The following is a 144,179-nucleotide window of genomic DNA, read 5'->3' as shown; positions in this document are numbered from 1 at the left end:
AGCCTCTGACCGTCCACAACCTTGTGGGTCCCTTGAACATTCCTAAGTCCAGTGTCCCCTCTCTAGGCCTGTGCAAAGGTAAGGTGCTCAAGGCAACACTTTCCCAGGAGGCAGGGTCCAGCCCCTGTACTACCAAATGCTGTATGTTACCACAGCTTTATCTGTGTGACATCCTCCTTTCCAGTCCACAACTCTTTGTGTGTGTATATTTGAGGGTGATGGTAAGCCTAACATATTTTCTCAGGCACTAAGATGTTAACTCAGATCACACTAAGGGCAGCAGGATTTGAACCTGCCTAATCCCCCTAAAAATAACAAATTTCCTGTTTTTACCAATTGACAAGGGCAAGAGAAACCTTAGGCTTCTGTGGAAATAACCTTAGGCCAATCTAAATATCAGTACTCAAATTTCTTTTGTACATCCTAAATATTCCTTTAAACTTACTCAAATGATAGTGAGGATGAGGCTCTCTCCTTTCTCCCACCTACCCTCCCTCTTCTTCTTACTTATACTTTTAGAGAGACATTTGAGTTCCTGTTTGCAATTAAACTATAATTCAACCACATCTGCTCTCATCTTTACCTTTAAATACAGTATTTCCCCAGATGCTTGATATAAAAATTAGACATGCCCCCCCTTATACAAATGATCACACATCACCTTTGTGTGTGTGAGAGAGAGAGAGTGGAGAGAGAGAGACTACATGACTGAACCTTTGCATGTTAAAGAACAAACATATTTGAGTGTAAATTGCCTTCAAAAATGAACTGAACTCTGAGCATGGATCTCAGCTTTGCAGAAACTGAGTCTTAGAGCTGTGGAAATTTAGTTTTCTTTTAACAGCTAGCTAGCAGCTTTGTAAAGGACTGAAATTTGTCCTATACAAACATCCTCATTTGTGATGGAGAACAGCCCTTGAGCCCTTTTCCCCTTTCTTTACCCCTCAGAATAGAACTGCATTGTCAAATATATTCTGTATGTTTTCAATATTATCTAGGAATCTAAAAAGTTTTCTAAAGGGGAAGAAAATTAGCCAAGACAGACAAATAGAAACACTCCAAAAAATAGAATTTTTTTTCCTGAGATTTTACTACTAGAAATGGAAAGAGACCAAGCTTTCTAAAAACACTTCTGGTGACATGATGACTTGAGTTATAAATACACTTCCTCTTCTCTTTTCATGTCTTTGAGAATGCCTCATCTCAGACAATTTGTTTTAAGACTATTTAATAATCCATCTTACTGTATTTTAAAAGGCATGATATCTGTACCTGCTATGAAAAGGAACCAGAATATAATTATTGGAAGGTGTGAGGGATGTTGGGGAACAATACAATGGAGTTTAGAGTAAAAAGAAGTGCAGCTAATTTTGCTAGCCTTTAAACATTCTTTATGAACTCTTCCAAATACTTGCTTCAAAACAAAAATCAGCTCTGCTATGGACTACGTATTGAAGAGCGTTGGGTATTCATGGGATGATGCTTACTTTTGGAGGTGATTGTTAAAAGTGCATAATAATCATGAAATAAGTAAGCTCTGATGAATAATGGAGGTTTGTTGCATAAGATATGTTAAAGTAGTCCTAGCTTACATACTTAGAGCTGAACACTTTTCAGATGTGTTAGAGTGTTTCTGATTTAGTGTATCCCCAAACTGCTTTGAAATGTCTAGTAGTGCATAAGTAGATTGCAAGTAAACCTAGTGAATTGAGATGATTCTCTATCAGTTTAATTTACGTTTTATAGTTAGTTTAGCATTCTGATTTGATTGCCTTAGTAATGTGAATTCCTACAGCTGCTGATGATACAGCTTTAATTCTGTTTTAAAGGTCATGTAAACATGTGCCTGTAGCATAAGGAATGCAAATTCAATTCCTTTTTAATGTTTCTTCGCATTCACTTCACAGCCTTCACCTAGAAAATTAGGGGGATTTAATGTAAAACTACTTTAATGTTATGATTTCATTAAAATCCTTTTTCAATGTTTTACTTTTCCTTTTGCAGGGTAAAGAAGTCTTCCTCTCCTTTGTAGTGCATGGCTCATGCAACATAGATCACTACAACTGCAGGCAGAAAAACATTTCTATTAAGATATCTTTACTTTTCCAGTGCTCTTTACTAATAAATAGCTGGAAAGTTCATTTCAGTTTCTCTGTAGCTGCAGGTTAAAAAGGACACAAAACCGACCTATAATCTAACCATATTTTCGATTGTGGTGGGGACAGAGTACTGTGCACATATGTAGAGGCTTCTAGTACCAAGCAGTTTTACAATATGAACGCATGATCAAAAATGTACTTATGGAAATCATGTATTATGAGGAAGAAAAACATGTAAAACAGAGTTGACATAGAGAAGAATACTTTTTTTTTCAAAATAATATAAAAAGAATACAAATTCTGGCTGTAAGATCCTATGACTTAAATATTGGTTGTTACACAGTTATTTTTCTACATTACTGTTTAAAACTATTAAAACCTTGAGATTAATGTAAGAGTATGCCACTAGAATACATTAAACTTTTTAAAATGTGTTTTATGAAGTTGAATAAATCTTTACAAAATATGCAATTATTAGTGGGAGAAACAGTCATGTGGGGGTGAGGGAAATGAGGATGTAACATACAGATTGAAGTAAAGTGGAAAGCTTAACCTAAAAATGCTTGTGGTGATGCTACTGGGTGCTTTAGTCTATATATCTGTGGTTCATATATCTTTAAGCTAAAACTTTTTCACACTGAAATTTAACTGGAGATAATATTTTTAAATATCTTTCTCCTCAAATTGCATTGACCAAGTAATGGGACTGTCAAAAACATTACAAATAAATTGACTTAGCATATTGTTAATATAACACAAATTTCAATAAAAGCACGTATAATAAAGCCTGAATACAATCCGTCTCAAATGTAGTTTCATTTGGTATTGAGGAACACTAATTCAAAATCTTGGACTTCTACTTTGGAAGGTAACTGCAGTTCCACTGTACAACATGTGTTTTGTTCTGCTTGTGTTTGAAAATTGAGTATTCATTACAACATGTGAATAGTTATGAATGCCCATAGAGAAAAAATGTTATGGCTATGAAAATCTCAGGTGCTGATTTAAGTGGTTTATTTTTAAAGTCTTTGCCTCAGGTTAGCTGTTTATACTACTCAGGCACTTTTATTTCCTTTTTCTTTGTAGCAGACAGGGAGCTCAACATTAAAAAATTTATATTTAAAGCCTGAATTAAAAGCTGCCTTTTCGTTATCATTTTGGACTTCAGCAGAACACTACAGAGATCGCTGATTGGTGATAAAATCAGTATGAAAGTATGCTTGGCTCTTTGTGATTTGGTCCTCCTGGCAAGTATATGTTAGGAGGGAAATTGCGTGGAGATGGATTTGCTTTTTGTTGTTTTTAAACATAATTTTAGTGTTGATGTACATGTGTTCTTAGAATGAAAACCACACCTGAGAAAGCTGTGTTACACACAAATTATAAAAATTCCCAAAGTTTTTTGCGTTTGATAGAAGACCTTTAGTTACACGACTATTTACTTGCTTAGGGAGATTTAAGCTATACAATGATGTCAGCCCTACATTTTTTGGAACTTGTATTTTGAGTAACAGATTCTAATAAGCAAATTTCTGTTTTTTCACCCTGATGTACAAGGTGAAAACTCTGCTCACAAAAGCGACCCCTTAAACAGAAATGAGCAGTAAATATGACAGAACTCCAAAACCAGCTCATTGCAGGAAGGTCTATGTGTTGTGTTGGAGCTGAACGAGCATCACTCACTCATTTGGGTGCCTGCACTTGATGTCACTTTAGTCAGATGATACTGCATCCACTGATGTCAGTTTCAATGCAGGCAACATTTTCCTTTAAGGGTGTTTGCAGTGCCATTTTCCTGTCAAAAACACACAGAGAGGTTTCTCACAGTTGAAAATTATCTGTTTCACAACTGCATGCTCTTACACCAAAAGAGAGAATCTTGTTCGTGTGTGAGTAGCATGTATTCAAGGAAAGTGCTTTGCCTGGAGTAGTTGAACTAAAAATAACATTTAAAAATGGAAACGAACAAACCAACCTTAGCATTTTCATCTAATCCAGGCATCTGTAATATACTTGCTGGATAGTTAATAGTCATAGTCCTTTAAACTGTGTGCATACACACACATATCCTGAAAACAGACCAGGATGCTTTTTAATGCTGTTAAATCTACCATCACTTATTTTCAAATTTCTTTCAACTGCAGTTTATTTCCATGATTTTTTAATATCGTATAGCTTCTCCTTTTGAGCAATGGTACCTTCTATTTGAGTCCTGAGAATGAGTGATTTGAACACAACATGTTATATACTAGCAGTTAGTGGCTGATTCTATTAATGTTGTCCTTATCAGTAAGTAGCTTCAAATATGAAGAGGTTTAAATAATTGAATTAAATTATGACATTAGAAAACATCTGCCTTTTGTCAAATCACTACTTAATATAGTAATACAGATGGAAATTCTTTGTCATACCTAGTCAGAGAAAGTTTACACATTTACTTAAAATCAATTTTATTAGAACAACTGAGAGGAACACAATGTGCTTAAAACAATGAAGCACCATTCAACATTTCCTAATAACGCATGTTCTTGTATGTTCTACTATGTGTTTTTCTTCGTTATCTTCTTAAATCTGAAGTTCTATTCCCACCCCCTACCCGCTACCCCATGTATTTTATCATTTCTCTAAGTCCCTTGGCTGAACCAATCTCTTTTCATGCAGAGGATAAAAAGAGAAGAACTTCAAAGTACGTTCAGGTAATTAACAGCTGAGGGGGATATAATCTAAACCATAGGCCCTGCTTTGCACCCAGGCTGGCTCTCTCAGCCAGCCGGCAAGGGAGTGCCTATTCCCCATAGCATCTAAATCTGCTTCCTCTGAACAGCACTGCCAGGCCTCCAGTTATCACATCTGCATTTCAAACACCATGGCTCTGGCATTAATTATTAATTAGCCTACAGTCACCCTAGAGGATTCAAGTTCCAGTCTGCACATATTTATTCATTGACCTCTATCTTAGTTTTTGTTGGGGGGAAAAACTCAGTAGACTGCCTAATAATTTCCTTTCTCTCAGACCTTCTGTTCTAGTTTCATGGAAGGAAAACAGTATATTTTCCAAGTGGGAATAATCTCACAGTAGCCTCCAAATTTGTTTACAGTAAAATGTTTTGTCAAATGTTGAGGGGAATAGAAGGAGTAAAATAATTTATAGACAGTATTGGGTGTTAAAATGTACTTTTTAATGACTGTGTTTTCCCCAAATTGGGAGATACGGTCGGTCATGGGACAAAGCCAAATATTCTTTAGTTCTCAATGAGAGCAACTGCAGAACTTGTAAAGTAAAGCAGATTTCACTCTTGGTAAATATATGTGATCGATCAGTGAAAGTAGTGGTACGTGCATCAGAAAGCAGAAATATACAACAAAACTGCAAACACAGAACTGATTTTTTGAAAATGATAGGTCTGAATTTTGGTTAATTCAAAATCGAAGTCTACAGATGCTCCTTTCATACTAGTACATATTTCAATGTATAAATTAAATTCTTAAGCTATTTGTGACAAACCTTTGGACCTAAATGTGGAAACCTTTACAGAATAGCATAATTTAATTGAGTTGAGCTGAGAGTTAGGCAAACCCGAGTTTGCATCTGAGCCCTACCATTTATTAAAGGACCTTAAATCCCATTTCATTTCTGAGACTCTGACTTCCCCTTTAGGAAAGTAAGGATAGCATTAGAACCTACCTCATGAGATTGTTATGAGAATTAAGTGACATAATGCATATACAATGCTCATATTAGTACCTGACATATAGTAATGTCAATAAGTATTAATTATTTTAATAAAGATTTGTTCCATATTTTATTGTAAGAGGTCTATAGTTTGTCTTCATTTGGTTTTGTTTAAATTTCAATTCCTCACTGCATGTATTTCCCACTATGGGAGTTTGAACAACCATGTATGAGCACAGCCTCTGTTGTCCAGCTCAGAAACTGCTATCATTAGTGCTCCTACTTATTTGCTGTCTCAATTGCCCTTTCTTTACCCTAAATACTGCTTTCTTGTTTTGCATTCTGACATTTCTTCTGGAATCTAGAACCATTGCTGAAAATCTCCCTTTTTAATGCAAGAGCCCCTGCGGGACTGACTCAAGCATTTCAACTTTTGTCCTTGGCATTTGGAGCCTCCTTTAGAACTACAGTACCTGTAAGCTGTTTTCTTTCCCTGGAATTCATCCAACAACACCTTCCAGAGAAAAGTGACAAGAGTAGTATTGTGGCACAGAACTTGCTACTTCTGTCAAGACTGAGAGTTTGCTTCTAATACTGAAGTAGAAGACATTTTTCTGATGTCCTGAGTTGAAATTCAGAAATATTGTCCCATACAAATAGTCATAAATGGCAGTTAAGGCCTGCTACTACAAACAATATGCAGTGTATTGATTATATTTGTTTTTGTAGGAAAATACGTGTTTCTCTGAAAGATTTATACATTTTAAAAGTCTAATGTTATCATGGTTTTCACCATTTTGATTCACACTGGCAGACAATCAAGCTAGTCAAATAAATGAATCAGTTGAGGTGAGCAATAATTTATCTGAGCAGATAATTATGTCAAAGTGGATTTTAAACAAATAGCACAGGTACTGGTGTGCAGAACCAGCAAAAATCATCACATAAAGAATAGCTGTATTATGGAAATTGTTAAAGGCTAGTGAGTCAGGGTTCTCTAGGAGTGTGGAGTAAGGCTCTATATCAGACTTGCTCCATTTTTCATTTTTAATAACGACTGAAGTGAAAGCATAGAAACCATACTTAGAGAATTTGGGGGGATAATAGGTATATTATATGGGAACTAAAATTCTGCAATATTTTAACAGTGTAGAATGTTAAGATAAACCTTGAGAAAGAGAAAGTTGGAATTAGATGGAACCAAAAAAGTAATCTAAATTGATGCAGAAATCTCCTTTACAGCATTCCTGAGCAATGGTCTTCTAGTCTTTACTAGGACGCATCTACTGGTATGGAGTTTACTGCATGTAAAATCAACTCATCATTTTGGCACAATTTTGTTGAAAGCTATTTCTTATATCAAACCCAAGTCTTCTAACCTTTTAGTTTGGTAACACTCTTTCTGTTTCTACATGACACCTCTTAAAATATCTGAAAACAATTTCTCTGCTCCACCTTATTCCTTGTTTTTCATTCTCAATATCCTAAATTACTCTACCCATTCACCACTGAAGTGGTTTTAAGATCACTCACTGTATTAGTCTGCTTGGGCTGCCATAACAAAACTCTACAGGCTAGATGTCTTAAATAATGGAACATTTTTTTTCTCACAGTTATGATCTGAAAGTCCAAGATCAGGGTGCCAGCATGGTTGACTGTCGGTGAAGGTTTTCTTTCTGATTTGCAAAGGGCCTCCTTCTTGCTGTGTCCTCACAAGGTTTGAGGGGGCAAAGGGATGCAAGGGAAAGAGGGAGAGAGAGATTATCCTCATAAATCCTATCAGATTAGGATCCCACTCTTATGACTTTATTGAACCTTCATTACCTTATAAAGACCATGTCTTAGACACAGGGTCATTGGGGGATTGGGCTTTGAAGTATACATTTGGGAGGGGGGTCCAATTCAGTCCATAGCACTCACTAACCTAGATTCCATTATACTTAGAACTCTGATACAAAGTTAGTTTTAAAAATATATGGTGAACTAAAGTAATCCATGTGAGATCTGAGCAGTATAAACCAAAATGGGACTGTTGCTCTTTTTGAACAATAAGCCATAATTCTGCTAATATCACCTAAGAATGTTGAGTTTTTCACTAGATATTTATGTATGGTCCATAAATGCCTAATGAAGAAGAAACAGTCACATCAATCACATTTAACATTTTGGTGACTTTTCTCCATTTTTTTTCTTTACTCTCAAGTATGTATAAATAAAATTGTGATAAGTAAATTTATGTGCTGATTTTTTCAACTTAACATTATATTATACAAATCCCCTATGTTATTACAAACTCTTCCTAAATATTTTTTAAAGGTTGCATGCTATTTCATCTTAAGGACATACCATGATTTACATAAATGTTCTTTTTTGTTGACTTTTCAAATGCTATATATATATATATAGTATAATTTCTATTTGAACCTAAACTTGCCTGTAAAATGTTTTATGATTTTTTTGTTCTTAGTTTCAGCCTATGGACACACACACATGAACACACACACAAACACACACATACATTATGGTTTTGTTATCTCAGATATTTGGTATCCTTCCAACTGTGTCATGGACAAGTTAAAAATCTTTCTATATCTTGGTCTACAATGAAAAAGTTGTTGAAAAGGATAAGGTCAAAGGCAGAGTTAAAATTTTACTACTTGAGACTTCTGTTCAGGTTTACAAGGAGCCATTAATCATCAATCTTTAAGAAAACTTGTATATCAAGTTATGAATCAATTGTTTGACGAATTAAAAATTTGTCTTGTGTCTACCAAGTGAAATAAATTTCACAGCCAAAAGAGGACTTCGATGATCATGTAGTCCAGGCCCTTAACAAGAGGTTTTTGATGGTTTATTAAAAGGCCACCATGTATGTTTGTCAGTCCCATCTAGTAATCTTATCAGAAAAAGAAATGGGATTGTTCCAACATTACTTTTTTTTTTGGTGAACCTATGATGACTTTTTAATAATATATTTGAGAATTACATTGGTCATCAATGTTAAGTTTCTGGTCTATTGTTTCTAGAATTTATCTTTGCTCAGTAATTAATTCAGTTATTATCTGACAGTTGACTGTCTCTTAGTAATATGCTGAAATTAGAATTATAATTTTAGATTACTAATCAGTAACAATATTTTGTACAAAAATATTACAGAGCACTAGAGAGTAGATCTACAAGAATCACTGCCTCCTCCAGTTGAGATACATAAAATAGGAGATGTGTGAAACATGAATAGAAATCAAGGAGGATGGGCTGAGATTAGACCAGATGACTTATAAAATCTTCAGTATTCTGATAATCTAAAAACTATTTACTGAAATTATTCTCAGATTAAGACTTGTTCATCAACACAGTATAGATTGTTTCAAATGAATTTTAAGAATTTTTTCTCTAGGGATCTTTTTAAGTGAGAAATTCAGGTTTAATCAAAAAATAAATTATTTTTCTATATCCACTGCTTTAAAGAAGCAAGAAGCACTATTTATGATATAAAATTTAAATTGTGAAATAGTTATATATTCAAACATCCCCAAATGTGTTCCTAAACAAATTTTAGAACTTCTTGTTAATTTTCACAAAAAGCCCATTGGTACATTGATTGGGATATCATTGAATTTATATATATTTTTTACCAAGTAGAGTCTTCTAATCCATAATCATGATATCTCTATATTTTAAGACTTCCATTTATGTCAATAAAGTTTTATACTTTTCCATAGAAAATTAGTTTATTATTTGTTGAGTTTTCCCATAGGGGACCCTTTTACAAAAATTATTTTATAAATATTTGGTACTGTTTTATAGAAATACGATTGACTTCTTCAATTTGTTGTTGCTTTATTTCCATCAATTCTGTTGGACTCTTTTCTGAATTTTAGTATTTTATGTATAAATTCTGTTGAATTTTCTAGGAACACAATCATATAACCTAGAAATAGTAACTTTTATTTATTCCTTTCTAATGTGTGGAATACTGGATTATTTTCCCAACTATTTATTATCTCTGTGCAACTGGATTATACAACCCAGATCATTGTCATGTGATTACTTATTGGTGTTTTCTTTTCCATCTATTAATACCTGTGGGAGGGCTCTATTTCTTACACCACTGAGTTGGGAATTGGACATATGACCTGCTTTGGTGAATGGCATGTGAATTAATATAATGTTTGCCATGTTGGAATTGAAGCTTTAAATGCCTACTTATGGATTGACTTAATCTCTTGCGCTGGTGTGGTCTCTTTCTGAACAAGAGTATGTTCCAGACAGTGATTGGTGTTTAACCTGTGACTAAGTATAAGAAGATACGTGAAGCCAAGCAGAACTGAGTAGAACTGCAGCCAACCCCTAATCCTCATGTAATGTGAGCAAGAAATAAATGTTGCTGAAATATTAAAGTTGTTACCATAGTGAAAGCTGAGATAAAACATAATCTTTATACCTTTCACTTTTGTGCCTATCATTAAGCTATTGTTTCTTTGCTCCAAATTCACCCTTCTATATTCTGCTGTGGGGTGCTAGAGATGAAGTTGGAGCTGAAGCACAGTATATTTCTCTTTATAAGCTGGTTCCACATCATATCTTTTCAATACCAGGCATTAGAGAGAGATTTTAAAGTTGGAGAAGGGGAAAAGGAATTTTCTCTTTCTTCATTGCTTCTTGTCCTTCTAAACACCGCTCCAACAATGGCCTTTTATCCAACCAGTGGCATTTGGTTTCAGAAGCAGTTGGTTTCAGTGTCCAGTAGTTTCCCATAGTCCCAAACCAATCTCACTGTGCTTCCCCTGAGGTATTAACAAAAGCTGGAGATAATATCAGTAGCCCCTCATCAAATGTCTGAATCTCAGCTCAGTGAGGCCCATCTCTAAGCCACTGAGTACATCCCTAGCCAGGCAGCATCACTCATACAGAATTGGGCCTCAGCTTCTCAAGGCTTTTCCTCCCAGCTTCTAGGTTCTCATAGCCCAATCTCTCTCCAGACCTAGGGGGGTGGTATCTGTTCCGGAGGTTGCTCTCTAGCTATTTTAGTGTTCTTAATTTGCCTTTTCAGTCTTCTAATACCTATTTAACAAATTCACATTCTTAAATTATATCCATTAAGTTAACCATTTTCTTGGCTTATTGTGCTATTTAGGATCTCTAGTTTAAGATTTCATTTTCTTGTTCCCTATCTCAAGATGAAAGCTTTAAATGTGTCATTTCCTAACTCTGATTTTGCAGTAGACTTTGGTACTTCCTCTCTAAAAAATATTAAGGCAGTTCCTTTTCATTGCATCTTACTAAAAGTTTTTATCATTAAGAGGAGTTGAATTTTATCAAATAAATTTTCTCCATATGTTCAAATAATCATATGATCTTTCTTCTTTTGTATGACTTAGGTTTCTGAGGATTAAACCAACATTGCATCCTTTGGATAAAACCAACTCAGTCATTATATAGTATCCTTTGCATGTATTGCTGGAAATAGTTCACAAATATTTTGTTTAGAACATTTGCATATGTTTTTATAGGTGAAATTGGCTAGTAATTTTTCCTTTTTGTATTTGTGAGTTTTTTAATTGTGGTAATAAAAGTATGATGAGATCAATCCTCTTAAAATTTTAAGTGTACAATACTGTATGTTAAGTATAAGCACCATGTTGTACAGCAGATCTCTAGAACTTTTTCATCTTGTATGACTGAAACTGTATACCCATTGAACAGCAATGGAACAGCTGTTCAAAAAACTCAGAATGAATAGCAACTCCCCATTTCAGCCTCCATTTAGTTCCTGGTAACCACCATTACACATTCTGTTTCTGAGTTTGAATGTTTTAGACACCTCGTAAATGTAGAATCATCCAATATTTGTCCTTCTGTTATTGGCTTATTTCACTTAAAATAATGTCTTCAAGATTCATCCAGATGACAGCATATGATAGCATTTCCTTTTTATGGCTAAATAATATTCCATATATGTACACACCACATTTTCTTATCCATTAATCTATCGATGAACATTTAGATTGTTCCTACCTGCTGGCTATTGTACATAATGCTGCAATAAATGTGGGAGTTCAAATATCTCTTCAGGATCTTCATTTCAATTATTTTAGATAAATGCCCAGAAAGTGGATTGCTGGATCATATGTCAATTCTATTTTTAACTTTTTTGGAGTTCTACATACTTTTTTCTATAGTGGATGTACCATTTTACATTCCTACCAACAGTGCACAAGAGTTCAAATTTCTTCTTATCCTCACCATCACTTGTTATTTTCTGTTTTGTTTTCTTTAAATAATATCCACCCTAGCCAATGGGATGATCACAATTTGATTGCACTCCCACCCAAGTGGGTGAATAGCAATGGGAAAATGCTCAGAAGACCAAAGAAAAAAAAAACCAGAGACACCATATAAGACATGAGGGTTTATTAGGACTTACGTACATGGAGTCCTGGAGTGACCAGCTGGACAAGGTTGTACACTGCTATGGTGGACAGAGAGAGAACTGCTTTTATGGGGGAGGAGGCAAAGACTATGTGTGTGCCAGGGGTGAGGGGAAAAGACTGTTTTTTTTTCTTTTTTTTTTTTTTGGTAGAATGAATCATTCTTGTGCAATCAGCTACAAGGAATAAAACCTTGGTCATAAAGGTCTACCGTCCTTCCTTCTGTTAATGTTGAGCTTAGTTTGTTTTCCTTTTCCTAATTTCTTTAATTGTAAAGTTAGATTTTTATTTGAGATCTTTCTTTTTTAATATGTTAAGCATTTTACACTTTGAACTTCCCTCTCCGAATTGCTTTTGCTGAATTCCTCTCTAAAAAATATTAAGGCAGTTCCTTTTCATTGCATCTTACTAAAAGTTTTTATCATTAAGAGGAGTTGAATTTTATCAAATAAATTTTCTCCATATGTTCAAATAATCATATGATCTTTCTTCTTTTGTATGACTTAGGTTTCTGAGGATTAAACCAACATTGCATCCTTTGGATAAAACCAACTCAGTCGTTATATAGTTATGTTGTGTTTTCAACATAAAATTTGTTATGTTGTGTTTTCAATTTATTCTTAATATATTTTCTAATTTCCCTTTCTATTTGTTCTTTGACTCATTAGTTATAAGAGTGTGCTATTTAATTTCCATATACTGCTGAATTTTCCAGTTTTTCTTTAGACATTGATTTTTAGTTCATTGCATTGTGGTCATAAAAGTACTTGGTATGATATCAATCTTCTTAAATTTGTTAAGACTTGTTTTGTGACCTAACATGTGATTTATCTTGGAGAAAGTTCCTAGTGCACTTGAAAATAATGTATATTCTGCTGTTGTTTGGTGGAATGTTTTGTATATGTCTGTTAGGTTCAAGTGGTTTATAGCATTGTTCAAATATTGTTTATTGATCTTCTGTCTGGATGTTCCACTCACTATTGAAAGTGGAATATTGAAAGCTCCTAATATTATATGTTGCTATTACTCTCATCATTTCTATAAATGTTTGTTTTGTACATTTGGGTGTTTTGATGTTGAGTCCATATGTATATTTATAGTTGTTATACCTTTTTGGTAAATTGACCTTTTATTGTCCTTCATTGTTTCTTTTGCCAGTGAGTTAAATTATTTTTGTCTGATATAACTGTGGCCACCAATGTTTACTTTTGGTATCTATTTTCATGAAATACATTTCCCCATCTGTTTAGTTACTGCGTATTTGTATCTTTAAATCTGAAGTCTGTTTCTTCTAGACAGTATATAGTGGGATAATTTTTAAAATTTATTTAACAGCTTTGTATTTATGAGTTTAATCAATTTATGTTTAAATTAATTATTAATACATAAGGACTTACTATTGTCATTTTGTTAATTGTTTCCTCTCTGCTCTGTAGTTTGTTTGTCCTTCATTTCTCTTCTTGTTATTTACCTTCATGTTTTGCTGATTTTTTTTTGCCATGGCACATATTGATTTTATTCTGAATTTTTTGTGTATCTTCTAATAGTTATTTTCTTGTGGTTATATAATACCTACAGACATCGTATAACAGCATCTTTTAAGCTCATAATTTAACTTCAGTGGCATACAAATATGCTATAGTTTTACTTGTCTTCATCATTTTGTTATTGATGGCACAAATTGTATCTTTTTACATTGTGTATCTATTAACATATTTTGGTAGTTAAAGTAATATATGCACCACCATTATGGTACTACAGTATTCTGTATTTGTGTATTTACCATTAACAGGCAGATTTATACTTTCATATGTTTTTTTGTTGCTGTTAGAATCTATTCATTTCAACTCAGATGACTCCTTTTGACATTTCTTTAAATGTAGTATTTAGTGGTGATGAAATCCATGTTTTTGTTTATCTGGGTAAGTATCTCTCACCTTTCAAGTATAGTTTTTCTGAGTGTAGTATTCTTGGTTGACAGTTCTTTTCCTTCAGCACATTTAATAAGTGAACCCCCATTTTTCTCACATGGAAGGTTTCTGCTGAGAAATCTCTGATAGTTTTATTAAAGGTAAACAATCATAGGAAATGAAGGAACAAATAAGCTAGAGGGAAGGAAAAGATAGTGGAGTAGGAAGGCAAAACAGAAACCCTCTGCCATGTACACACCAGGAAGCAACTACAGCAAATACAACTAATCCTGAAAATGACCTGATGACTGCAGAACAGACCATCTATACTTGTTGAAGAAGATGAGAAAACATTGAGAAGGGTAAAGGGGTAAAGCCATGATTGACTAGGAATCAAGCCCTTTCCCCAATCCAATCCACAAGCAGGAGGGAAGGGAAAGAGAGCAGGGAGGGAATAAGTGCTCAGAAATCCTGCACACCTGGCCCTGCAGATCTGCTCTGGGAACATGAGTCCACATTGCATTGTGCTTTTGTGATTAATGGAGCTGGACACAGAGAGAATTAGAGCACTTTGGGAGGCTGAGACTCCTATCACTTGTGGAGGAGAGCCAGGTTCCCTCACTCCTGTGAAACCCAACACAGGAATGACTGCTTGAAAGATTTACCAGCAGCAGGAAATGTGTCAGAGGGGTACTGCTTGGAGGGTCTCTCTTTCTGCAGGAGAAGGGGCAGGTGAGTGATGCTTCCCAAGCCCTCTGACACTCTAAAAGATCAGGTGCTTGAGAGAGACAGCTCCAAATGTTTCATCTCTCTTGCTGGTGGCTTAGCCCTACAGCAATGTTCTGCTCCACACATACTCGTAACAGCCCACTCAGCATAGTACTGGTCAGATTTTTCTGTCTGGCAGGGGGAGGGATGCTTTCCAAGCTTTCCTAGACCTCCCTTAGCCAAATTTGTGGGGCACTTATAGGAGCCAGCTCTAAACTCTCCAGCTCTCTCACTGACAGCTTAACCCCATGGCAGTGTTGCCAGGTGCACCCACACTGTGCCAACCACCCAGACCAGCAGTGGCCACCATTGCTGAACCACAAGGAGAGAGTGGTCATGTCCATAGACCACCAACAGCAACAGTGACTCCACTGCAAAGGAGAACCAGGCACTTGTGAGCAAAGAGTCTTAAGCTCCTGGGCAGCACAGGATGCCTTCTTCATAAAGCCATTACTTTCTAGACCAGGAGGCATAGCAGATCTGTCTAATATAAAGGAAGAAATACAGAAACTCAGACAAAACTAAGAGGCAGAATAATATGTTCCAAACAAAAGAACAGAAAGAAGACTAAATGAAACAAATTACCAAACTTGTCAATAAAGATTTCAAAGTAGCAGGCATAAGGATGCTCACTGACCTGGGGAAAAGAATTGATGATCTCAGTAAGAACTTCAAGAAAGAGTAAATGTGAAAAAAGCCATTCAGAACTGAAGAATACAATAACTGAAATGAAAAACACAATGGAGGGAATGAATATTAGACTGTTAGAAGTAGATGAAAGAATCAATGAGATGGAAAATAGATAACAGGAAAACAGTCAAGCTGAGGGACAAAGAGAAAAAATTTCTAAAAATAGAAGATAATTTGAGCTGTGTGACAATTCCAAATGAAACAATATTCACATAATAGGGTCCCAGAAGGAGAAGAGAGAGACGAAGGAGTAGAAAGTTTCTTTGAAGAAATAATAGCTGGAAATTTCCCCAATCTGAGGAAGGAAATAGACATCCAGATCCTGAAAGTGCAGAGAGCCCTTAAAAATAGGAAATTCAGGAAGACAACATCCATATTTGTAGTCATTAAAATGGGAAAGATTAAATATAAAGAGAGAATCTTAAAAGCAGCATGAGGAGGCAGACAGTTACCTATAAGGGAAACTCCATAAGGCTATCAGCAGACTTCTCAGCAGAAAGTTTACAGGCCAGAAGGGAGTGGCAAGATATATTTAATGTATTGAAAGAGAAAAACCTACAACCAAGAATCCTCTACCAGCAAGGTTATCATTTAGTATTGAAGGATAGATTAAAAGATTCCCAGATAAACAAAATTTAAAAGAATTCACCACCACTAAACTGCCATTACAGGATATATTAAAGCAACTTCTGTAGATGTTAATGTTCTTAAGCCTAAATACCTTCCATCAGCAAAAATAAACTTTCTGTAAATGTTGTAGACTTACTAAGCAAGTATGAAGTTCAAAATAAAAACAAAAGTAGTAAAATCAAGTATACACAAAATCACCCAAGGGATACACAAAATATGTAGATTATATGACATACATAAAGTGTGGAAGAGGAAGAAGAATAAAAAAAGTAGTACTCCCATACTTTAAGGAGAATGGGTATTATGTCTTCTCTATATGTCTGTTAAAAGTAAGCAGCAAGTCCATCTGGCATAGGGGTTTTGTTCTTCGGTAGTTTTTTTATTACCAATTCAATTTTGTGGCTCATAATCGGTCTGTTTACATTTTCTGTCTCTTCCTTGATCAGTCTTGGAAGGTTATATTTTTCTAAGAAGTTGTCCATTTCTTCTAGGTTATCCAGTTTGTTAGCATATAGATTTTCATAGTATTCTCTAATAATCTCTTGTATTTCTGTGCAGTCTGTCATGATTTTTCCTTTCTCATTTCTGATTCTGTTGATTTGTGTAGATTCTCTTTTTCTCTTAATAAGCCTGTCTAGGGGTTTATCTATTTTGTTTATTTTCTCAAAGAACCAGCTCTTGGTTTTGTTGATTTTTTTGTATTGTGAGTGAAATCATTTGACACTTGTCTTTCTCTGCCTGGCTGATTTCACTGAGCATAATACCCTCTAGCTCCATCCATGTTGTTGGAAATGGTAGGATCTGTTTTCTTCTTATGGATGAATAATACTCCATTGTCTATATGTACCACATCTTCTTTATCCATTCATCTACTGATGGACACTTAGGTTGCTTCCATTTCTTGGCTATTGTAAATAGTACTGCAATAAACATAGGGGTGCTTTTGTCTTTTTCAGACATGGATCCTGCATTCTTAGGGTAAATTCCTAGGAGTGGAATTCCTGGATCAAATGGTATTTATATTTTTATTTTTTTGATGAACCTCCATACTGCTTTCTACAATGGTTGAACTAATTTACATTCCCAGCAGCAGTGTAGGAGGGTTCACCTTTCTCCATATCCTCACCAACATTTGTTGTTGTTTGTCTTTTGGATGTTGGCCATCCTAACTGGGTTCCCCTTTCTCCATATCCTCACCAACATTTGTTGTTTGTCTTTTGGATGTTGGCCATCCTAACTGGTGTGAGGTGATATCTCATTGCAATTTTAATTTGTATTTCTCTGATGATTAGCAATGTGGAGCATCTTTGCATGTGCCTGTTGGCCAACTGAATTTCTTCTTTGGAGAAGTGTCTGTTCAGATCTTCTGACCATTTTTATATAAGAACAAAGAAAAAAACTGAAGGAACAAAACAGCAGCAGACTCACAGAACCCAAGAATGGACTAACAATTACCAAAGGGAAAGGGACTGGGGAGTATGGGTGGGAAGGGTTGGAATAAGGGGTAAAAAGGGGCATTACAATTAGCAGACATAATGTAGGGTCTTGTACGACACAGAGAAGACAAGTAATGATTCTATAGCATCTCATCTTACTATGCTGATGGACAGTGACTATAATGGGTATGTGGTGGGGACTTGATGAAAGGGGGAATCTGGTAACCATAATGTTGCTCATGTAATTGTAGATTAATGATACCAAAATAGAAAAAAAAGTAGTACTCTTGGATTGTTCTCAAAATAAAGAGACCATCAACTTAATACAGACTGTTATATATTTAGGAAACTATCTACAAACCTTATGGTGACCACAAACTTGAAGCCTGTAACAGATACACAAAAAATTTAAAAAAAAAGAAATCCAAGCATAACACTAAAGAAAGCCATCAAGTAACAAGAGAAGAATATAAGAGAGGAAGAAAGGAACAGAGAGAAGCTTCAAAAACAACCAAAAAACAATCAGTAAGATGGCAATAAGTACATGCCTATCAATAAATACCTTATATGTAAATGGACTGAATGCACCAATCAAAAGACATAGGATGGCAGAATAGACAAAGAAACAAGACCCATCTATGTGCTTCCTACAAGAGACTCATTTCAAACCTAAAGACATACATAGACTGAAAGTGAAGGGGTAGACAAAAGTATTCATGCAAACATAAGGAAGAAAAAAGCAGGAATAGTAGTACTTATATCACAAAAAATAGGCTCAAAGCAAAGAAAGTAACAAGAGACAAAGAAGGACATTACAGAATTGTAAAGGGATTTGTCCAACAGGAGGATATAACTAGTGTGAATATATATGCACCCAACATAGGAGCACCTAAATATACAAAACAAATATTAACAGACCTAATGAGGGAAACAGACAACAACACATTCATATTAGGAGACTTTAATACATCACATACATCTGTGGACAGATCATCCAGGCATAAAATAAGTAAGGAAACGGAGGTGCTGAATGACACATTTGACCAGATGGTCTTAGCAAATACATACAGAACATTCCACCCAAAAGCAGAAGTAAACACATTTTTCTCAAGTACACATGGAACATTCTCCAGAATAGAGTACATATTAGGATGTAAAAAGAGCCTCAATGAACTAAAAAATATGGAAATTGTATCAAGCAACTTTTCAGATCATAATGGTATGAAACTAGAAATCAATTGACAAAAACAAAAAGAACCACAAATATGAGGAGGCTAACCAGCGTGCTTCTAAATAACCAATGGATCAGTAAACAGATCAAAGAAGAAATCAAACAATTAATGGAGGCCAATGAACACAAAATTACAACAGTTCAAAACACGTGGGATGCTGCCAATAAATGACTACCCAAAAGACAAGAAATAACATGTGTTTGCAAGGATGTAGAGAAAAGGGAACCCTCCTGCAGCCACTATGGAAAACAGTATGGACGTTCCTTAAAAAATTAAAAATAGAATGCCATATGACCCATTAACTCCACTTCTAAGAATTTACCTGAAAGAAAGAAAATCTCTGATTCAAAAAGATGTATGCACCCCCATGTTTATTGCCACATTATTTACAATAGCCAAGATATGGAAAAGAATAAAATGAAGAAAACAGTAGTAGACTCATAGATACTGAGAAGTGACTGATGGTCACTATGGGAGAGGGGTTATGGTGGGTGGATGGGGTGAGTGAGAGGGATAAAGAGGCAGAAAATCTCAATTATAATATAAGTTGGTCATGGGGATGGAAGTGCAGCATGGAGAATATAGTCAATGGTTTTGTAACATCTTTCTATGTTAACAGACAGTGACTGTACTAGTTGTGGTGAGGATTTAACAATGTGTGTAACTGTTGAATTACTATGTTATATACTTGAAACCAATATTATATTGTATATCAACTATACTTCAATAAAAATATAAATAAATGGAATATGCCTTCAAAGAAGAAAGCTACAGGGCAGAGAGGAAACAACAAAATGGCAATAGTAAGTCCTTATGTATCAAAAGGAAAAAAGATTCTTTTGTATGTGATGAGGTGCTTTTCACTTGCTGCTTTAAAAATTCTTGATCTTGGACTTTTGACAATTTGATTAGAATATTGTTTGGTGTAGATTCTTCCTTCTCTCCTTTCCTCTCCTCTCCCCTATTCTCCTTCCTTTCTCTCTCTTTCTGTGGATTTCTTTTGATTCTTCCTAGTTGGACACCTTTCAGATTCTCAAATATGGATGTCTACTTTCTTCTGTAGTTTTGAGGAGTTCTTGGTCATTGTTTCTTTAAGTAAGACTTCGGCCCTTTTTCTCCCTTGTTTCCTTCTGCAACTTCCATAATATTTATATTGCTCAGTTTCATGATGTCTAATAAGCCCTTTGACATTTCTTCATTTATTTTTCATTTTCTTTTTCTATTTCTCTGACTGGATAATTTAAAATGCCCTGTCTTTGAGTTCATTGATTCTTTCCATTGTTTGATCAAGTTGGCAGTTGAACCTATCTAGAGAATCTTTCAGTTCAGTTTTGCTAGCATTCTGAATGAGACAGAAATCAGTTCTTTGGGCAGCTCTCCAAAAATCTGGAGCATTGGACCCATGCTCCACTCTTCTCTTTCTCCCCTAAAGTAGAAGTCACAAGCTAGATCAGTCTCTTCCAGTTCTGACTTGTGCTGGTTTGGGGTTGGCATAGGTAAATGAATGACATTTCTTACCAATTTCTCTGCAGCTCTTCTCACCCTTGTGCTTTCCTGTAGTACAACAATTTTTGTTTGGATTCTGGAATTCTCATATAGTTTTTTTATCTTTATTTCATTGTTATATTGATGTTTCTATACAAGAGTGGCTGCTGGGACTTCCTATTCTGCCATCTTGCTGATGTCATTGTCTTCTTTTTGATGTTTTGCTATCAATTTTATGATAGCTTCATACAATGAATTTTGAAACATTTGCTTTTTCTATTCTTTGGAAGAGTTTGTGTAAGACTGAAGTTACTTCTTTCAATAGTGAAGTCGACTGGTCATGGGTTTACTTAGTTGGAATATTTAGCTTTTGTATTAAATTTCTTTATTAGTTATAGAACTATTCAGTCTTTGTATTCCTTTTTGGCATATTTTGATAACACACATTTTTCTAAGACTAAGACTATGTTCATTTAAACTGATTTCCTAATTGGTGTGTCATACATTTATTCATAACAATTTCTTACTATCTTCATAATGATTGTAGAATTTGTGGATTTGTCACTTTTTTATTATTGACACTGATTACTTGTGGTTACTTTCTTATTTTCTTTTGATTTGTAAGAAGTATGTCTATTATGAATGCTTCATGGAACTGACTTAGATTTTTCAATCTCTGTGGTCAGTTTGTTTCTTTACTAACTTCTGCATTTATCTTGATTTTCTCTTTTATTTTATATGTGTTTATTTTGATATCCATTTCTTAATTTTTTGAGGTGGATTATGATCTCATTAATTTTCACATTTTTTTCTAATGTAAGATATTAAGGCTGCTCATTTTCTTTTGTGTTCTACATTGACTCCCCACAAGTTCTGATATTTAGTATTTTCATTATTATTTAGCTAAAAATATTTTCCATTACTTCCTTTTTGTATAATAGATTATTTAAAAGTGTATTTTTAATCTTCAAACATATTGAGGTGTATCTGATTATCTTATTATTTTTGAGTATATAATCACAATGTTATAAGACAACATATTCTGTACTATTTCAGTTCTTTAGTATAGGTTAATATTTGCTTTTAGGCTACATATATGATCTTTTTAAAAACAAATACCCTATGTGTTCTTGAAAATAATGCATATACTGCAGTTTTGGGTGCATACGTATAAATATATCACCACTAAATGAATTTTGTTAGTTTAATATTCAAACCTGTATCTATAATTTTTTTGTCTGCCTGTTCTATCAATTACACAAGTAGCTGTGTTAAAAATCTCTACCTTGATTGTGAATTTATTTACCCTACAGTTTGATCAAGTTTTGTAGTATTGGGTGCATACTCATTTAGAATTTTTTTTTCATCATGATGAAATAAACATTTATCATCATATATTGACTTCATTTCTAGTAATTTTTCTGCCCTTAAGTTTACTTTTGTATGCTATTTCTATAAGCACATCTACTCTCTTTTGTTTAATACTTAACCATCTTTTCCTGTCTTTTTGTTCTAACCTTTCTGAAACCTCACATTTTGTATCTCTCTTTTGAAAACAGCATATAATTGAATTCATTTTCATTCAGTCTGCTAAAAAGTATTAAGATCATGGCACTTAACCCATTTACATGTAATGTAATTAATAATATATTTACATTCAAGTCTATCATCTTACTTTGCTTTTAATGTCTGACCTTTTCTGTTTTCCATTCCTCTCCTTTCATCCTTTACTTTTCATTTTCAGATAATTTTTATTATTACATTGCCCCAATATTAGTTTGGAAGTCATTACATTTTGTTAGTTACTGTACATGTTGTAATATTCTTCTTTGAATTATGAAAACAGAACACTGATCAATATTTTTATCTTTCTCCAGGATAATGCAAGAACCTTATGACACTTTAATTCTATTGTTACTCCCTGTTCCTGACTTTTATGCTATTCTAATTGTCATCTCCCTTTTCTTTCTCTCTTTCCCCCTCCATGTCTCTCTATACATATATGTCTCCACATAAGATATTATTTGTCTCGTACATCCAATATTTATATAAATTTCCTTACATATTTACCACTTTTGTGGCATTTTATTTCTTCCTGCATTTGTGATAATTCATTTGGAATTAATTTACTTTTAACTGATGAATACTTCAGAATTTCCTTTAGTGTGTATCTTCCTGTGGCAAACTTTCTCAATTACTGTTCAAAATTGTCTTTATTTGGTCTTAATTCTTGAAGTATGTTTTCACTGAATATAGAATTCTGGGGCTGGCAGTTATTTCCTAAATGTCTATTGAAAATAACATCCCTTTGTCCTCTGACTTCCACTGAATGTACTGAGATATCAGATATCCTCTTAAATGTTGTTTCCCTTAAGGTAAACCATTTTATTTTTATTCTAACAAATTTTATAATGTGTATTTTGTGGTTTTCCATATTTTATGTATGATGTGTTGAGGTATAGATTTCTTTTTTATTTTCTTCTTAGGATTTGTTGGATTTATTGAATTTATGAATTGGTGTATTTTACAGAAACTTCTCAGCCAGAGTTTCTTCTAACATTGACTATCAGTTTTTTATCTTTTCCTTCCTTTTGGGACCTCATTAAATGTATCACATTGTATATTTTATGTTTTATCTTCTCTTCCATGTTTTACAGTGAAATATCTGGAGTTTATTTTGGATAGTTTATTCTGACCTGGCTCACTAAGCCTCTATTCAGCTGTGTATAATTTACTGCAAAACTTGTCCAGTTCTTAATTTTGTGATAGTAATTTTTAACTCAGGAGATTTAATTTATCTTTATATGTGGGTTCTGTCTCACTTCTATGCTAAACATTTCAAGCCTGACAGTTATTTTCTTGAACAAAATAAGCATAGTTGTTTCATAGCCTGTGTTTCATAATATTAATATGTAGAGTCTCTATATGTCTACTTTTGTTTCTCTGCTGTTTCTAGCTTATAGGATGATGTTTCCTGGAGTGTATAGTTTTCTTTGAATGTGTTCTAAACATTGAATACAGTTTGTAGAAATACTATTACAGCTTGTTTTATTGTGATTCACTTTATTGCCCTTTGTAGGTATTGTAGTTTTACAAATTTAAGGTTTGTGGAAATCCCTCCTCAAGCAAGACTGTTGATGCCATTTTCCAACAGCAGTTTCCTCATTTCACATCTCTGTATCACATTTTAGTAATTATCACAGTATTTCAAACTTTTTCATCATTATTATTATATTTGTTCTTGTGATCTGTGATCAGTGATTATGATTTGCTGAAATATCAGATAATGGATAGCATCTTTTAGCAATAAAGTATTTTTAATTAAGGTATGTACGTTGTTTTTATACACATAATGCTATTGGACACTTAGTAGACTACAGTACAGTATAAATATAACTTTTATAAGTACTGGAAAACCAAAACATTCATTTGACTCACTGTACTATGATATTCACTTTATAGAAGTGGTCTAGAAATGAACCCAAATATCTCCTAGACATGTCTGTAGTATGAAGTCTAAGATTAGTACATTTTTCTGTAATGATGATTTCAGTTTGCTCTTGTCAGGCTTCTGGGGACAATAACAAGTCAACAAGTTCAAGAGTTGCTAGGGAGAATAGAGCATTTGAAGCTCCTGAGGGCTCTCAACCTGTTGGGCTGAGGGCAGGGCTGGGGAGGTATTGTCCGTCTGACCATTCTCCTAAACAGAGAGCACTGTGCAATCCTTGTCCCTCTGGTACACTCTCACTGCTGGGCAGTCTTTCAAACTGACCTCTCTGCTTTAATTTTCAAGGGGGCTGGTAGAGCTTGCTTGTTCTCCATAGGCAGTTGGGATCTCAGCCTCCCTGAGTATTCCACACATGACTCTTGTCTAGCCCCACCAATCATCAGAGCACCATGTAATGTGGGCTCATGTTCCCAGAGCAGATCTCCAGGTCCTGTTGATCAGTGGTCTTGGACTTCTACTCCCTTCCTGCTCCATTCCTCTTCCTCCCACCTGTGGGCTGGAGTGAGGGTATGGCTTGTATCCTGCCGGACTGTGGCTTTGTCACTTTACCCTTTTCTGTAGGGTCTTCTCTTCTTCCACAGGTGTAGGTACTCAGTTGGGCAGTCTTCATGTTGATTTCCGGCCTAGTTGTATTTGCTGCATTTTTGTGCTGTGTAATTTTGGAAGGAGGTTTTTGCCTTGTCTTCCTATGCCACCCTCTTCTTTTTCTATCTCTGCCTTATTTTTAGATAAAAAGTAATAAATTAATATTTTTATTAATTTATTAATAAATTAACAAGGTAAGCAATTCATTTCTTTTTCAATATAATATATTGTTTTAGTCTGTTAAATAAATGGAAGCAGTGGATAACTTAGCAATTATGTCATACTAATGAGCAGAGCAGTGGAACTTGGTAAATCAAATTATTGACATTAACTGCTCCATACTATTATATTTTATTATATTATATTTTATTTTTAATATTATTATATAAAATAAAAAATACATTGACCTTATTTTTTGCAGTTTTTTACTTATTCAATATACTCCTTCATGTTCCTAATACACAAACTATCTATACAGAGATATTTGTACAGGGTCTCTTTTAACCCTGCATTTGCTAGATAGTATACAAGGCAGTGGGTTTCCATAGAAATTAATTTTTCCTGACAACAGGCCTAAAGATTGGAGTCCAGGGATCTTTTGCCAAATTCCCTTTAAACCGAGCTGTATATTGCACAGAAACTGTTAAAGACAGTTCCAAAAGACTATACAGAAGAACAAACAAGAATAGACTTGCTGTGGGTATGTTCCTGAATAGTTCTGTTAAACTAGGTTTCAGGAGCTTTTTGCTTATTAGGATTTGTATATGCTTATTTATGAATTCATAAATCTGTAATTCAAAATTATTAGCAATCTGCCTATCCTTATTGGAAAGCTTTAAGGGCAAGTTTTATGTATGCAAATAATGACCACAAATTGCTTAGTAGTGGTTTTGTATTTGGTAGTAAAGAGCAATATTTTATAAGTTCATTACACAGTTTTCCATTCAAATTTTGCATTTGACTTAAATAACTCTTTTAAATGATTTATTTGATTACTTAGTGAGGATAAAAACAGCTTAACTGATAGCATTAATACAATTTTATTCTTGCACTGCTTTTTTCATGCTAAGCTATTAAGTGAACATTGTTTTCCCTAGGGTTCATGCTTGTGCTCTATTTATACTACATGTAATATATGCTGCTTGCACTCATTTTTGTTTCTCTTCTTTTAATGGCTAGTTGACAATGTGAGGGAAAAGAAAAGAATACAGTCAACTTGGTAATTGGAAATGTATAGCTTGCCAATATTTGTATAAAAACACCATTCATTGCTTGTTAGTGACTTGTAAGGTCCCTTTCAGTCTCATGATTTTCTTTACATGTGTGATAAATCTACCAAGAACTTTCTGTTTCTTCATCCTGAAGGTATATAACTGACTAAGTTAAAAAAAGACTGAGATTTGTGGATATCAGTATTTAAAACACAAGAACATTTGAAAGAAAAACCTAATTTTTATTTCAGTGACCAAGGATGTATTCTGAGTCAGACTTCCAATGCACACAAAAGGATATGTGCATGTATTTTTAGAAGCAGAGTGTTTGACAAACAAAATTATATATCTAATTTCATGACTAATGTGTGATTATCTCTACCATCTCAAGGTTTTATTTAAAATGAACTTTGGCTCTGTTCTTTAACACAATCATTACAAACCTCTCAAAAAATCCATTACCCTTCCTCACACAAACTTTTCAAGGAAAACATGTGTCATTTAATAAGCAGAAACATTAAAGTTCTAAATCTAAAGGTCCTAAGGAAAAAAGAGACTAAATTAACTGACCCAAAATTCCAATGTACAGTGACAACTCAGGAGGAATGGTCATGTTGTGAGAACTTTTATATCACTGTATAAGGGCGAATTTAGTTTGCCAGCATCTCCATAGCTAAGGACTTGAAAAGGCTGTCTCCAGCATTTAAGAAGCATGATAATGTGTTTAAATGGAAATTTCTATCTACACATCACCAATATATTTTCCATATACTGGAAAATAATAGGTATCCACTAAATTTAAAATTTAAAGCTTAATACATCTTCTTAGAGAAAAATGATACTATATATTAATGTCTATCTATGAATTATGTAGAAAGTTAATGTATTTCAGTTGATTTACCTTTGGCAAATCATTGAACTAGTGCTGCTCAAACTAATATTTTGATATATTAATTGTATAGGGAACAATTAAAATAATTAGCTTCTGTGTTTTCTATTTAATTCTTCTATTTTTTTACACCAAATAAAATTATACTACAATTCCTTTTAACACGTAGTTCTGTAACAGACCAAAAATGCATAATATAAATTCTATTATATGTAATCAATTCATGCCTTTCAGCACACAAGATGCTAAAAATTTTAGTTTAGACTAGAAGAGTCAATATATTTTTTCCAGTTACATTATTTTTCCAGTCCTCCTTATCTATTTGAATTCACTTTCTATATATTAGCTGATAGTCCTAAGAAAACAAAAATAAACTTTTGAATATGTTTTTTCCACTTGAATAAAAGCCCTTATATGTCTAACTCTGTGCCCTAAGGGCTGATTTCCCTGAGGAGTCATTATCATGCAGGTCACATTGTCACTCACCTACACTGTTGAACTTGCTGTCAAATAACCTGCAAAACAGTAGAAGTTATTATGTGTCACAGGGCAGATTTATGATAAACCAAGTTTGAAACAAAGTAATGAATTCTTGACATTTATCCTGTCTCTAATAACATGACTACTAATTCCATCAGATTCAATTTTGAATGAAGAAGTTACATTTTCTCTAATTATGTTATGTAGAAATCCATGGGGCATTCCCTAGTTGAATATGGTTTGTGACTATATGTGTTTCTTTTTATAAAGAATAAAAATGAGGACATTTTTCTTTAAGCCACCATACTAGTTACCAGAGGTTGTGTTGGCCCTGTATTCAGACTAAACACTGGAAACCCTTCTCATGGCTTTTTAGCCTGTCAGCCTTTTCCATTCTGTGCAAATCAAAATACCCATCTTCTAACAACTGTAAAAAGTGAGAGATGTTTTACATTATTGCATAATGTTAATGTTACTCATTATAAAAATATACTCTACAATAGCAAAACTCAACAAATTGTTAGCAGACATAGTGTTTTTAAAATGTTTTGGCTATTGAGCTCCTCTGGTCTTTATGAGTGTAGGGTGAATCTGTTTGTGCATGTTGGTGAGGATGAGGGAGGGCAGAGAGGGAGTGTAGAGGGAGTACAATGACTAATAGACATAGCTCCTGTAAAACACTTATCAGAAGTAGAAGGAATTAATCCTTCAGGTTCAGTCACTGGGCCCTTTAGATTTCTGCCTTAATGAGCTCTAGCATGTGAAGCCACAAAATAAGAAAGTGAGGATGCAGGGAAAGAAAGTGCCTATCATAAAGTGAGGATGCAGGGAAATAAAGTTCCTATCATAGTTCAGTGATTCAGCACTGGAAATGGTATCACTCTTTGAAGTAACTGAAAGTCCAAGAAGACTACAGCACAGCATATATTTGTGGCTGCCCTCTGTAGTCAAGGCATTATGTCTAAGGGAAGTATTTAAAACTGTCATGTTTCTTACACATCTACTACACCTTGAGTACTGGGCTTAGTTCTGGGTGCCATCATTATGTGCTTAATAATATTTAGATTTCACACTCATATAATGTGTCATTTAGAAAAAAGTAACACATCTGATCTTTAGTTCTGCTTGATTTTACATTACATATGGAGGTGCAGAGGAAATCAAGCATAATGTTCTTGATATGTAGGGCCACTAATGGTTTAATCCAATTATTAGTGCCACACTTGAAGTGGGTCATTGGTAGACTGAACTCTATTCAGAGGGGTATAAGTATTTAGTCAGTCAGTTACACCAGTCATTTTATCTATCTGTCTATCTATCTATCTATCTATCTATCTATCTATCTATCTATCTATCTAACTATCATCTATAAACTTGAAGTAGTATAAGAGTGACCAAGATGATGAAGATGAAGCCAGCCCATTTAAAGAAAATGAAGGATATTTAGCTTGAAAAAGATTACCTTGATTGTGTAATGAACACTTGGGGGAGCAGAGCAAAATAGAGGTTTTCAATGTGCAAAGGAGTATCATGTAGATGAAAAATTCTACTTGATTTTGATGATTCCAAGAGGCAGAATTAAATCAATAGATGGAAGTTAAAGGGAGGAAGACTTTGTTTAAATTCAAATAAGAACTTTCTGACAGTCAGTTGACCAAAAATGGAATGGATTGTCTCAGGAGAGAGCATATCCTTTGTTACTTGAGATTTTCAAACAACTGGGTAACTGCATGTAGGGCTCTTAAAGAGAAGAATTAATGTTGGCATAATGAGAAAAAATTAGTAAAATATATAAAATGTAGTGAATTTTCATACAGCTAAATTTATCCTTTTTTAAAATGTCTTTTCTTTTTTGAAATGATGGTGTTAGAAAAACATGTTCAGTGTTCTTACTTGGCAAAGCAAGTTGGCAACCCAATGTTAGTCTTCTCATCAACATTTACAAAATAAAAGGAAATTTATTGGTCTGTGGAAATACTGGATTGGATGACCACCAAGATTCTTTCCTATTTTGAGTGTCTATGTTTAAATTTTGAGAGGGTAACAAAAAATGAGGAAGCCTCTTTACAATCATTAATAACTGTGTGAATAAATTTATCAGATTGCTTTTTACCCTTCAGGCTAGGCCTAATCCACCTGAAGGCCCTATACCTCTTGCAAAAGAAGATGGCATTGCAAAGAGAGCCAAAGGATATAGAGCATATCTAAAAGTTAAACATGTCCTTTTTCAAAATTTTGCTATTGCTAGTCATATGCTGTTTTTCTTCACTGTCTTACCATGTCTCTGAACTTCTCTATGAAGTAAGTTTGGGCCTTAATGGCCCTACTATTTTAAGTAATTATTTAACTGAAAGGTGTCATTAGAAAATGGGTCAGTTACTAATATGTAAATGATTTCAAGCATATAAAGAAGTTATTTTGGAATTGCAGTTGCAGTATCAGAGTCTTCTAATTGTTATTCTAAAAGCTTACATTCTTATTTGCCAGTGCATTGTGTTAAATACACTTTGATGATGCTGATCAGGTAATAGTGGTTTCCCATATAAGAGCCATGTCTGTGGTCTGCTTGTGAAAATGGTTGAGAATTTCATAGCTAGACAAAGTACTTTACTTCTCTTGAATTGTTTGTTTTCACATACAGCAACAAGAATTTTTTTTAACCTCATAAATATATGTGCTGTTTATTTGTAGATTTGATTAAAGACACAAAAGCAGGAGTTTTTACTGTCTCTGGAACTTAAGTCTTGAGTAAATGCTATCATTTCAGCAAGCCTTTGTTTTATCAGTCAAAATGCATTCAATTTAGAAACTAAGATTATTTGTTTGTCATACTCAGAAAATTCTGTTTTAAAATTTATTTCCTTTTTTTCTCCTTAAAAGAAATATCTCAACATTTGTGTCTCTTATTCTAAAGATAGTTTGTGGGGAACAATTATGTAATATGTTAAGTGCTTCAAATATGAAAATTTTTGTCACTCACCTTAACAAAACAATTTCAAGGTTGTCTTTACTAAATAATGTTTTAAAAATAGTAGATGTTAGGTAAATTCAGTTTGATCCAGTAAGTTTTATTTAATACCACTTCTTAGACAGATAGGAAGGTGATAGTGTCACTAAAAGGCCTATGTGTTAAGTTTCCCATGAATAAAAGAGAGGGAACATGGTCACCAAAGCTGGAGAGTCTAAATATATGAAAATTCCATAACTAATTCTACTTTCTTGAGATACTTGCTGAAATCAAAACTTCTCCAACTATTTTGAAGCTGTGTATTTACTTTTTACTCTTTAAAAGTTAATGAAAATGTTTGGAAATTAACATAGAAATTTTATTTCACTCATTAAAAATATACTAACAATCCTATTTATTAAAAGGTGACACACTCATTTTTTTTTAATCAGATGATGTTCCAGCAGCTGGCACACAAAGTAGTGAAAAAGCTGACTGAGAATTAAGAACCAGAATGAAATCTATTCAGTGACACTGCTGCTTTTCCAAGCATGTAATTCTCTTTTTAATTAATGCAGTTGAAACCTCATGAGATGCCCTTCTTACACAATTATGCTTCCTGTTCTTGCCTGAAAGTAGAAACTACATTTATTGTATTGTGGCAAATTCAATATTCTGTCAATCCTTCAATAATTATTGAACATACACTCTGAATTATGCTCTGGTCTATATCATGGGGAAGCAAAAATGGATTGGACATGGGCCTTCCCTCAGCTTGCTCATAGTTTGAGAATTGGATTCGAGACATATTGAGAAACAAATAATTTAATAATATATTTAATATCTTCTTTATTCAACAAGTCTCCTTTAGAATTCTCAGAATGATAATCAGTCTGAATCAACTGTGGGCAGTGTGCCTACTAGAGGGCAATTTTTCCTTTTTAGACTTCCAAAACTTATTGTATTTGGTGTTACTCAGTGACTGTGATTGTCAAGCCTGGAAAAATAGCAGTTTATCTTAATAGCCCTCTTCTCACTTCTTGCCCCATGACCTGCAAATACTATCTTACTAAATTTAATTCTGAATCTAAATTATGGGCATCTTAGGGCTGCTGAAAGGAGCTGTGTCCATGCACTTGGGCAAAATTAGGAGAAAGGATATGTCTGTTTTGCCTCTGATTGTATCAGTAGTGCTCAGCACAATCCCTAGCTCATAATTGGCTCTTACTAAATGATTATTAAATGAATTAATGATTAAAATACAATATATAATATGGTTAGGATTTTTGCATTTTAAAGAAAGACTTTTAAGCTTATTTATCCAATTAATTTATAATTATTTGGAAGAAATGGTGGAGCTGCTTAAATGCAGGTATCTTACCTGGGTTCTTTGCCTGTATCACCTGTCCCTGCAATGCAAATTAGCAGATGTCAGCAGTTAGGCATTTCACTTGACATATTAGTGATCTCTGCTTTAGAATATTAAAATATCTAAAATGACCAGATTACCATTTCAGGTGTATAATTTTTTCATTTCTAATATACTTTCTTTCAGAATATATTTATGAACAATTGAAATCTATCTGAAGAATCATTTATGCATAATAATGGTAATGATTACAATAAGAAAGAACAGGAACAATTCTTAGCAGCAAGTCTGAAAAAATAATTTCTAGGAGAATTTACCAGTATTCCCCTCATTTTCCTTGCTTACAGCCCTTTGGTAAAAATGTTCTGCTTCGCTTCGCCATGCAACTTTAAATTCCGATGATAGATCTTTTAGAATGTGTCTCACATCTACCTTTCCTCCCTTGTGCACTCCCTCCCTTTCCTCTTTTTCCTTCAAAAGACACATATCCTAACTCATTTAGCTTCCAAATGCTTACTCACCTCATTGCTGACTTTCTATAATGTTTACAGGACTGGGGACAGCTGGTGTCTTAAACCAAATGACTTATATCTTTCTAATGAAATTGCCCCTTTAGCCCTTCTCATTTGACTTTCAATAACATTAGACCACTAAACTCAGGGTTTCTTGCCCACAGCTAACTTGTAGGTTCACTCTATCAGTCATAAGATAGAGAGATACTGCTGCCTTAATTACTGATATTTTTTCTGCTCCTCATATCTTCCTGTCCCACCAAAGAGCTTCATCTTCAGAGAGCTTCATGCCATCCTTGTTCTATTTTTTTTCAAGCTTGTCAGATATATAAATGATATTTGTTGTTAAGCCTGGCTTGTGACTAAGCCTAGGGGAAAGCTAGTTTAGTACATATTGTAAGAACCGCATGTGAATTCTTTGGGAGTTGACCATTTATATGAAGAGAATGTATTTCAGTAATAGAGTAGATGAATGGCTAATACATGTAATACATTTTAACCACTAGTGATTTTTTCTGTGTAGACATCCATAAAGTGAGTTTCTTTCATTTTACTTGGTTTTAAACTGTTCATGGAAGCCATACAATCTATCTCTATTTTCTATTTGCAAATGGTATCTTTGCAATTTTTTTCTCATTCCATTTATACATTTTCATTTGCTTTAAAACAGACCCTGAAAATTTTTTATTTTGGTATCATTAATCTACAATTACAGAAAGAACATTATGTTTACTAGGTTCCCCCCTTCACCAAGTCCCCCCCACATACCCCTTCACAGTCACTGTCCATCTGCATAGTAACATGCTGTAAAATCACTACTTGTCTTCTCTGTGTTGCACAGCACTCCCCGTGCCCCCACACACATTATACATGCTAATCGTAAGGCCCCTTTTCTTTTTCCCCACCCTTATCCCTCCCTTCCCACCCATCGTCCCCAGTCCCTTTCCCTTTGGTAACTGTTAGTCCATTCTTGGATTCTGTGATTCTGCTGCTGTTTTGTTCCTTCAGTTTTCCTTTGTTCTTATACTCCACATATGAGTGAAATCATTTGGTACTTGTCCTTCTCCACCTGGCTTATCAGACCCTGAAATTTTATCTCACTTAGATAAAATTCAGGGTGGCTCTTCCATAGTCCAGATATAGTTTTCCAGGGCTTCAGCTTTTCAATCTACTAATATATACCATTATTATTATTATTATTATCTAAATTACCTAACTAGTCCTTGAGCTGATGCAGCTTGAGCACCCTAGAGCAAACTGAAGGCATAATGCCATAGTTATAAGCACTAGAGTTCAAATAATTTTTAACAGGGATCTGCTTTGTCCGTTTTCAATGAAATATCTTTTATTAACTTATTTATTATGTTAAAAAGATGAATTCAGTGGTGGTAAGTGCACTTTTTTTAATGCAGCCGTTTTTATTTTATGCATGGATATGCTTTTTATTTATTCATTAGTACTTTTTGTTGCCATAATCTTTGTAATCAAGAAAAAATAATCAGAAATAAAGCAGTTCTTTTAACTGCTCACAAGGGACAGAGAACAGCATCAAAGAACAAAAGCCTAGGAATAGGTCTTGGTAAGCAAGTGTATAATTCTCATTTGTGAGCAAAGTGTGCATTCCCATTCCCTTGCCATCATCAGTTATTTTATTAAAGTAGCAGTTTTCAATAGTGGAAAATAACTTCTGTCTTTTATCATAGTCACCATTTCTTTTATTTTATTCACCATTTTCTTCAGAAAGTATTTTTCCTCTAAGAGGGACTATAAATAAGATAGGTGAAAATCACCAGTTAGAATTTGTCAAAAAAAAGCAAATACATGAAGCTGATAGTTGGCTAGGTAGTGACAAGTTAGTTATGAGTAAGTTATCTAAGAAGACCATTTTGTATCCAACACTTTTACAAGGACAATAAGTAACTCATGACTATCCCAGGAAAACTGGACTGCAGTTACCTGGAGACAGAAGAATGTGAAAATCATCATGCGAATGTGAAGTAGATCCAAACAGAAGTTTGAATTATAAGTAGAAAAGAAAATAAGACATCAACCTCGAGAAAAGATGATGGTGTATCTGTAATAAAAATGCCACAATTACAAATATTCATTCAAAAGGTATCCTGGACTACTAAATTGACATTTCATGATCCTTGAAAACAGTAGATAGCTCAGTCCCAAATGTGACTGCTCTAAAGTTATGGTATTTACTTATATTTATTAATATTTAAAATCATTAGTAATTAAATATTCCACATAATACACAGAGAATGACCAACAATGGTGAGATTATTTAACCAGGCCTTGTATTCTCCCTTGCTGTATGGCCAGTAACCCAGTAGATGGAGCTTATGTTAGTAAATAATGACATACTTGGTAGACTAGATTTCTATGGATATCCACAGTAATGCAAGTATAGAAATAATAGAGTTAACCTGTGACTTAAATGTTGGCTTATACTTCATGAAGAAAATACTGTGGAGATCTTTTGTTTTTAAAATAAAATTGTGTCGCCTTCTCCTTTTTTCAGTAAAATTTTTCTTCTCTGTGCAAATTTTTTCAGTGAAAGGAGAATTTCCAAATCCCCAAAGAAGTTACTCTGAAAGTCTCAAGAGGAAGAAAAAATGCTTGTATGTGTTCTTCTCCATCAACAATGCCAGTATTTTTTTGACACTTTCCATTTATAATTTTACAGACATAGTATCTTTGTGATTTCATCCGCTTAGGTTTTCTTCAGAATATACACAAATATACTAAGTACTAAGACTGTATATGTTAATCAGAACTAAGAATGGAAAATAACACAAATATTCTTTTTATTTTGTAAGGATGTTAATTTGGTTCTATGGATTTGGTGTACATATTTATACTCCAAAATATGGCCTCAATTCATGAAGATCAGGCCAAATAAACAGTATAAAGAGTTTAGTACTGATTTTCAGCTTCTCAAAACTAAATGAACACAGTACAATCTTTTTTTTAAGTATAAAACATCTTTGATCTTAAGTTAATTAACACAGATATATGGCTCAAAAACTAAAACACTTCACCAATGTCCAAAATATGTTTAGTTAAGGATTTTTGTTTCCCAAAACAGGGTTTTATTTTTAATAACTTTTATAAAGGCTATAAATTCATGAAATTATAAAGAAGAAAATAAAATTGTATGTATTCAGAGAAAACTGCTATTATTTTTATGTACAGGCTTTTACATTTGTTCTAGTGACAAGTATATAGTTATGTATTGTTATTTTCATAAAAAGGGTCATATTGTGCATATTATTTGTAGCCTACTTTTTAAACATTTTATTACATAAATGCATTTTAAAATAAACTTCATTTTTTAGGGCAGTTTTAGTTTCACAGAAAACTTGCGTAGATGGTACAAAGAAGTTCCATATATTCCCCAACCCAGATACATGAATAGCCTCCCCAATTATCAACATCTCCCACTAGAGTAGTTCATTTGTTGTACTGATGAACCTATACTGACACAGCATTACCATGAATGCATGGCCTGTAGTTTAAATCAGGGTTCACTGTCAGTTTTATACATTGCATGGGTTTGGACAAATGTCTAATAACTAATAACTACCATTATAGTACAATAAAGAGTAGTTTCACTGACCTAAAAATCTGTTTTCTATCTATTCAGACCGCTCTCCCTTGGCAATCACTAGTCTTTGTATTATTTTCATAGCTCTGCATTTTCTACAATGTCATACATTTGAAATCATACAATATGTAGACTTCTCAGATTGGCTACTTTCACTTAGTAATATGCATTTAAGTTTCTACAATGTTTTTTATGGTTGAAAGCTCATTTCTTTTTAGCACTGAATACTATTCCACTGTCTGGATATCCAAAGCTTATCAATTCATCTACTGAAAGACATCTTGCTTGCAAGTTTTGGTAATTATGAATATTGCTGCTATAAAAATCCATGTGACAGTTTTGTGTGGAAGTATTTTCAACTCCTTTGGGTAAACACAAGGGAGCACACTTGGTAGATCATATGGAAAGAAAATGTTTAGTTTTGTAAGAAAATGCCAAAATGTCTTCCAAATTGCCTGCCATTTTTTGCATTACCACGAGCAATGAATAAGACTTCCTGTTGCTTCACATTGTCACTAGCATTCATTGTTGTATTTAGCTCTTCTAATATGTGTGCACTGGTATCTCATTGTATTGATTTGCATTTCCCCGGTGACATATTATATAGAGAGTCTTTTGTATGTTATTTTGGCATTTGCTTATCTTCTTCAGTGAGATGGCTGTTATGGTCTTTGGTCCACTTTTTAATCAGGTTGTTTTATTTCTGTTAAGTTTTAAGAGCTATTTGTACATGTTATAAAAGTTATTTAATAAATCCTTTTTCCAGATGTATCTTTTGTGGATATTTTATCCCTATTTGTGTCTTGACATTCTCTTGACAGTATATTTCACAGCAGAGAAATTCTTAATTTTAATGAAGTCCAGCTTATTATTTCTTTCTTTTATGGAGCATGCCTTTGTTGTCACATATAAAATATAATTGCAAAACCATGGACATTCCGATTTTGTCTTATGTTATCTTCCAGTTTATGGTTTTGAATTTTACATTTTAGGTCTGTGATCCATTTTGAATTAATTTTTGTGATGGGTGTAAAGTCTGTGTCTAGATTCATTTTTTTTGCATGAGGATGTCCAATTGTTCTAGTACCATTGGTTAAAAAGACTATTTTTGCTCCATTGTATTGCCTTTGGTCTATTGTCAAAGTTAACTGTACCTGTATATGTCTATGTCTATCTATATTCTGTTCCATTGATATATATATCTGTTTATTCTTTGACCACTTGCTGTCAAATTTTAAGTCTTGAAGTCAGGAATTCTCAGTCCTCCAACTTTTTGTTCACCTTCAATATTATGCTGACTATTCTGGGCCTTTGTCCATATAAATTTTAGAATCAGTTTGTTAATCACAGAATAGCTTGCTAGGATTTTGATTGTTATTATATTAATCTAGATCATCTTGGGGGAGAACTGACATCTTTACATTATTAAGTCTTCCCAATGACCCTTGAACATGGAATACCTTTCCATTTATTTAGTTCTTTGATTTCTTTCATGAGAATTTTTCATCTTTCCTCATATAGATCTTGTACATATTTTGTCTGATTTATAACTAAGCATTTGATTCTTGAGGGGTGTTAACGTGGGCAGTATTGTTTTTATATTTATTTTTTGTCATTTAAAAGGTTTTAAAATTAGGATTAAAGATGGCGTGAGAGGTGCGACAGAGGCTTCCTGCTAAAACCACATATAATACGAAAATATAATTAATACAACTAATCCTGAGAAAGCAACAGGAAAGAGGACTGTGCCAGACTGCATACACCTGGAGAAAAGAGTAGACCTCACGGAACAGGGTAATGTACCAAAGCTGTGTCCTGGCAGGACCCAAGCCCCTCCCTCACCCAAGCTCACAGGTGGGAGGAAGAGAAACAGAGGGGGAGGGAGTGGAGGCCTGGGACTTCTGAATAACTAACTCCAAAGATCTGCTCTGGGAGCACAAACCTACATTTCATGGTGCCTTCTTGATACTCTGGTAAGTATGAGGTTGGAAAGCTAGGACAGGCAGAATTCCTGGAGAGACTGAGATTCTGGACACTTTTGGAAAGCAGGGATCCATGTCCAGCTGCTCTGTGACAAAAGCTTATACCTGTGTGCCTGACCCACTGGTACAGGCAATGGAGACAGGCTTAGCAGCAGGGAAGCAGGAAACAGCTCTTTCCTCCACCCAGGCACCAATACTACTGCTCTGCAACCCCCAACATTGCTTCAGGGTCTGAGCAGCTTCAGAGAGTAGAGCTTCTGGACACTAGATGTCACCATACACAAACATGAAATGACAAAGGAACCTAGTCAGAGTAAAATTAATATAACCCCTGAGAAAGATGTCATAGACCTCATGACTTCCTGAAAGGGAGTTCAAAATAAAAATAATTAACATGCTAATAGAGGTATGGAAAGATATCCAAGAAATCAGGAATGAATTCTGGTCAGAGATCCAATTGTTGAAGAGCACAACAGATGATATTAAAAGCAGATTGTATACGGTGGAGGAGATGATAAATGAAATAGAAACTCGAGAAGACAAATACAAAGAAGCTGAGGCACAGAGAAAAAAGGATATCTAAGTATGAAAGAATATTGAGAGAACTGTGTGACCAATCTAAATGGAACAATATTCACATTATAGGGGTACCAGAAGAAAAAGAAGAGAGAGAAAGGGATAGAAAGTATCTTTGAAGAGGTAATTGCTAAAAAATTCCCTAATTTGGGGAAGGAGACAATCTCTTAGGCCATGGAGATCTACAGATCTCACAATACAAGGGCTCCAATGAAGACAACAACAAGACACATAGTATTTAAAATGGCACAGATCAAAAAGATAAGGACAGACTACTAAAAGCAGCCAGAGAGAGAAATAAGATCACATACAAATAAAAGACCATCAAGTTGACATCAGACTTCTCAGCAGAAACCTTACAGGCCAGAAGGGAGTGGCATGATGTATTTAATGTAATGAAGCAGAAGGGCCTGGAACCAAGATCATCTTATCCAGCAAGATTACCATTTAAATTTCAAAGAGGGAGTATGGAAGAATATATCCATAAATGAGAGATCCACTAAAGGCTTTGCATCCAAAATATATAAAGAGCTCATGTACCTCAACAAACATAAAGCAAATAATCCAATTAAAAAATGGGCAGAGGAGCTGAACAGACAGTTCTCCAAAGAAGAAATTCAGATGGCAAACAGACACATGAAAAGATGCTCCACATCACTAGTTATCAGAGAAATGTAAATTAGAACCACAATGAGATATCATCTCACACCAGTAAGGATGACTACCATCCAAAAGACAAACAACAAATGTTGGCAAGGTTGTGGATAAAGGGGAACCCTCCTACACTGTTGGTGGGAATGTAAATTAGTTCAGCCATTGTGGAAAGCAGTATGAAGGTTCCTCAAAATTCTCAAAATAGACATACGATTTGACCCAGGAATTCCACTTCTAGGAATTTACCCTAAGAATGCAGTAGCCCAGTTTGATAAAGACAGATGTACCTCTATGTTTATTGCAGCACTATTTACAATAGCCAAGAAATGGAAGCAACCTAAGTGTCCATCAGTAGATGAATGGATAAAGAAGATGTGGTTCATATACACAATGGAATATTACTCAGCCATAAGAAGAAAACAAATCCTACCATTTGCAACAACATGGATGGAGCAAGAGGGTATTATGCTTAGTGAAATAAGCCAAGCAGAGAAAGACAAATACCAAATGATTTCACTCATATGTGGAGTATAAGAACAAAGAAAAACTGAAGGAAAAAACAGCAGCAGAATCACAGAACCCAACAATGGACTAACAGTTACCAAAGGAAAAAGGACTGGGGAGAATGGGAGAGAAGGGAAGGATAGGGGTGGGGGAAAAAAGGGGGTATTATGATTAGCATGTACAATGTGTGAGGAGGACTGGGGAGGGCTGTACACCACAGAGAAGACAAGCAGTGATTCTACAACATCTTACTACGCTGATGGACAGTGACTGCAATGGGGTTCATGGGGGGAACTTGGTGAAGGGGGGACCCTAGTAAACATAATGTTCTTCACATAATTGTATATTAATGATAACAGAAAATTTTCAAAGAGGGATTAAACAATTTCCAGATAAGCATAACCAGAGAGAATTCAATTCCCACAAATCATCCCTACAGTCCATTTTGGAGGGACTGTTATAGATGGAAATATTCCTAAGGTTGAATAGCTGTCACCAGAGGTATTAAAACCACAGTAAAGAAAGTAGAATAGCTAATTACTAAGCAAATGCAAAATTCAATTAACTATTCCAAGGTCAATCTGGGGATAGACAAAGAGTACAGAATACAATACCTAATATACAAAGAACGGAGGAGGAAGAAAAGGGAGGAGAAAAAGTAAAGAACACTGAGATTGTGTTTGTAATTGCATATTAAGTGAGTTAAGTTAGACTCTTAGATAGTAAGGAAGGTAACCTTGAACCTTTGGTAACCATGAATCTAAAGTCTACAAGGGCAATAAAAACATACCTATTGATAATCACCCTAAATGTAAATGGACTGAATGCACCTATCAAAACACATAAAGTCACTGAATGGATAAAAAAACAAGACCCATCTATCTTCTGCCTACAAGAGACTCACTTTAAACCCAAAGACATACAGAGACAAAAAGTGAAGGGATGGAAAAAGATATTTCATGCAATGAATAGAGAGAAAAAAGCAGGAGATGCAGTTCTTATATCAGACAAAATAGACTTCAAAACAAAGAAAATCAAGAGACAAAGAAGGGCATTGCATAATGATGAATGGGTCAATCCAACAAGAAGATATAACCATTATAAATATCCATGCTCCCAACACAGGATCACCTACATATGTGAAACAAATACTATGTGAATTAAAAGGGAAAACAGAATGCAGTGTATTCGTTCTAGGAAACTTCAACACTCCACTCACTCTGAAGGGCAGATCAACCAGACAGAAAATAAGTAAGGACACAGAGGCACTGAGCAACAAATTAGAACTTATGGACCTAACAGACATCTACACAACTCTTCACACAGAAGCAGCAGAATACACATTCTTCTCAAGTGCACATGGAACATTTTCAAGAATAGATCATACACTAGGCCACAAAAAGAGCCTCAGTAAATTAAAAACCATTGAAATTGTACCAATCAGTTTCTCAGACCAAAAAGTTATGAAAGTAGAAACAAATTACACAAAGAAAATGAAAAAGCCCACAAACACATGGAGGCTTCACAACATGCTCATAAACAACCAATGGATCAATGACCAAATAAAAACAGAGATCAAGCAATGTATGAAGACAAATGAAAATAATAATTCAACACTGCAAAATCTGTGGGATGCAGCCAGGGCTGTGCTAAGAGGAAAGTATATTGCAATAAAGGGCTAACTCAGGAAAGAAGAACAATCCCACATAAGCAGTCAAAACCCACAATTAATGAAACTAGAAAAAGAAGAACAAATGAGACCCAAAGTCAGTAGAAGGAGGGACATAATAAAGATTAGAGAAGAAATAAATAAAATCAAGAAAAATAAAACAATAGAAAGAATTAATGAAAGCAGGGGCTGTTTCTTTGAGAAAATAAACAGAATAGATAAACCATTAGCCAGACTTATCAAGAAAAAAGGAGAGTCTACACACATAAACAGAATCAGAAATGAGAAAGGAAAAATCACTATGGACACCACAGAAATACAAAGAATTATTAGAGAATAATAAGAAAAATTATATGCTAGAAAAATTGATAGCCTAGAATAAATGGACAACTTTCTAGAAAAATACAACCTTCCAAGGTTGACCAAGGAAGAAACCAAAATCTGAAAAGACCAATTACCAGCAATAAAATCAGACTGGTAATAAAAAACTACCTAAGAACAAAACACCTGGACCAGATGGCTACACCGCTGAATTTCATCAAACATTTAGTGAAGACCTAATACCCATCCTCCTTAAAGTTTTTGAAAGAGTAGAAGAAGAGGGAATATTTCCAAACTCATTCTATGAGGCCAGCATCACTCTAATACCAAAACCAGGAAAAGACACCAAAAAAAAGAAAATTACAGACCAATATCCCTGATGAACATAGATGCAAAAATAGTCAACAAAATATTAGCAAACCGAATTCAAAAATACATCTAAAATATCATCCATCATGATCAAGTAGGATTCTTTCCAGGGATGCAAGTATAGTACAACATTCAAAAATCTATCAACATCATTCACCACATCAACAAAAAGAAGGACAAAAACCACATGATCATCTCCATAGATTCTGAAAAAGCATTTGACAAAATTCAACATCCATTCATGGTAAAATCTCTCAACAAAAAGGGTATAGAAGGCAAGTATCTCAACATAATAAAGGCCATATATGACAAATCCACAGCCAACATCACACTTAACAGCAAGAAGCTGAAAGATTTTCCTTTAAGATAGGGAGCAAGACAAGGATGCCCACTCTCCCCACTTCTATTCAACATAGCAATGGAGGTCCTAGTCACAGCAATCAGACAACACAAAGAAATAAAAGTCATCCAGATTTGCAAGGAAGAAGTTAAACTGTCCCTGTTTGCAGATGACATGATAATGTACATAAAAACCCTAAAGAGTCCACTCCAAAACTACTAGATCTAAAATCTGAATTCAGCAAATTTCCAGAATACAAAATTAGTACACAGAAATCTGCAGCATTCCTATACCCTCACAATGAACTAGAAGAGAGAAATCAGGGAAACAATTCCATTACCAGTTGCATGAAAAAGAATAAAATACCTAGGAATAATCCTAACCAAGGAAGTGAAAGGCCTATACCCTGAAAACTACAAGACACTGTTAAGAGAAATTAAATAAGATACCAATAAATGGAAACTCATCCCATGCTAATGGATAGGAAGAATTAATTTTGTCTAAATGGTCATCTTGTCTTAAGCAATGTATAGATTCAATGCATTTCCTATCAAAATACCAACATCATTCTTCAAAGAACTAGAGAAAATCGTTCTAAAATTCATATGGAACCACCAAAGGCCATGAATGGCCAAAACAATTCTGAGAAGGAAGAATAAAGCTCTGGGCATTATGCTCCCCAACTTCAAGCTCTACTACAAAGTCACAGCAATCAAGACAGTTTGGTACTGCCACAAGAACAGACCCATAGACCGATGAAAGAGACTAGAGATCCCTGATATAAAACCAAACATATATGGTCAATTAATATATGATAATGGAGCCATGGATATATAATGGGGAAATGACAGCCTCTTTAACAGCTCATGTTGGCAAAACTGGACAGCTACTTGCAAGAGAATGGAATTGGATTGTTGTTTAACCCCATACACAAAAGTAAACTCGAAATGGAATAAAGACTTGAATGTAAGTCATGAAACCATAAAACTCTTAGAAGACAACATAGGCAAACATCTCCTGAATATGAGCATGAGCAACTTCTTCCTGAGCACATCTCTTCAAGCAAGGGAAACAAAAGCAAAAATTAATTCATGGAACTACATCAAAGTAAAAATTTTCTGTATGGCAAAGGACACCATCAACAGAACAAAAAGGCATCCAGCAGTATGGGAGAATATATTTGTAAGTGACATACCTGACAAGGGGTTAACATCCAAAATGTATAAAGAACTTACACACCTCAACACCCAAAAACAAAAAATCCAATTAACAAATGGGCAGAGGATATGAAGAGACAGTTCTCCAAAGAAGAAATTAAGATGGCCAACAGACACATGAAAAGATGCTCCACATCACTAATCATCAGGGAAATGCAAATTAAAACCACAATGAGATATCACCTCACACCAGTAAGGATGGCCAGCATTGAAAAGTCTAAGAACAACAAATGCTGGCAAGGGTGCAGAGAAAGGGGAACCCTCCTACACTGCTGGTGGGAAAGTAAGCTAGTTCAACCATTGTGGAAAGCAATATGGAGGCTCCTCAAAAATCTGAAAATAGAAATACCATTTGACCCGGGAATCCCACTTCTTGGAATTTACCCAAAGAATACAACTTCTCAGATTCAAAAAGACATATGAACCCCTATGTTTATCACAGCACTTTTTACAATAGCCCAGATATGGAAGCAACCTCTATGTCCATCAGTAGATGAATTGATAAAGAAGATGTGGTACGTATACACAATGGAATACTATTCGACCATAAGAAAGAAACAAATCCTACCATTTGCAACAACATGGATGGAGCTGGATGTCATTATGCTCAGTGAAATAAGCCAGGTGGAGAAAGACAAGTGCCAAATGATTTCCCTCATTTTTGGAGTATAGCAATGAAACAAAACTGAAGGAGCAAAATAGCATCAGACTCAGAGACTGCAAGAATGAACTAGTGGTTACCAAATGGGAGGGGTGTGGGAGGGTGGGTGGAGTGGGTGTGGGAAGGGGATTGAGAGGTATAATGTTTAGTACACATGGTGTGGGGGAGAACAGGGAGAACAGTGTAGCACAGAGAAGGCATATAGTGGATCTGTGGCATGTTGCTGTACTGATGTACAGTGACTGCATTGGGGTATGGGCGGGGACTTGATAATATGGGTAAATGTAGTAACCACATTGTTTTTTCATGTGAAACCTTCATAAGAGTGTATATTAATCATACCTTAATAAAAAAAGTTTGTTTTTAAAATTCAAATATACTTGATATACAATAGTATATTGGCCGAATGTACAACACAGTGATTTGACAATTATATACCCTAGTAAATGCTCACCAAGGTAAGTGTAGTTAACCCCATTACCGTACCTTATATTACAATGGTATTGGTTAGATTCTCTACACTGTACTGCCATCCCTGTGAATAATTTATTTTGTAATTTGAAGTTAGTATCTCTTTATCCCCTACAACTATTTCATCCCTCCCCACATTCCCTTCCCCTATGGAAACCACCATTCTATTGTCAGCATTTATGGGTCTATTTCTTTTTTGTTTGTTTTGTTTTTCAGATTCCACTTATAAATGACACCGTGTTTTTCTTTCTCTGGCTTATTTCACTTAGCATGTTTGTTGCAGATGGCAAGATTTCCTATTTTTTATGGCTGAATAATATTCCTTTGTTTATATGTATCACATTTTCTTCATTCATCTATCACTGGGCACTTGTATTGCTTCCATATCTTGGCTATTGTAAATAATTCTGCAATATACATAGGTATGTGTGCACATAACTTTTTGAATTGTGTTTTTAATTTCAAAATCCTCTTTCTCATTGCAAATATATAAGAAAGTGATTCAATTCTTATTTTAACCTTGTATGCTATAACCTGATATGATCACTTAGTTCCAGAAATTTTCTGTTGCAGAATTCCTACATAGATGATCATGTCATTTGGGAACAGAGGCAGTTTTATTTATTCCTTCCTAATTTGTATATATTTTTCTCTTTTTTATTGCATTTGCTACTATTTCCAGGATGATGTTGAAAAACAGTGGTGAAATATTGAATCCTTGCTTTATTCCTGATTTTGGTTGAGAAGCTTCAAGTTTCTCATCATTAAATATGATAGCTATTTGCTTTTTGTATGTATTCTTTATCAATTTAAAGAAGTTCCCCTCTGTTCCTAGTTACTGACAGTTTTATTACTTATGGGTTTTGAGTTTTGTCAAATGCTTTTTCTGCATCTATTGATATGATCATATCATTTTTCTTTTTTAGCCTGTGTATGTGATGGATTACATGAATTGACTTTCAAATATTAAAGCAGATTTGCATACCTTGGGTAAATCCTCCTTGTTTGAGGTATATAATTCTTTTTACATATTGTTGGGTTCAATTTGCTAACACAATTTTGAGGACTTTTCATTTATGCTTTTGATAGATATTGGTCTGTAGTGTTTTTTTCCCCTTATAACATCTTCGATTTTGCTATTAAGGTAATTCTGGCTTCATAGAAGGAGTTAGTGTGTATTCCTTACGCTTCAATCTTCTGAAAGAGATTGTAGAAAATTTGTATAATTTCTCCATTAAATAATTGGTAGAATTCACAATCTACCATGTGGATTTGACACTTTCTGTTTTGGAAGGTTATTAATTATTTATTTATTTTATTTACTAGATATAGTGCTATTTGGATCACATATTTCTTCTGTGAGTTTTGACAAATTGTGTCTTTCAGGGAATTGATTCACATCATCTAGGTTATCAAATTTGTGGCATAGAGTTGTTTATAATATTCCTCTATTATCCTTTTAAGGCCCATGGGACCTGCCATAATGTCCCATCTTCTAGTTTTAATAATCATAATTAATGTCTTCTTTCTCTTTTTTGTCTTGGTTTCTCTACCTAAAGATTTATTAATTTTACTGATCGTCTCAAAGACTGAGCTCTGGTTTTGATTTTCTCTATCAATTTCACTGATTCTGGCCTAATTTTGATGATTTTCTTTTTCTTACATTGCATTTAACTTGCTCTTCTTTTTCTAGTTTCCTAAGAGGTAAGCTTAGATTACTGAATTTAGATCTTTCTTCTCTTAGATTGTTCAATTCTATATACTTCCTTCTATGCTTTCACTGCATTCCATAAATTTTGTTATGTTTTTGTTTTTACTTCCTTCAAAATATCTTTTAGTTTATTTTGAGAGTTGTTCTTTGATCCATGTGTTATTTTTAAGTGTATTGTTTAATCTCTAAATATTTAGGGATTTTCCAGATATCTTTCTGTTATTGATTTCTAGTTTAATTACGTTGTGTTAGGAGAGGAGACGTTCATGATTTGTATTATTTTAAATTTGTTTAGCTGTGTTTTATGATCTAGTATGTGCTCTATCTTAGTGAATGTTCCATGTAAGCCTGAAAAGAATGGGTATTCTGTTGTTGGATGAAGTAGTCTATAGATGTCCTGCATACCCAGTTGACCAGTGCTGTTGTTGAGTTCAACTATACCCTTACTGATTTTCTGTTAGATATGCCCATTTCTGAAAAAGGGATAATTAAACCTTTAACTACAATAGTGGACTCATCTATATTTTTGCAGTTCAATCAGTTTTTGCATTCCATATTTTGAAACTCTGTTGTTAGGCATATATACATTCAGGAATGTAATTTCTTTTTAGAGCATAACTCTTTATCATGAGTGAGTCTCTTTATACCTGATAACTTTCCTTGCTCTCAAATCTGTTCTTTCTGAAATTAATACAGCTACTCTTACTTTCTTTTTATGAGTTATCATGGTATATCTTTACCCATTCATTAACTTTTAATGTATATGTGTCCTTACATGTAAAGTAGATTTCATGTAGACAACATATAGTTGAGTCTTGGATTTTGTTTCACATATCCCATATTCTAATTGTGGCATATAGATTACTGATATTCAGAGTGATTATTGACATAGTTGGATTAATATCTCTCAGATTTATTACTGTTTTTTCTTTGTTGCTTTTGTTTTTGACCCATTTTTTTCCTCCTTCCCTTTTCTGTCTTTTATGGCTTTTATTGAATGTTTTGGGAGTATTTGTCTCGCCTTTGTTAACATATCAGTTATATTTATTTTCTTAACTTTTATTTAGTGGTGCCCTAGTTTTCAATATACATTTACAACTCATCTAAGTCCACTGTCAAATAACACTAAGTCACTTCATGGATTGCACCAGTACCTTAGGATGAAATAATTCTAGTTCCTTCCTCTTCTCCCTTGTATAATTGCTGTCATTACTTCACTTATACATGAGCATACGTAATGGAATATTTTGGTGCCATTATTATTTTGAACAAATGGTTAACTGTTAGATAAATTCACAATACAAAAAATAAAAGTTTTTATTTTATCTTCACTTATTCCTTCTTTGAAGCTTTTCTTTCCTTTATGTAGGTCTGACTTTCTGACCTATCAAAATCCTCTCTAAAGAGCTTCTTTTAACATTTCTTCTGAGGAAAGTTTACTGAAAATAAATTTTCTCAATTATTGTTTTTCTGAGAAAATATTTCTCTTTCATCTTTGAAGGACATTTTCATAGGACACAAAATACTAGATTGATCTGTTTTTTTTCTCAACACTTTAAGTAGTTTATTCTGCTTTCTTCTGGCTTACATGATTTCTGAGAACTCAAATAGGATTCTTGTCTTTGCTCTTCTATAGGTAAGGCTTTTTCCCATCTGGTTTCCTTCAGGATATTCTCTTTATCTTTAATTTTTTTAGATTGAAGATGATATACCAAGGTGTATTGTTTTGCTGTATTTTATGTTTGACATTTGGGGGTAAAATTGCAACATTTCCAGAACCTCTCGCCTGACTTTAGTGCACCTCCATATCAATAAGTGTTTCTGAGGGGTGGAGAGAAGTACCCCATCTCTATATCAGTAGGTAATTACAAGGGGAACAAAGGCATATCTGGGCTGGGGAGTTTTGGTGGGGTCATTTTTATGCAGCCAGGCTGTGAAAGACATGAGAGAACAGAAGTGGATGACTGTTTGCATGCAATGAACGTGTTTCTCCCACTTTATTTATCCCTTAGACTGCTTTCAGTTTCAAAGGTATATTTCCCTGAGATTTTACCTCTGGAGTTACATCTGGCAGTAGTTATTAGGACCTCTCAACCTGAAAGCTGGCTACATGGGTGTACCCCTTGGGTAGGCTGCCACTAGAGATGGTGGGGAGATACACAGAACTCCCCCTGTGGAAGGTGGGGAGGCCCAAGTGGCTGCTGCAGTGGAAGGTGCAGCTTCACCCAAAAGCCAAAACTGTGGTGCTTCCAAATGGGAATCCCCTAGTGGAGAATAGGTTTGGGTAAAGCACCTCCTAGAGGGGTGGGGCCTTCCCCAGAATTAGGGAAGGGTGGAGACATGGGAAGCTGTGGAATTAGCCATCCATGAGATAGAAGAGTGCTTAGAGGCCCTGAGCGGCTGTGGAGCAGCCAGGATTGTGGGATGTCTGTTTCTTGAGATAGTGGACAGTCTTATCAAGGACAGAGAAACTTCAGCAGGGGAGAGACACACTTTAGCACTGCTTGGAGGAGCTGGGCAGTGACCTACAGCATGCCCTTAAAAAAGAGAGACAGGTATTGAAAAGACAGGTCACACTACTGGAAGATACGTAAGCAGCAGCAAGGGAGGAGGCAGCAGGAAAATATGCACTGCAGGAAGCCATGGAGGAGGGAGAGGAAATAGCAGTGCCTTCAGCCCCAGAGATGGTAAAAGAGATATTGGAAAAGGATCAGGGTGTGGGGTAGAGTGTCCACCTGTTGCCAAGGTCACTGCCCCAGGCATCAGCCTCTCCCATATTAAAGGCCTGCCCAGTTGTAATTAAGAAAATAAAAATGCAACAACAACGTGCTCCTCAGGGGTAAAAGCCACTCCCTCCCCAAGTTGTGGAACAATCCATGCTTTGCTGCTATACCCAGGATGACCTGGTAGACATGAGAATCCAGTTCTGGAAGAAGCTGACAGTCCGTCTACCTATGTGGCTTTTGCGTCTCTGGGATATGGGGCTGAAAAACATTACATCAGGTTCTGAAATGGGTAGATTGGCATCCCTGATGACTCCTACTTCCCTGCAGCAGCAATTGCAAAGTGCTGATTCACACCTCAGAGAATCAGGTGCTTCTAGGTCAACCGAAAGCAGCCATCATGGCAGTTTGGCCTAATCAGGGTGATTTACCATACTTACCCACTAGCTGGAAAATGTATGCAGAGCTCCAGCAAGTGTTATTGGAGTTGGTCATGAAAAATATCATCTATAATATGGATACTCAGGGCCCCAGTGAGGAGCTATTCACTATAGGAATGAGAAATCTGGTGCTCCATATAGCTCCTCGATCCCTCTTGGGGTACCTAGCTAGTGACTATTCTTTCCCCTCACATAGGGCAACCCATAAGTGAGGCTACTCACACTTTAGCAGATCTGGGGGAGGTTGAAACAATATAAGCACAGAAGGAAGTATGGGCTACGACTGAACAGAGAGGTTCAAAGGGCCCTGTGAAGGTCTCAAGGACTCAGATGTGGGTTGTTTGGATAAAGGATAGGGCAGTGAAAGAAAAACTTTCTGGGAATCCCAATAGGATCTTGTTAGAACTGTGGCACCAATTAAAGCCAGAGCAGAGATCCAGTCACTGAGATCCAAGACACTGAAGCTGGAGGCAAAACCCCATGTCCGGACTGTGTCCCTGCAACATGTCCTGGGGGACAGTACTCAGGATCCGCCTGGGTGCTCATGCCCACAGAAGGATGACTAGGTGTGGTTTGACTGAGGCAGGGTCAAAGACCCCACCTTGGGGGATGTGGTGGGAATCGAAAGCCAAATGTAGAATTAGCAGATCACTGGTCCCTGTGAATGTACAATGTGTCCCGGCACTGGTGAACACAAAAAGTGAATGTTCTCTGATTTATGGCAACCTTGAATGTTTTCCTGGGACTCCTTCTGGGATAGATGGCTATGGGAGTAAGGCACTTAGAGTGAATAAAGCCCAAATCCCATTGGCGATAGGGTGTGTACCCTCAAAGGAGTATACTGTGTACATTTCTCCCATCCATGAATATATTTTGGGGGTAGATATCCTGCAGGGATTGTGGTTACAGATCACTGCAGGTGAATTCAGACTGAGGGTACATGTGGTAAAGGCAGTTCTGAGGGGACATGCACAGCATCCACCTGTAGCTCTGCCTGTACCTTGGCAGGTGACAAATACTAAGCAGTATATATCGCCTGGGGGACACAAATAAATTGAAGAAACTCTACAAGAGTTGGAGAAGGTGGGCATCATAAAGTCCACCAATAGTCCTTTTAATTCCCTGCTGTTGCCAGTGAAAAAGCCGGTTGGCTCTTGGTGTATGACCGTGGACTACAGGGAATCAAATAAATTCACATCCCCTTTGCATGCTGCAGTTCCCTCTATAGCAGCCCTAATGGGCACACTCAGTCATGAACTACAGACATATAATTATGGTGTGGACCTTGCTAATTCTTTCTTCTCTATTGACATAGGGCAGGAAAGTCAGGAACAATTTGCCTTCACATGGGAAGGATGGCAGTGGACATTCACTGTCCTTCCACAGTCCCAGCATTTGTCATGGACTTGTAGCCCAGGACTCAGCCTTTGGAAGAAACACAAACTGTGCAGCTGTATCATTATTTGATTATATCATGCTCATATCTGATTCTCTTGCAGATTTAGAAGGTGCAGTTCCTAGACTGCTGTAACATCAACAGTAGAATGGATGGGCTTTGAATAACCCCAAAATTCAGGGACCTGACTTGTCAGTAAATTTCTGGGGGTTGTCTGGTTGGGTAAAACTAAAGTTATCCCAGAAGCAGTCATAGACAAGATATAGGCTATCCTTACCTTTACAACTGTGTCAGTATTAAAAGAGCACTTGGCACAAATTCTGAAGTCCTTATACTGATCAGCATGAAAGGGCATCAGGTGGGACTTGAATGAGACATGTGCAGCTGCTTTTACTGCTGATAAGCAAGCAATCAAGGCCATACAGGCATTAAGTATAATGGACTCATAAAGGCCCTGTGAGCTAGGTGTTCATATAACTGAAGATTGTTATGGATGAGGCCTTTGGCAATAACTTGAAAGGACATGCCAACCTAGTGGGTTCTGGTCACAACTATGGAAAGGAACAGAGGTCTGGTACACCTTGATAGAGAAGCAACTGGCTGTCATGTTCCATGCCTTGGTGGCTATGGAGCCCATCACTGGAACAGCTCTGACCAAGGTAATAACCACCTATTCCATTATGGGATTGGTGTGAGACTGTACCCAAAGACCATGGAGTGACATGGCACAAACACCTACACTGGCCAAATGGGATGCATTTTTACACCAGTGTAGCACCCTTTCCACTAGCCCCTTAAGTGGAGAACTCCAGTGCTTACTGGAACCACTGACATACCAGTTCAAAGCAGGAAGAACTTGCTTTTGAACCATTGGGAGCTGAGGGTACTTATCAGGAGGGAAAAGCCCCAATACATGAAGATGCTTGGTAAATAGATTGCTCCAGTCATGGATGGCCCCCAAAGTGGAAGGCTGTGGCTTTCCATCCTAAGACTGAGACAATATGGATGGAGAACAGAGAGGGGAAGAGCAGCCAGTGAGCTGAGATGAGGCAGTATGGCTCGTGATCACCAAGGAGCCCTCCCCTATAGTTGTCTGCACTGACAGAAAGGCCATTTCTTAGGGCCTGACCCTGTGGCTACTGACATGGTACCATACCAACTGGATGGTTGCTCAACAATCCTTTGGGGGCAAGAGGTTTGCACAACCTATGGACCTCTGTTCAGTCTAAGACAGTTACCATGTATCATGTGACTGGGCATTTGCCTTTGGCATCCTCTGGGAATGATTTACACACACTGACCCAAGTGCACTGACTAGAAGAAAAGCATGCCTTTGATGTAGCCCAATGGTTACATCAGCATTTGCTGCACATGGTGCAAAACACAACATGGGCTGTAGCCCATCAATGGGGCATACCATTGACCTTTGAAGAGGTCAGCAGAGCCAAGAAGGAGCACATTGTGTGCTCTAAGAGAGAGTTACACTAAGTCCCGTAGCAACATGGGACAATAGTAAAGGGGCCAATACCCCTTGTCAGGTGGCAGATAGACTATATTGGGCCTCTGCCCATAACAAAAGGGTATCAGTATGCCATGACCTGTGTGGACACAGCTATTGGACTGTTGGTTGCTTTTCCTTCACATCATGCATATCAGCAAAGGATCAAAAGGGGACTTGAACATCTCTTTTCAGCCTATGGCCAGCCACAGATGATTGAGAGTACTGAATACACCCACTTTACTGGACGTGTGTTACAAGAATGGGTGCATCAATTAGGAATAAAGTGGAATTTTCATGTACCATATAGCCCTACTGGGGCAGGCATGATAGAGAGGTACCATGGTTTCTTGAAATCTGGACTGAAGTCAGACACCAGTAGACTATGGGGCTGGTCAGTTCTCTTATGGACAGGGCTATAGCATTTTAATAAGGAGCCTCGAAAAGGAGGTTTAAGCTCTGTGGACATTCTAACACACATTGCTGCATCTCCTATAAAATGGTATGTGCAAACCAAAGATGAGTTATTGAAGCCAGGATATGGCCAACAGAGCAACATCCTGCTGCCAGAGCCAACTGTGTTAAACCCTGGAGACTCTGTTGAGTGGACATGGCTCTGGACATTTTGACACATTGACCAGCAACAGATGGCCCTTCTGATACCTTAGGGAAAAGGCCTGGAAGCTGGCATCCTGTGTTTTCCTGGAGTAACAGCATAGTGGCCCCCAAGGATCATGGTGGTATACCCAAAACATTGGGATGTAAGAGCATCTTACAGGGAAGTTCTGTTTTATCTTTATGGTCACTGCATGTACCTCCTGTAGTCCTATATATTGACCCACCTGTAACTCCCACAGAGAAGGGGGTGAACGTCCTGTATACTAGACCCAGATGAGATACCATTCCTGCCACTGTTCTATAACAGGACCACTCTTTTGCATGCATCCAACCTGGTGGACAAGATTTGCCTATGCTGGTGTTATTAAAACCTGAATCTTATCACCCTTAACTTTATTTTCTTCCATAGTCTCTGTGGCCTGGGCACATCCCCTGGCTGCAGCTGCCATGTGATGATTGCTCTGAACTCCTTACCTGTTCAGTTACTGATTGACTGTTGGAATGGGAGAGCTATGGACTTAACTTGCACAGGAATTTGAACTTATCTGAATCCTCCAGCTTAAGGGTTATCATGATTTTATTGCTGTTGCTATTATATGTCATTAATTTGGTTACAGTGCTCCATTTTTCTCGCACCTGGGACCTTGAGGAAGAACATGAGGTGGTATTTCTAGAGGGTTCAGCTGTGGGTAAAATTGCAACATTTCCAGACTCTCTTGCCTGGACCTAATGCATCTCCATGTCAGTAGGTACTTCCAAGGAGTGTCTCCATATCAGTAGGTCATTACAAGGGGGACCGTGTGCATATCTGGGCTGGAGAGATTGGATGGGGTCCCTTTTTCTGCAGCCAGATCATGAGAGACACAGGCAAGCAGAAGTGAATGACTGCTTATAATCAATAAATAGGTTTCCCCCACTTTATTTCTCCTTTTGACTGATTTTATTTCCAAAGGTATTTTGCCCTGGGATTTTGCCACAAGAGTTACATATTTATCTTATTTTGTGCCCTCTGCTCTTCCCAGATCTGTAAGTTAGTGTCCAACATTAATCTTGGGGGATTCTCAGTCATTATATTTCAAATATTTCTTCTTTTCTTTTCTCTCATTCTTCTCCTTTTGGTTTATTCTTATACATGCATTACCATTTTTTGGTTGTTTAGTTGTCCTAAAATTTTTCCCTGTTCTGTTTCTTTTTTCTGTTGGCTTTTCAGGTTTGAAGGTCTTTATTGAGATATACTCAAATTCAGAGATTCTTTCATCAGTCCTGTCTAGTCTACTAATGAGAACATAAAAAACATTCCTCAATTCTGTTACAGCATTTTTGATCTCTACCATATTTTGGTTCTTTCTTGGAATTCCAGTCTCTCTACTTACATTGCCCATCTGTTCTACCTGCTCTACCAAGTAGATCCCTTAGTTTGTTAATGAGAGACATGTTAAATACCTTTTATGATAATTTCAATGTCTGTGCAATATCTGACTTTGGTTATGATGCTTTCTTTATTTATTCAAGCTGTGTATATTGTCTTTTATCTTGGATTTTCTTCTTGGTAGCCAGACATGATGTACTGAATAAAAGGAACTGTTGTAAATAGGTCTTTAATAATGTCATGGTAAGGTATTGGTGGAGTAGAAGCTGTCTATTCTCCTATGATTAGATCTCAGTCAGTGAGCCTATGCCTCTGAGTTGTGAACTTCATATGTAATTATAGGCTTTTCCTCAGTTAAAAAGGCACAGAGAGGCGGACCCAAGATGGTGGCGTGAGTAGGGCAGTGGAAATCTACTCCCAAAACCATATATATTTTTGAAAATACAACAAATACAACTATACTTAACAGAGAGACCAGAAGATTCAGGACAAGAGCCAGACTACATCTTCATCTGCGAGAACCCAGCGCCTCATGAAGGGGGTAAGATACAAGCTGCAGCCCAGTGGGACCTGAGTGCAGCACTGACTCCAGCTCCCCGGAAGGAGGAGAGGAGTTGGAGCAGGAAGGGAGAGGGAGCCCAGGACTGCTAAATGCCCTGCCCTACTCATCCACACTGGGAGCGTAGACACACAGTGCATGATGTGTTGGATACTAGGGAAATGGAACAGTAAAATCTGAGAGCAGGTCCCCACAGCCGGTGCCCCTGGGACAAAAGAAAAGCGAGTGCTTTTTGAAAGTCTTAAAAGAACAGGAGCCTCACAGATGGATGGAAGCATCCCGGCACAATCAGCCCAGCAGCTGGGAATCCCAGGAAACTCCAGGCACCCTAACACCTGGGCGGCCGCACAGCTCTGGGACCCCTCACAGTGATAAACAGCCTACAGCCCCCTCAGGTGCAGACCCTCCAAAGCAGAGCAGCAGACTGAGGCCAGCTACACCCACAGAAGCCATGCAGAAATTCCTCCACAGCAGCCCGGGCAAGAATCAGAGATCCCATCTGTGTGCAGCTGCCCAGCAAAAGCCACTAGGGGTCTCCATTCTCCCAGGAGAGGAAGGTGAGGAGCAAGTGGGAAGGAACTTTGTCCTCCCAGCTGACACACACGCCAACTGCCCACAACTACTTCTATTGCCATGAAAAAGCAGAAGAATTTGATCCAGACCAGAATCACACAGACATCCTCCCCTGAGAGGGAACCAGGGGAGATAGACTTAACAAATTTTCCTGAGGAAGAATTCAAAATAAAGGTCATAAACATGCTTATGGACTTGCAGAGAACTATGTAAGAGCTAAGGAGGGAGAATACAGAAATAAAACAATCTCTGGAAGGACTTAAAAGCAGAATGGATAAGATTCATGAGGCCATTAATGGAATGGAAATCAGAGGACAGGAATACAGAGAAGCTGAGGCAGAGAGAGATAAAAGGATCTCTAGGAATAAAAGAATATTAAGAGAACTGTGTAATCAATCCAAAATGAACAGTATTCATATTATAGGAGTACCAGAAGAAGAAGAGAGAGTAAAAGGGATAGAAAGTGTATTTGAAGAAATAATTTCTGAAAACTTCCCCAAACTGGGGGAGGAAATAGTCGCTCAAACCACAGAAGCACACAGAACTCCCAACACAAGGGACCCAATAAGGACAACATCAAGATACATAATAACTAAAATGGCAAATATCAAGGACAAGGGCAGAGAATTAAACTCAGCCAGAGAGAGAAAAAAGGTCACCTACAAAAGAAAACCCACCAGGCTATCATCAGACTTCTCAACAGAAACCTTACAGGACAGAATAGAATGGCATGATATATTTAATGCAATGAAACAGAAGGGCCTTGAAACAACAATACTGTATCCAGCATGATTATCATTTAAATATGAAGGAGGGATTAAACAATTCCCAGACAAGCAAAAGTTGAGGGAATTTGCCTCCCCAAACCACCTCCACAGGGTATTTTAGAGGGACTGCTCTAGATGGAAGCACTCTAAGGCCAAATAGACATCACATGAAAAAATAAAATCACAGCAAAGAAAGCAGAACAGTAAAACACTAACAACAAGAAATAAAATCAACTACCCACAAAAGCGGTCAAAGGAAACACAAAAGAGCACAAAATAAAACACTTAATATAAAGAATGAAGGAAGAGGAACAAGAAGCGAGAGAAATAAATAACCATCAGACTGTGTTTATAATAGCTCAATAACTGAGTTAAGTTAGACAGTAGGATAGTAAAGAAGCTAACCTTGAACCTTTGGTAACCGCAAACCTAAAGCCTGCAATGGCAATAAGTATGTATCTTCCAATAATCACCCTAAATGTAAATGGACTGAATGCACCAATCAAAAGACACAGAGTAATAGAATGGATAAAAAAGAAAGACCCATCTATATGCAGCTTACAAGAGACTCACCTCAAACCCAAAGACATGCACAGATAAAAGTCAAGGGATTGGAAAAAATATTTCATGCAACCAACTAGGAGAAAAAAGCAGGTGTTGCAGTACTAGTATCAGACAAAATAGACTTCAAAACAAAGAAAGTCAAAAGAGATAAAGAAGGACATTACACAATGATAAAGGGATCAATCCATCAAGGGGATATAACCATTAAAAATATATATGCACTCAATACAGGAGCACCAACATATGTGAAACAAATACTAACATAATTGAAGGAGGAAAAAGAATGCAATGATTTCATTCTATGAGACTTCAACACACCACTCACTCTAAAGGACATATCCACCTGATAGAAAATAAGTAAGGACACAGAGGCACTGAACAACACACTAGAAAAGATGGACCTAATAGACATCTGTAGAACTCTACACCCAAAAGAAACAGGATACATATTCCTTTCAAGTGCACATGGAACATTCTCCAAAACAGACCACATACTAGGACACAGAAAGAGCCTCAGTAAATTCAAAAAGATTGAAATTTTGCCAACCAACTTCTCATATTGGAAAGATATAAAACTAGAAAAAAATTTTAGAAACAAAGCAAAAAGGCTCACAAACACATGGAGGCTTAACAACATGCTCATAAAAAATCAATGGATCAGTGACCAAATCCAAATAGAGATCAGGCAATATATGGAAACAAATGACAACAACACAAAGACCCAACTTCTGTAGGATGCAGAGAAAGCAGTTTTAAGGGGAAAGTATATAGCACTCCAGGCATATTTAAAGAAGGAAGAACAAGCCCAAATTTATAGTCTAACATCACAATTATCGAAATTGGAAAAAGAAGAACTAATGAGGCCTAAAGCCAGCAGAAGGAGGGACATAATAAAGATCAGAGAAGAAATAAATAAAATTGAGAATAAAACAATAGAAAAAATCAATGAAACCAAGAGCTGGTTCTTTGAGAAAATAAACAAAATAGATAACTGCTAGCCAGACTTATTAAGAGAAACAGAGAATCTACACACATCAAAAGAATCAGAAATGAGAAAGGAAAAATCATGACAGACCCCACAGAAATACAAAGAATTATTAGAAAATACTATGAAAAACTATATGCTAATAAGCTGGAAAACCTAGAAGAAATGTACAACTTCCTAGAAAAATACAACCTTCCAAGACTGACCAAGGAAGAAACGCAAAATCTAAACAGGCCAATTACCAGTAATGAAATTGAATCAGTAATCAAAAAACTACACAAGAGAAAAGCCCCCGGGCAAGAAGGATTTACCGTGGAATTGTATCAGACCTACAGAGAAGACATAATACCCATTCTCTTTAAAGTTTTCCAAAAAATAGAAGAGGAGGAAATACTTCCAGAGTCATTCTATGAAGCCAGCATCACCCTAATACCAAAACCAGGCAGAGACCCCACCAAAAAAGAAAATTACAGACCAATATCCCTGATGAACATAGATGCAAAAATACTCAACAAAATATTAGCAAACCAAATTCAAAAATACATCAAGAGGATCATACACCATGACCAAGCTGGATTCATCTCAGGGATTCAAGGATGGCACAACATTCAAAAATCCATCAACATCATCCACCACATCAACAAAAAGGACAAAAATCATGTGATCATCTCCATAGATGCTGAAAAAGCATTCGACAAAATTCAACATCCATTCATGATAAAAACTCTCAACAAAATGTGTATAGAGGGCAAGTACCTCAACATGATAAAGGCCATATATGAAAAACCCACAACCAACATCATACTGAACAGTGAGAAGCTGAAAGCTTTTCCTCTAATATCAGGAACAAGACAGGGATGCCCACTCTCCCGACTGTTATTCAACATAGTACTAGATGTCCTAGCCAAGGCAAATAGACAAAACAAAGAAATACAAGGAATCCAGATCAGTAAAGAAGAATTCCAAATGTCACTGTTTGCAGATGACATGATATTGTATATAAAAAACCCCTAAGACTCCACTCCAAAACTATGAGAACTAATATCAGAATACAGCAAATTTGCAGGATACAAAATTAATACACAGAAATCTGAGGCTTTCCTATACACTAACAATGAACTAATAGAAAGAGAAATCAGGATATAAATTCCATTCACAATTGCATCAAAAATAATAAAATACCTAGGAATAAACCTAACCAAGGAACTGAATGACCTATACCTCAAAAACTACAGGAAACTCTTAAAAGAAATTAAAGAATACACTAACAAATGCAAACTCATCTTATGCTCTTGGATAGGAATATTTAATATTGTCAAAATAGCCATCCTGCCAAAAGCAATCTACAGATTCAATGCAATCCCTATCAAAATACCAACAGCATTATTCAATGAACTGGAACAAATAGTTCTAAAATTCATATGGAAACACCAAAGACCCCGAATAGCCAAAGCAATCCTGAAAAGGAAGAATGAAGTGGGGGGGGGATATCACTCCCCATCTTCAAGCTCTACTACAAAGCCACAGTAATCAAGACAATTTGGTACTGGCACAAGAACAGAGCCACAGACCAGTGGAACAGAATAGAGTCTCCAGATATTAACCCAAACATATATGGTCAATTAATATACAATAGAGTAGCCATGGACATGCAATGGGGAAATAACAGCCACTTCAACAGCTTGTGTGGGCAAACCTGTACAGTTACATTTAAGAGAATGAAAATGGATCATTCTCTAACCCCATACACAAAAGTAAATTTGAAATGGATCAAAGACCTGAATGTAAGCCATGAAACCATAAAACTGTTAGAAAAAAACATAGGCAAAAATCTCTTGGACATAAACATGAGCAACTTCTTCATGAACTACATATCTTCCCAGTCAAGGGAAACAGGAGCATAAATGAACAAGTGGGACTATATTAAGCTGAAAAGCTTCTTTACAGCAAAGGACACCATCAATAGAACAAAAAGGCATCCTACAGTATGGGAGAATATATTCATAAATGACAGATTCGCTAAAGGGTTGACATCCAAAATATGTAAAGAGCTCATGCACCTCAACAAACAAAAAGCATCTAATCCAATTAAAAAATGGGCAGAGGAGCTGAGCAGACAGTTCTCCAAAGAAGAAATTCAGATGGCCAACAGACACATGAAAAGATGCTCCACATCACTAGTCATCAGAGAAATGCAAATTAAAACCACAATGAGATATCACCTCACACCAGTATGGATCACCACCATCCAAAAGCCGAACAATAAGAAATGTTGGCAAGGTTGTGGAGAAAGGGGATCCCTCCTACACTCCTGGTGAGAATGTAAATTAGTGCAACCATTGTGGAAAGCAGTATGGAGGTTCCTCAAAAAGCTCTAAATATAAATACCATTTTACCCAGGAATCCCACTTACAGGAATTTACCCTAAGAATGCAGGAGCCCCATTTGAGAAAGACAGATGTACCCCTATGTTTATCATACCACTATTTACAATAGCCAAGAAATGGAAGCAACCTAAGTTTCCATTGGTAGATGAATGGATACAGAAGATGTGGTACATATACACAATGGAATATTATTCGGCCATAAGAAGAAAACATCCTACCATTTGCAACAACAAGGATGAAGCTAGAGGGTATTATGCTCAGTGAAATAAGCTAGGTGGAGAAAGACAAGTACCAAATCATTTCATTCATATGTGGAATATAAGAACAAAGTAAAAACGGAAGGAACAAAACAGCAGCAGAATCCCAGAACCCAGGAATGAGGTAACAGTTACCAAAAGGAAAGGGACTGTGGAGGATGGGTGGGAAGGGAGGGAGAAGGGGGAGAAGAAGAAAGGGGGCCTTACGATTAGCATGTATAATATGGGGAGGGCACGGGGAGGGTGGTGCAACACAGAGAAGATGAGTAGTGATTTTACAGCGTCTTACTACCCTGATGGACAGTGACTAATGGGGTATACGGGGGGGACTTGGTGAAGAGGGGAGTCTAGTAAACAATGTTTCTCATGTAATTGTAGATTAATGATACCAAAAGAAAGAAAATGAAAAAAAAAGGGACAGTGTGTCTTGAGTGGGCTGGCTTAAGGTGTTTCTGTTCTCCTATATGAAAGGCTAGAGGGGGCTGAAGTTGTGTATATAACTCTCCACAAGATCAGTTAGTGTCTTCTAAAAACCCCAAAAGATTAGGCACTGGTTACATACAACATGACGACTATAGTTAATAATATTGTATATTTGAAATTTGCTGAGAGTGGATTAAGTTTATCACCAAAGGAAAACAAATGTCACATGTGCGGTAATGGGTGTTTGTGTGTGTTTATGTTTCTCCTTAGGCCAGAATTGTTAAGAACAGAATATTAGTCATGTAGTTTAAAGTGTCCCCTTTCCTGTTCTCCTGCCAGGAGTATGAGGGGATTTTTTCTCTGATGTTCATTGTGAAAGTGTGTAGAGCTCCAGGAGGTGAAACTCACAAAAGTGTGAGAGACCCATCAATCATTGGGTCCCTCTGGAGTTTTATTAGACTTTTCCACACTAAGTATCCAGGAATCTGTCAATTACATTTCAGATTTCCCCCTTCTGTCACTGTTTCTAGTAGGGGTTTTAACTGGTGAGCTTCAGTAAATTGTTATTCTCTGTGTTCATCTTCCAACCCTAATTTTTGGCTTCTCCAGTCAGTGACCTCAGTTCTCTGATGAGTCTAAGAAGAATTATCTTATTTATTGAACTATAGCTGATATACAATATTATATTGGTTTCAAGTATACAACATTGTGATTTGACAGTGTTAAGCAGGAATTTAGACATTAGCATGAGGGGTTGGATGACCACAGATGTCTCCAACCAGTAAGAAGATATAACTACTGAGCTTACAATCAGTGCTTGTTAGTATGGATCACTCCACCTAAAATCCCTTGCAAACCACATATAAAAAAGACCTTCTGATATGTCAAAGAAATAATCAATCTTCCCAGGTTTTCTTCTGCCTGCTACTTCTATAGCTTTTCTTCTTCCTTCCTAATTATAACCCTTAAGTAGAATTCGTGCCTCATATCGAATTTACTGAGTATCATAATTCTTCCAAGTGGTAAAGACACCTCAAGACAAATCCTGGGCATAGAAGCCACAGGGCATACAATATGCAAAGAAGTAAAATGCTAACCTTTTCAAACAATAAGGCTTCTCTCTCACTTACCAACTTAACATTTCCCTGTATGGCCCTGGAAGATGACTGGTTAGCCAGAGACGGGTAAGAGTCCTCAAGGGAGGAACAACCTAAGACAGGCACAGTTGCAGGGGGGCCATCAGGTGAGAAAATGGGGATCAACAGAGGTGAGGCTTAGAACCCCCCCCCCTATTCTGAGAGAAATCTTCTGCATACGTGGATGTTTTATTGCCCTTGTCTAGCTTGGATTAACACATAGTCTACAGGCACACACCTGATCATCTACATTTGCTCTCTTACAACACTAAACTGTGTTTTCTACCTTTATCTTGTATCTACCTACCACTTCAGCATTTTATTAAAAATAATAATAATAAAGAGAGAAATGTGGTATCCACATATAAATCAAGTATAAAAATCAAATGAATATTCATATTTGAACTGTTTATAGTTCATAATGCATGATCAAAACCAAAAGCTTCTGTGATGTTCACCATGTAACTTATTCACTATGTAAGAATTTGTTCTCCATGTAAGAACTTGTTCGTTATGCTTCAGAAGATTGGAGACTGACGACAATTAGGCTTGGGGTGGATTAATGATTGTGCATTGAGTATTGACCCCCTTATACAGAATTTTATTGTGGTTAACAACCATTTGATCAATAAATATGAGATGTCTTCACAAAAAAAAAAAGAGTACACACTTCCAATTGTAAAATAAATAAGTAACCAGGATGTAATGTATAGGATAAGGAATATAGTAAAAATATTGTAACAACTTGGTATGGTGATAGCTGGTAGCTAGAATTATCATGTATATAAATGTTGAATCACTGTGTTGTATACCTGAAACTAATGTAATACTGTGTGTTAACTACCCTTCAATAAAAAATACTTATTTAAAAAAATAAAAAAATAAAAAAATACAATGAAAATTGGATCTGGTAAAAAAAAAAAAAAAAAAAAAAAAAGACCTTCTGAGTACTTGGGGCCTGTCAGACACTAGGTTGGGCCTGCACTGAAACAAAGCATAATAAACCTGCTTTGTTTCTTTCTTGACTTTAATTTCACTCTGTCAGGCCATCCTGAAATACTAAACATAACTCTTCCCAACGTATATGGTACCATTACTTGGATCACAGTGGTAAATAGCTTTTGCTCTTGTTTTCTGTTGGGCAGCCATTCTGGCCAAAAATAGGACTTGGATTGGTCACTCAAATGCCACTATGGGAGCCACCACAAGAAGACTCCCATGACAGGATAAAGTGGTCATTGATTGGGGCAGATGCATTAGGCTTCCCCCCACCCACTAGTCAACATCCATGCACTGAGGCACACAGTAAATCATACCCAAGTCTAACCCCTGGCTGCCTAACAAATAGGGTTTTGCTGCCCAAACCTCTTTCCTTCTCCAGTTTTCCATTTGGTTGAGCCTACTTTAGGCTTGATCACCAGTGTCTCCATCTCTTGGGACCTTGGGTTGCAGTAAGCCCCTAACCTAGGAAGCCAAAGGCCGCTAGTCCTCTGTTCTGTTCTTGGAGATGTCCAAAAACCAGAATAGATTTCCAGGTCTTGGGACACCAAGATCTCTGAGATAGACCCTGGGATGCTAGGCTCTTTAATCCATTCCTTTTTTCCTAGAGTCCATTTTGACCAACATGCCATTGGGATGTATCCTTTTTTATTTGTCCCTGATAGACCCAGAGACACTCAAAAAGAAAAGATTATTTTACAACATAGGTAGGCCCCAATACCAACTATGGAACCAGCAGCAATGGCTGCTTAACTGAACTCTTAACCCTAACACTCTCATTCAACTTGATCTCTTCTGCAAACAGCTGGGTAAATGGGCAGAGATGCCATATGTTCAGCCTTTCTTCTATCTTAGAAGCAGAGGGACATCTGTTGGACTTGTAAGTCAGATAGTCTGCCTGGCCCTCCCTCTGCTCCTCTCTCTGCATAAACACTGCCCCAGTACCCAGGACCATGCAAGGATGAAGCCTCTATTAACCCCACAACATCCTCAGGGACCAGGTCCTAAGCACTCAAACCCACTCCCAAAAGCATCTACTAACGTTTTCCCCTCAGTAGAAACAGGAGGAGGAGAATCTGGTGCCATGTTAGTCCACAATCCTTTCTTGCTGACTAAGTTAAAACAGTTTCATGCTAACCTTGGCCTTGGCAGCTATACCACAAATCTAGATAACTATATTGTCCAATTCCAACATGTCAACCTGGCCTATGTCCTCATGTTGAAAGATGTCATGATAATCTTGGGACAAACTCTCTCTGATCCTGAGCAAGTGAGAGTTATTAAAGAAGCCCATAAGTTTTTCATCAGTCTTCATTTGTCTGATACTAAATACCACTTTGAGGAGACAGCTGTCCCCTCTATGGATCCTAACTGGGATTATAATTACAAAGAGGCCTTGTGAAACAGGAACCATTTCCTCCTTTGCATAAAAAACAGGCTAAAGAATGCCAGACAAAAGCTTAGAGCTGTTAGCCAGGGCCCAGAGGAAAATACAGTTATGCTCTTAGAACAACTGTGAGACACCCTCACTAAATACACTAATCTAGATCTAGACTCATAGAAGGGGCAAGTAATACTGAGGGACAAATTTCACAGTCAGCATCCTTCATTAGAACGAAATTACAGAAACAAATTCAGATAAACCCTAATAGCAGTGTTGATAAACTCCTGACTGTAGTCAATACTGTGTTCCATTGCCACAACCGGCAAGAGAAGGCTAGGACTTGGAAAAAGGAAAAAAGGAAGGTGACCCAGCATAATCAGCTGTTAGCCACTATTGCAGCTAAACCCATACTCCAAGGCTCATATGGTGCTGAACCAAGACCTAAAAAGGATAACAAATGCAACATTTGCCTGAAGACTGGACATCGGGCAAAGAGCTGTCCTAACAGGGACAAGACTCTTCAAGCTCCTTGCTACAGGTGAAAGGAAGCAGTTCTTTGGGCTGCCCCTTGCCCCAAGGGCCAAAGGGCCCCTGGGCCATCAGAGCTGACTGTGGTCCTCAAGCTCCTTTCACAGGAATGAAGAGGCCCTAGCCAGTGGGCCTTGACCCATGACATTGACATCTCTGGACTAGAGCCAAGGGTAACTATTGACATGGCAGGTAGGACAATTTTCTTTTTAACTGACACCAGGGCCTTCTACTCTGTCCTCAATTCCTATTCCAAACCCCTATCCCCCAAACTTGTACTGTAATCTGAGTGACCCCAATCCTAGCTATCAAAAAGAAAGGTCAGACTTATCACATTGTCCAGGATCTAAGAATTATTAATAAGGCAGTTGTGCCTCTCTACCCAGTAGTCCCTAACCCATATACTCTATAAGGAGCCATTCCACCTGACATGGTCCTAGATCTCAAGGATATCTTCTTCATCCCCTTAGAGAAAGGCTCACAATCACTATTTGCCTTTGAATGGGCCACTCCAGAAAACCCCTCTGGACAGTTAACTTGGACTGTCATTTTCCAGGGATTCAGGGACAGTCCTCATTTATTTGGACAAGCCTTGTCCCAAGGTCTGGCCCACCTGCACCTGCACAACAAGGATACATGCATACAATATGTAGATGATTTTTTAATCTGTTCCCACACGAAGCAAGACCCTATCAATCATACTATTCAAACACTTAATTTCTTAGCTAAGTGAAGCCATTGAGACTAAACTCCTTTTGTCACAAGGATTCAAACCCTTATTTCCTGAGAAAGACCCTCTTATTTTCCTGGGAACACTTGTTGGACATCTGTATGGTTGCCCAGGACCTCCTTCAGCCTGACAGATAGCAAGCATTTGAGACCCAATGGACTGAAACAGCTGGAAGTAGCTAGAGCAGTCATCACCCCTCTTCCCCAAAGAACTGGGTCCCAATTGCTTGAAGGGAGAATGTTAGGCAGGAAGCTAGACACAAGCATGAGGAGGGGTGAGATGACCACAGGGGTCCCCAACTGTTAGGATATTAGCAGGAGGAGGGGTTGAATAATGACAGGCATCTCCAACCGCCAGGAAGAAGGCATAGCTACTGTGCTGCCAATCAGCATTTGTTAGCATGGATTGCCCCACCTAAAACCCCTTGCAAAGGACATAAAAAAGAAGCCCTCCCGAATACTCGGGACCTATCAGACTTTAGGTCTGGGCCCACTCTGATACTGAGCATGTTAATCTGCTTGCTTGCTTTCTTGACTTTAGTTTCACTCTGTCCAGCTTCCCTGGGATACCGAACCTAACTCTTCCCAACAATAAGTCTAAGAAGTCATTTTGTTTACTGAAGTATAGTTGATATAAAATATTATATTGGTTTCAAGTATACAACATAGTGATTTGACAGTTATCTACATTATTAAGTGCTCACCCCAATAAACATGGTTACTGTCAAGAGGACAAATATAATGGCATATTTTAAAAATCTGCAATATGATGCTTTAATATACAAATACATTTTGGAATGATTAATAAGATCAAGATAATTAACATATCCATATAGGTAACTCTTTTTGTGATGGGAATGCTTAAGATCTACTCTCAGCAACCTTCAAATATAGTCAGCAACTTGTATTTTATAATACTTAGAAATTAGTTTTATTACAGTTGAAAGTTTGTACTCTTTGACCTACAACTCTCCATTTACCACTTCCTCAGACCCATGGAAACACCATTCTATTATCTGTTTCTATGAAATCACCTATTTTCCTTTAAATTCCATATGTAAGTCTCAGTTCACACAATATTTGTCTTTGTCTGGAATATTTCCATAGCTAAATGCCTACAGGATCATCCATATTGTTGTTAATTGCATGATTGTCTTCTTTTTTTGTGGCTGAATAATATTCTACTGTATATATAAACCACATTTTCTGCATTCCTAGCTTTTTACATATCTTAGTAATTATGAGTAAAACTACAAAGAATATGGGTCTGCAGATATGTCTTTGAGATACTGATATAAATTCCTTTTGATATGTAGCCAGGAGTGGGATTGCTGGATCATATGTCAGTACTATTTTTTTTTTGAGAGGGCATCTCTCATATTTATTGATCAAATGGTTGTTAACAACAATAAAATTCTGTATAGGGGACTCAATGCACAATCATTAAATCAACCCCAAGCCTAATTCTCAACAGTCTCCAATCTTCTGAAGCATAACAAACAAGTACTATTTTATTTTTTGAGAAATTGCAACATTATTTTCCATAACAGCTAAACAGATTTGCATTCCCTTAACAATATATAGAAGTTCCGTTTTCTCCACATCCTGGTAACCTTTGTTATCTGTTGTGTTTTGGTAATAATCCTTCTAACAAGTCTCAAGTGATTTCTCATTGTAATTTTAAAATAAGTTTCTCTGATGATAAATGATGTTGAGTACTTTTTATATACTTACTGCCATTTGTTTGTCTCTTGGGGAAAAATATCTACTCAGGTCCTCTGCTTATTAATTGGGCTATTTGCCTTACTATTTACTATTGAGTTGCATTTTCCTTTGGTATTTTGGATAGAAACCCCTCACTGGATATGTGGTTTGCAAATATTTCCTATTTTGTAGGTTGTTCTTCCAATTTATTGATTGTTTTGCTGTGCAGAAGCACTTTAGTTTAATGTAGCCCCACATGTTTATGTTAACTTTTGTTGTTTGTGCTTTTTGTGTCTTATGCAGAATTTCATTGCTAAGACTGAGATCAAGGATGTTTTCCTCTGTGTTTTCTTCTAGGAGTTTTATGAATTGAACAATTATATTTAAGTCTTTGATCAATTTCAATTTTTATGACAGGTGTAAAATGCAGGTCCAACTTATTCCTTTGCATGTGGATATCCAGTTTCATAATACCATTTATGGAAGAGCATATCCTTTCTCCATTGTGTGTTTTTGGTGCCCTCATCAAAAATTTGTTGAGTTTATATGTGTGCATTTATGTCTGGCCTCTCTGATCAGATCATCTGGTCTATGGGCCTGTTTTTATGCCAATACCATTACTATAGCTTTATCATTTAACTTGAAATTAGGACATGTGATACCTCCATCTTTGTTATTTCTCAAGATTACCCTATCTGGTCTCTTTTATGGTTCCATACAAATTTTAAGATATCGTTTTTTCTATTTATAAGAAAAATGTCATTGTAATTTGATTAGGATTTATTAATCTGTAGATCACTTTGGGTAGTATAGACATTTTCACAATATGAATTCTTCCGATCCAGGAACACAGGATATGTTTCCATTTACCTGTGTCTCCTTCAATTTCCTTCAACGATATCTTATAGTTTTCAACTTACAAATAATCCACCCTCTTGGGTATATTTATTCTTAAGTATTTTACTGTTTTTGATGCTATTATAAGTGAGACTGATTTCTTTCAGATACTGTTGAATTGGTGTATAGAAAGCAACTGAAGTTGTATGTTGATTTTGTATCCTACAACTGCACTAAACTCATTTGTTAGTTTTTACAGTTATCTGCTGGAGTCTTTAGGGCTCTCATATATATGACCATGTCACCTGAAAAGACATATAATGTTATATTTTTCTTTACAACTTGGCACATTTATTATCCCTTGCCTAATTGCTAAGGCTTGGACATACAGTACTTTGTTGAACAGAAATGGTGAGAGTTCGTATCACTTCCTTGTGCCTGATCTTAGAGGAAAGTCTTTTAAGTTTACACTTATGAGTGTGATGTTAGCTCTGGGCTTATCATATGTGGCCTTTATTGTGTTGAGGTATATTCCTTCTATACCCAATCTGTTAAGAGTATATCATGCAAGGAAAGTTTGTGTCATCTTCAATTTCTTTCATTAATGTTCTATAGTTTTCAGAGTGTAGTTCTTTCAATTCCTTAGTTAAATTTATTCCTAGGTATTTTATTCTTTTTGATGCAATTGTAAATAGGATTGCTGTCTTAATTTCACTTTATGATAATTTATTAGTATATATATGTAGTAGACTTCTGTATATTAATTTTGGACTCTGCATCTTTACAGAATTCATTTACTAGTTCTAATAATTTTTGGTGGAGTCTTTAGGGTATTCTATATATAATACTGTGTCTTCTGCAAATAGAGTTTTGCTTCTTCCTTTTCTGTTTGATATATATTTATTTTTCTTGCCGAATTGCTGTGTTTGGGACTACAAATAATATGTTGAATCAAAGAGGCATGATTGGGTATCCTTTTCTTATTCCTTATCTTACAGGAAAAACTTTGAGCTTTCCATGATTGAGCATGACAGTAGCTGTGGGTCTGTCATATATGGCCTTTAATATGTTGAAATATGTTCCCTCTAGATACTCTTTCTTGAGAGTTTGTTTTATCATAATGGGAAGTTGAATGTTTTTTAATGCTTTTTCTGCATCTATTGAGATAATCTTGTGATTTTTATCCTTCATTTTGTTAATACAGTTTATCACATTTTTTGTAGATATCATACCATCCTTGCATCCCTGAATGGATCCAACTTGGTCATGGTGATTAATCCTTTTAATTTATTCTTAAATTCAATCTGCTAATATTTTGTTGAGAATTTCTGTATCTGTGTTCATCATGATATTGGTTTGTAATTTTCATATGTTTCCTTGTTTTGGTATCAGAGTAATTCTGGCCTTGTAAACTAATTTTGGAAATATTCCTTCCACTTCAATTTTTAGAATAATTTGAGAAGGCTCAGTATTAGTGTTTCTTCATATATTTCACAGAATTCACCTATGAAGCAATCTATGTCTAGAGTTTGGTTTATTTACAGTTTTTTTTATTATTGATTCATTTCATTATTAGCAACTGATCTATCAAGATTTTCTATTCATGATTCAGTCTGGGAAGATTGTATGTTTCTAGGAATTATCCATTACTCTAGGTTGTTTAATTTTTTGGAATATAATTGTTTACAGTATTATCTTATGTTCCTTTGTATTTTTGTAGTATCAGTTGTAATGATCTGTCATTTGTAATTTCTTTTTTATTTGAGCCCTCTCTTTTTCTTGGTAGGTCTACATAAATATTTCTTAATTTTGTCTTTTCAAAGAACCAGCTCTTGGTTTAATGAATCTGTTCCATTGTCTGATTTATCTTTATTTATTTATCCTCTTATCTATATTATTTCCCTCCTTCTACAAATTTTGGGCCTCCTTTATTCTTCTTTTTCTTGTTCCTTGAGGTGTAAAGATAGGTTGTGCATTTGAGATTTTTCTTGATTGTTGAGGTAGGCGTTTATTGGTCTGAATTCAACTCTAAGAACTATTTTACCTGAATACCAAAAGTTTTGGTATATTTTATCTCCATTTTTATTTGTCTTAAGCTATATTTTTATTTTCTCTTTGACTTCTTCATTGACCGTTTGCTTATTTAATAACATGTTGTTTAGTCTCCATGTGTTCATTTTTTTCCATTTTTCTTGTAATTGACTTCTAGTTTCATACTGTTGTGGTCAGAAAAGATACTTGATATGAATGAAGTATTACATTTATTCAGACTTGTTTTGTGACCTAATATGTAATCTATTAGGAAAATGTTCCATGTGCACTTGAAAAGAATGTGTATTCTGCTATTTTAGGCTGTAATGTTCTGTATATATCTGTTAAGTCCAAGTGGCCTAATATGTCATTTTAAGCCTCTGCTGTCTTCTTGATTTTCTGTCTGGATGATTTTTTATCCATTGATGTGAGGTGAAGTCCCCTACTATTATTATATTACTGCTAATTTCTCTCTTTATGTGTGACAATATTTGCTTTATATATTTAGGTGCTCCTTTATTGGATGTGTAGGTATTTACAAATTTTATACCTTCTTGCTGGATTGAAATCTTTATCACATAATGTCCTTCTTTTTATCTTGTTACAGTCTTTGTTCTAAAGTCCATTTCATCTGATAGAAGTACTGTGACCCCAGCTTTTTTTTTCATTTCCATTTTTATGGAATATCATTTTTCATCCTTTAACTTTCAGTCTCTTTAGGTCTGAATTGCAACTTTTTGAGGCAGCATATAGATGGATCTTATATTCCTTCCTTTCAGTCATGCTATGTCTTTGGATTGGAGTATTTAGTCCATTTACAATTTAGTGTAATTATTAATAGGCATATACTTATTGCCATTTTTTAGAATGTTTTCTGGTTGTTTTTCTAGTTGTTCTCTGATCCTTTCTTCTTCTCTTGATCTCTTCTTTTGTGCATGATGACTTTCTTTAGTGCTATGCTTAAATTCTTTTATATATTTTGTATGACTCTTGGTTTGTGGTTGCCATGAGTTTCATATATGACATCCTGCATATATAGCAGTCCATGTTAAGGTGATGGTCACTTAAGTATGAATACACTCTAACAGCACATTTTTATTCCCCCTTTTCCATGTTCTATGAATATGATGCCTTATTTTATACCTTTAAATTACTACTTCTCTTAAATAATTATTTTGATGTAATTGGTATTACAACTTTTGTCTTTTAACCCTCACACTAGCTTTTTAAGTAATTGATCTGCATCCCTTATTATTTGTTTACTTTTACCATTACAATTTTTCCCCATGATATTTTTCTGGTCTGTAGTCATGGTCTTTTCTTTCCTCTTAAAGAAGTCTTTTAACATTACTTGTTGGGCCAGTTTAGTATTAATGAACCCTTTAACTTTTATTTATCTGGGAAACTCTTTATGTCTCATTCAATTCTGAATGATAACCTTGCTGGGTATTTTTAGTTATAAACTTTTTTCTTTCAGCACTTTGAATATATCATGTCAGTCCCTCCTGGACTGTAAAATTACTGCTGAAAACTAGTTGATAACCTTATTCATTTTCCCTTGTAATGACTCACTGCTTTCATCTTCCTGTTTTTAAGATTATTTTATTACTTTTAATCTTTGACATTTTAATTATTATATATGTTGATCTGGATCTCCTTGGGTTCATATTGTTTGGGGTTCTTTGTATTTCTTGGACCTAGATGTCTGTTTCCTTTCCCTGTTTAGGGAAGTTTACAGCTGTTATTTCTTCAAATAAGTTTTCCACCACTTTCTCCCTTCTCCTTCTGGGATATATATAATGTGAATGCTAGTATATTCAACGTTGTTCTAGAGGTCCCTCAACCTACCCTCATTTCTTTCTTTTCCTTTCTGCTTTTCAGTTTGAGTGATTTCCATTATTTTGTCTTCTAAATTACTGAACCATACTTCTGCATCCTCTAATCTGCTTTTGATTCCCTCTAGTGTAATTTTCATTTCATTTCTCTATTTTCAAACCTGATTTGTTCTCTCTTTGTTGAAGTCCTTCCTCAGTACATTCACTCTCCTTTCATGTATAGTCAACATCTTTATAATCTCAGGTGCTAGTCATAAATATTGGGTGTCTTATATGGGGGTACAAGCCCTTTTCTCAAGGAAGATCTCCAGGTTTAGAATTTCCTCCTGATTGTGGACCACACAACAGGGGGTGGGATATGGCATGACTATGTTTCAGCCTTTCCCTCATACTTTGATATTTTTTCTCATTTTCCCAATGGCAAAGCATTTCTTCACTGGTTTTTGGTTTCTTTTCAGAGGTAATCATTCCATATATAGTTGTAAGATTCTGTGTGTGCCTGGGAGAGGTGAGTTCAGTATCTTCTAATGTCACTTTATTTAACTGGAACAAGAATAGTAACTTTTTGTCTATTATTTATGTTGCACATTTTTTTTTACATCTTATTTGTCTTTTAATTTTGTTTATGGCATCAATCCAAAGGTTAAACAATTTTATACAGCCAAATTCATCAAACTTTCTTTTTATGGATGTTAATACTTAGAAAATCTTTGTGCACTCTGAGTAGTTTTGAAAATATATATTCTAAGAACTCTAGAATTTATTTTTACATATTTAAATGTTCAGTCAAAATTTTCTTTTGTTGAAAGACATGCTATTGAAATCTAATTTTATTAATTCCCCAAGTCATTATTTGGTAATTTCATCTCTTTTTATTGAGCAATGCTATTTATTTTATTCCCACTCAGATATGGCACTATTTTAATTATTAGTTTTTTGATCTGGTAGAATAAGTTTCCTTTTATTATTCAGCTTTTTGAAGTTTTCTTGGCTATTCAAAGTCATTTTCTTAATTGAGATAATATGCAATACAGCGAATTTCACAGGACTTACATATATGTAATTTACTTTTAACAGATATATATGCCCATGTAACAGCAGCACAAACAAGACATATAAATTTTCTATAAATCCAGAAACCCTCCTTGAGCCTTCCTTCAGAAGGTTACTATCAACATAGTAAACCCTTTTTGTTTATTTCTCTCATCATCTTTTGGCAGTTTTTGAGCTTCACATAAGTTAAATCATGCGATATATACTATTTTTTGTTTGACACTTTTCATTCAACAATGTTTTTAAGATTTAACTATATTGTTTTAACAATCAACAGTTCATTTATTTTTATTCCTTTGTAGCAAAAACATTGTTTAGCCATTTGACTGCTGATGGGTATTTTGGTTATTTTCAGATTGGCTGCTATGAATGAAGCTACTCAAATATTCTTGCACATATCTTTTGGTGGACATATATTTTTGTTTCTTGTGGAAATACACAAGAGAGAAACTCTAGATCTTGGGATGAGCATTTATTTAACCATCTAAGAAACTGGGTTTTCCAAAGTGGTTGCATGATTTTTACACTACCACCAGCAATATATGAAGATTCCAATGCATACATTGTCACCAGTACTTAGTGTTTTAAGTCTTTTGAAATTTAGCCGCTGGAATATGTACGTAGTGGTGCTTTTTATGGTTTTAATTTATAATTTGCTGATGAGTAATAATGCTGAGCAGTTTTTCAAGTGGTTATTGGCTATCCATATTTATTTTTTAGAGTGTTTGTTTTTTTGACAATTTAATTGTGTCATATTTCTACTATTGATATGTAGGAATTCCTTATATATTTGTCAAACAATTCATTTGTAAAATACATACATTGAAAATAATTTCTCCAAATCTGTGGAAGAGGATAGCAAATACTTTGAAAAGAGGACACTTTTAATTTTATTATCTGATTGATAATAGTTTTGTTTTTTCTTTTGTGGGTTTTTCAAACTTAGTCATTTCAAACAATCAGTGTTGACGTTGTTAATTTCTCTATCTTTTGTCTATTTTTAATTTTTTAAAGTTCCATAAAAGTTTCTATTGGGATTTTGATTGGGAATCAATTTATTAATTTATTTGGAAGAATTTATATCTTTGTAATATCACAGCTTCTTATTGACGGATATGGTATTCTTTTAATCATTTTGTTTGTGTTTCCCAGAAATGTTTGATATTTTACTTCAATATGTTTCATACATTTTATTACTTTCCCCTATGTTCTGCTGTTTAAAGTGATTTTATGTTACAAATAATCTCTACAGGATAATAACCTTATTCCTATTATACAATGCATACTTTTATGGTAGGGGGAGTTCTTTATTAAAGTTTCTCAAATTAGGTTGTGCATTATAGTTATTGCGATAACTTTACAAAATTTTGAAGCACGTGGTATGGGATTCAAACCAAAGTAAAGTTTAAAATCTTTTTAAGGTTTTTGTAATATGGAGCTAGGTTTTAGATCTATGATCCTAATAAAGATAGTACTGACATGCTGTAGGAAAAATCTTAAGTATTTCTTTTTACATAATCTTAAGTGCTACACTTGACAATATCAGTGCCTAATATTCTATCAACTCACTTAAATTAATCAGCATATACAGCTCTCTAATCTTTTTGTACATTCTTTTAAAAAATCATTCTTTCTGCCCCCAGCTTTGAGATATAATTGACATATAACATTGCATAAAATTAAGCAGTATATGACTTGACACACATATGTTGTAAAATTATTATCATTATAGCCTTAGATAACACCACTAACACGTCACATAATTATTTCTTTTTTGTGCTGACATTTAAGATTTCATTTTTTAGAAACTTTCAAGTACATATTACAATGATATTAACTATGATCATTATACTTTTTTTACTTCTTTTTTTATTAATGATCATTATACTTTACATTACTTCTCCAAATTTATTCACCTTATAACTGGAAGTTTGCACCCTTTACCAACATGTCAAACCTCTACCCCTGGAAATCACTATTCTACCATCTGTTTCAATGAGTTCAATTTTTTAGATTCTACTGAATGATACCACATAGTATCTGCCTTTGTCTGAATTACTTCACATAGCATAAAACCCTGAAAGTCCACCTATGATGTTGCAAATAACATAATTTCCTTCTTATCACTGAACTATATTATTTTGTGTGTATGTGTTTATATATATAAATTTATATTTATGTATTTATATAAATATATATATTTCAAATTTTCTTTCTCCATACATTCATTGATGGAAATAGGTTCTTTCCATATCTTGGGTATTGTGAATAATGTTGAAATAAAAATGGTAAGGCAGCTATCCCTTCCATATCCCATTTTCATTGTCTTTGTATATACACTCAGAGGTGGGACAGCTAGATTATATTGTAATACCCTTTTTAATTTTGGGGAAAACTCTATACATTTTCTCATAATAGCTATACCGATTTTTATGTTTCCACCAAGAGACACAAGGGTTCCTTTATATTTATTATTACATAGCACTTTTTGTCTCTTGTCTTTATGATGATAGCTCTTCTAAAACATGTGATATGATATTTAATTGTAGTTTTGACTTGCATGTCCTTGACTATTAGTGATATTGAAATCTGTTCTTATACCTGTTGCACATGTATATGTCCTTTAGGAAAAATGTCTATTCAATTCCTGTGCCCATTAAAATGGATTTTTTTTTGCTATATGCTATTGATTTGTGTGAATTATTTATACATTCTTTATATTAAACCATTAGAAGATATATAATTTTCAAATATTTTCTTCCTTTCCAAATGCTGTATTTTTATTACATAGCTTGTTTCTTTTGTGCAGGTTTTTACTTTGATGTAGTTCCATTTATTGTTTTTTTAAAGTACAATTGACATATAAATTACATTACTTTCAGGTGTGCAAGAGTGATTTGAGCTTTGTATAAAATACAAAATGATCATCTAAATAAATCTAGCTACCACACATCACCATACAAAGTTAATGCAATATTATGGATTATATTCCCTATGCTATGCATTACATCACAATGACTTATTTATCACTGAAATGTTTTACTTCTTGATGACGTTTACCCACTTCAGCCTCCCCATCACACTCCCCTCTGGCAATCACCAATACATTATTTGTATTTATGAATTTGAATTTTGTATTCTTTTGTTTGTTTTGATTTAAGATTTCACATATAAGTGAAATAATGGAGTATTTGTGTTTCTCTGACTTATCTCACTGAGCATAACACACTCAAGTTGTCACAAATAACAAGATTTCATTCTTTTTTAATGGATGAGTAGTGCTCTGTTTTTTTTTTCATTTTAGAACTTACATATATTTTTTATTTTGGTATCATTAATCTACAATTATATGAGGAACATTATGTTTACTAGATCCCTCCTTCACCAAGTACCCCCCACATACCCCATTAGTCACTATCCATCAGCATAGTAAGATGCTGTAAAATCACTACTTGTCTTCTCTGTGTTGCACAGCCCTCCTCGTGCCCCCTGAACATTATACATGCTAATCGTAAGGCCCCGTTTCTTCTTTCCCCCCTTCTCCCTCCCTTCCCACTAACCCGCCACAGTCCATTTCCTTTTGGTAACTTTTAGTCCATTCTTGGGTTCTGTGATTCTGCTGCTGTTTTGTTCATTCAGTTTTCCTTTGTTCTTATAATCCACATATGAGTGAAATCATTTGGTACTTGTCTTTCTCCACCTGGCTTATTTCACTGAGCATAATACCCTCTAGCTCCATCTTTGTTGTTGCAAATGGTAGGATATGTTTTCCTCTTATGGCTGAATAATATTCCATTGTGTATATGTACCACAACTTCTTTCTCCATTCTTCTACTGATGGACACTTATGTTGCTTCCATTTCTTGGCTATTGTAATTAGTGCTGTGATACACATAAGGGTGCATCTGTTTTTTTCAAGCTGGGCTGCTGCATTAGTAGGTTAAATTCCTAGAAGTGGAATTCCTGGGCCAAATGGTATTTTTAACTTGAGCTCTTTGAGGAACCTCCATACTGATTTCCACATTGGTTGCACTGATTTACATTCCCACCAGCAGTGTAGGAGGGTTCCCCTTTTTCCACAACCTCATCAACATTTGTTGTTGTTTGTCTTTTGGATGGTAGCCATCCTTACTGGTGTGAGGTAATATCTCATTGTGGTTTTAATTTGCATTTCTCTGATGATTAGCGATGTGGAGCATCTTTTCATGTGTCTGGTAGCCATTTCAATTTCTTCTTTGGAGAAGTGTCTGTTCAGATCCTGGGCCCATTTTTTAATTGGATTATTTGCTTTTTACTTGTTGAGGTGGGTGAGCTTTTCATATATTTTTTATGTCAACCCTTTATCGGACATTTATGAATATATTCTCCTATATTGTGGGATGCCTTTTTGTTCTATTGGTGGTGTCCTTTGGTGTACAGAAGCTTTTCAGCTTGATATAGTATCACTTGTCCATTTTTGCTTTTGTTTCCCTTACCCAAGGAGATATGTTCATGAAGAAGTCGCTCATGTTTATGTCCAAGTGATTTTTGCCTATGTTTTTTCTAAGAGTTTTATGGTTTCATGACTTACATTCAGGTCTTTGATCCATTTCGAATTTACTTTTGTGTATGGGGTTAAACAGTGACTCAGTTTCATTCTTTTACATGTAGCTGTCCAGTTTTGCCAACACCAGTTGTTGAAGAGGCTGTTATTTCCCTATAGTATGTCCATGGCTCCTTTATCATATATTAGTTGACCATATATGTTTGGGTTAATGTCTGGAGTCTCTATTCTGTTCTACTGGTATGTGACTCTGTACTTGTGCCAGTACCAAACTGTCTTGATGACTGTGGCTTTGTAGTAGAGCTTGAAGTTGGAGAGTGAGATACGCCCAATTTTACTTTTCCTTCTCAGTATTGCTCTGGCTATTCGGGGTCTTTGGAATCTCCATATGAATTTTTGAACTATTTGTTTCAGTTCTTTCAGATTGCTGTTGGTAATTTGATAGGGATTGTATTGAATCTGTATATTGCTTTGGGCAGGGTGGCCATTCTGACTATATTAATTCTTCCTAGCCAGGAGTATGGGATGAGTTTCCATTTGGTGGTGTCCTCTTTAATTTCTCTTAAGAGAGTCTTATAATTTTCAGGGTTTAGGTCTTTCACTTCCTTGGTTAGTTTTATTCCTACGTATTTTATTCTTTTTTTATTCAATTGTGAATGGAATTGTTTTCCTGATTTCTCTTTCTATTAGTTCATTGTTAGTGTATAGGAAAGCCACAGATTTCTCTGTGTTAATTTTGCATCCTGCAACTTTGCTGTATTCCATTTTGGAGTGGAGTCTTTAGGGTTTTTAATGTACAATATCATGTCATCTGCATATAGTGACAGTTTAACTTCTTCTTTACCAATTTGGATTCCTTGTATTTATTTGTTTTGTCTAATTGTCATAGCTAGGACTCCAGTACTATGTTGAATAACAATGGGGAGAGTGGGCATCCCTGTCTTGTTCCTGATCTCAGAGGAAAAGTTTACAGCTTCTCGCTGTTCAGTATGATATTGGCTGTGTGTTTATCATATATGACCTTTATTATGTTGAGGTTCTTGCCCTCTATACACAATTTTGCTGACAGTTTACATCATGAATGGATGTTGAATTTTTTCAAATGCTTTTTCAACATCAATGGAGATGATTATGTGGTTTTTGTCCTTCTTTTTGTTGATGTGGTGGATGATCTTGATGGATTTTGGAGTATTGTACTGTCCTTGCATCCCTAGGATGAATCCCACTTGTTCATGGTGTATGTTCCTTTTGATATATTTTTGAATTTGGTTTGCTAATATTTTGTTGAGTATTTTTGCATCTAAGTTCATCAGGGATATTGGTCTGTAATTTTCTTTTTTTGGTGGGGTCTTTGCCTGGTTTTGGTATTAGGGTGATGTTGGCTTCATAGAATGAGTTTGGGAGTATTCCCTCGTCTGCTATTTTTTGGGAAGCTTTAAGGAGAATGGGAATTATACCTTCTATATATGTCTGCTAAAATTCCTAGTTAAATCCATCTGGCCCAGGGATTTTGTTTTGAGGTAGTTTTTTGATAACCGCTTCAGTTTCTATCCTGGTAATTGGTTTGTTTAGATTTTGTGTTTCTTCCTTGGTCAGTCTTGGAAGGTGGTATTTTTCTAGGAAGTTGTCCATTTCTTCTAGATTTTCCTTCTTGTTTGCATATAGGCTTTCATAGTAGTCTCTAATATTTCTTTGTATTTCTGTGGGGTCTGGCGTGATGTTTAATTTCTCATTCTTGATTCTGTTGATGTGTATTGATTATCTTTTTCTCTTAATAAGTCTGTCTAGCAGTTATCTATTTTGTTTATTTTCTCAAAGAACCAGCTCTTGGTTTCATTGATTTTTTCTATTGTTTTATTCTTCTCAGTTTTATTTATTTCTTCTCTGATCTTTATTATGTCCCTCCTTCTGCTGACCTGAGGCCTCATTAGTTCTTCTTTTTCCAATTTTGATAATTGTGATGTTAGACTATTCATTTGGGTTTGTTCTTCCTTCTTTAAATATGCCTGGATTGCTATATACTTTCCCCTTAAAACTGCTTTCTCTGCATCCCACAGAAGTTGGGTCTTTGTGTTGTTGTTGTTATTTGTTTCCATATATTGCTTGATCTCTATTTGGATTTGTTCATTGATCCATTGATTATTTAGGAGCATGTTGTTAAGCCTCTATGTGTTTGTGAGCCTTTTTGCTTTCTTTGTATAATTGATTTCTAGTTTTATACCTTTGTGGTCTGAGAAGTTCATTGGTAGAATTTTGATATTTTTCAATTTACTCAGGCTCTTTTTGTGGCCTAGAATGTGGTCTGTTTTGGAGAATGTTCCATGCGCACTTGAGAAAAATGTGTATCCTGTTGCTTTTTGGTGTAGAGTTCTATAGATGTGTATTAGGTCCATCTGTACTAGTGGGTTGTTCAGTGTATGTGTGTCCTTACTTATTTTCTGTCTGGTGGATCTGTCCTTTGGAGTGAGTGGTGTGTTGAAGTCTCATAGAACGAACTCATTGCATTCTATTTCTTCCTTTAATTCTGTTAGTATTTGTTTCACATATGTTGGTGCTCCTGTATTGGGTGCATATATATTTACAATGGTTATACCCTCTTGTTGGACTGAACCCTTTATCATTGTGTAATGTCCTTCTTTATCTCTTGTGACTTTCTTTGTTTTGAAATCTATTTTGTCTGATACTAGTACTGCAACACCTGCGTTTTTCTCCCTGTTGGTTGCATGAAATATCTTTTTCCATCCCTTGACTTTTAGTCTGTGCATGTCTTTGGGTTTGAGGTGAGTTTCTTGTAAGCAGCATATAGATGGGTCTTGCTTTTTTATCCATTCTATTACTCTGTGTCTTTTGATTGGTGCATTAAGTCCATTTACATTTAGAGAGACTATTGAGAGATATGTACTTATTGCCATTGCAGGCTTTAGATTCATGGTTACCAAAGGTTAAAGGTTAGCTTCTTTAGTATCTTACTTCCTAACTTAGCTCGGTTATTGAGCTGTTATATTCACTGTCTGGAGATTCTTTTCTTCTCTCCCTTCTTATTCCTCCTCCTCCATTCTTCATATGTTGTATGTTTTGTTCTGTGCTCTTTTTAGGAGTGCTCTCATCTAGAGCAGTCCCTATAAGATGCCCTGTAGAGGTGGTTTGTGGGAAGCAAATTCTCTCAGCCTTTGTTTGTCTGGGAATTGTTTAATCCCACCATCATATTTAAATGATAGTCATGCTGGATACAGTATCCTTGGTTCAAGGCCCTTCTGTTTCATTGCATTAAATATATCATGCCATTCTCTTCTGGCCTGTAGGTTTTCTGTCGAGACATCTGATGTTAGCCTGATGGGTTTTCCTTTATAGGTGACCTTTTTCTCTCTAGCTGCCTTTTAAACTCTTTCCTTGTCCTTGATCCTTGCCATTTTAATTATTATGTGTCTTGGTGTTGGCCTCCTTGTATCCTTTCTGTTGGGGGTTCTGTGTATTTCTGTGGTCTGTTCGATTATTTCCTCCCCCAGTTTGGGGAAGTTTTCAGCAATTATTTCTTCAAAGAGACTTTCTATCCCTTTTCCTCTTTCTTCTTCTTCTGGTACCCCTATAATACGAATATTATTCCTTTTGGATTGGTCACATAGTTCTCTTAGTGTTGTTTCATTCCTGGAGATCCTTTTATCTCTCTCTATGTCAACTTCTATACGTTCCTGTTCTCTGGTTTCTATTCCTTCAATGGCCTCTTGCATCTTATCCATTCTGCTTATAAATCCTTCCAGGGTTTGTTTCACTTCTGTGATCTCCTTCCTGACATCTGTGATCTCCCTCTGGACTTCACCCCATTGCTATTGCATTTTTCTCTGCATCTCTGTCAGCATGTTCATGATTTTTATTTTGAATTCTTTTTCAGGAGGACTGGTTAGGTCTGTCTCCTTCTCAGGTGTTGTCTCTGTGATCTTTGTCTGCCTGTAGTTTTGCCTTTTCATGGTGATAGAGATAGTTTGCAGAGCTGGTATGAGTGACAGCTGGGAGAGCTTTCCTTCTTGTTGGTTTGTGGCCTTCCTCTCCCCCTTCACAAGGCACTGGGTTCTCGCAGGTGTGGATGTGGTCTGGATGCTGTCCTGTGTCCTCTGGTCTCTATTTTAGGAAGAGTTTCTTTGTTATATTTTCATAGATATATGTGGTTTTGGGAGGAGATTTCTGCTGCTCTACTCACGTGCCATCCTGGCTCCACCTCCAAGGGTCTTCTTTTTTTTTTTACTTTTTATTTTCCAATATTTCTAGATTCAACAGATAGTTGCAAAACAGTACAGAAATATATCAAGTACCCTTCACCCAGTTTCCTTTAATAGTTACATCTTACACAATTATAGTATAATATAAAAACCAGAAAATTGTTATTGTTTATGTGTAGTTCTTTATTTTATCACATGGTGCAGATTCACATAACTGTCACCCCAATCAAGATGCAGAACTATTTCACCACCACAAAGGTTTCCTTCATCCTACTCCTTTACTATAATACAAACATCCCTCCGCATTTACCATCCCTAATTCCTGACAATCACTCACCTTTTCTCTATATCTAAAAAGTTGTCATTTTAAGAATATTATTTAAATTGAATCATACCATATATGACCTTTTGAAGTTGGCTTTTTTCACTCAGCATTATTCCATTGAGACCCACCCAAGTTTTGTATCAACAGCTCATTCCTGGTTTTGTTTGTTTGTTTTTGCTGAATAGTATGCCATGAAATAGATGGGCCAGAGTTTGTTTAACCATTCACCTGCTAAATGACATTGTTTCCAGTTTTGGTCTATCACAAATGAAGCACCAGTGAAAACTCACATACAAGTTTTTGTGTGAACATACCTTTTCACTTCCCTGGCATAAATGTACAGGAATGCAGTTCCTGGGTTGAATGATAACTGTATGTTTAGTTTATAAGAATCTGTGCATAAAGTTTTTATGGATCAGGCCTGGAAATGGTGTACTTCATTTCAGACTATAATGCACTGGCTATATAAATAAGGTAAATGGCCACTCTTAACTGAAAAGGGACCTAGGAAATATAGTCTGTTTAGGAAAAAATTAAATAGATTTTGGTGAGTGAATAGCAATTTATGCTTTCTATTGTATGAGCATCTTTTATTTAGCTTGCTAAAACTATCATTTGAGTGTAATTGGCCAAAACTAAGTTTTATTTTTACAATCTGCAAAAATATCCAGGTGGAAAAGTTGGAGGGAAGCTAAATTATCTTATTTTCAGGAACACTTTTGTACTCTCATGGAGTTTTAGTTCATAAAGCATGACAGTAGCAGGTATTGTTTTAGATACAGACACTACTGAGGGAGGATATCAAAATATTTTTTCACTCTACAAAAAAACAGATTTGGAAAAATGTATTTTTAATTAATTTAGTTTTTTATTAAAATTGTTTTATATAGCATATGATATCAAATAAGTTGATTCATTCTCCTCTGATCCCTTTCACATTGAAATAATTGTTTTGTGTTATACATATGTAATCAGAAATTGCCTTTGCTCATATGTTCCTCAGGAAACAGAATAATCCTTTTTCCACATGCAACTAAATAGTTGGAGTACAAAAATATCTGGAAGAGAATTGGTGTGCCACTCACCACCTCCTCACTCTTGAAAACAGAATTTTACCTTAACTTCAGTAAGGCAATTTCTGGTAGAGTAATTTTGAGTAGGATTAATGCATTGATCAAAAGCTGATGTTTAGTTCCTCCTAAATGAGCAACCTTACTTTCTTTTCTACTTTTCTCTGTTCCTCTAGCTTGTACTGTGAAACCATGTTTGATGCTAGAAAAACAGTAGTGTTCCAAATATAAATGATAAAAATATTATAATAATTTACTGTACACTTACTTTGTTCTAGATAATGTTCTAAATTTTCTATGTGCATTATCTCATTTAACTCCTGCTATACTGTATACTGGGTAATATTGCTTTTCAATATTAAAGAATAAAAATTTGGGATTTACTAATTAATTTGCAAGAGGTCAGAGAGCTCAGAAATGGACTTGTATGACTTGAGCATAGGTCTTCATATCTTTATTTCCATGCTATTAACCACGATGCAATTCTGCATTTCTTTCACTGTGGGTTTATCACAGTGATGTCAACTTTTGACAGTCTCAGTTATTGGCCAATCAATTGTATAGTAGCTGTGCTTTTTCTTAACCTCTGATAATTATATCATCTTCACAACAACATACTCTGGATTGAAGGTCTCTGTCATGACCAGTTTTTGGTTCTTCTTGGATATGTGATCCCTGCTGTTACAGTTCTTTGTCTCCTGAGATGTTGCTTTCATTGGAGTACCAGACTGTTGCTTGTTTCATCACAAATATTCCTGCAACTCCTTATGGCCTATTTTTTTCAGGTATAGTTGAAATCCCACTTCCTATTTCCTAACTCTCAGTAGTAAAATTCTGGCCTAGTGCTTTCATCAAGGTCTGACATCTCTCTTTAAATGCCTCATAAGAGGAAGAGGATGGGGTAAACAAGAATACCACCACATTTTAGATTTAGTTCTACTGCACAGATGAAGATTTAGTCTTGCTAACTTCCAACAATATACTACAAGATCAGCGTAATTTTCCAAGATGAAGTACAAGATAGAGATGTTTGATTTAAGTAGAAAAAAACATGAAGTTCACATATGAATGGTTGGCATTTGGGTGTTATTACTTTAAGGCTTCAGTATTGAAAGTTGTAATTTTAAAATAATAATGAATTTAATATTTTATAAAATATATTTAATATATTTATGGGGCTCAAACATTAAACAAGACAATAAAACACTTTACTTTTGAACATATTCTTCCAAAAACTATCACCCACATTTCCCACAATTATAACAGACTACCACTATTACTAACTTCTTGGGTGTTATATAGTTCCAGAGATTTTTTAATTCATGTAAAAGCTCATAAAATACTCATTCCTCAATTATCACCTTTTTAAATAAATGGAATATTTCTGTACACATTGTTTTGCACCTTGCTTCTTCAACTTAACATAGTGATCTTTCATATCAATACACAGAGAGCTTCAATATATTTGTTTTGTTCTATTTATTAATTAATAGACTTTATTTCTTAAAACAGTTTTAGGCCTATAGAAAAACTGATGAACAAGTTCAGAGAATTCCTATGTACCTCTTACTTTCTCCAATTTCCCTGTAAACGTCTTACATTACTGTGGCACATTTGTTAGAATTTGAGAGCCAAATTGATACATTATTAACTAAAGAATATAGTTAATATTAAGGTTCACTCTTTGTGTTATACAGTTTTTTGAGTTTTGATAAATGCACACTGTTATATATATTTGGTATCATTAATCTACAATTATATAAGGAACATTATATTTACTAGGCTCCCCCCATCACCAAGTCCCCCCCCCCACATAGGCCATTACAGCCACTGTCCATCAGTGCAGTAAGATGGTGTAGAATCACTACTTGTTTTTTTCTGTGTTGTACAGCCCTCCTCGTGCCCCCCCACATTGTACATGCTAATCATGGTGCCCCCTTTCTTCCCTCCCCTTTAGCCCTCCCTTCCCACCCATCCTCCTCAGTCCCTTTCCCTTTGGTAAATGTTATTCCATGCTTGGGTTTGGTGAGTCTACTCCTGTTTATCTCCTTCAGTTTTTTTCTTTGTGCTTATACTCCACATATGAGTGAAATCATTTGGTACTTGTCTTTCTCCACCTGGCTTATTTAACTAAGCAAAACACCCTCTAGCTCCATCCATGTTGTTGCAAATGGTAGGATTTGTTTTCTTCTTATGGCTGAATAATATTCCATTGTGTATATGTACCATATCTTCTTTATCCATGCATCTACTGATGGACACTTAGGTTGCTTCCATTTCATGGTTATTGTAAAAAGTGCTACAATACACATAGGGATGCATGTCTTTTTCAAACTGGGCTGCTGCATTCTTAGGGTAAATTGCTAGGAGTGGAATTCCTGGGTCAAATAGTACTTCTATTTTGAGTTTTCTGAGGAACTTCCATACTGCTTTGCACAATGGTTGAACTAGTTTACATTATTACCAGCTGTGCAGGAGGTTTCCCTTTTCTCCACAGCCTCGCCAACATTTGTTGTTGTTTGTCTTTTGGATGGTGGCATTCCTTACTTGTGTAAGGTGATATCTCATTGTGGTTTTAATTTCCATTTCCCTGATGACTAGCGATGTGGAGCATCTTTTCATGTGTCTGCTGGCCATCTGAATTTCTTCTTTGGAGAAGTGTCTCTTCAGATCCTGGGCCCATTTTCTAATTGGATTATTTGCTTTTTGTTTGTTGAGGGGGGTGAGCTCCTTATATATTTTGGATATCAACCCTTTATGGGATCTGTCATTTATAAATATATTCTTCCATACTGTAGGATGCCTTTTTGTTCTATTGGTGGTGTCCTTTGCTGTACAGAAGCTTTTCAGCTTTTATACTCCCACTTGTTGATTTTATTTTGAGAGGGCATCTCTCATATTTATTGATCAAATGGTTGTTAACAACAATAAAATTCTATATAGGGGACTCAATGCACAATCATTAATTAACCCCAAGCATAATTCTGAACAGTCTTCAATCTTCTGAAGCATAATGAACAATTTCTTACACAGTGAATAAGTTGTTACATGGTGAACAGTGCACTTGTTCATTTTTGCTTTTGTTTTCCTTGCCCAGGGAGATATGTTCATGAAGAAGTTGCTCATGTTTATGTCCAAGAGATTTTTGCCTATGTTTTTTCCTAAGAGTTTCATGGTTTCATGGCTTGCATACAGGTCTTTGATCCATTTTGAATTTACTTTTGTGTATGGGGTTAGGCAGTGATCCAGTTTCATTCTCTTACATATAGCTGTTGATTTTTGATAACACCAGCTCTTGAAGAGGCTGTGATTTCCCCACTGTATGTCCATGGCTCCTATATCATATATTAATTGATCATATATGTTTGGGTTAATGTCTGGAGTCTCTATTCTGTTCCACTGGTCTGTGGCTCTGTTCTTGTGCCAGTACCAAATTGTCTTGAATACTGTGGCTTTGTAGTAGAGATTGAAGTTGGGGAGCAAGATTCCCCTCACTTTATTCTTCCTTCTCAGGATTTCTTTGGCTATTGGGGGTCTTTTCTGGTTCCATATGAATTTTAAAACTATTTGTTCCAGTTCATTGATGAATGGTATTGGTATTTAGATAGAGATTACATTGAATCTGTAGATTGCCTTAGGCAGGATGGACATTTTGACAATATTAATTCTTCCTAACTAAGAGTATGGGATTGGTTTCCATTTGTTAGTGTCCTCTTTAATTTCTCTTGAGTGTCTTGTAGTTTTTGGGGTATAGTTCTTTCACTTCCTTGGTTGGGTTTATTCTTCGGTATTTTATTCTTTTTGAGGAAATTGTGAATGGACTTGTTTTCCTGATTTCTCTTTTTGCTAGTTCATCTTTAGTGTACAGGAATACCACAGATTTCTGTGTGTCAATTTTGTATCCTGGAACTTCACTGAATTCAGATATATTTTTTAGTAGTTTTGGAGTGGAGTCTTTAGGGATTCTTATGTACAATATCATGTCATCTGCAAATAATGAGTTTGATTCTTTACCAATCTGGTTGCCTTGTATTTCTTTCTTTTGTCTAATTGCTGTTGGCTAGGACCTCCAGTACTATGTTGAATAACACTGGGGAGAGTGGGCATCACTGTATTTTTCCCAATATTAGAGGAAAAGCTTTCAACCTCTTGCTGTTAAGTATGACAGCAAGTATGTGGGTTTGTCATATATGGCCTTTATTATGTTCAGGTACTTGCCCTCTGTACCCATTTCGTTGACAGTTTTTATCATGAATGGATGCTGAATTTTGTTGAAAGCATTTTTAGTGCCTATGGAGATGATATGTGATTTTTGTCCTTCTTTTTATTGATGTGGTGGATGATGATGAATTTTCGAATGTTGTATAATCCTTGCATCCCTGAGATGAGTCCCACTTGTTCATGGTGTATGATCCTCTTGATGTATTTTTGAATTTGGCTTGCTAATATTTTGTTGAGTATTTTTGCATCTATATACATCAGGGATATTGGTCTGTAATTTTTTTTTTGGTGAGGTCTTTGCCTGGTTTTGGTATTAGGGTGATGCTGCCTTCTTAGAATGAATTTGGAAGTATTCCCTACTCTTCTACTTGCTGGAAATCTTTTTTTTTTTTTTTGAGAGGGCATCTCTCGTATTTATTGATCAAATGGTTTTTAACGACAACGAAATTCTGTATAGGGGGTCAATGCTCAATGCACAATCATTAATCCATCTCAAGCTTAATTCTCATCAGTCTCCAATCTTTTGATGCATAACGAACAAGTTCTTACATGGTGAATGAATTCTTACATAGTGAACAAGTACTTAACGGTGAACAGTACAAGGGCATTCATCACAGAAACTTTCGGTTTTGATCAGGCATTATGAACTATAAACAATCAGGACAAATATGAATATTCGTTTGATTTTTATACTTGATTTATATGTGGATCCCACATTTCTCCCTTTATTATTATTGTTATTATTATTTTTAATAAAATGCTGAAGTGGTAGGTAGATGGAAGATAAAGTTAGAAACCATAGTTTAGTGTTGTAAGAGAGCAATTGTAGATGATCAGGTGTGTGCCTGTAGACTATGCGCTAATCCGAGCAAGACAAGGGCAATAAAACATACACAGATGTAGAAGCTTTCTCTCAAAACGGGGGGGGGGGGGAGTGAGGGTCTAAGCTTCAGCACTGTTGTTCCCCGATTTCTCACCTGATGGCCCCCCTGCGACTGTGCCTGTCTTAAGTTGTTCCTCCCTTGAGGAATCTTACCCATCTCTGGCTAACCACTCATCCTCCGGGGCCATACAGGGAAATGTAACGTTGGTAAGTGAGAGAGAAGCCATATTGTATGAAAAGGCTAGCTTTTTACTTCTTTGCAGATTTATGCCCCGTGGCTTCTAGGCCCAGCACTTGTCTCGAGGTATCTTTACCACCTGGAGGAATTATGATGCTTGGTAAATTCGATATGAGGCACGAATTCTATTTAAGAGTTGTAATTAGGAAGGAAGAAGAAAAGCTATAGAGGTAGCATATGGAAGAAAACATGGGAGGATTGATTATTTCTTTGACATATCTTCTTGTAGAGTACTTTAAGCATGTATAGGTTTTAAACTACTAACTAACTTGCACACACATACTAACATAATAGGAATATGGTGACATAAACAAAGCAAATCTATAATTACCAGCCATCTCCAGTGAAGCCAAGAAAACCATTTAGGCACCCTAGGCATTTGTGAAAATTTGTCTATGATATGATGGATATTGTCCAACTGTACTTGAACAGTCTGAGAGAAATCAGACAAATTAAAGCAACCCATTTCTGGGATCTGTCCACCTCCCATATGTTCTTTTAACCGTAGATAGTCTATAGTCATAAGATTTTGGAGTGCTACAACTTGCACCCCTCCCAACTCCTGGTTGAGTTACAACAGTACAGATCCGGTCAAATTCGTTGTCTCACTGTATGCACATGCCAGCCTACACTTCTCCCTCCTCATTCCTATGGCAACTCCAGGAAACAGTGGGGTGGACACAGCGACAACTGCAGCATCGCCCAGATCCCTGTGGAGGCTTTTTGATGATCATCCACGGGCACGAGTCCTCCAGAGAGTGCTGATGCCAGAAGCTCCTCCTCATGTCGTATCTTAGTTCATTTTCTGGGTAGCCAAGCTAGGCCTTGATTTTCTGCATAGAAACAAACAGACCCTTTGCCCATACTTTGACATACCCGCTATAACACTGTGTAGAACTCATTGGAGGTCAGCACAAAGGAGCTGCTTTTTTTTTTTTATTAAGAGAAAGGCATATTATCAGAAAAGAGTACCATAGCTGATCATCTGACACCCTTTAAGTGATCAATATTAAGGATATTTAAAGCATGTGCTAATCTATGATTTACCAATTGTTTTATCCTATCAAGGAGTAATCCCAGTTTTCTTTCATTCCTTCTTGTTATTTTTTAATCTTTAATCTACACTTACATGGAGAATACTATGTTTACTATGCTCTCCCCTATATCAGGTCCCCCCTAAAAACCACATTACGGTTACTGTCCATCAGCATAGCAAAATGTTGTAAAATCACTACTTGTCCTCTCTGTGTTGTATAGCCATCCCTCCCCTTTCTCCCTCCTGCACATGCATGCTAATCTTATTAACCCCCTTCTTCTTCCCCCCCTTTATCCCTCCCTGCCCACACTTCCTCCCCAATTCCTTTCCCTTTGGTACCTGTTAGTCCATTTTTGGATTCTGTAATTCCGCTGCTGTTTTGTTCCTTCAGTTTTTCCTTTGTTCTTATACTCCTCAGATGAGTGAAATCATTTGGTATTTCTCTTTCAATGCTTGGCTTATTTCACTAAGCATAATACTCTCCAGCTCCATCCATGTTGCTGCAAATGGTAGGATTTGCCCTCTTCTTATGGCTGAGTAGTATTCCATTGTGTATATGTACCACATCTTCTTTATCCATTCGTCTACCGATGGACATTTAGGTTGCTTCCAATTCTTGGCTATTGTAAATAGTGCTGCGGTAAACATAGGGGTGCATCTGTCTTTCTCAAACTTGATTGCTGCATTCTTAGGGTAAATTCCTAGGAGTGGAATTCCTGGGTCAAATGGTAGGTCTGTTTTGAGCATTTTGATGAACCGCCATACTGCTTTCCACAATGGTTGAACTAATTTACATTCCCACCAGCAGTGTAGGAGGGTTCCCCTTTCTCCACAGCCTCACCAACATTTGTTGTTGTTTGTCTTTTGGATGGCAGCTATCCTTACTGGTGTGAGGTGATACCTCATAGTAGTTTTAATTTGCATTTCTTTGATAATTAGCGATATGGAGCATCTTTTCATGTGTCTGTTGGCCATCTGTATTTCTTTTTTAGAGGACTGTCTGTTCAGTTCCTCTGCCCATTTTTTTTTTTTGAGAGGGCATCTCTCATATTTATTGATCAAATGGTTGTTAGCAACAATAAATTCAGTATAGGGGGGTCAACGCTCAATGTACAATCATTAATCCATCTCAAGCCTAATTCTCGTCAGTCTCCAATCTTCTGAAGCATAATGAACAAGTTCTTACATGGTGAACGAATTCTTACATAGTGAATAAATTCTTACATGGTGAACAGTAGAAGGGCATTCATCACAGAAATTTTCGGTTTTGATCATGCAATATGACCTATAAACAATCAGGTCAAATATGAATATTCGTTTGATTTTTGTACTTGATTTATATGTTGATCCCACATTTCTCCTATTGTTATGATTATTTTTATTTTTAATAAAATGCTGAAGTGGTAGGTAGATGCAAGATAAAGGTAGAAAACATAGTTTAGTGCTGTAAGAAGGCAAATGTAGATGATCAGATGATCAGGTGTGTGCCTATGGACCAAGTATTAATCCAGGCTAGACAAGGGCAGCAAGACATCCACAGATGCAGAAGATTTCTCTCAAAGCAGGGGGGGTGAGGTTCTGAGCCTCACCTCTGTTGATCCCCAAATTCTCACCTGATGGTCCCCCTGTGACTGTGCCTGTCTTAGGTTGTTCCTCCCTTGAGGAATCTTACCCGTCTCTGGCTAACCAGTCATCTTCCGGGGCCATACAGGGAAATGTAAAGTTGGTAAGTGAGAGAGAAGCCATATTGTTTGCAAAGGTTAGCTTTTTTACTTCTTTGCAGATTTATGCCTTGTGGCTTCTATGCCCAGCACTTGTCTCGAGGTATCTTTACCACCTGGAGGAATTATGATACTCGGTAAATTCGATATGAGGAACGAATTCTATTTAAGGTTTGTAATTAGGAAGGAAGAAGAAAAGGTATAGATGTAGCATATGAAGGAAACATGGGAGGATTGATTATTTCTTTGACATATCTTCTTGTATAGTACCTTAAGTATGTATAGGTTTTAAACTACTAACTAATTTGCACACACATATTAACATAATAGGAATACGGTGACATAAACAAAGCAAATCTATCATTACCATCCATCTCCAGTGAAGCCAAGAAAACCATTTAAGCACCCTAGGCATTTGTGAAAATTTATCTATGATATGATGGATATTGTCCAACTGTACTTGAACCATCAGACAAATTAAAGCAGCCCATTTCTGGGATCTGTTCACATCCCATATGTTCTTTTAACCATAGATAGTCTATAGTCATGAGATTTTGGAGTGCTACAACTTGCACCCCTCCCAACTCCTGGTTGAGTTCCAACAGTACAGATCCGGTCAAATTCGTTGTCTCACTGTATGCACATGCCAGCCTAGACATCTCCCTCCTCATTCCTATGGCAAGTCCAGGAGACGGTGGGCTGGATGCAGCCACAACCGTAGCATCGTCCGTATCCCTGTGGAGGCTTTTTGATGATCATCCCCCGGCACAAGTCCTCCAGAGAGTGCTGATGCCGGAAGCTCCTCCTCATATCGTATCTTAGTTCATTTTCTGGGTATCCAAGCTAGGCCTTGATCTTCTGCATAGAAACAAACAGACCCTTTGCCCACACTTTGACATGCCCTCTATACCACTCTGCAGAACTCATTGGAGGTCAGCACAAAGTAACTGCTCTTTTTTTTTTTTTTTTAATTAAGAGAAAGGAATATTATCAGAAAAGAGTACCTCCATAGTTGATAATCTGACACCCTTTAAGTGATCAACATTAAGGATATTTAAAGCATGCGTTTATCTTTGATTTACCAATAGTTTTATCCTGTTAAGGAGTAGTCCCCCTTTTCTTTCTTTCTTTCTTTTTTTTTTTTTTTTAATTTTTAATCTACACTTACATGAAGAATACTATGTTTACTATGCTCTCCCCTATATCAGGTCCCTCCTAACAACCACATTACGGTTACTGTCCATCAGCTTAGCAAAATGTTGTAGAGTCACTACTTGTCCTCTCTGGGTTGTGCAGCCCACACTCTCCTTTCTCCCTCCCCCACATGCATGCTAATTTTAATACCCCCTTCTTCTTTCCCCCCCTATCCCTCCCTGTCCACCCATCCTCCCCATTTCCTTTCCCTTTGGTACCTGTTAGTCCATTTTTGTGTTCTGTAATTCCGCTGCTGTTTTGTTCCTTCAGTTTTTCCATTGTTCCTATACTCCTCAGATGAGTGAAATCATTTGGTATTTCTCTTTCTCCGTTTGGCTTATTTCACTGAGCATAATACTCTCCAGCTCCATCCATGTTGCTGCAAATGGTTGGATTTTTCCACTTCTTATGGCTGAGTAGTATTCCATTGTGTATATCTACCACATCTTCTTTATCCATTCATCTACCAATGGACATTTAGGTTGCTTCCAATTCTTGGCTATTGTAGATAGTGCTGCGGTAAACATAGGCGTGCATCTGTCTTTCTCAAACTCGACTGCTGCGTTCTCAGGGTAAATTCCTAGGAGTGGAATTCCTGGGTCAAATGGTAGGTCTGTTTTGAGCATTTTGATGAACCTCCATACTGCTTTCCACAATGGTTGAACTAATTTACATTCCCACCAGCAGTGTAGGAGGGTTCCCCTTTCTCCACAGCCTCGCCAACATTTGTTGTTGTTTGTCTTTTGGATGGCAGCTATCCTTACTGGTGTGAGGTGGTACCTCATTGTAGTTTTAATTTGCATTTCTCTGATAATTAGCGATGTGGAGCATCTTTTCATGTGTCTCTTGGCCATCTGTACTTCTTTTTTGGAGAACTGTCTGTTCAGTTCCTCTGCCCATTTTTTGATTGGGTTATTTGTTTTTTGTTTGTTGAGGCATGTGAGCTCTTTATATATTCTGGACGTCAAGCCTTTGTTGCATCTGTCATTTTCAAATATATTCTCCCATACTGTAGGGTTCCTTTTTGTTCTATTGATGGTGTCTTTCGGTGTACAGAAGCTTTTCAGCTTAATGTAGTCCCACTTGTTCATTTTTGCTGTTGTTTTCCTTGCCCGGGGAGATATGTTCAAGAAGAGGTCACTCATGTTTATATCTAAGAGGTTATTCCCTAAGTTTTTTTCCAAGAGTTTAATGGTTTCATGACTTACATTCAGGTCTTTGATCCATTTTGAGTTTACCTTTGTATATGGGGTTAGACAATGGTCCAGTTTCATTCTCCTACATGTAGCTGTCCAGTTTTGCCAGCACCATCTGTTGAAGAGACTGTCATTTTGCCATTGTATGTCCATGGCTCCTTTATCAAATATTAATTGACCATATATGTTTGGGTTAATTTCTGGGGTCTCTAATCTGTTCCACTGGTCTGTGGCTCTGTTCTTGTGCCAGTACCAAATTGTCTTGATTACTATGGCTTTGTAGTGGAGCTTGAAGTTGGGGATTGAGATCCCCCCTACTTTATTCTTTTTTTTCAGGATTTCTTTGGCTATTCGGGGTCTTTGGTGTTTCCATATGAATTTTTGAATTATTTGTTCCAATTCATTGAAGAATGTTGCTGGTAATTTGATAGGGATTGCATCAAATCTGTATATTGCTTTGGGCAGGACGGCCATTTTGACGATATTAATTCTTCCTAGCTATGAGCATGGGATGAGTTTCCATTTATTAGTGTCCCCTTTAATTTCTCTTAAGAGTGACTTGTAGTTTTCAGAGTATAAGTCTTTCACTTCTTTGGTTAGTTTTATTCCTAGGTATTTTATTCTTTTTGATGCAATGGTGAATGCAATTGTTTTCTTGATTTCTCTTTCTATTGATTCGTTGTTAGTGTATAGGAAAGCTACAGATTTCTGTGTGTGAATTTTGTATCCTGCAACTTTGCTGTATTCCGATATCAGTTCTAGTAGTTTTGGAGTGGAGTCTTTAGGGTTTTTTATGTACAGTATCATATCATCTGCAAATAGTGACAGTTTAACTTCTTCTTTACCAATCTGGATTCCTTGTATTTCTTTGTTTTGTCTTATTGCCGTGGCTAGGACCTCCAGTACTATGTTAAATAACAGTGGGGAGAGTGGTCATCCCTGTCTGGTTCCCGATCTCAGAGAAAATGCTTTCAGCTTCTCGCTGTTCAGTATAATGCTGGCTGTGGGTTTATCATATATGGCCTTTATTATGTTGAGGTACTTGCCCTCTATTCCCATTTTGCTGAGAGTTTTTATCATGAATGGATGTTGAATTTTGTCCAATGCTTTTTCAGCATCTATGGAGATGATCATGTGATTTTTGTCTTTCTTTTTGTTGATGTGGTGGATGATGTTGATGGATTTTCGAATGTTGTACCATCCTTGCATCCCTGCAATGAACCCCACTTGGTCATGGTGTATGATCCTTTTGATATACTGTTGAATTCTGTTTGCTAATATTTTATTGAGTATTTTTGCATCTACATTCATCAGGGATATTGGTCTGTAATTTTCTTTTTTGGTGGGGTCTTTGCCTGATGACCTTTATTTTTAATTCTTTTTCAGGAAGATTGGTAATATCTGTCTCCCCAGGCCCTTCTCTCTTGAGGTTGTCTGGGTGGTTCTTGAGTGGATCAAATTCTTTTTCATTTTCATGGTGAAAGAGGTAGTCATAAGAATGTAACATGTGTGTTAGGTGGGAGAACAAAGTCCCTTCCTGCTTGCTGATTGCCCTACCCCTCTCTGCTGCCTGTGTCCTCTCCCCATTCACTGGGAGCAGCCCTTGGGGCAGCCCAGAGCCCTGAGGGGAAAGGCAGGTGCACCAGGTGTGCTCTTCTATGAGAACAGCACCCCTTCATGACCTGTCTCAGCTTCCTCTGTCTGTGCCAGGCAGCTTCTCACCAGTGGAGTTTCCCAGACTGTTCTGGGTGACTGCGCACTGGGAGGAGACTCTGGGCTGCTGCTGCAGGCGTGGCTGCTCTCAGACTGCTCGGCCGCTGTAGTGAGGCCATGCCAGATGGTGAATGAATATCAGGCTGCTTATCATTGTGAGGCACTTCAGGGCTGCATTGCCTCCCAGGGGGCTGGGGCACCTGGAGTTCCTCATGACTCTCAGCCTGCTGGGCAGGGTGTGCCAGGACAATTCCATCCAGCTGTGAGGCCCCTGTCACTTTAAGACTTTCAAAATACACTATCTTTTCTTTTGTCCCTGTGGAGCCAGCAGTGGGGACCCCCTCACAGATTTTCCTTTTCCTTTTCCCTAATATCCAGCACACCATGCAATGTGTGTCTGCACCCCTGGTGCAGATTCATAGGGCTGGTTATTTAGCAGTCCTGGGCTTCCACTCCCTCCTGGCTCTGACTCCTCTCCTCCCACTGGTGAGGTGGAGTGGAGGGAGCACTCAGGTCTTGCCGGGCCATGGCTTGTATCTTACCCCCTTCATGAGATGCCAAGTTCTCACCGATGTAGATGTAGCCTGGCTGTTGTACTGTATCCTCTGGTCTGTCTTTTAGGAATAGTTGTATTCATTGTATTTTCAAAAATATATATGGTTTTGGGAGGAGATTTCCACTGCCCTACTCACACCACCATCTTGGCTCCTCCCTCCACACTGTTATATATTGATCATTTCAACATTTTTCACAATAGTTTCACTTCCTTAAAAATGTCTTGTTTCTGTTTACAACTCTTAACTCCACTCCTCAACAGCAGGAAAACACTGATAATTTCTCTGTATGTATATATAGTTTCACTTTTTCTAGAATGTTATGTACTTAGAATCATACAGCATGTAGATATTTCAGGTTGACATTTTGAAACAATATGATTTCAAATTTCCTCCATGTCTTTTTGTGGCTTGATAGCTCATTTCTTTTTATTACTGAATAATATTACATTGTATTCATCTACTATAGTTTGTTTATAAACTCACCTATTGAGACACATCTCAGTTGCTTCCAAGTTTGGGTAATTATGAATAAAGCTGCAATAAACATCCATGTGTAGGTTATTGACTGGACATAAGTTTTTAACTCATTTAAGTAAATAAATAGTTTTCTACATCCACTCCATGAATTATTTCCTTTTTTTGTACATTAGCCATACTAATGTGTGTGAAGTAATATCTCATTATTGTCTTGATGTGTTTTTCACTCATGATTAGTGATGTTCAGCATCTTCTCATTTGCTTATTGGCCATTTATATGTCTTCACTGAGAAATATCTGTTCAAGTCCTTTGCCCGTTTTTAATTGTTGTTTTTTTCTTTTGATTTGGAAGAATTTTTATTATATACTGGAGATTAACACATTCACAGATATGTGGTTTAAAAATATGTGTTCCCGTTCTATGGATTGCCTTTGCACTCTTGGTTATTTCCTTTGATGAACAAATGTTTTTACTTTTGTTGTATTCTAATTTATCTTCTTTAACTTTTGTTGCCTATACTTTAGGTGTCATATCCAAGAAATCACTGTCAAATCCAATGTCCCAGACCTTTACCTCTGTTTTCTTCTAAGAACTTAAAATTTTAGTGCTTACATTTAGATATTTTATCTATTTTGAATTAATATTTGTATGTATTTTAAGGTAAGGGTCCAAATTCATTCTTTTGAGTGGGGATATCCAGTTTTCCCAGCACCACTTACTGAAAAGACTGCCCCTTCCCCATTTAATGGTTTTGAAACCACTGTCAAAACACATTTATCCATATATGTTAGGGTTTCTTTCTTGTATTCTTAGTCATTACTTTACTCTATATATGTCTTTATGACAGCAATGCAAAGCTTTGTTTTTACTATAGTTTTATAATAAGATTTGAAATCAGGAAGTGAAAGATCTCCAACTTAATTATTTAAAAGACCACTTTGTTATTTGGAGTTCCTTGAGATTCTATGTGAATTCTAAGATGAATCTTTCCATTTATTAAAAAACATTCATATTTCGATGAGTTGCATAGAATCTATAGACCAGTTTGATTGACATCATGACTATATTGTATTTTAATCCATGAACACTAAATATCATTCTATTGGTGTCATCTTTAATTTCTTTCAGCAAGTTTTTGTACTTTTCATTTTACAGTTATTTCTCTTCCTTGTTTAAGTTTATTCCTCAGTATTTCATTCTTTTAATGCTACTGTTTTTGGATTTTTCTTAATTTCCTTTTTGGGATTCTTCATTACAGAAATACAACTGATTTGTGTGATTCTACGTTTTGAAAATTTATTGAATGTAATTATTAGTGATACTACTTTTGTTTTTTTAATAAATCTTAAGTATTTCTGATTTAAGTAAGTCTTAAGTAAGTCTTCTGTGAATGGTAATAATTTACTTCGTCCTTTCCAATTTGAATACCTTTCATCTCCTTTTTCTGTGTCACGGATCTGGCTAGATCTTCCAGTAAAATGTTGAATAGAGATCGTCAAAGAGGGTACCCTTGTCTTTTTCCTGACCTTAAAAATAAAAGATTCCAGTCTTTCACTGTTGAGTATAATGTCAGCTGTGAGCTTTTCATTTATAAACTTTATTATGTTGAAATAGATTCCCTCGGTTCCTAAGTTGTTACACATTTTTATCATGAATGTTAATTCAATTTTGACTCATGCTCTTCCTCCAAGTAAGGTGATCATGTGTTTTATTTCTCTTCTTTCTGTTAATGTGACATATCAGATTTATTTTCATATGTTGAAACATGCTTGCATTTCAGGAATAAATCCCACTTGGTACGTTATGTAATCCATTTTATGTGTTGTTCAGCTCTGTTTGCTAGTATTTTGTTGGGCTTCTTGCATCAATATCCTGGATATTTGGGTACACCACCATGATCTTTGGGGGCCACTCTCCTGTTACTCCAGGAATACACAGGAGGCCAGCTTCCAAGCCTACTTCCCAAGGTGCCAGAGTGGCCAGCCATCTCTGGTCCATGTGCCAAAATGTCCAGGGCGGTGTCCATGCAACAGTGTCTCCAGGGTTTAAAGCTGTAGGGGTTGGCAGCAGGATGTTGCTTGGCTGGTCATATCCTGGCTTCAATAACTTCTCTTTGGTTTGCACATACAGTTGTATAGGAGAGGCAGTAATGTCTGTCAGCATGTCCATAGATCTCAGGATTCCTTTTCAAGGCTTCTCATTCGAAAGCCATAGCACTCTCCATAAGAAAACAGACCAGCCTCATAGACTATTTATATCCAACTTCAGGTCAGATTTCAACCAACCACTGTACCTCTCTATCATGCCTGCCCAAGTATGGTTATATGGTACCTAAAACTTCCACTTTATTCCTAATTACTGCACCCATTTTTGTAATGCATGTCCAGTAAAATGTGTGCCTTGATTTCTCTCAATCACCTGTGACTGGCCATAGGATGCATAGAGACTCTCTAGGCCCCTTTTGGTCATTTGCTGATATGCATGATGTGTAGGAAAAGCAACCAACAGTCCAATAGCTGTATCCAGACAAGTCATGACATATTCATATCCTTTTAATATGGGCAGAGGCCCAGTATGGTCTATCTACCAATCTACCACTTGACAAGGGGTATCAGCCCCTTTACTGTCCCATGCTGCTTTGGGAATTGGTGTAACTAAAGCTACCCCTTTTGGGCTCTGCTGACTTCTTCAAAGATCAACGGCAAGCCACACCACACCAATGGGCTACAGCATGTTGGCAGCTGTGCTCTGAAAATAGCGCCCAATGCAGGGCAGCCGGAAGGCCCCGAACTTCCTAATGACAAATCATCCCACACCACTAAACTACATGCTAATTGTGCCTTGGCATAAGGACCAATGAGACCCACCAAATTGTTATGCTAATAAGGCATATGGAGCCACACCAACCAGGTCAGAGCATGAGAACTATATAAGCAAGCCTCTCCTTCCCCTCTAGGTCCTGCCCAACTCATTTGTTTCACAAAGAGCTGAAGAATAAAGCTTTCTGCAGAAGAATCCTGCTGTTGTTGCGTGCTGTTCTTGCCGGCGAGGACGGGGCGCGCGACAAGTGGTGCCGAAACCCGGGACCAGAACATCACCGGCACAGGGAGGACCCTTCAGACATCTGGAGAGGATTCAGAACTGCAGGTCAGAAGAAAACCCGGAGGGGTAAGTTCCGAGAGGCCCCTGCTTTTTAGGATGATGGTTGATGGTTCTCTGTAAATAAGGAGGCACCATGGGGAATGCACCGTCATTAGTCATGGTGCTGCAGACAGCTCTCAAAGAGCGAAACTTGAAGGTCTCCAGCAAAGTCTTAGGATCTTTTGTGAAGGAGATAGACCGTGTGGCCCCCTGGTTCATTTGTTCAGGGTCCCTCTCAATCCCGAGCTGGGACAAACTGGGGAAAGATCTTGATAGAGAGGAGGAAGAATGCAGCCTGAGGGGAGGCACGAGGCCCCTCTGGAAACTGATTAGAGCTTGTCTGCAAGATGAGAGATGTGAAAAGGTAATAAAAGAAGGTCAGAGAGCATTGACAGATATCCAAGAGAGCATGTCAGAAACGGAACGGGAAACAGAGAGCGCGCGCGGCCAAAAAAAGGCCACAAAAACGAAAGTAAAGAAACCCCAGAGTGAGGGAGAAAGCCCGCCTAGGGCAAAAGCGAAAGAGCCCCGAGAAGCGAGTGACGATCGCCTCGGAGAAAATAGTAAATACCCCTGGAAAGAGTTGAGGGACCTCCAACTCTCCAATAGGGAATCTGAGGAGGAATTAACGTCCGCAGAGGAAGGGGAAGAAAATAAAACCGCAGAGTGCAGAAGTAAGGGAACCAGCAAAGTTGAAAAGCGGACCAAGGAAAAAATGAAAGTAGGGTGTCCCCCGACGCCCATTGCCCCGCCACCTTACGTGAGTGGCGCACTCTCCTTTTGCCACCCAGATACTCTTCAGGCAATTAGACAAATGTTTCCTGTATTTGAGGATAACGGTGTACGCTCTCACCAACCCCTGAGTCATAAACAAGTTAAAGACTTAGCGGAATCCGTCCGAGCGTATGGGGTCAGTGCCAACTATACCATAGCACAAGTTGAGAGATTAACAGAGACAGCCATGACACCCGCAGACTGGCAATATGTAACTAAGGCATGCCTTTCTAGTATGGGGCAATACATAGAATGGAAGGCATTGTGGCATGATATCAGTATGACCCAGGCACGCGCAAACGCGGCCGAAGGACAGCCTGCATGGTCATATGATATGCTGACGGGCCAAGGACAGTGGGTAGCCAACCAGACCACCTTCCCCTTACAGGTATATGCACAAATAAACACGTGCGCCGCCAAGGCATGGAAAGCCCTCACAAACAAAGAAGTGTCCGGCAATTTGACAAAAATTATTCAAGGGCCGAGCGAGCCACTTTCTGACTTTGTCGCTCGTATGATGGAGGCCGCAGGCAGAATATTTGGAGATCAGGAACAAGTAATGCCCCTAGTGGAGCAATTAGTATTTGAGCAATGTACCAAGGAATGCAGACAGGTGATAACACCCTGGAAACAAAAAGGGATACACGCCTGGTTGAAAGCCTGTAGAGAAATAGGAGAGCCACTCACCAATGCGGGCCTAGCCGCGGCCATATTACAGAGCCACAAACAAGCCAGGATCACTAACAGAAGTATCAAATGCTTTCAATGCGGGAAATTAGGACATATAAAGAGAGAGTGTAGGAGCCCAGCTTCAGAACAAACAACCCAAAAGACCCCTGGGTTATGCCCTAAGTGTAAGAAAGGTAGGCATTGGGCCAATGAGTGCCGATCTACTAAAAACTTAGAGGGGAAGCCCTTAGAGTTGCCAAAAAACGCCCAGAGGGGCCCTCGCCACCAGGGCCTGCAAATATATGGGGCAACCAGCACGCAAGTGTCATTCGGGAACAACCAGGCCCCCCAAGGAGAGCCACTTCAGGTTCCGCGGGATTGGACATCCGTGCCACCACCAGAATAGTGTTGACTCCACAGATGGGAGTTCAGCCTATCCCTTCAGACTTTAAAGGCCCCCTACCACCAAATACCGTTGGGTTGCTCTTAGGGCGCTCTTCTGCTGCCTTGAAAGGCCTGACAGTCCATCCCGGAGTTATAGATCAAGATTATGAAGGACAGGTAAAAATCATGTGTTCGGCTCCCAGAGGAATCTATCCTATATCCCCGGGAGAACGCATAGCCCAGCTCTTAGTATTGCCCAGTCTCCATGCCAATTATCCAGCTACCAATACAAAAAGGGGAGAAAGGGGCTTCGGCTCCTCTGACTGGGATTCAGCCTTTATAGTATTAGGTTTAACAGATCGACTGAAATTGACTCTGCAAATAGAGGGAAAGAGCTTTGAGGGAATCCTAGACACTGGAGCAGATAAAAGTATTATCTCTGCAACCTGGTGGCCCTCCAAGTGGCCTGTGACCCAATCCTCACATTCATTACAAGGTTTAGGATATGAGTCAAGCCCTTCAATTAGTGCCAAACCATTGAAATGGCGAGCCCCTGAAGGACAAGAGGGTACAGTCACCCCTTATGTACTCCCTCTACCGGTCAATTTATGGGGGAGGGATGTCATGAGAGACTTAGGCCTCAAACTCATTAATGAATACTCCACCCCCGCCCAAGGCATGATGATGGACATGGGATACATCCCTGGCAAGGGGCTGGGGAAACACCAACAGGGACGCATAGAGCCCATCCTGCCCAAAGTAAAGAATGACCGTCACGGCCTGGGTTTTTCATAGGGGCCATTGAAGATGCCATGCCCATACCTTGGCTCACAGAGGAGGCCGTATGGGTTCCTCAGTGGCCCCTATCCTCTGAAAAATTAGAAGCAGCTCATTGCTTAGTGCAAGAGCAGCTCCAAGTGGGACACCTAGAACCCTCTGTGTCCCCATGGAACACACCCATATTTGTAATCAGGAAAAAGTCAAGATCATGGAGGTTGCTTCATGATCTAAGAGCAGTAAATGCTCAAATGAAAATGCTTGGACCCGTACAACGGGGACTGCCACTCCTCTCCGCCTTACCCGGAGAATGGAAGGTGCTCATAATAGATATTAAGGATTGTTTCTTTTCCATACCCCTAAGCTCCAAGGACAGAGAAAGATTTTCTTTCACTCTGCCAGCTATTAACCATGAACAACCTGACGCCAGATTTCAGTGGAAGGTCCTCCCTCAAGGAATGGCAAATAGTCCCACCATATGTCAACTGTATGTTCAGCGGGCGCTAGACCCAATTCATAAGACCTATCCCACACTAAAGATCATCCATTACATGGATGACATCCTTCTTTGCTCCCCACAACCAGCGGAAATAGAAGAAGCATATATAGATCTCACTAGATCCCTAGAAAATTGGAGACTGAATATAGCAAGCGAGAAGGTCCAAAAATCTAGTGTTAGCAAATTCCTAGGAGCAACCATTTACAGAGATGTAATTTGCCCCCAAAAGCTTGAGATAAGACATAATCAGTTGCGAAATTTGAATGACTTCCAAAAACTCCTAGGGGATATTAATTGGTTGCGCCCATACTTAAAGATACCCACCACTGAGTTGACACCACTGTTTAAAATCCTAGAAGGAGACCCACAACTAACGTCACTGCGCTCCCTCACACCTGAGGCATTACAAGCCATTCGCAAAGTAGAACAGGCTTTGATGACAGCACAATTAAATAGAGTGCAATCGAATGAACCCTTTGAGTTGTGTGTGCTTCCCACCCCGGAGCTGCCAACAGCAGTTTTATGGCAGCACGGCCCACTGATCTGGATCCATCCCCAAGCCTCTCAGGCTAGAACAATAGAGTATTATCCGGCAGCCGTGGCCAAACTTGCTTTGAGAGGAGTAAAAACCTCCATGACTCATTTCGGAGAGGCTCCAGCTAAAATTACAACCCCTTACAGCGTAGAACAGATACAAGTATTATGTGCTATGAACGATGATTGGGCCATACTTGCTTACAGTTTCTCAGGAACCTTTGATAATCATTTCCCTAAACATCCCCTCATCAACTTCGCCAAAAATCATCTCCTAGTATTCCCTCGGGTCACTAGCCTAACCCCGCTGCCTCATGGAAAAACAGTTTACACGGACGGGTCTAAGACAGGCACAGGTGCCTATGTCCATGATGGCAAAGTTGTGACAAAAGGCTACACGCCTGACACTCCACAAATAGTGGAATGTCGCATAGTCTTAGAGGTCCTACAAATCTTTCCTGAACCTTTAAATATTGTGTCTGACTCCTGTTATGTAGTTAATGCAGTCAAATCTCTAGAAGTGGCCGGGCTAATCAAAGCGTCCAGCCCAGTAGCCACTTTGTTCAAACAGATACAATCAGCACTACTTCATAGGCAATCTCCTTTGTATATAACTCATATCAGAGCACATTCAGGCCTTCCCGGGCCTATGACCCAAGGCAACCACTTGGCAGACCTCGCAACCAGAAGCATAGCTTTTCCCCTGCTAGACCCTATCACCACAGCTTCAAAATTCCATACACAATTTCATGTCACTGCCGAAACACTGCGCAAGCGGTTTAGCATAACCAGGGCTGAAGCTAGGAACATTGTCCTTAGCTGCCAACATTGCTGCAGCTTCCTTCCCACACCTCATGTTGGGATCAACCCCAGAGGTATTAGGCCTTTACAAGTTTGGCAAATGGATGTGACGCATATTTCGTCTTTTGGGAAACTGAAATATGTACATGTATCCGTGGATACTTGTTCAGGAGTCATCTTTGCCTCCCCATTGTCAGGAGAGAAAGCTTCCCATGTCATCCAGCACTGCCTTGAGGCTTGGAGCGCATGGGGGTTACCACAGATTCTGAAAACAGACAATGGCCCAGCCTATACCTCTACAAAATTTGCTCAATTTTGTCATCACATGGGGATAAAACATATCACTGGCCTTCCCTACAACCCACAGGGTCAAGGGATTGTGGAACGCGTGAACCGCACGCTCAAATCCTATTTACTTAAACAAAAAGGGGAAATTGAAGATATACCCCCCACACCAAAAACTGCCATAGCCCTAGCACTTTTCACTATAAATTTTTTAAATCTGGATGCTCAAGGCCATACAGCAGCGGATCGCCATAATCAGTGGCCAAAAGACCCACAAGAACTAGTAAAATGGAAGGACGTGTTATCTAACCAATGGAAGGGCCCGGATCCAATCATAATCAGATCCAGGGGAGCTGTGTGTGTTTTCCCCCAGGGTGAAGAAAATCCCTTCTGGATCCCAGAGCGCCTAACGAGGAAAGTCCTAAACAAAGGAGATGACTTCGCTGTACCTCCTGACCCTGCTCCTGACACTGGAGACCCCGACTCAGGGAGTATTGAGATGGGGAATCCTGTCTGCCTTTCCTAAGCCTATGCCTGTCCGTTTCAATGCAGCCGTTTTTCCGCGCTTTTTCACTACCAATGCTAGTATGAACTTGCCCTACTTAGTTAAAGACACCCTAGTAGCTCCCCTGGGAGAAAACCGATCCTTCGTAACTAATGGGTCATTATGCTTCACCACTCAGAATCTAGCTGGCTGTATCTCCCTGAAACGGAGGAAATATGGATGGTTCAGTGACATAATTCTAGAGGCCAGTAGCCTCCCCGTTATGTCAGCTAAATTTGAAGGGCCTAATAAGGAAGGGAGCCCGCCCTATAAGAACATGACTATCCACCAGATGGTTCTCTGGATCAATGGCACATTTGTACACTCTCCCAGGAACAATTCCACCGACAGGCCTCGTCAACCCAAATATGCCTCCCATTGTGTGGGCGACTATGAGGGAGAGCTGTGGCCCTGGACTGACTGTCAGTCAACTGTAGTAACGTGGGCAACTGAGAGGCAGGAGTTTACCATCTCCCCAGATATGGAGGGACGGCCAGTCAATGAGGCTTGGTGGCCAGTAAAGGTGCTCGAAGGCGGGTTTCGTCAGCAGCTGAGCATGAACCCCTTCCATAAATGGATGCTGTGTGGAGTCAATGGCTCGTGTACCGACCTCTCCCCCTTTTCCGCCCTCCAGGGTGGGGGAATCGGTGTAAAAAATATCACCTTTTGGTGCGAGAACAACCACACGCGCGCACACTGGAACATGACCATGACCCATAACAACAAGAACTACACGTGTTCAGCAAAATCAGGTCCAGAGTCACCTAATTCCCTTTTTCCACCTTCTCCAGTATGCGTATACCCCCCATTTCTGTTTATCTTATCCAATAGTAGCTTTGACTCCTGCTCCAATGAAACCTGCTTTCTGTCTCAGTGTTGGGATGCGCGTAACTTTACCAATGCTTTGGTAGTCCGCATCCCCCGTTGGGTCTCTGTTCCCGTAGACGCCCCTAACACCATGACTCTGTTTCGAGAAAGGCGCGATTTCGGCGTTACAGCCACCATAGTGCTCCTGATCTCCGCGACCGCGGTCGCAGCCACCGCCGCTGGTATAGCTTTAGACACCTCCATCAAATCGGCTACAGAGCTCAATAACCTTACAGCCTCAGTAGCTTCTGCCCTGGACCAACAGTCCACACTTGATGGCAAACTGAAAGGAGGAATAATGATCTTCAATCAACGCATAGATCTCGTGGAGGAACAAATGGAGGTGCTCTGGCAAATGGCCCAATTGGGATGTGAGCGGAAATATCGTGCTCTCTGCATCACTAGCATTCAATATGAAAATTTTACACGGGCAGCTAATCTGTCACGAGACCTGTCCCAGTATCTTTCAAGAAACTGGTCCCAAGACTTCGATGGGACACTAGAAGAGCTGCGGCGAGAAATTATCCACATCAACTCCACCCGTCTAGATATCTCCGTAGCGGAAGGACTCTCTTCCTGGTTCCTCAGAGCTCTCTCCCACGTCAAGGAGTGGGCGGGCATGGCTGGGATGGGCATGTTCATGCTTGGAGGTCTCATGCTCCTACTCTGGTTGTTATGCAGACTCCGCAACCAACATAAGCAGGACAAGGTGATCCTTGCTCAAGCCCTAATGGCGATAGACGTTGGCGCCTCTCCCCAAGTGTGGCTCAATATGCTTAAGAAGGAAGCTCAGCTTTAGCTTGAGGTAGCTCTTGCACCCTGAGCCCATGTGGCACTGCACCAGGCCCGAGTACCTCAATGCTTAATCACAGCTTTCTTTAAGAAGCTCATGGTGCAAGAGGGTTGAGAAAAAAGGTCCAAACCCTTTGTACCAAGCGGTCCCAACGCCAGCCAGAGGATGCGAGGCAAAGCACTGCAAGAGGTCTTGGACCCCTCTGAGAGGCATGCCTGACTGCATAGGGGTAGATGCCCAGAACCCCTCTCCAAAAAGGGGGCATCAGGAAGTATGATGGAGGTCAGGCCTCTGTCTCCGCCTCTGCTGGCAAGTTCCGCCTTGAGCTTCTGTTAGACAAAAAAGGGGGAGATGTTGGCAGCCGCGCTCAGAAAATAGCGCCCAATGCAGGGCAGCCGGAAGGCCCCGAACTTCCTAATGACAAATCATCCCACACCACTAAACTACATGCTAATTGCGCCTTGGCATAAGGACCAATGAGACCCACCAAATTGTTATGCTAATAAGGCATATGGAGCCGCACCAACCAGGTCAGAGCATGAGAACTATATAAGCAAGCCTCTCCTTCCCCTCTAGGTCCTGCCCAACTCATTTGTTTCACAAAGAGCTGAAGAATAAAGCTTTCTGCAGAAGAATCCTGCTGTTGTTGTGTGCTGTTCTTGCCGGCGAGGACGGGGCGCGCGACAACAGCACACATTGTCCTTTGACCCACATGCAACAAATACTGACGTAACCATTGGCCACATCAGAGGCAGGCTTTTCTTCTAGCCAACACACCTGGGTCAATGTGTCTGCTTTATCGTTCCCTGGAGATTCCAAAGGCAAATGGCCAATAACATGTTATATGCTGTTTTGTTCTGACCAGTGGTCATAGTTCTTGCAACTCTTGTGCTCAAAGGGGCCATTGAGAACATTGAAAAACCATCCAGTTGGCATGGTACCACGTCAGTAGCCACAGGGTCAAGCTCTGATACATGGACCAGCTGTCAGTGCAGACGACTATAGGGGAGGGTTCTTGGTTTTTATGAGCCATACTGCCACAACTCAGCCCACTGACTGCTATTCCACTCCTTCCTCCATCCATATTGTCTCAGTCATAGGATGGAAAGACAAAGCCCTACACTTGGGGGGGCTTCCCATGACAGGAGCCATCTGTATACCAAACATCTTCAGGTATAGGGGATTTTCCCTCCTGATAAGGACTCTCAACTCCCAATAGTTCAAAAGCAAGTTCTTCTTGCTTTCCGCCAGTAAATGTCACTGGCACCAATAAGCGTTGGAGTTCTCAATTTAAGAGGCTAGTGGAAAGGGTGCTACATTGGCATAAATATGCACCTCATTTCGCAGTGTAGGTGTTTGTGCCATGCTACTCCATGGCCTTAGAGTCCAGACCTGCACCGACCCCACAATAGGATAGGTTGTTAGTACATTGGTCAGAGCTGTTCCAGTGATGGGCTCCATAGCCAGCAAGGAATGGTACACAGCAGCCAGTTTCTCTATCAAAGTGTACCAAACCTCTGCTCCTATCCATAATTGTGACCAGAATCTAACAGTTTACCATGTCCGTTAACCCACTGCCACAGACCCCATCCATAACCATCTTCAGTTACATGAACATCTAGCCTTCAGGGCCATGATGAGTCCATTACACTCAAAGCCTCTATGGCCTTGATTCTTTGCTTAGCAGCAGTAAAAGCAGCTGCACATGTTTCATTCCCAACCTACCTGATGCCGTTTCATACCAACCGGTATAAGGGCTGCAGAATTTGTGCTTGGACCTTGTCTATGACTGCTTGAAGAATAATGTTAGTATTACTGAACCAGACAATCCCTAACAATTTTACTGACAAGACATGTCCTTGAACCTTGGTACTGTTCACAGCCCATCCTTTCTCCTGTAGATGTTGCAGCACTCTAGGAACTGCCCCTTCTCAATCTGCAAGAGAATCAGGTGTGACTATAGTATCATTAATGTAGTGCTATTAGCCACACTGTTTGTGATTTCTTCCATGTGACCAAGTCCTGGCTACAAGTTCATGACAAATTGTGGGACTGTGGAGGTATCACTGTGGAAGGAAAGTGAATGTTCCCAGACGGCCTTCCCACATGAAGGCAAATTGTTCCTGACTTTCCTGTACTATATCAATAAAGAAGAAATCATTAGAAAGGTCCACAACATACTGGTACATCTTTAGTTCATGACTGAGAGTGTTAATAAGGGCTGTTATAGAGGTGACAGAAGCCAGCAAATGGGGTGTGACTTTATTCAATTCTTTGTAATCCATGGTCATATGCCAGGAGCCATTTGGATTTTTCAGTGACCAAACCAGGGAATTGAAGGACTATGAGTGAGCTTTATAATGCCCACTGTTTCCAGTTCCTGAAGGTTTTCTCCAATTTCTTTGTGTACCCAAGATAGTTTATATTGCTTACTATTTTTCACCCACTGAGAATGAGGCAAAACTACAGGCAGGTGCTTAACATATCCCCTCAGAACTGCCTTTACCACACATACCCTCAGTTTGAACTCACCTGCAGTGGTCTGTAACTACAGGCTCTTTAGGACACTGACCTCTAGAATATATACAGGGATGGAACAAATGTACACAGTATACTCCTTTGGGGACAAACACCCTATTACTAATGGGATTTGGGCTTTCTTCACTCTAATTGCCTTATCCCCATAGCCATCTATCACAGCAAGGGTCCCATGAAAATTCTCAGGGTTGCAATAAATCAGAGAACATTCAGCTCCTGTGTCCACCATAGAGAGGATACATTGTACATTCATGGGAAACAAATGAATTGCTAATTCTACATGTGGCCACTGACACCCACCACGTATCCCAAGGTGGGGGGGGGGGTCTTGGCTTCCCTCAGTCAAATTGCAATGCCCAATTGTCCTCCTGTAGAGAAGAGATTCCAGGAAAAGCCTGAGTACTGTCTCCCAGGTAGTATTGCTGGGACAAAGGCTGAACATGGGGTTTTATCTCCAGCTTCTGTGTCCTGGAACTCAGTGGCTGGAATGGCTGCTTGGGCTTTAATTGATGCCACAGTTCTAAGAAGTTTCTATAGGGCTGCCCAACAAGTTTGTCTTTCACTACCCCAGCCTTAATCAAATCAACCCACATCTGGGTCCTCTAGACCTTCACGGGGCCCCTTGCACCTCTTCTTTCAGTTGTAGCCCATACTTTCTTCCATGCTCTTATTGGTTCAACCTCCCCCAGATCTTCTAAAGTATGAGTAACCTTACTTATGGGTTGCCCTATGTGGGAGGCAAGAATAGTAACTAGGGTCCCAAAGATAGATGAGTGACCACCAGATTTCTCATTCCTACAGTGAACAACTTATAACTGTGGCCCTTGGGGTTCATATTATAGATGATGTGTTTCATGCCCAGGTCCCATAACATCTGCTGGAGCTCTGAATACATTTTCCAGCTAGTGGGCAAGTATGGTAAATCACACTGATTAGGCCAAACTGCCCTGATGGCTGCTGTCAGCCAACCCAGAAGCACCTGATTCCCTGATGTGTGATGAGCACTTTGTAACTGATGCTGGAGGGAATGGTGAGTCATCAGGGAAACCAGTCTACAAACTTCAGATCCTGATATGACAATATTTTCCACCTTCATATTCCAAAGACCGAGAAACCATGTAGGCAGAGGTTCCAAGGGCTTCTGCTGAAATCAGATGCTCATGTCCACCAGCTCATTCTGTGTATGGGGCACAGCATGGAGTGATCTACAACCTGGAGAGAGAGTTGCTCCACCTCCTGAAAAGCCTACATTTATTGTGTTTTTATTTTCTTTGTTATAACTGGGCAGGCCTTTAATACATTAGGGACTGGACCCTCAGGAGATGGCCTTGGCAAGAGATAGTCCCTCAGCAGCACCCCCTCATCCTTCCCCAACATTTCCTCTATCATCTCCAGAGCTGAAGGCACTGCTCCTTCCCTCTCCTCCCCGATGACCTCCTGCAGCATGGATTCTCCTGCTGCCTCTTTCAATCCTTCTAACATATTTTCCAGAGTGATAACCCGTCTTCTCAATAACTATCTCTTCCTTTTTTTCTATTTTTTTTATTTTTTATTTTGGTATCATTAATCTACAATTACAGAAATAACATTATGTTTACTAGGTTCCCCCCTTCACCAAGTCCCCCTAACAAACCCCTTCACAGTCACTGTCCATCTGTGTAGTAAGATGCTGTAAAATCACTACTTGTCTTCTTGGTGGTGCGCAGCCCTCACCATGTCACCCATGCACTATACATGTTAATCGAAATGCCTCCTTTCTTTTTCCCCACCCTTATCCCTCCCTTCCCACCCATCATCCTGAGTCCCTTTCCCTTTGGTAATTATTAGTTCATTCTTGGGTTCTGTGATTCTGCAGCTCTTTTGTTCCTTCAGTTTTCCTTTGCTCGTATACTCCACATATGAGTGAAATCATTTGGTATTTCTCTTTCTCCACTTGGCTTATTTCACTGACCATAATTCCCTCTAGCTCTATCCATGTTGTTGCAAATGGTAGGATCTTCTTTTTCTTATGGCTGCATAATATTCCACTGTGTATATGTACCACATCTTCTTATCCATTCATCTACTGATGGACATTTAGGTTGCTTCCATATCTTGGCTATTGTAAACAGTGCAGGAATAAACATAGGGGTGCATCTGTCTTTTTCAAACTGGAGTGCTGCATTCTTAGGGTAAATTCCTAGAAGTGGAATTCCTGGGTCAAATGGTATTTCTATTTTGAGCATTCTGAGGAACCTCCATACTGCATTCCACAATGGTTGAACTAATTTACATTCCCACCAGCAGTGTAGGAAAGTTCCCCTTTCTCACAACCTTGCCAACATTTGTTGTTGTTTGTCTTTCAATGATGGCGATCCATACAGGTGTGAGGTGATATCTCATTGTGGTTTTAATTTGCATTTCTCTGATGATTAGCGATGTAGAGCATTTTTCATGTGCCTGTTGGCCATCTGGATTTCTTCTTTAGAGAACTGTCTATTCAGCTCCTCTGCCCATTTTTTAATTGGATTATTTGCTTTTTGTTTGTGGAGGCATGAGAGCTCATTATATATTTTGGATGTCAATCCTTTATCGGATCTGTCATTTATGAATATATTCTCCCATACTGTAGGATACCTTTTTGTTCTATTGATGGTGTCCTTTGCTGTACAGAAGCTTTTTAGCTTGGTACAGTCCCCCTTGTTCATTTTTGCCTTTGTTTCCCTTGCCTGGGGAGATATGTTTATGAAGAAGTCACTCATGTTTATGTCCATGAGATTTTTGCCTATGTTTTTTTCTAAGAGTTTAATGGTTTCATGACTTACATTCAGGTCTTTGATGCATTTTGAATTTACTTTTGTATATGGGGTTAGACAATGGTCCAGTTTCATTCTCCTACATGTAGCTGTCCAGTTTTGCCAGCACCGTCTGTTGAAGAGACTGTCATTTCACCGTTGTATGTCCATGGCTCCTTTATCAAATATTAATTGACCACATATGTTTGGGTTAATGTCTGGAGTCTCTATTCTGTTCCACTGGTCTGCGGCTCTGTTCTTGTGCCACTACCAAATTGTCTTGATTACTGTGGCTTTGTAGTAGAGCTTGAAGTTGGGGAGCGAGATCCCCCCACACACTTTATTCACCCTTCTCAGGATTGCATTGGCTATTCAGGAACTTTGACAGTTCCATATGAATTTTTGAACTATTTATTCCAGTTCATTGAAGAATGCTGTTGGTAATTTGATAGGGATTGCATTGAATCTGTATATTGCTTTGGGCAAGTTGGCCATTTTGATGATATTAATTCTTCTTAGCCAGGAGCATGGGATGAATTTCCATTTATTAGTGACCTTTTTAATTTCTCTTAGGAGTGTCTTGTCGTTTTCAGGGTATAGGTCTTTCACTTCCTTGGTTAGGTTTATTTCTAGGTATTTTATTCTTTTTGATGCTATTGTGAATGGAATTGTTTTCCTGATTTCTCTATTAGTTCATTGTTAGTGTATAGGTAAACTAGAGATTTCTGTGTGTTAATTTTGTATGCTGCAACTTTGCTGAATTCCGATATCAGTTCTAGTAGTTTTGCAGTGGAGTCTTTAGGGTTTTTTATGTACAATATCATGTCATCTGCAAATAGTGACAGTTTGACTTCTTCTTTACCAGTCTGGATTCCTTGTATTTCTTTGTTTTGTCTGATTGCCGTAGCTAGGACCTCCAGTAACACGTTGAATAACAGTGGGGAGATTTGGCATCCCTCTCTTGTTCCTGATCTTAGAAGAAAAGCTTTCAGCCTCTTGCTGTTCAGTATGACGTTAGCTGTGGTTTTATCATGTATGCCCTTTATTATGTTGAGGTACTTACCCTCTATGCCCATTTTGTTCAGAGTTTTTATCATGAATGGATGTTGAATTTTGTCGAATGCTTTTTCAGCATCTATGGAGATGATCATGTGGTTTTTGACCTTCTTTTTGTTGATGTGGTGGATGATGTTGATGAATTTTCGAATGTTGTACGATCCTTGCATTCCTTGGATGAATCCCACTTCGTCATGGTGTATGATCCTCTTGATGTATTTTTGAATTCGGCTTGCTAATATTTTGTCGAGTATTTTTGCATCTACGTTCATCAGGGATATTGGTCTGTAGTTTTCTTTTTGGGTGGGGTCTTTGCCTAGTTTTGGTATTAGGGTGATGTTGGCTTCATAGAAAGAGTTTGGGAGTATTGCCTCCTCTTCCATTTTTTGGAAAACTTTAAGGCGAATGGGTGTTTTGTCTTCTCTGTATGTTTGATAAGATTCCGAGTTAATCCATCTGGTCCGGGGTTTTTTTTCTTGGACATTTTTTTTATTAGATTCAATTTATTTGCTGGTAATTGGTCTGTTTAGATTTTCTGTTTCTTTCTGGGTCAGTCTTGGAAGGTTGTATTTTTCTAAGAAGTTGTCCATTTCTCCTAGGTTTTCCAGCTTGTTAGCATATAGGTTTTCATAGTGTTCTCTAATAATTCTTTGTATTTCTGTGGGGTCTGTCGAAATTTTTCCTTTTTCATTTCTAATTCTGCTGTTGTGTGTAGACTCTCTTTTTCACTTAATAAGTCTGGCTAGAGGCTTATCTATTTTGTTTATTTTCTAGAAGAACCAGCTCTTGGTTTCATTGATATTTCTATTGTTTTATTCTTCTCAATTTTATTTATTTCTTCTCTGATCTTTATTATGTCCCTCCGTCTGCTGACCTTAGGCCTCATTTGTTTTTCTTTTTCCAATTTCGATAATTGTGACATTAGACTATTCATTTGGGATAGTTATTCCTTCTTTAAATATGCCTGGATTGCTATATACTCTCCTCTTAAGACTGCTTTTGCTGTGTTCCACAGAAGTTGGGGCTTTGTGTTATTGTTGTCATTTGTTTCCATATATTGCTGGATCTCTATTTTAATTTGGTCATTGATCCATTGATTATTTAGGAGCATGTTGTTAAGCCTCCATGTGTTTGTGAGCCTTTTTGTACAATTTATTTATAGTTTTATACCTATTTGGTCTGAAATGTTGGCAGGTAGGATTTCAATCTTTTGGAATTTACTGAGGTTCTTTTTGTGGCCTAGTATGTGGTCTATTCTGGAGAATGTTCCATGTGTACTTGAGAAGAATGTGTACCCTGTTGCATTTGGATGTAGAGTTCTATAGATGTACATTAGGTCCATCTGTTCTAGCATGTTGTTCAGTGCCTCTGTGCCCTTTCTTATTTTCTGTCTGGTGGATAGGTCCTTTGGGGTGAGTGGTGTGTTAAAGTCTCCCAAAATGAATGCATTTCATTCTGTTTCCTCCTTTAATTCTGTTAGCATTTCTTTCACATATATTGGTTCTCCTGTATTGGGTGCATATATGTTTATAATGGTTATATCCTCTTGTTGGACTGAGCCCTTTGTCATTATGTCATGTCCTTCTTTATCTCTTGTTACTTTCTTTATTTTGAGGGCTATTTTGTCTGATACTAGTATTGCAACACCTGCTTTTTTCTCTCTGTTGTTTGCATGAAATATCTTTCTTCAACGCTTGACTTTTAATAAATATCTTTCTCCAAACCTTGACTTCTAATCTGTGCATGTCTTTGGGTTTTATGTGAGTCTCTTGTAAGCAGCATATAGATCGGTCTTCTTTTTCATCCATTCTATTACTCTGTGTCTTTTTTTTTTTTTTTTGAGAGGGCATCTCTCATATTTATTGATCAAATGGTTGTTAACAACAATAAAATTCAGTATAGGGGGGTCAATGCTCAATGTACAATCATTAATCCATCTCAAGCCTAATTCTCGTCAGTCTCCAATCTTCTGAAGCATAACGAACAAGTTCTTACATGGTGAACGAATTCTTACAGAGTGAATAAATTCTTACATGGTGAACAGTACAAGGGCATTCATCACAGAAACTTTCGGTTTTGATCATGCAATATGACCTATAAACCATCAGGTCAAATATGAATATTCATTTGATTTTTGTACTTGATTTATATGTTGATCCCACATTTCTCCTATTATTATTATTATTTTTATTTTTAATAAAATGCTGAAGTGGTAGGTAGATGCAAGATAAAGGTAGAAAACATAGTTTAGTGCTGTAAGAAGACAAATGTAGATGATCAGATGATCAGGTGTGTGCCTATGGACTAAGTATTAATCCAGGCTAGACAAGGGCAGCAAGACATCCACGGATGCAGAAGATTTCTCTCAAAGCAGGGGGGGTGAGGTTCTGAGCCTCACCTCTGTTGATCCCCAAATTCTCACCTGATGGCCACCCTGCGACTGTGCCTGTCTTAGGTTGATCCTCCCTTTAGGAATCTTACCCGTCTCTGGCTAACCAGTCATCTTCCGGGGCCATACAGGGAAATGTAAAGTTGGTAAGTGAGAGAGAAGCCATATTGTTTGCAAAGGTTAGCTTTTTACTTCTTTGCAGATTTACGCCCTGTGGCTTCTATGCCCAGTACTTGTCTCGAGGTATCTTTACCACCTGGAGGAATTATGATACTCGGTAAATTCGATATGAGGCACGAATTCTATTTAAGGTTTGTAATTAGGAAGGAAGAAGAAAAGCTATAGATGTAGCATATGAAGGAAACTTGGGAGGATTGATTATTTCTTTGACATATCTTCTTGTATAGTACCTTAAGTATGTATAGGTTTTAAACTACTAACTAATTTGCACACACATATTAACATAATAGGAATACGGTGACATAAACAAAGCAAATCTATAATTACCAGCCATCTCCAGTGAAGCCAAGAAAACCATTTAGGCACCCTAGGTATTTGTGAAAATTTATCTATGATATGATGGATATTGTCCAACTGTACTTGAACCATCAGACAAATTAAAGCAGCCCATTTCTGGGATCTGTTCACATCCCATATGTTCTTTTAACCATAGATAGTCTATAATCATGAGATTTTGGGGTGCTACAACTTGCACCCCTCCCAACTCCTGGTTGAGTTCCAACAGTACAGATCCAGTCAAATTCGTTGTCTCACTGCATGCACATGCCAGCCTAGACATCTCCCTCCTCCTTCTTATGGCAAGTCCAGGAGACGGTGGGCTGGATGCAGCCACAACCGCAGCATTGTCCAGATCCCTGTGGAGGCTTTTTGATGATCATCCCCCGGCACGAGTCCTCCAGAGAGTGCTGATGCCGGAAGCTCCTCCTCATATCGTATCTTAGTTCATTTTCTGGGTATCCAAGCTAGGCCTTGATCTTCTGCGTAGAAACAAACAGACCCTTTGCCCACACTTTGACATGCCCTCTATACCACTGTGCAGAACTCATTGGAGGTCAGCACACAGTAACTGCTTTTTTTTTTTTTTTTAATTAAGAGAAAGGAATATTATCAGAAAAGAGTACCTCCATAGCTGATCATCTGACACCCTTTAAGTGATCAACATTAAGGATATTTAAAGCATGCGTTGAACTTTGATTTACCAATAGTTTTATCCTGTTAAGGAGTAATCCCCCTTTTCTTTCTTTCTTTCTTTTTTTTTTAAAATTTTTAATCTACACTTACCTGAAGAATACTATGTTTACTATGCTCTCCCCTATATCAGGTCCCCCCTAACAACCACATTACGGTTACTGTCCATCAGCTTAGCAAAATGTGGTAGAGTCACTACTTGTCCTCTCTGTGTTGTGCAGCCCACCCTCCCCTTTCTCCCTCCCCCCCATGCATGCTAATCTTAATACACCCCTTCTTCTTCCCCCCCCTTATCCCTCCCTGCCCACCCATCCTCCCCAGTTCCTTTCCCTTTGGTACCTGTTAGTCCATTTTTGGGTTCTGTAATTCTGCTGCTGTTTTGTTCCTTCAGTTTTTCCTTTGTTCCTATACTCCTCAGATGAGTGAAATCATTTGGTATTTCTCTTTCTCCACTTGGCTTATTTCACTGAGCATAATACTCTCCAGCTCCATCCATGTTGCTGCAAATGGTTGGATTTTTCCACTTCTTATGGCTGAGTAGTATTCCATTGTGTATATGTACCACATCTTCTTTATCCATTCATCTACAGATGGACATTTAGGATGCTTCCAATTCTTGGCTATTGTAAATAGTGCTGCGATAAACATAGGAGTGCATCTGTCTTTCTCAAACTTGATTGCTGCATTCTTAGGGTAAATTCCTAGGAGTGGAATTCCTGGGTCAAATGGTAGGTCTGTTTTGAGCATTTTGATGCACCTCCATACTGCTTTCCACAATGGTTGAACTAATTTACATTCCCACCAGCAGTGTAGGAGGGTTCCCCTTTCTCTACAGCCTCGCCAACATTTGTTGTTGTTTGTCTTTTGGATGGCAGCTATCCTTACTGGTGTGAGGTGATACCTCATTGTAGTTTTAATTTGCATTTCTCTGATAATTAGCGATGTGGAGCATCTTTTCATGTGTCTCTTGGCCATCCGTATTTCTTCTTTGGAGAACTGTCTGTTCAGTTCCTCTGCCCATTTTTTAATTGGGTTATTTGTTTTTTGTTTGTTGAGGCGTGTGAGCTCTTTATATATTCTGGACGTCAAGCCTTTATCAGATCTGTCATTTTCAAATATATTCTCCCATACTGTAGGGTTCCTTTTTGTTCTATTGATGGTGTCTTTCGCTGTACAGAAGCTTTTCAGCTTAATGTAGTCCCACTTGCTCATTTTTGCTGTTGTTTTCCTTGCCCGGGGAGATATGTTCAAGAAGAGATCACTCATGTTTATGTCTAAGAGGTTTTTGCCTATGTTTTTTTCCAAGAGTTTAACGGTTTCGTGACTTACATTCAGGTCTCTGATCCATTTTGAGTTTACCTTTGTATATGGGGTTAGACAATGGTCCAGTTTCATTCTCCTACATGTAGCTGTCCAGTTTTGCCAGCACCATCTGTTGAAGAGACTGTCATTTTGCCATTGTATGTCCATGGCTCCTTTATCAAATATTAATTGACCATATCTGTTTGGGTTAATTTCTGGGGTCTCTAATCTGTTCCACTGGTCTGTGGCTCTGTTCTTGTGCCAGTACCAAATTGTCTTGATTACTATGGCTTTGTAGTAGAGCTTGAAGTTGGGGAGTGAGATCCCCCCTACTTTATTCTTCTTTTTCAGGATTGCTTTGGCTATTCGGGGTCTTTGGTGTTTCCATATGAATTTTTGAATTATTTGTTCGAATTCATTGAAGAATGTTGCTGGTAATTTGAGAGGGATTGCATCAAATTTGTATATTGCTTTCGGCAGGATGGCCATTTTGACAATATTAATTCTTCCTAGCCATGAGCATGGGATGAGTTTCCATTTATTAGTGTCCCCTTTAATTTCTCTTAAGAGTGACTTGTAGTTTTCAGAGTATAAGTCTTTCACTTCCTTGGTTAGGTTTATTCCTACGTATTTTATTCTTTTTGATGCAATGGTGAATGGAATTGTTTTCCTGATTTCTCTTTCTATTGATTCGTTGTTAGTGTATAGGAAAGCTACAGATTTCTGTGTGTTGATTTTGTATCCTGCAACTTTGCTGTATTCCGATATCAGTTCTAGTAGTTTTGGAGTGGAGTCTTTAGGGTTTTTTATGTACAGTATCATAAAATCTGCAAATAGTGACAGTTTAACTTCTTCTTTACCAATCTGGATTCCTTGTATTTCTTTGTTTTGTCTGATTGCCGTGGCTAGGACCTCCAGTACTATGTTAAATAACAGTGCGGAGAGTGGGCATCCCTGTCTGGTTCCCGATCTCAGTGGAAATGCTTTCAGCTTCTCGCTGTTCAGTATAATGCTGGCTGTGGGTTTATCATATATGGCCTTTATTATGTTGAGGTACTTGCCCTCTATTCCCATTTTGCTGAGAGTTTTTATCATGAATGGATGTTGAATTTTGTCAAATGCTTTTTCAGCATCTATGGAGATGATCATGTGGTTTTTGTCTTTCTTTTTGTTGATGTTGTGGATGATGTTGATGGATTTTCGAATGTTGTACCATCCTTGCATCCCTGGGATGAACCCCACTTGGTCATGGTGTATGATCCTTTTGATATACTGTTGAATTCTGTTTGCTAATATTTTATTGAGTATTTTTGCATCTACTTTCATCAGGGATATTGGTCTGTAATTTTCTTTTTTGGTGGGGTCTTTTCCTGGTTTTGGTATTAGTTTGATGGTGGCTTCATAGAATGAGTATGGGAGTATTCCCTCTTCTTCTATTTTGTGGAACACTTTAAGGAGAATGGGTATTATGTCTTCTCTGTGTGTCTGATAAAATTCCGAGGTAAATCCGTCCGGCCCCGGGGTTTTGTTCTTGGGTAGTTTTTTTATTACTGTTTCAATTTCTTTGCTTGTAATTGGTTTGTTTAACTTTTGTGTTTCTTCCTTGGTCAGTCTTGGGAGGTTGTATTTTTCTAGGAAGTTGTCCATTTCTTCTAGGTTTTCCAGCTTGTTGGCATATAGGTTTTCATAGTAGTCTTTAATAATTCTTTGTATTTCTGTGGAGTCTGTCGTGATTTTTCCATTCTCTTTTCTGATTATGTTGATTTGTGTTGACTCTCTTTTTCTCTTAATAAGTTGGGCTAGAGGCTTATCTATTTTGTTTATTTTCTCAAAGAACCAGCTCTTGGTTTTGTTGATTTTTGCTATTGTTTTATTCTTCTCAATTTTGTTTATTTCTTCTCTGATCTTTATTATGTCCCTCCTTCTGCTGACTTTAGGCCTCATTTGTTCTTCTTTTTCCAGTTTTAATAATTGTGATGTTAGACTATTCATTTGGGATTGTTCTTCCTTCTTCAAGTGTGCCTGGATTGCTATATACTTTCCTCTTAAGACTGCTTTCGCTGCATCCCACAGAAGTTGGGGCTTAGTGTTGTTGTTGTCATTTGTTTCTATATATTCCTTGATCTCTATTTTGATTTGTTCATTGATCCATTGATTATTTAGTAGCATGTTGTTAAGCCTCCATGTGTTTGTGAGCCTTTTTGTTTTCTTTGTAGAATTTATTTCTACTTTCATACCTTTGTGGTCTGAAAAATTGGTTGGTAGAATTTCAATATTGTGGAATTTACTGAGGCTCTTTTTGTGAGCTAGTATGTGGTCTATTCTGGAGAATGTTCCATGTGCACTTGAGAAGAATGTATATCCTGTTGCTTTTGGATGTAAAGTTCTATAGATGTCTATTAGGTCCATCTGTTCTAGTGTGTTGTTCAGTGCCTGTGTGTCTTTACTTATTTTCTGCCCGGTGGATCTATCCTTTGGGGTGAGTGGTGTGTTGAAGTCTCCTACAATGAATGCATTGCAGTCTATTTCCCTCTTTAGTTCTGTTAGTATTTGCTTCACATATGCTGGTGCTCCTGTATTGGGTGCATATATATTTAGAATGGTTATATCCTCTTGTTGGACTAAGCCCTTTATCATTATGTAGTGGCCTTCTTTATCTCTTGTTACTTTCTTTGTTTTGAAGTCTCTTTTGTCTGATATTAGTACTGCAACCCCTGCTTTCTTCTCACTGTTGTTTGCCTGAAATATGTTTTTCCATCCCTTGACTTTTAGTCTATGCTTATCTTTGGGTTTAAGGTGAGTTTCTTGTAAGCAGCATATAGATGGGTCTTGCTTTTTTATCCATTCTATTACTCTATGTCTTTTGATTGGTGCATTAAGTCCATTTACATTTAGGGTGACTATTGAGAGATATGAACTTATTGCCATTGCAGGCTTTAGATTCGTGGTTACCAAAGGTTCAAGGTTAGCTTCTTTAGTATCGTACTGCCTAACTTAGCTCGCTTATTGAGCTGTTAAATACACTGTCTGGAGAGTCTTTTCTTCTCTCCCTTCTTATTCCTCCTCCTCCATTCTTCATATGTTGTGTGTTTTTTTTGTTCTGTGCTCTTTTTAGGGGTGCTCCCATCTAGAGCAGTCCCTGTAGGATGCCCTGTAGAGGTGGTTTGTGGGAAGCAAATTCCCTCAGCTTTTGCTTGTCTGGGAATTGTTTGATCCCACCATCATATTTAAATGATAGTCGTGCTGGATACAGTATCCTTGGTTCAAGGCCCTTCTGTTTCATTGCATTAAGTATATCATGCCATTCTCTTCTGGCTTGTAGGGTTTCTGTTGAGAAGTCTGATGTTAGCCTGATTGGTTTTCCTTTATAGGTGACCTTTTTCTCTCTAGATGCCTTTAAAACTCTTTCCTTGTCCTTGATCCTTGCCATTTTAATTATTATGTGTCTTGGTGTTGTCCTCCTTGGATCCTTTCTGTTGGGGGTTCTGTATAATTCCATGGTCTGTTCGATTATTTCCTCCCCCAGTTTGGGGAAGTTTTCAGCAATTATTTCTTCAAAGACACTTTCTATCCCTTTTCCTCTTTCTTCCTCTTCTGGTATCCCTATAATACGAATGTTTTTCCTTTTGTATTGGTCACATATTTCTCTTAGTGTTGTTTCATTCCTGGAGATCCTTTTATCTCTCTCTATGTCAGCTTCTATACGTTCCTGTTCTCTGGCTTCTATTCCTTCAATGGCCTCTTGCATCTTATCCATTCTGCTTATAAATCCTTCCAGGGATTGTTTCACTTCTGTGATCTCTTTCCTGACATCTGTGATCTCCTTCCGGACTTCATCCCACTGCTCTTGCATTTTTCTCTGCATCTCATCCCATTGCTCTTGCATTTTTTTCTGCATCTCTGTCAGCATGTTCATGATTTTTATTTTGAATTCTTTTTCAGGAGGACTAGTTAGGTCTGTCTCCTTCTCAGGTGTTGTCTCTGTGATCTTTGTCTGCCTGTAGTTTTGCCTTTTCATGGTGATAGAGATAGTTTGCAGAGCTGGTACAAGTGACCGCTGGAAGAGCTTCCCTTCTTGTTGGTTTGTAGCCTTTTCCTGGGAGAATAGCGACCTCTAGTGGCTTGTGCTGGGCAGCTGTGCGCAGACAGGGCTTCTGCTTCCTGCCCAGTTGCTTTGGGGTTTATCTCCGCTGTTGCTGTGGGCTTGGCCTGGCTGGGGCTGTTCCTCCAAAATGGTGGAGCCCCGTTGGAGGGGGAGCAGCCAGGAGACTATTTATCTCCGTAAGGGGCCTCTGTGCTCCCTGCTGCCCAGGGGGTTAGAGTGCCCAGAGATCCCCAGATTCCCTGCTTCTGGTCTAAGTGACCTGTCCTGCCCCTTTAAGATTTCCAAAAAGCACTCTCCAAACCAAAACAACAACAGCAACAATGAGAGAGGGAACAGAAAGAAAGAGAAAAAAAAAAGGAAAAAAAAGGAAAAAACAAGCGATTTTTTTTTTTTTTTTTTTGTCCTCAGGTGCCAGTCCCAGGCACCCGCTCACTGGTCCTGCTGCCCTGTCTCCCTAGCACCAGGGTCCCTGTCCTTTCAAGGCTTCCAAAAAGCACCCACCCACCGGTCCCGCAGGGAAGGAACGCTCAATATTCTTTGTCCTCAGGCACTGGTCCCACGCACCCGCTCACCAGTCCCGCCGCCCTGCCTCCCTAGCACCGGGGTCCCTGTCCCTTTTAGGCTTCCAAAAAGCACTCGCAGAAAAGAGAAAAAAAAAAGGGGAAAAACGCTCGATTTCCTCTGTCCTCAAGTGCCGGTCTCAGGCACCCGCCCACCGGTCCCGCAGGGAAAAACGGGGGATATTCTTTGTCCTCAGGCGCCGGTCCCAGCCACCCGCTCACCAGTCCCGCCACCGTGCCTCCCTAGCACTGGGGTCCCCGTCCCTTCAAGGCTTCCAAAAAGCGCTCGCCAAAAAGAGAAGAAAAAAAAAAAAGGGGAAAAACGCGCGACCTCCTCCGTCCTCAGGCACCGGTCTCAGGCACCCGCCCCCAGGTCTCGCAGGGAGAAACGCGGGATATTCTTTGTCCTCCGGCGCTGTTCCCAGGCACCTCCTCACCGGTCCCGCCACCCTGCCTCCCCAGCAACGGGGGCCCGTCCCTCTAAGGCTTCCAAAAAGCACTCGCCAAAAAAAAAAAAAAAAAAAAACCGCTCCGGTTTCTCTCCACCCGCCGGGAGCCGGGGGGAGGGGCGCTCGGGTCCCGCCGGGCTGGGGCTTGTATCTTACCCCCTTCACAAGGCGCTGGGTTCTTGCAGGTGTGGATGTGGTCTGGATGTTGTCCTGTGTCCTGTGGTCTCTATTTTAGGAAGATTTTTCTTTGTTATATTTTCATAGCTCTATGTGTTTTTGGGAGGAGATTTCCACTGCTCTACTCACGCCGCCATCTTGTGTGTCTTTTGATTGGTGCATTCAGTCCATTTACATTAGGGTGATTATTGAAAAATATGTACTTTTTCCCATTGCAGGCATTAGATTTGTGGTTACCAAAGGTTCAAGGTTAGCTTGTTTCCTACCTTACTGTCTGACCTCACTCCCTTATTGAGCTGTTATAAACACAGTCTGATGATTATTTCTTTCCCTTATTTTTCCTCCTCCTCCATTCTTCATATGTTGCATGTTTTGTTCTGTCCTCTTTTTTGGAGTGCTCCCATCTAGAGCTGTCCCTCTAAGACACCCTGTAGAGGTGGTTTGTGGGAGGCAAATTCCCTCAACTTTTGCTTGTGTGGGAATTGTTTAATCCCTCCTTCATATTTAAATGATATTTATGCTGGATACAGTATCCTTGGTTCAAGGCCCTTCTGTTTCATTGCATTAAATATATCATGCCATTCTCTTCTGACCTGTAAGGTTTCTTTCGGAATGTCTGATGACAGCCTGATGGGTTTTCCTTTGTTGATGACCTTTTTACTCTCTCTGACTGCCTTTAATTCTCTGTCCCTGTCCTTCATCTTTGCCATTTTAATTATTATGTGTCTTCGTGTTGACCTCTTTGGATCCCATCTCTCGGGATTTCTGTGTGCCTCCGTAGTCTGAGCAACTATTTCCTCCCCCAGTTTGGGGAAGTTCTCAGCAATTATTTCTTCAAAGACACTTTCTATCCCTTTTTATCTCTCTTCTTCCTCTGGTACACTATAATGCGGATATTGTTCCTTTTGGATTGGTCACACAGTTCTCTTAATATTGTTTCATTCCTGGAGATCCTTTTATCTCTCTCTGCATCAGCTTCTATGCATTCCTGTTCTCTGGTTTCTATTCCATCAATGGCATCTTGCATCTTACCCATTCTGCTTATAAATCCTTCCAGAGTTTGTTTCACTTCTGTAATCTCCTTCCCTACATCTGTAATTTCCCTCCGGTCTTCATCCCTTAGCTCTTGCATATTTCTCTGCAGCTCTGTCAGCATGTTTATGATTTTTATTTTTAATTCTTTTTCAGGGAGACTGGTTAGGTCTGTCTCTGCAGATCCTTTCTCAGGTATAAGTATCTTGGTCTGGACCAGAGTTTTTTGCCTTTTCATAGTGATTGCAGTGGCTGTAGGCAGGTTGCAGGTGTTTCAGCTGGGAGAAGAAAGTCCTTTCCTGCTTGCTGGATGCCTTGCCCTTTTTCACTGCCTGTGACGGCTACCTGCACTCCTGGAGCAGCCCCTGGGTTAATCTCCTAAGCTGCTGTGGGTAGGGTGTTTGTCAGAGAAGCATGGAGCCCTGTGGGGAGTTGCAGGCATGCCAGGTGTGCTCCTCCATGCTAGCGGACACCCTGCCAGGCAGGCTGTGTGACAGCAGCAGCCTTTGGGTCTGGCCCGGGTAGCTGTGCATTATACTGGGACTCCAGTCAGCTCCTGGGAGGGCCCCTGCTCCCTCTGGCTCTGCTGATGGTGTGCGTGGGGCTTTTCCGTGCAGGCTTCTACCAGGCTCTGGCTTCACTGCCGCTCATGCATACCAGCTGCGCCTGGGCTGTTTGGTCGCACCACTGCAGGGTAGCCCTGCGGCGCATGGATCTGCTCTCGGTTCCTTCTGGCGCTTCCGCCCCCGGTGCACGCTGCCAGTCTCCTGCTACTGGGCCCATGTGTTGGGGTCCGTGCCAGGTGGTGGAATGACTGGCAGGCTTCTTAGTCCTGTGAGGGGCTTCAGAGCTGCACTGCCTTCATTTATGGCGCCCAAGTTTCCCCAGTACTCCCAGCTGCCAGGACAGCTTCGTCCAGTTATGGGGTCCCTGTCTCTTTAAGACTTGCAGAAAGCACTCGCTTTTCTTTTGTCTCAGGGGCACTGGTTGCAGGGACCTGCCCACAGGTTTTCCTTTACCGTTTCTCTAATATCCAGCATCCCGTGCACCTTGTGTCTGCATTCTGGGTGTGGATTTCTAGAACTGGTTGTTTAGGAGTCTTGGGCTTTCACTCCCTCCCTGTTCTGACTCCTTTCTTCCTGCCGGGTTTTGGGGTGGGGGAGCGTTAGGGTCCCGCCTGGCCGCGGCTTGTATCTTACCCCCTTCGTGTGATGCTGAGTTCTCGCAGATGTAGATGTATCCTGGCTATTGTACTTCATCCACTAGTGTCTCTTTTAGGAATAGTTGTATTTATTGTATTTTCATAAGTATATATGTTTTGGGGAGGAGATTTCCTCTGAGCTACTCATGCCGCCATCTTCCCGTGATCCTAACTATCTCTTTCTTAAGGGCATCTTATATTTCATTACCCAGTTTCTCCAAGTGATCCCAATGTATGTCTCTCTCTTTGATAACCCTTTCTACTATCTCAAAAAACCAACATCCCACAACCCTGGCTGCTACACAGCCACTCAGGGCTTCTAAGTAGTCCTCTATCTCACAGTGGGATAATTCCACAGCTTCCCATGTCTCCACACTTTCTTAATTCTTGGGAAGGTCACACCCATCTAGGAGGCAGTTTACACTCATCCAAATTCCCACTAGAGACTCCCCATGTGGAAGCCCCATGGATAGGATGTTCCCAGGTGAAGCCACACCCTCCACCAACTGAGGCCACTGGGGCTTCCTCACCATCCCCAGGAGGTTTTCCAGGTATCTGCACACCATATCTTGGCATCCCGCCTGAAAATCACACCTATGAAGACAATATATTGTGTTCACAGGTCTTGCCAATTACCCCCAGGTGTACCTCCAGGGGGAAAATATATTCCAAGCCAGGAGTAAATAATCTTTGAAGATGAAGTCAGTCAAAGGGAGAGATAATGAGGGAGAAACCCATTTATTGCTTACAAGCAGTCATCCACTTCTGCTCACCTGTGTCTCTCATGACTGGCTGTAAAAACAGGACCCCAGCAAACCTCTCTGGTCTGGATATGCTCTCACTCCTCCCACCCTTGTAACCTACAAATATAGAAGTGGACTACTTCTCTCTACCCTTGGAAACAGCCATTGATATGGAGATGCACTAAAGCCAGGTGAGAGATTCTGGATATATTGCAATTTCACCCACAGTTGCAACATTGTGAGTTAAGAGAGAGTTTGTAATTTCATCCTTTGAATATGATAAAGAGCAAGTCACAAAACTATGTTTATGTTTGTTTTGTTTTGCTTCAGGCATGTTCATAATTTCTTTTTAAAGTAGTTTTATGATGGCTGCTTTATAATTTTTGTCAAACAATTCCAACATTTGCATCATCTTGGCACTGGCATCTGTTGATTTTTTTAACTCAAGCTGAGCTTTTCTTGATTTTTAGTATGGTTAAATAATTTCATCATAACCTAGACATTGCAGTTATTCTGAGATTATGTATCCTATTTAAATCATATATTTGAGCAGACTTCTTTTCACACTGCATATGTGGGAACAGTAGAGAGCAATGCCTCATTGCAGCTTGGTGTGAGTAGAACTTCACATTTCCCATTCAGCCTCTACTTACACTTGACATGTTTGGGAGAGAATACTAGCAAACAGAGCTGAACATCACAGAAAAGGGATTGTATAAAGTGGGGTTTATTCCAAGAATTGAAGGATGGTTCAACATATGCAAATCAATCTAATATGTCACATAAATAGAAAAAAGGGCAATAAAGCACACAATCATCATACCTGATGGAGAAAAAGCATAATACAAAATTGAATTCATATTTATGATAAAAATACCTAACAACCTAGGAAATGAGGGAATTGATTTCAACATAATAAAGTTTATAAATGAAAAGCTAACAGATAACATTATACACAACAGGGAAAGACTGAAATCTTGACTTTTAAGATGAGGAAAAAGACAAGGATGTCATCTTTGACTGTTTCTATTCAACATTGTACTTGAAGTTCTAGCTAGACCAGTTACACAAGAAAAATATGTGAAAACCAATGAGCAGTTGTAGAAGTTCAGACTTCTCACTTATCTTCCACTGACAAAGAAGAGCAAGAATGCTTCCTGTCACCAACTCATAGTGGAAGTTTAATCTCTTCACTTGGCCTCTGCTGACATCACAGAGAACAGGGATACCTGCTTACTGCTAACTTAGTATGAATGTCTAGACCCACATTTGGCCTTCTTTGACACTGTTAGGTGAGGTGATGGAGTGGAAATTAAGGTTCTCACTTCTGCTTCTGCCAGATGGATTGTATGTGGACCCCAATTTTTCCTATGTTGTTTGGCTACAATAGGCTGCTACTGTAAAAAAAATGTTCCTGTCTTAATAGACTACTCTTTCCTGGGCTTTTGTCTCGGGCAAAACCTGAAGAAGGTTTGTATCCTGAGAGAGCACATTTATCTTGGGACATCTTTTGTCTTGCCTCATTGGTATTTCTGGGTGGTTGAATACTTCAGCACCAAGTATGAAATATGGGAAGAGAAAAGAAAACCTAAGGAACTCACCACTCTATTGTTCCTCATATCTGAAACTCCTTGGTCTATATGACTTTTCTCCACTTTTCAGTTTTCATATGTTTATTGTGTGTATAATACTCAGAGACTTCAGTTAAGTTAGATCAGACTCCAAATTTTCTAAAACTGGAAGTCTTTATACTTGTTTCTGAATATGTAAAATGAAGATACAATAACCATTGTAAAGGGCTATCTCATTTTCATGAAATCCAGCTCTACTGAGGTCTTTAGGGTAAATAAGGTGGAGTAAGAGGATCCCAAACTCACCTCCTCCCACAGACACATCAAAGCAACAACTATATGTAATGCAGCTAAGCATGACAATGACTGGAAGATTGCAAGATTATATTTTCTACAGCTAAAGACATAACTAAAAAGCCACATGAAGGGCATAGGAGGGCAGAGACATGGTCAGGATCCAAACCTCCTTCAACATGGAAACCCCCAAGCAGGAAGATATCCACAGCTGCAGAGGAGTAAGGGGATCAAGTTACATACCAGGCACCCTCAGCCCTGGGGACCTGCACTGGGAAGATGAGCCCCCATAATATCTGGCTTTGAAAATTATCATGGCTTAATTCTTGTAACTTTGAAAATCAGTGGGATTTTCTGAAAATTCTGGGAGAGCTGGAAGGTTATAGGAAAGCAAATCGCTGCTCTTAAAGAGCCAGCATACTGTATCATTTGGTATGAGAACCAGCACAAAAGTAGCCGTTTGAAAAGTGGCTGGGTCATATATATGTGAAGATTTATTGACTAATTTTAAAATATGTACTAGAGGGGCAGGAATCTATGAGAGCTTTCTCTAGGAATGCAAGTGCTGGGAGGTGATATTTTTCTTTATTTCTCACAGCCTAACTGGCCAGATGCTTGTATGAACCAATTCTGAAACTATCTAGAGCTAGAACTACTATCTAGAGCTAGAAACTGAGCTAGAACTACTTGCCCAACCCTGGAATTTCCCTATAAACCTACTTTACTAACCATGCCTACCCTGGAAGGTGCCCCTCCAAAGTGTTTCCAGTCCTGCCACACTCTTTAGGAAGCCTCTATTCAGACTGGTATACCCCCAGAGTGACAATTGCCTATCAACACTATGTGGGCAACCCCGGCCAAGTCAGGTGCCCTGTAGTGTGACTCTTTCCCAAGAGATGGGGGAGTTTTCCCCACCCACTAGAATGACCACAATAAATGCAGCCATGCCTCTCAGATAGACATTTCAAGGAAAAGCATTGCCCATCAGTGCATGCACAACAGTCATGGCTGGTCTTCTCAGATGGACAGCTGTCACCACCCAGCAGCATGCTATCAGTATATATTTCCATGACTGGCTGAGAGGCCAGTCATGCCAGGTGAAAGTGCTGCCCCAAGAGCAAACCCTCAGAAGCCATGGCTGGTCTCTGTAGATAGCTGAGATGTTCCCATCCAAGTGCACATCTGCAGTAGCTATGAACCAGCCACAACTGGAGGGTGCACACAGCCTGCATAGGGGACATGTGTGGAGTGCCAGCTTCTGAAGATCATGGGGGATTGTGCTACTGAGCACCACAGGGCACCCTCTACATAAGGCCACTACTTTCAACACCAAGACACATAGCTAAACTAATACATAAGAAAAGCAATGAGAATCCTACAAAATGGGGAGGTAGAGGAATATATTCCAAATGTAAAACCAAAACATAAGAGAAAGTGCTAAATGAAATGGAGACAAGCAATTTGCCTGTTAAAGAGTTCAAGGAAATGACCATTAAGATACTCACAGGACTGGAGAGTAAAGTGAATGAAATTAATGAGAACATCATCAAAGAAATAAGAGATATAAAAAGGAACCAGTTACTGCTGTGGAATATAATAACTGAAAAGAAAAATGCACTAGAGAGAATCAACAGCAGACTAGGGGATGCAGAAGAATAGATCAGCAATCTGGAAGACTGTGGTTGAAAGCAAACAAGCTGAAAAGTAAAAAAAGAGTTTTAAAAACAGAGTGAGAAGGGATCTCTGTGACAACTTCAAACATAATAAGATTTGCAATATAGGGGTCCTGGCTCCAGGAGCCAAGACGGCGGTGTGAGTAGAGCAGTAGAAATGTCCTCCCAAAACCACATGAATCTATGAAAATATAACAAGGACAACTCTTCCGAAAATAGAGACCAGAGGACACAGGACAACATCGAGACCACATCAACACCTGCGAGAACCCAGCGCCTCACAAAGGGGGTAAGATACAAACCCCAGCCTGGCGGGTCCTGAGCGCCCCTCCCCCCAGCTCCCGGTGAGAAGAGAGTAGTCAGAGCAGGTGGGAGAAGAAGCCCAGGACCGCTGAACAACCAGCCCCAGTGATCCGGACCACAGCGCAGACACAGTGCAAGTGCGGGGCCCTGGCTACTAGGGAAACAGGGCAGCAAGAATGGTGAGCGGGTACAGGAAGCCGGGGCAGGAGGACAAAAGAAACGCGAGTGGCCATTTTTGTTGTTGTTGTTGTTGTTGTTTTGTTTTGGAGAGCGCTTTTTGGAAATCTTACAGGGATAGGGACCCCAATACTAGGGAACCAGGGCAGCAAAACCAGGGAGTAGGTGTCAGAGGCTGGCGCAAGAGAATAAAGAAAAACGAGCAGCCATTTTTTTTGTGGTCATTGTTTTGTTTTGGTGGGTGCTTTTTGGATGTCTTAAAGGGGCAGGGTGGGACACTTAGTCCAGAGGTAGGGAATCTGGGGATCTCTGGGCACTCCAATCCCCTGGGCTTCAGGGAGAACGGAGGTCCCTTACGGAGATAAATATGCTCCAGGCTATTTCCCCTCCAGCACAACTCCACCACATTGGAGCAGCAGACCGAGCCAGGCCACGCCCATGGCAACAGAGGAGATAAACTCCATAGCAGCTGGGCAGGAAGCAGAAGCCCTGTCTGCACACAGCTACCCAGCACAAGCCACTAGAGGTCGCGATTCTCCCAGGAAAGGAAGGCCAAAAGTCAATAAGAAGGGAAGTTCTTCCAGCCATCACTAGTCCCAGCTCTGCAAACTATTCCTATCACCATGAAAAGACAAAATTACAGGCAAACCAAGATCACAGAGACACCACAGAAGGAGACAGACCTAACCAGTCTTCCTGAAAAAGAATTGAAAATAAAATTCATAAACATGCTGACAGAGATGCAGAGAAATACGCAAGACAAATGGGATGAAGTCTGGAGGGAGATCACAGATGCCAGAAAGGAGATTACAGAAATGAAACAAACTCAGGAACGATTTATAAGCAGAATGGATGAGATGCAAGAGGCCATTGATGGAATGGAAACCAGACAACAGGAATGCAAGGAAGCTGACATAAAGAGAGATAAAAGGATCTCCAGGAATGAAACAATATTAAGAGAACTGTGTGACCAATCCAAAAGGAACAATATCCATATTATAGGGGTACCAGAAGAAGAAGAAAGAGGAAAAGGGATAGAAAGTCTCTTTGAAGAAATAATTGCTGAAAATTTCCCCAAACTGGGGGAGGAAATAATCGAACAGACGACGGAAATACACAGAACCCCCAACAGAAAGGAATCAAGGAGGACAACACCAAGACACATAATTATTAAAATGGTGAAGATCAAGGATAAGGAAAGAGTTTTAAAGGCAGCTAGAGAGAAAAAGGTCACCTATAAAGGAAAACCCATCAGGCTAACATCAGACTTCTCGACAGAAACCCTAAAGAGCAGAAGAGAATGGCATGATATATTTAATGCAATGAAACAGAAGGGCCTTGAACCAAGGATACTGTATCCAGCACAACTATAATTTAAATATGATGGCAGGATTAAAAAATTCCCAGAAAAGCAAAAGCTGAGGGAATTTGATTCCCACAAACCACCTCTACAGGGCATCTTGCAGGGACTGATCTAAATGGGAACACTCCTGGAAAGAGCACAGAACAAAACACACAACATATGAAGAATGGAGGAGGAGGAATAAGAAGGGAGAGAAGAAAAGAATCTCCAGACAGTGTATATAACAGCTCAATAAGCGAGCTAAGTTAGGCGGTAAGATACTAAAGAGGCTAACCTAGAACCTTTGGTAACCACGAATTTAAAACCTGCAAAGGCAATAAGTACATATCTCTCAATAGTCACCATAAATGTAAATGGACTGAATGCACCAATCAAAAGACACAGAGTAATAGAATGGATAAAAAAGCAAGACCCGTCTATATGCTGCTTACAAGAAAATCACCTCAACCCAAAGACATGTACAGACTAAAAGTCAAGGGATGGAAAAACATATTTCAGGCAAACAACAGTGAGAAGAAATTAGGTGTTGCAGTACTAACATCAGACAAAATAGACTTCAAAACAAAGAAAGTAACAAGAGATAAAGAAGGACACTACATAATGATAAAGGGCTCAGTCCAACAAGAGGATATAACCATTCTAAATATATATGCACCCAACACAGGAGCACCAGCATATGTGAAACAAATAGTAACAGAACTAAAGGGGCAAATAGAATGCTATGCATTCATTTTAGGAAGCTTCAACACCCCACTCACCCCAAAGGATAGATGCACTGGGCAGAAAATAAGTAAGGACACGGAAGCACTTAACAACACAGTAGAGCAGATGGACCTAATAGACATCCATAGAACTCTACATCCAGAAGCAACAGGATATACATTCTTCTCAAGTGCACATGGAACATTCTGCAGAACAGACCACATACTAGTCCACAAAAAGAGCCTCAGTAAAATCCAAAATATTGAAATAATACCAAACAAATTTTCAGACCACAAAGGTATACATGTTGAAACAAATTCTACAAAGAAAACAAAAAGGCTCACAAACACATGAAGGTTTAACAACATGCTCCTAAATAATCAATGGATCAATGAACAAATTCACATAGAGATCAAGGACTATATAGAAACAAATGACAACAACAACACAAAGCCCCAACTTCTGAGGGACGCAGTGAAAGCAGTCTTAAGAGGAAAGTATATAGCGATCCAGCCACACTTGAAGAAGGAAGACCAATCCCAAATGAATAGTCTAATATCACAATTATGGAAATTGGAAAAAGAAGAACAAATGAGGCCTAAAGTCAGCAGAAGGAGGGACATAATAAAGATCAGAGAAGAAATAAACTAAATTGAGAAGAATAAAACAAAAGCAAAAATCAACAAAACCAAGAGCTGGTTCTTTGAGAAAGTAAACAAAATAAATAAGCCTCTAGCCAAACTTATTAAGAGAAAAAGAGAATCAACACAAATCAACAGAAACAGAAATGAGAATGGAAAAATCACGACACTCCACAGAAATACAAATAATTATTAAACACTACTACGAAAACCTATATGCCAACAAGCTGGAAAATCTAGAAGAAATGGACAACTTCCTAGAAAAATACAACCTTCCAAGACTGACCAAGGAAGAAACACAAAACTTAAACAAACCAATTATGAGCAAAGAAATTGAAATGGTAATCAAAACACTACCCAAGAACAAAGCACCTGGGCCGGACAAATTTACCTCGGAATTTCATCAGACACACAGAGAAGACATAATACCCATTCTCCTTAAAGTGTTCCAAAAAAATAGAAGAGGGAATACTCCCAAACTCATTCTATGAAGCCAACATCACCCTAATACCAAAACCAGGCAAAGACCCCACCAAGAAAGAAAATTACTGACCAATATCGCTGATGAATGTAGATGCAAAAATACTCAATAAAATATTAGCAAACAGAATTCAACAGTATATCAAAAGGATCATACAATATGACCAAGTGGGATTCATCCCAGGGATGCAAGGATGGTACAACATTCGAAAATCCATCAACATCATCCACCACATCAACGAAAAGAAAGACAAAAAACCACATGATCATCTCCATAGATGCGGAAACAGCATTTCATAAAATTCAACATCCATTCATGATAAAAACTCTCAGCAAAATGGGAATAGAGGGCAAGTACCTCAACATAATAAAGGCCATATATCATAAACCCACAGCCATCATTATACTGAATAACGAGAAGCTGAAAGCTTTTCATCTGAGATCAGGAACTAGACAGGGATGCCCACTCTCACCACTGCTATTTAACATAGTACTGGAGATCCTAGCCACGGTAATCAGACAAAACAAAGAAATACCAGAAATCCAGATTGGTAAAGAAGAAGTTAAACTATCACTATTTGCAGATGACATGATATTGTACATAAAAAACCCTAAAGACTCCACCCCAAAACTACTAGAACTGATATCGGAATACAGCAAAGTTGCAGGATACAAAATTAACACACAGAAATCTGTAGCTTTCATATACACTAACAATGAACCAATAGAAGGAGAAATCAGGAAAACAATTCCATTCACAATTGCACAAAAAGAATAAACTACCTAGGAATAAATCTAATCAAAGAAGTGAATGACCTATACTCTGAAAACTACAAGTCACTCTTATTTTTTTTTTTTTTTGGTTTTAAAAAATTTAATGAAAAACTTTGTCCAGTTGTCCAGGACTATTATTAAGTTGCCATTCAATATCATTTCCAAATATCGAATTCCAAAGACATTGTAATTAGTCAGTACATATCGAATTGCAAAGACATTGTAATTAGTCAGTACATATCGAATTCCAAAGATATTGTAATTAGTCAGTACTTTTTTTTTTGAGAGGGCATCTCTCATATTTATTGATCAAATGGTTGTTAGCAACAATAAAATTCTGTATAGGGGGGTCAATGCTCACTGTACAATCATTAATCCATCTCAAGCCTAATTCTCATCAGTCTCCAATCATCTGAAGCACAACGAACAAGTTCTTACATGGTGAACGAATTCTTACATAGTGAATAAATTCTTACATGGTGAACAGTACAAGGGCATTCATCACAGAAACTTTCGGTTTTGATCACGCATTATGAACTATAAATAATCAGGTCAAATATGAATATTCGTTTGATTTTTATACTTGATTTATATGTGGATCCCACATTTCTCCCTTTATAATTATTATTTTTTTACTATTAATAAAATGCTGAAGTAGTAGGTAGATGCAAGATAAAGTTAGAAACCATAGTTTAGTGTGGTAAGAGAGCAAATGTAGATAATCAGGTGTGTGCCTGTAGACTTTGTGTAAATCTGAGCTAGACAAGGGCAATAAAATATCCACTGATGCAGAAGCTTTCTCTCAAAACGGGGGGGGGGGGTGAGGTTCTAAGCTTCACCACTGTTGTTCCCCTATTTCTCACCTGATGGCCCCCCTGCGACTGTGCCTGTCTTAGGTTGTTCCTCCCTTGAGGAATTTCACCCGTCTCTGGCTACCCACTCATCTTCCAGGGCCATATAGGGAAATGTAAAGTTGGTAAGTGAGAGAGAAGCCATATTGTTTGAAAAGGTTAGCTTTTTACTTCTTTGCAGATTTATGCCCTGTGGCTTATATGCCCAGCACTTGTCTCGAGGTATCTTTACCACCTGGAAGAATTATGATGCTCGGTAAATTCGATATGAGGCACAAATTCTATTTAAGCGTTTTAATTAGGAAGGAAGAAGAAAAAATATAGAGGTAGCATATGAAAGAAAACATGGGAGGATTGATTATTTCTTTGACATATCTTCTTGTAGAGTACCTTAAGCATGTATAGGTTTTAAACTACTAACTTGCGCACACATATTAACATAATAGGAATACAGTGACATAAACAAAGCAAATCTATAATTACCAGCCATTTCCAGTGAAGCCAAGAAAGCCATTTAGGCACCCTAGGCATTTGTGAAAATTTGTCTATGATATGATGGATATTGTCCAACTGTACTTGAACAGTCTGAGAGAAATCAGACAAATTAAAGCAACCCATTTCTGGGATCTGTTCACATCCCATATGTTCTTTTCACCGTAGATAGTCTATAGTCATAACATATTGGAGTGCTACAACTTGCACCCCTCCCAACTCCTGGTTGAGTTCCAACAGTGCAGATCCGGTCAAATTCATTGTCTCACTGTATGCACATGGCAGCCTAGACATCTCCCTCATCATTCCAATGGAAAGTCCAGGAAATGGAGGGGTGGATGCAGCCACAACCGCAGCATCGCCAGGATCCCTGTGGAGGCTTTTTGATGATCATCCCCAGAGAGTGCTGATGCCGGAAGCTCCTCCTCATATCGTATCTTAGTTCATTTTTTGGGTAGCCAAGCTAGGCCTTGATCTTCTGCATAGAAACAAACAGATCCTTTGCCCACACTTTGACATGCACTCTATACCACTGTGTAGAACTCATTGGAGGTCAGCACACAGGAGCTGCTTTTTTTTTTATTAAGAGAGAGGCATATTATCAGAAAAGAGTACCTCCATAGCGAGTTCATCTGACATAATTTAAGTGATCAACATTAAGGATATTTAAAGCATGTGTTAATCTTTGATTTACCAATTGTTTCATCCTATCAAGGAGTAATCCCCCTTTTCATTCTTTCTGTCTTTTTTTATTTTTTAAATCTTTAATCTACATTTACATGAAGAATACTATGTTTACTATGCTCTCCCCTATATCAGATGCCCCCTAAAAACCACATTATGGTTACTGGCCATCAGCATAGCAAAATGTTGTAGAATCACTACTTGTCCTCTCTGTGTTGTATAGCCCTCCCTTCCCCTTTTTCCCTCCCCCACCATGCATGCTAATCTTAATACCCCTCCTCTTCTCCCCCGCCTTATCCCTCCCTGCCCACTCTTCCTCCCCAGTTCCTTTCCCTTTGGTACCTGTTAGTCCATTTTTGGGTTCTATAATTCCGCTGCTGTTTTGATCCTTCAGGTTTTCCTTTGTTCTTGTACTCCTCAGATGAGTGAAATCATTTGGTATTTCTCTTTCACCGCTTGGCTTATTTCACTGAGCATAATACTCTCCAGCTCCATAAATGTTGCTGCGAATGGTAGGATTTTTCCGCTTCTTATGGCTGAGTAGTATTCCACTGTGTATATGTACCACATCTTCTTTATCCAGTCATCTACCGATGGACATTTAGGTTACTTCCAATTGTTGGCTATTGTAAATAGTGCTGCGATAAACATAGGGGTGCATCTGTCTTTCTCAAACTTGATTGCTGCGTTCTTAGGGTAAATTCCTAGGAGTGGAATTCCTGGGTCAAATGGTAGGTCTGTTTTGAGCATTTTGATGAACCTCCATACTGCTTTCCACAATGGTTGAACTAATTTACATTCCCACCAGCAGTGTAGGAGGGTTCCCCTTTCTCCACAGCCTCGCCAACATTTGTTGTTGTTTGTCTTTTGGATGGCAGCTATCCTTACTGGTGTGAGGTGATACCTCATTGTAGTTTTAATTTGCATTTCTCTGATAATTAGCGATGTGGAGCATCTTTTCATGTGTCTGTTGGCCATCAGTATTTCTGTTTTAGAGAACTGTCTGTTCAGTTCCTCTGCCCATGTTTAAATAGGGTTATTTGCTTTTTGTTTGTTGAGGCGTGTGAGCTCTTTATATATTCTGGACGTCAAGCCTTTATCGGATGTGTCATTTTCAAATGCATTCTCCCATACTGTAGGGTTCCTTTTTGTTCTATTGATGGTTTCCTTTGCTGTACAGAAGCTTTTCAGCTTAATGTAGTCCCACTTGCTCATTTTTGCTGTTGTTTTCCTTGCCCGGGGAGATATGTTCAAGAAGAGGTCACTCATGTTTATGTCTAAGAGGTTTTTGCCTTTGTTTTTTTCCAAGAGTTTAATGGTTTCATGACTTACATTCAGGTCTTTGATCCATTTTGAGTTTACCTTTGTATATGGGGTTAGACAATGGTCCAGTTTCATTCTCCTACATGTAGCTGTCCAGTTTTGCCAGCACCATCTGTTGAAGAGACTGTCATTTTGTCATTGTATGTCCATGGCTCCTTTATCAAATATTAATTGACCATATATGTTTGGGTTAATGTCTGGAGTCTCTAATCTGTTCCACTGGTCTGTGGCTCTGTTCTTGTGCCAGTACCAAATTGTCTTGATTACTATGGCTTTGTAGTAGAGCTTGACGTTGGGGAGTGAGATCCCCCCTACTTTATTCTTCTTTTTCAGGATTGCTTTGGCTATTCGGGGTCTTTGCTGTTTCCATATGAATTTTTGAATTATTTGTTCCAATTCATTGAAGAACGTTGCTGGTAATTTGAGAGGGATTGCATCAAATCTCTATATTGCTTTGGGCAGGATGGCCATTTTGACCTTATTAATTCTTCCTAGCCATGAGCATGGGATGAGTTTCCACTTATTAGTGTCCCCTTTAATTTCTCTTAAGAGTGACTTGTAGTTTTCAGAGTATAAGTCTTTCACTTCTTTGGTTAGGTTTATTCCTAGGTATTTTATTCTTTTCGATGCAATGGTGAATGGAATTGTTTTCCTGATTTTTCTTTCTATTGATTCATTGTTAGTGTATAGGAAAGCTACAGATTTCTGTGTGCTAATTTTGTATCCTGCAACTTTGCTGTATTCAGATATCAGTTCTAGTAGTTTTGCAGTGGAGTATTTAGGAATTTTTATGTACAGTATCATATCATCTGCAAATAGTGACAGTTTAACTTATTCTTTACCAATCTGGTTTCCTTGTATTTCTTAGTTTTGTCTGATTGCTGGGGCTAGGACCTCCAGTACTATGTTAAATAACAGTGGGGTGAGTGGGCATCCTGTCTGGTTCCCGATCTCAGAGGAAATCCTTTCAGCTTCTCACTGCTCAGTATAATGCTGCCTGTGGGTTCATGATATATGGCCTTTATTATGTTGAGGTACTTGCCCTCTATTCCCATTTTGCTGAGAGTTTTTATCATGAATGGATGTTGAATTTTATGAAATGCTGTTTCAGCATCTATGGAGATGATCATGTGGTTTTTTGTCTTTCTTTTTGTTGATGTGGTGGATGATGTTGATGGATTTTCGAATGTTGTACCATCCTTGCATCCCTGGGATGAATCCCACTTGGTCATATTGTATGATCCTTTTGATATACTGTTGAATTCTGTTTGCTAATATTTTATTGAGTATTTTTGCATCTATATTCATCAGGGATATTGGTCAGTAATTTTCTTTCTTGGTGGGGTCTTTGCCTGGTTTTGGTATTAGGGTGATGTTGGCTTCATAGAATGAGTTTGGGAGTATTCCCTCTTCTTCTATTTTTTGGAACACTTTAAGGAGAATGGGTATTATGTCTTCTCTGTGTGTCTGATGAAATTCCGAGGTAAATTTGTCCGGCCCAGGTGCTTTGTTCTTGGGTAGTGTTTTGATTACCATTTCAATTTCTTTGCTCATAATTGGTTTGTTTAAGTTTTGTGTTTCTTCCTTGGTCAGTGTTGGAAGGTTGTATTTTTCTAGGAAGTTGTCAATTTCATCTAGATTTTCCAGCTTGTTGGCATATAGGTTTTCGTAGTAGTGTTTAATAATTCTTTGTATTTCTGTGGAGTCCGTCGTGATTGTTCCATTCTCATTTCTGATTATGTTGATTTGTGTTTATTGTCTTTTCCTCTTAATAAGTTTGGCTAGAGGCTTATCCAATTTATTAATTTCCTCAAAGATCCAGCTCTTGGTTTCATTGATTTTTGCTATTGTTTTATTCTTCTCAATTTTATTTCTTCTCTGATCTTTATTATGTCCCTCCTTCTGCTGACTTTAGGCCTCATTTGTTCTTCTTTTTCCATTTTTCATAATTGTGATGTTAGACTATTCATTTGGGATTCTTCTTCCTTCTTCAAGTGTGCCTGGATTGCTATATACTTTCCTCTTAAGACTGCTTTCACTGCGTCCCTCAGAAGTTGGGGCTTTGTGTTGTTGTTGTCATTTGTTTCTATATAGTCCTTGATTTCTATGTGAATTTGTTCGTTGATCCATTGATTATTTAGGAGCATGTTGTTAAACCTTCCTGTGTTTGTGAGCCTTTTTGTTTTCTTTGTAGAATTTGTTTCAACTTTTATACCTTTGTGGTCTGAAAAATTGCTTTGTAGAATTTCAATATTTTGGATTTTACTGAGGCTCTTTTTGTGGACTAGTATGTGGTCTATTCTGCAGAATGTTCCATGTGCACTTGAGAAGAATGTATATCCTGTTGCTTTTGGATGTAGAGTTCTATGGATGTCTATTAGGTCCATCTGCTCTACTGTGTTGCTCAGTGCTTCCGTGTCCTTACTTATTTTCTGCCCGGTGGATCTATCCTTTGGGGTGAGTGGTGTGTTGAAGTCTCCTAAAATGAATGTATTGCAGTCTATTTCCCTCTTTCATTCTGTTAGTATTTGTTTCACAAATGCTGGTGCTCCCGTGTTGGGTGCATATATATTTAGAATGGTTATATCCTCTTGTTGGACTGAGCCCTTTATCATTATGTAGTGTCCTTATTTATCTCTTGTTACTGTCTCTGTTTTGAAGTCTATTTTGTCTGATATTAGTACTGCAACACCTGATTTCTTCTCACTGTTGTTTACCTGAAATATATTTTTCCATCCCTTGACTTTTAGTCTATGCTTCTCTTTGGGTTTGAGGTGAGTTTCTTGTATGCAACATATAGATGGGTCTTGCTTTTTTACCCATTCTATTACTCTGTGTCATTTGATTGGTGCATTAAGTCCATTTACATTTAGGGTGACTATTGAGAGATATGTACTTATTGCCATTGCAGGCTTTAGATTCATGGTTACTAAAGGTTCAATGTTAGCCTCTTTAGTATCTTACTGACTAACTTAGCTCACTTATTGAGATGTTATATACACTGTCTGGAGATTCTTTTCTTCTCTCCCTTCTTATTCCTCCTCCTCTATTCTTCATATGTTGTGTGTTTTGTTCTGTGCTCTTTTTAGGAGTGCTCCCATCTAGAGCAGTCCCTGTAGGATGCCCTGTAGAGGTGGTTTGTGAAAAGCAAATTCCGTCAGCTTTTGCTTGTCTGGAAATTGTTTAATCCCGCCATCATATTTAAATGATAGTCATGCTGTATACAGTATCCTTGGTTCAAGGCCCTTCTGTTTCATTGCATTAAGTATATCATGCCATTCTCTTCTGGCCTGTAGGATTTCTGTTGAGACATCTGATGTTAGCCTGATGGGTTTTCCTTTATAGGTTGCCTTTTTCTCTCTAGCTGCCTTTAAAACTCTTTCCTTGTCCTTGATCCTTGCCATTTTAATTATTATGTGTCTTGGTGTTGTCTTCCTTGGATCCTTTCTGTTGGGGGTTCTGTGCATTTCCGTGGTCTGTTCGATTATTTCGCCCCCCGGTTTGGAGAAGTTTTCAGCAATTATTTCTTCAAAGAGACTTTCTATCCCTTTTCCTCTTTCTTCTTCTTCTGGTACCCCTATAATACGAATATTATTCCTTTTGGCTTGGTCACACAGTTCTTCTTAGTGTTGTTTCATTCCTGGAGATCCTTTTATCTCTCTCTATGTCAGCTTCTATACATTCCTGTTCTCTGGTTTCTATTCCTTCAATGGCCTCTTGCATCTTATCCGTTCTGCTTATACATTATTCCAGGGATTGTTTCACTTCTGTGATCTCCTTCCTGACATCTGTGATCTCCCTCCACACTTCATTACATTGCTCTTGCATTTTTCTCTGCATCTCATCCCATTGCTCTTGCATATTTCTCTGTCAGCATGTTCATGATTTTTATTTTCAATTCTTTCTCAGGAGGACTGGTTAGGTCTGTCTCCTTCTCAGGTGTTGTCTCTGTGATCTTTGTCTGCCTGTAGTTTTGCCTTTTCATGGTAATAGAGATAGTTTGCAGAGCTGGTATGAGTGACAGCTGGAAGAGCTTTCCTTCTTGTTGGTTTGTGGCCTTCCTCTCCTGGGGGTATAGCGACCTCTAGTGGCTTATCCTTGGCAGCTGTGCGCAGACAGGGCTTCTGCTACATGCCCGGTCGCCATGGAGTTTATCTCCGCTGTTGCTCTGGGCGTGGCCAGGCTGGGGCTGCTCCTCCAAAATGGTGGAGCCCCATTGGAGGGGGAGCAGCCGGGAGGCTATTTATCTCCATAAGGGGCCTCTGTGCTCCCTGGTGCCCAGGGGTTTAGGGTGTGCAGAAATCCCCGGATTCCCTGCCTCTTGTCTAAGTGTCCTGTCCTGCCCCTTTAAGACTTCCAAAAAGCACTCTCCAAACCAAAAGAACAACAGCAACAACAAAAGAGGGAAAAAAAAAAAAAGAATAAACGCGTGATTTTCTTTGTCCACAGGGACCGGTCCCAGGCACCCGCTCACCAGTCCTGCAGCCCTGCCTCCCTATCACCGGGGTCCCTGTCCCTTCTAAGCTTCCCAAAAGCACCCGCCAAAAAAAAATAGGGGTAAACGTGTGATATTGTTTGTCCTCATGCGCTGGTACCAGGCACCCGTCTACCGGTCCTTGCCTCCCTAGCACTGGGGTCCCCATCCCTCCATGGTCTCCAAAAAACACTCGCCAGAAAAAAAGGGGAAAACGCACGACCCTCTTCGTCCCCAGGTGCCAGTCCCAGGCACCCGTCCATCGGCCCTGCCGCCCTGCCTCCCTGGCACTGGGGTTCCTGTCCCCCTAAGGCCTCCAAAAAGCACTCGCCAAAAAGAAAAAAAAAGTGAGAAATGCACGATTTTCTTTGTCCACCAGGCACCTGCCCACCGGTCTTGCTGCCCTGCCTTCCTGGTATTGGGGTCCTCATCCCTCCAAGCCTTCCAAATAGCACTCGCGAAAAAAAAAGGGAAAAATGCGTGATTTTCTTTGTCCTCAGGTGCCGGTCCCAGGCACCCGCTCACCGGTCCTGCCACCCCACCTCCCTGGCATAGGGGTCCCTGTCCTTTTAAGGCTTCCAAAAAGCACTCGCCAACAAAAAGAAAAAAAAGGGAAAAACGTGTGATATTCTTTGTCCTCAGGCGCCAGCCACAGGCACCCGCCCACCGGTCCCGCCGCCCTGCCTCCCTAGTATTGGGAAAAACACGCGTTTTTCTTTGACCCCAGTCACCGGTTTCAGGCACATGCTCACCAGTTTTGCTGCCTTGTTTCCCTGGTATTGTGGTACCTGTCCCTTTAAGGCTTCCAAAAAGCACTCGCCAAAAAGAAAAAAAAAGGGAAAAACGCGTGATTTTCTCCGTCCTCAGGCACTGGTCTCAAGCACCCGCCCACCGGTCCCACCACCCTGCCTCCCTGACATTGAGGTCCCTGTCACCTTAAGGCTTCCAAAAAGCATTCGCCAAAAAAAAAGGGGGGGAAAACTCGATTTTCCCTGTCCCCAAGTGCCGGTCTCAGGCACCTGCTCACCGGTCCTGCCACCCTGCCTCCCCAGTACTGGGAAATATGTGCAATTTTCTTTGTCATCAGGCGCCGGTCTAAGGCACCTGCTCACCGGTCTTGATGCCCTGTTTCACTGGTATTGGGGTCCCTGTCCCTTTAAGGCTTCCAAAAAGCACTCGCCAAAAAAAAAAAAAACGCTCCGGTTTCATTCCACTCGCTGGGAGCCGGGGGGTAGGGGCACTTGAGTCCCGCTGTGCCAGGGCTTGTATCTTACCCCCTTCGCGAGGTGCTGTGTTCTCGCATGTGTGGATGTGGTCTGGATGTTGTCCTGTGTCCTCTGGTCTCTATTTATGGAAGAGTTTTCTTTGTTATATTTTCATAGATCTATGTGGTTATGGGAGGAGATTTCCACTGCGCTACTCACGCCACCATCCTGGCTCCACCCCCTGAAGTCACTCTTTAGAGAAATTAAAGGGGACACTAACAAATGGAAACTCATCCCATGCTCATGGCTAGGAAGAATCAATATCGTTAAAATGGCCACCCTGCCCAAAGCAATAAACAGATTTGTTGCAATCCCTATCAAATTACCAGCAACACATTCTTCAATGAACTGGAACAAATAATTCAAAAATTCATATCGAAACACCAAAGACCCCAAATAGCCAAAGCAATCCTGAAAAAGAAGAATGAAGTAGAGGGGATCTCACTCCCCAACTTCAAGGTCGACTATAAAGCCACAGTAATCAAGACAGTTTGGTACTGGCACAAGAACAGAGCCACAGACCAGTGGAACAGATTAGAGACTCCAGACATTAACCCAAACATATATGGTCAATTAATATTTGATAAAGGAGCCATGGACATACAATGACAAAATGACAGTCTCTTCAACAGATGGTGCTGGCAAAACTGAACAGCTACATGTAGGAGAATGAAACTGGACCATTGTCTAACCCCATATACAAAAGTAAATTCAAAATGCATGAAAGACCTGAATGTAAGTCATGAAACCATTAACCTCTTGGAAAATAACATAGGCAAAAACCTCTTAGACATAAACATGAGTGACCTCTTCTTGATCATATCTCCCTGGGCAAGGAAAACAACAGCAAAAATGAACAAGTGGGACTATATTAAGCTGAAAACTTCTGTACAGCAAAAGACACCATCAATAGAACAAAAATGAACCCTACAGTATGGGAGAATATATTTGTAAATGACAGATCTGATAAAGGCTTGACATACAAAATATATAAAGAGCTCACATGCCTCAAAAAACAAAAATCAAATAACCTAATTAAAAAATGGGCAGAGGAACTGAACAGACAGTTCTCCAAAAAAGAAATACAGATGGCCAACAGACACATGAAAAGATGCTCCACATCGCTAATTATCAGAGAAATGCAAATTAAAACTACAATGAGGTATCACCTCACACCAGTAAGGATGGCTGCTATCCAAAAGACAAATAACAACAAATGTTGGCGAGGCTGTGGAGAAAGGGGAACCCTCCTACAGTGCTGGCGAGAATGTAAATTAGTTCAACCATTGTGGAAAGCAGTATGGAGGTACTTCAAAATGCTCAAAACCGACTTACCATTTGACCCAGGAATTCCACTCCTAGGAATTTACCCAAGGAATGCA

This window comes from Manis javanica, chromosome X (assembly GCF_040802235.1).
Source record: "Manis javanica isolate MJ-LG chromosome X, MJ_LKY, whole genome shotgun sequence".
Taxonomy (NCBI): Eukaryota; Metazoa; Chordata; class Mammalia; order Pholidota; family Manidae; genus Manis; species Manis javanica.
The sequence above is the reverse complement of the archived record's forward strand: the minus strand, read 5'-3'. Positions refer to the sequence as shown.